At 40.7% G+C, this 144,179-nt stretch overlaps 1 protein-coding gene across 3 annotated transcripts; it reads right to left on the bottom strand.

Annotated features, from left to right (window-relative positions):
- Nucleotides 1-40,074: 40,074 nt before the first annotated feature.
- On the bottom strand, nucleotides 40,075-126,919 carry LOC126313282 (putative lysozyme-like protein). Of its 3 annotated transcripts, none has more exons than XM_049992277.1 (6): nucleotides 126,833-126,919; nucleotides 115,243-115,319; nucleotides 85,675-85,712; nucleotides 76,816-76,954; nucleotides 64,734-65,179; nucleotides 40,075-40,462 (listed from the first exon to the last, which is right to left on the bottom strand). In XM_049992277.1, the coding sequence occupies exons 2-6, from the start codon at nucleotides 115,298-115,300 to the stop codon at nucleotides 40,304-40,306; spliced, it is 840 nt and encodes a 279-aa protein (XP_049848234.1). In that variant the 5' UTR covers nucleotides 115,301-115,319; nucleotides 126,833-126,919; the 3' UTR covers nucleotides 40,075-40,303. The 3 variants fall into 3 exon arrangements, with proteins under 3 accessions (XP_049848234.1, XP_049848298.1, XP_049848320.1); XM_049992341.1 differs by having other exon boundaries at nucleotides 115,243-115,317; nucleotides 126,830-126,908; XM_049992363.1 differs by lacking the exon at nucleotides 126,833-126,919 and adding an exon at nucleotides 126,333-126,410 and having other exon boundaries at nucleotides 115,243-115,317.
- Between the last annotated feature and the right edge of the window lie 17,260 nt (nucleotides 126,920-144,179).

Genomic DNA, 144,179 nt, shown 5'->3' with positions numbered 1-144,179 from the left:
ACAACAACAAAAGTTAGATAAGTTACAGTACGCAGTTTTTACCGAAATCTTAATTAAATAATACAAACTCTTTGTTCTTGTACTTAAAGAATGTCAAAGTATCTTCTATGTAAATTTTATCTCACAATATTGTGACTCTTAAGAGCATAAAATTAATAATTAAATGATTTCGTTTGCCTGGTGTTCTTACTATATAATACTTATAAGGAACAAATTTAGACCAAATTGTAAACATAATTAGCCTCTGCATAGCATTTAGGGAAACCTTTTTGCTTTCATTATCATCACGGCACAGCTTAAATTAATAACGTAAGGAAATAGCCGACTAAGCAGGTGTCGTACAGAGAGAGAGAGAGAGGATACTGAAACTCTCACGCGGCATCTATGCGCTGTAGTTTCCGTGACTGGTGTACCTCAATTGGAGGTTATATACGTGGTGTCAATTCTTTCAGACATTTCAAAACAACAGACACCACATATAAAGGATGGTCGGAAATTTCCGTTACAAACTTCTAGGACTTGTAGAGGGTAGTGAGTACAGAACATTTTGAATAGGAACCAATGTCCGGAATCCTATCGTTTCCGTTCTACGACAGTTTCAGTTCAGATATGTACCTCGTCAACGTCTGCTCATGGCAAGAGAAACGTCTCAGAGTTCCCTGTCCTGGTATGCAACAGGGTAGACAAGATGACTACTACGTCTTACGATCTACAGATGTCACTTATTGTCCGCTTTGCTGTGAGACCTAGTCAATACCTGTGCATCCTTGTGTATGGCGAAGTAGGAGGTAACGGGAGAGCTGCTAGTCGGCTGTATCACGAACGTTTTCCACACCGTCGCACTTCATCGCACAAACAGTTTGCCCAAGTTACACAGAGGCTACGAGAAACGGGTACCTTCACCGTGAGGAGGTAGAACTGTGATGCTCCACGGCGATGCCGCACTCCGAAATTTGAAGAAGGTGTACTGCGTCGCAATGAAGATAGCCCGTCAACGAGTTCGCGAACAACTGTGCGTGCAATGGGTGTTAGTCACAGTACCGTCTTGGACGTCCTGCATGAGCAACAATTACATCCGTACCACTTACAAAGGGTACACGCTATGGGTCCAGCAGACTTTCCACAACACGTCGCCTTCTGCACACGGTTCCTGCGCGGTTGCATCGACGCGCCCCTGTTACCACGTCGAGTTCTTTTCACAGATGAAGGTAGGTCCACAAGGGATTGTGTTCTGAATGCTCCAAATAGCCATGTCTGGGCGACGAAAACCCTCATGCTACGCATGTTCAGGGATTTCAAGACAGGTTTCGAATTAACGTGTATTCTGGACGGTCATGTGATTGGACCATACCTCCTTCCATTCAAGCTCACGGGTCCCACGTACTTAGTCTTCCTACTACACGTAATGGACCCGTTCCTTGAAGCTGTGCCATTGAACTTCTGTTAGGAAATGTGATTTCAGCATGATGGAGCACCACCTTACTTTTCACTGGCTGTCCGGAGAAATCTCAACAGACGGTATGGTGAAAGATGGATAGCACGTGGTGGTCCAACCGCGTGGCCGCCACGATCGCCGGATTTAACCCCCATGGACTACTTCTTGTGGGGTCGTATGACGAGCCTAATTTATGAGACACCTGTAGAGACAGAGGAGGATCTGCTGGCACGAGTTGTGGCCGCTGCACAAGATATTGAAGAGACGCCAGGTGTTATGGTGAGAGTGTACCAGGACACGCTTCGGAAATACAATGTGTGTAACAACGTTGGTGGTCGCCACATCGAGCCGCTGTTGTAATGCATCGGTACGTTGCGGCTGGTGCCGTAGATGCTGGGTTCTTCTTGTTGTCGACTAATGTAAACCATAAGGTGTAAGTTGTCATGCAAATGCGTAAGTAATAACGGAACGAGCCAGTATTCTTTCCAAATGGATTCTAACTATTGTACTGGGTCACACCTAAGTGCATTCCTCACGTGGGTGTGGACGAGATAATCATCTGCATTGAAACTGACGTAGAACGGAAACGATACGTTTCAGGACATGAGTTCTTATTCAAAATGTTATGTACGCACAACACGTCCTAGAAGTCTGTAACGGGAATTTCCGATCACCTTGTATAATTAAGACGATGACGGCCACACCAAGCACCAACTCTTACAGGAGTTGGCTAATGAGTAGGGCCTAAAGAGCAGGGGACTACATCAGTAGTTATATAATTGCGCAGGCATCAGTAGTGTGTGGTACAAGTTGAGGGGTCTAGGGTAGTCCGTGAAGTTGTAACCATTGCACCCGGATGGTGTAATGGTCAATCTACCTAGATCCGGGTTCGAATTCTTGTCCAGCACAAATTTTTGACTGTCCCATTGATATGAATCAATGCCCACTGGCAGGTTGTTTCCTGGTCTGATAGACTGCAAGTGTCCTATATCAAATTGTTCGCCCGCCTTGATTCTCTCAACATACTGTAGTACAATATAAAGAGTTATCATTTGCAGCCTATACAGAAAAGACTGGAAACCTTTGTGAATATAAGTGGCAAACAAATGAAAACAGGACGATGGTAAAAATTAAGTATCTTCATCTACATATACATGGATACTCCACAAATCACATTTAAATGCCTGGCAAAGGGTTGACGAACCATCTTCACACTAATTCTGTATTATTCCAATCTCAAACAGCACGCGGAAAAAAACGAACACCTATATCTTTCAGTCCGAACTCTGATTTCCCTTATTTTATTATGATTATCGTTTCTCCCTATGCAGGTCGGCGTTAGCAAAATATTTTCGCATTCGGAGGAGAAAGTTGGTGATTGTAATTTCGTCAGAAGATTTCGCCGCATCGAAAAACGCCTTTGTTTTAATTATGTCCACCACGAATCCTTTATCATTTCAGTGACACTCTCTCCCCAGTTTCGCCATAACACAAAACATGCTGCCCTTCTTTGAACTTTCTCGATGTAATATGTCAATCCTATATGGCAAGGATCCCACACCGCACAGCACTATTCTAAAAGAGGACGGACTAGTGTAATATAGACAGTCTCTTTAGTAGAGCTGTTTCTCGTACATTTTATAACTGTCCTGCCAATAAAAGTAGTCTTTGTTTTACCTTCCCCACAACATTTTCTATGTGTTCTTCCCAATTTCAGTTGTTTGTAATTGTAATTCCTAGGTATGTAGTTGAGTTTACAGTCTTTATATTTGACTGATTTATCGTGTAACCGAAGTTAAACGGATTCCTTTTTGCACTCATGTGGATGACCTCACACTTTTCGTATTTGGGGTCAATTACCAATTTTTGCTCCATATCGGTATCTTCTCTAAATCGTTTTGCAATTTGTTTTGATTTTCTGATGAGTTTGCTAGTCGATATACGACAGAATCTGCAAACAACCTAAGACAGCTGCTCAGATTGTCTCCTAAATCGTTTACACAGATAAGGGACAGCAAGGGCCTATAACACTACCTTGGGGACCGCCAGAAATCACTTCTCTTTTACTCGATGACTATCCGTCAATTAGTACGAAATGTGACCTCTGTGACAGGAAATCACGAATCCAGCCACATAACTGAGACGATGTTCCATAAGTACGGAATTTCATTACAAGCTGCTTGTGTGGTACAGTGTCAAAATTCTTCCAGAAATCTAGAAATACGGAATCAATTTGAAATTCCTTGTCAACAGCACCCAACACTTCCCGCAGGTAAAGAGCTAGTTGTGTTTCACAAGAACGATGTTTTCTAAAGCCTTGTTGACTTCGTGTCAATAGAAACTAAGATTGTAAATGTTGTGTCGGCTACTGTTGGAGTTAGCATTGATATTAATAAGGAACGACATAAGTTGCGATGGTCGATAGTAGAAATCCAAAATGATCTGCACATTAAAATTTAACATTAATATCACTTTATTTCTAAAAAGAAGAGAACCATTATTCAACTCTGTTGTGTGTGCTTCTGTGCCTCCTACATGCAGTTGCGTATACAGACCCTTACTACTCGCAGAACGCAGGGTAAGTAACATCTTCCTATTGCTGAATGCTGATGCTCTTGAAGATTGCTACCGAACTGGCCGACCAGCAATAGGTTGCTGGTTATATCAGAGTTGACAGGGGGCTCTTAACTCTGTCTTCCTGGAAGTATGGGCTGCCCGTTCGTTCCATTGGCGCATGTGCTAGTGGGGTGCGCAATCGATGCTTTAGGACTGCACAGCAAGACCGGTGTAATCTCCATACGGCGCAGTTGGATTATAAGTGACTGTGGAAACTAGTTTTGTAAAACACTACAAAGGTAATTCCTAGAATTAAAAATGGCATCCCTTCAACAGCCGTATGCGCTATTATTCGATCACTAATTCCTGTCAAATTCACTTCTTTATACACCGCTACAGCCATTCATCCACATTCTAAGTCCGGAGAACCCACGACCAGCGCTTCTACAGTGCCGGGGGAACATCATCTGAAAGATGCAGATCAGTGTGTTTCGGGCGCCTACAGTGAGATACGATTGACGTACGGTTCTCCATGAGCAGCCTCGTCGAATACACACCAACAGGTTCTGTGATCGGGCTTGCTAACGCAAGTGGAGTGTTGAACTCATTTTTAATTTTAGTTATTTTTAGTTATAAGTGGCAGTCAAATGAAAACGAGACAGAAAAAAAAATTGGCCAGGTGCTAGTAGAATTCGCAATATTAGGATTCAGTACAAACTTAATTATGTGCACAGAAAGTTCATCCATCCCAGGAATCGAGAATCTCGATGATTTTTGCCTGTTATCGAAATATCGACTTTGATACTGGCAGGATATCGTTCCTGGGAAATCTAAGACCTTCGAGAATGTTCTCTGATACCTAGTTCAGTCATGACAGGGCAAATCTGAAATGATAGATTGGGACGATATGTGACAGCATTAAGCTCGAAACTGTATTACAAAGATAAAATAACAAAATCTTATCTTTTACAATGTGTAACATGGAGCCATATCCTGTTGGAAAATCCAATGCACATCCGGGAAACCATCAACAGCAGAGTACGCCGAATCACAACTTCGTATTAATCAGTGTTCATTGTTTCCTGAACAAAATACAAACTTCCAACATCTTCCTTCTCATTGCTCCTCACTCCATAATCGATGGAACATGTTTCGTGGTTCGCACAAGGCAGTCAGGATACATCTTTTCATTGGATTCACACCTGACGATCTATGATCTGTCACTCATCATGGAAAATCGGCTTTCATCTGCAAATACCCCAATTGTCCACTGCTGTTTTGTCCGTTTACGTTTAGTCTGGCCCCTGCCAGCCTCTTTTCTTCATTTCAACAGTTAAAAATCCATTCTTCGTGGCAACTCAGCCTTCATTCCCTCTGCAGAGTCTTTTCCTACCAATTGATGCCTTGGAATCAGCTCCCGTTGGCTCTTGCCATGCCTTTGCCAGTTAAGCTGAAGTAGCACTCCTGTTCTTTCAGCTTAGCCGACGAAGTATTCTGTCTTCCCGGGGCGAAGAAATGCAGGAACGCCCGCTTCGTGGTAAATTTTCCGTATTCCCATTGACCATTAGCTTCTGTAGGTTTCGGCTCGCAGCTAATCTCGAACAGTTTAATCTCTTCGCAGTGTCAGTGTTAATTAGGCCTTCATTGTGTACAACCTCGGTGTACTTCTTCTTTCTAGGGGTCAGTTCTAGAGCTTTCACCATGACGGTAAATCCACAAACGCACAGTAGGAAGAAAATTTTAAAAAATCAGCGATACTTTCACACCAGTGTTAGCGAACTCCAAATTTCGGTTAACACAGAAGCACATTCTGAAGCAAAATGAGATCACATTGTTGCCAGGAATGGTCGCTTTGTCGCAAGGAACCCCCCTCCCCCCTTTCCTCAAAAATAAGTACACATACAGTTCTGGGTGAAGATGTATAACTAACGGAAGAACGTAATTGCAGTCAAGTGTGTGCAGTACATTAGAACAGTAGAACAGTAGGGTATCACCTGCCTTCCAAACTGTTCAGAAGTTCTGGAACATACCTTACTCGAGTGGCTGTCCAGGGGTAAAGGTTTTTCAAGTTACTTGTTTCTTTCTTGAGAATATAAGACTAAAATTGAAACAAACCGACGATTCGTTCTAAAGATATACAAATCATCCAAAAGCCACAAGCAGATTGACAGCAAGTACCGTTACCTTTGTGTTCCTGCTGTATTCCTGGCATCTATATAACGAAGTTGGCCAGTAGTGTACAGGCTATGCAGCAGCATCAACTGAAACAAAAAACAAGCGTTTCACGTTACGACTGGCATATGACAAACATCTACAAGGCGTCAGTTTCTGTTAACGTAACGGAGAGATATTCACTCAGCTTTATTTAAACACACAATCTACACCACTGGCCATTAAAATTACTACACCAGATGATAAACGGGTATCCATTGGACAATTATATTATACTAGAACTGACATGTGATTGCATTTTCACGCAATTTGGGTGCATAGATCCTGAGAAATCAGTACCCAGAACAACCACTTCTGGCCGTAATGACGGCCTTGATACGCCTGGGCATAAAGTCAAACAGAGCTTGGGTGGCGTGTCCAGGTACAGCTGCCCATGCAGCGTGAACACGATCCCACAGTTCATCAAGAGGAGTGACTGGCGTATTGTGAAGAGCCAGTTGCTCGGCCACCATTGACCAGAAGTTTTCAATTGGTGAGAGATCTAGAGAATGTGCTGACCAGGGCAGCAGTCGAACATTTTCTCTATCCAGCAAGGCCCGTACATGACCTGCAACATGCGGTCGTGCATTATCCTGCTGAAACTTAGGGTTTCGCAGGGATCAGATAAAGGGTAGAGCCACGGGTTGTAACACATCTGAAATGTAACGTCCACTGTTCAATGCGAACAAAAGGTGACCGAGACGTGTAACCAATGGCACCCCATACCATCACGCCGGGTGATACGCCAGTATGGCGATTACGAATACACGCTTCCAATGTGCGTTCACCGAGATGTCGCCAAACACGGATGCCACCATCATGATGCTGTAAACAGAACCTGGATTTATCTGAATAAATGACTTTTTGCCATTTGTGCACCTAGGTTCGTCGTTGAGTACACCATGGCAGGCGCTCCTGTCTGTGATGCAGCGTCAAGGGTAACCGCAGCCATGGTCTCCGAGTTGATAGCCATGCTGCTGCAAATGTCGTCGAATTGTTCGTACACCTATGGAATAAATACCTGCTCGAATGTACGACGTTAATGCAGGATGGCAGCAGACCGTAGTATTCGTTTCGGACCTCTTGATAAGTATGGAGGTGTGATTATGGATGTCAATCACATCGCGATTACGGGCACCATGGGGTTCACGCCTGAGCCTCAGGACGTGCGCTAACAGCGCATGTCGGGTGTTTCAAGCGTCAACTTCGCGTCTTAATATCTCGGGATGTAATGGGAATATTGCGATGCAATCAACGCCATTGTGTATGTGCTTTGTCATGCTACGGATTGCTGAAGAAAAAATATAGGAGGTACATTTTAAAAAACATAAGTTTGTGTTAAAAAAACACATATGCTTTAGTTTTAGAATGTTTCCGAATATGTACATTCATGGGCTCCAGCCCTACATTCATACCGGTGAAAGTCGTTTTCCGATAGCTGTTATTGTTCCAGAGTTATTTTGGGTGGACAAGATAGCTGGGACACCCTGTATGATTATGTTAAGGGGGGGGGGGGGGGCTATTCGAAGAGTGATACCTCAATTCACACGGTTGCCAATGGATTGAGAGAGAAAGAGACACACAGAGTGTGCGGTGGGGGGGGGGGGGGGGGGGGGGGGGGAATTAAACTGGTGGACAGAAGAGAGCGTCTGCATAGCGTCCCTGGTGATGTGGCATTACATTCTACAGATAGGTACGTGCCGGCCGGGATGGCCGAGCGGTTCTAGGCGCTACAGTCTGGAACCGCGCGATCGCTACGCTCGCAGGTTCGAATCCTGCCTCGGGCATGGATGTGTGTGATGTTCTTAGGTTAGTTCTAAGTTCTAGAGGACTGAAGACCTCAGAGGTCAAGTCCCGTAGTGCTCAGAGCTATTTGAACCATTTGATAGGTACGTACTGTGGACATATTTCCTTGAATTAAAATATTGTCCATCATTATAATGTTACTTCTCACTAATAAACAATCCTCCTGTAACAAATGTATGAAATTTAATAGGCGAATGGATTTTTAAAAATTGTGAACCAAAATTGTCAGAATTCTGTAGGTACGTGCAGTACTTTATAACAGTAATGTCGTGCCGATAAATGAAAACTTTGAGGCGTGCGCAACTGGAGCTTAATTTACAAACGAGCAGTCGAGCTTATAAATTAGGGAAGTGAGAAGTTATGTGACACTGTACAGCGAATGCGGCGAGGTATTATTGTTCGAAGATTTCCCGCAGCAGGGCGCACGTCCCGTTGACGCACACCGCCTGCGGTCGCGGACGGGGCTTTGCCGCTCTCGCCGCCCGTGTACTGCGCAGCTGCAAAGACAATAAAAAGCGCGCACACCGCCGGCTGCCAGGCCGTGTGCACGCATCTCGGCGTCATCGAGGCACAGCGAGCGCTACCCGCGCCGCAATATTTCTCCTTTTTTGTTGCGACCCGCTTTTCTCGTTCCTTTTCTTCTCATTTTTGTGGACGGCAGTGCGGCAGACAGGGGGCGCAGTGCGAACCAGCGCTGCGAAAGGCCCAGCGTGACGCAGGCCGGGCGGAGGTGGCGCCGAATCCCATATTTAATCTCCTGTCGTCATAGGAGACATTATGCCCGCGAGTATTTACTCCCAGTCCTGGCAGCAGACACAATGTGACTTTTTGAGGCCAAATCCGGAGAAAATAATCCGAATATACACTGGATGATAAGCGAGTTGTGGTCTCATGTCTGTGTGTGTGTGTGTGTGTGTGTGTGTGTGTGTGTGTGTGTGTATTCATCGCAGATACGTAAGGGCTACGAGCCGATTTCAGTATCCTTCTATTTGCCGTTCGTTGTCCACCAATATTGTTCCAGCGCACCACCTCGTATGTTTTTCTTTTTTTCTTTTCTATTACCAGTTCACCCGCGGTCCTATCTTTTGACCATAGAGTCATATTTTTAGCACAATGGTCATGAAATTTTTTCCTTCTTGGTAAGGTATCAAAAGTTTTTCTTTAATTCTCTGACAATTGCCGTTCGTTTTTTATTCACGGAGTTACCACAGTATCTGTTTTTTGTTTTTTCGTTCTTTGCCAGCTTAACCATACAACTGAAACATAATCTTTGCGATACTAAAGCTTCCTGTCAAAACTGTACGCCTGACGAGGACTGCAAGTCGAAACACTGCCTAGGTCGTGGCCCGACCCGCACTTTTAATCTGATGGTCAGTTTCAAAACATTCCGCTTCAGAGTGAAATATTCACCATGAAATTATTTCTTCTACTACATTTCATATTTTTACGTTCTTTAACTTCTCTGATTCTCATTCGTTAGTGTTGTGCTTTTTTTCCGAGCTGCTGAAGATCTGTGTCGAAAATGTTCAAATATGTGTGAAATCTTATGCTGCTAAGGTCATCATTCCCTAAGCTTACACACTAAACCTAAATTATCCTGAGGACAAACACACACACACACACACACACACTCCGCCGGGACAGATCTGTTTCATTCGTCCTTTGTCATCCTTTCCATCCAATGTTAGCAGAATTAGTTGCACATTATTTCTGCTTTAATTAGGTTGCTGCCTAAGTTCGTAGCGTTTTTGTTTTACGCGTCGCTATTCTGGTTGCTGTGGGTTTATTTATCGACTGTTATTTTTTATTCCTACATATACCTCTATATCTACATCGATACTCCGCAATCCACTTTACGGCGCGTTGCAGTCGGTACCCTGTATCACTCCTAGTCATTTTCATTCCTGCTCCACTAGCAAAGAGAATGAGGGAAAAACGACAGTCTATATGCCTGCGTATGTTCGCTAATTTCTGATATCTTATCTTCATGGTCCTTACGTGCAATTCATGTTGAAGGCAGTAGAATCATTCTGCAGTCAGCTTCAGATGCCTGTTCTCTAAATTTTCTCATTAGAATTCCCCAAAAACATGTCCCTTTCCTTCCAGGGATTGCCATTTGAGTTTCCAACGCATAGTCGTAACACTTGGCGGTCTTTGTGCGAACCTACCAGTAACAAATATAGTAGTTCGACTCTGAACTGCTTCGACGTCTTCTTTTAATCCGACCTGTTACGGATCCCAAATATTCGAGCAGCCTCACGAATAGCTCGCATTAGTGTCCTATAAGCGGACTCCTTTACAAACGGACCACACATTCCTAGAATTCACCCAAAAAACGAAAATCGACCATTTGCCTTTCCTGTCACAATACTCACACGTTCGTTCCATTTCATACCGCTTTGCAACGTTACTACGAGATGTTTAAAGGACGTGACTGTGTCAAGCAGGACACTGCAAGTGCTGTAATCAAGAATTACGTGTTTGTTTTCTTTACACATCTGGGTGTAGTTTACAGCTGCTATTTGACTTAACATATTATTATCTTGGTAGTTGGTGATACTGAGTGGAGCTGTAGACGCTAGAAAATGGAGAGCCAAATGGGTAAAACAGAACATGCATGAAGTTTTAATTTATTACTTCTTTACTACAGTAGTGGTTCATGGTGTGGGTTGCTGTAGTCATGTCCTAGTTCATGAACCACGGGCAACGTATGAGTGGCCAAGTAAGTGGTCCCGACAGTCGGGATACCAGTTACTTTGGAATAAGGCTGGGCATCTCAGACATATTTTGAGTCGTGGTCACCTTTGTGCTCATACGGCAAAGACTACCAAATCCACCGGTTAGTCCCTCAACCGTTAGGCGTAAAACCCAATGGGACTCTGGACAAGTAAAGCTAGCAACCTGCTTCCCTGATACTTTAAATATGATGCTGGCAATAATCAGAGCAAAATGCCTCGGACATTTGGAGGTGATGGAGTCCCACCTCTAACTGACAAACCAGGGACTCCTAAGATACGAATTGGCAAACAAATGGTAATGAGATGGGGAGCTATTAATATCAATGGGGGCTACTCTGGGAAGAAGGTAGAGGCTGCAAGTAAGATGGTGTTGGACGTTTTAGCTGTTAATGACATTCGGGTAAGGGGTGAGAAAGAAGAGGAAGTGGGAGAATGCAAGCTGTCAGGAGTCAAAGCAGGAATAGCACAATGGGGTGTAGGGCTTTACATCAGGAAAGAAATGGAACCCAGCGTAGTTGCAATAAGGTATGTAAACGAACGACTGATGTGGATAGATTTGACAGTGTCCAGCAAGAAAATTAGGATTGTGTCAGTATATTCGCATTGTGAAGGGACAGATCAAGATAAGATGGATAGTTTTTATGAGGCACTCAGTGATGTAGTTGTTAGAGTAAAGGACAAGGACAGTGTTCTGCTCATGGGTGATTTTAATGCCAGCCTAGGAAATCTAACAGAAGGGTATGAAAAGGTTATGGGTAAATTTGGAGAGGATATGGAGGCCAACAGGAACGGGATTTCTGTGCCAGTATGGGTTTAGTAATTACAAACTCCTTTTTTAAACATAAGAACATTCACCGGTATACTTGGGAAGGAAGGGGAACCAGATCTGCCATTGACTATATAATAACAGATCAGGAATTCAGGAAGGCTGTGAGGGACACACGTGTATTCAGGGGATTCTTTGATGACACTGATCATTATCTAATCTGCAGTGAAATTGGGATTGTGAGGCCGAAAGTGCAGGAGGTCAGGTCCATATGTAGGAGGATAAGAGTGGCGAAACTTCAGGATAAGGAAATCAGGCAAAAGTACGTAACAGCGATCTCAGAAAGGTACCAGTTAGTTGAATGTAGTCAATTACATTCATTGGAAAAGGAATGGACAAGGTACAGGGACACATTACTAGAAGTGGCTAAAGAATGTCTTGGAACAGTAGTGTGTAAAAGTAGGATGAAGCAAACAGCTTGGTGGAATGACACAGTCAAGGCAGCCTGTAAAAGGAAAAAGAAGGCGTATCAAAAATGTCTACATACTAGAACTCAGGTAGACAGATAAAGTTATGTTGAAGAAAGAAACAAAGCCAAACAGATAATTGCAGCATCCAAGAAGAAATCTTAGGAAGACTTTGAAAACAGGTTGTAGACTATGAGTCAAGCTGCTGGAAAACCATTCTGGAGTGTAATTAGCAGTCTTCGAAAGGGAGGTAAGAAGGAAATGACAAGTATTTTGGACAGGTCAGGAAAACTGCAGGTGAATCCTGTGGATGCCTTGGGCAGATGGAGGAAAAATTTTGAAGAGCTGCTCAATGTAGGTGAAAATACGATCAGTAATGTTTCAGATTCCGAGGTAGAATGGGATAGGAATAATGATGGAAATAGGATCACATTTGAGGAAGTGGAGAAAATGGTCAATAGATTGCAGTGCAATAAAGCAGCTGGGGTGGATGAAATTAAGTCGGAACTCATCATATACAGTGGAATGTCAGGTCTTAAATGGCTACACAGGATAATTGAAATGGCGTGGGAGTCGGAACAGGTTCCATCAGACTGGACAAAAGCAGTAATCACACCAATCTTTAAAAATGGGAACAGAAAAGATCGTAACAACTACAGAAGTGTCTCTTTAATCAGCGTTGTGGGTAAAATCTTCTCAGGTATTGTTGAAAGGAAAGTGCGAGTATTAGTTGAGGACCAATTGGATGAAAATCAGTGTGGGTTTAGGCCTCTTAGAGGTTGTCAGGACCAGATATTTAGCCTACGGCAAATAATGGAGAATTGTTATGAGTGGCATAGGGAATTTTATCTATGCTTTATAGATCTAGAAAAGGCATATGACCGGGTTCCTAGGAGGAAGTTATTGACTTTTCTACGAGATTAAGGAATAGGAGGCAAACTTTTGCAAGCAATTAAATCTCTTTACATGGATAGTCAGGCAGCAGTTAGAGTTGACGGTAAATTGAGTTCATGGTTCAGAGAAGTTTCGGGGGTAAGACAAAGCTGCAATCTCTCTCCACTGTTGTTCATATTATTTATGGATCGTATGTTGAAAACAATAGACTGGCTGGGTGAGATTACGATATGTGAACACAAAATAAGCAGTCTTGCATATGCGGATGACTTAGTTATGACGGCAGATTCGATTGAAAGTTTGCAAAGTAATATTTCAGAGCTAGATCAGAAATGTAAGGACTATGGTATGAAGATTAGCATCTCCAAAACGAAAGTAATGTCAGTGGGAAAGAATTATAAACGGATTGAGTGCCAAATAGGAGGAACAAAGTTAGAACAGGTGGACGGTTTCAAGTACTTAGGATGCATATTCTCACAGGATGGCAACATAGTGAAAGAACTGGAAGCGAGGTGTAGCAAAGCTAATGCAGTGAGCGCTCAGCTACGATCTACTCTCTTCTGCAAGAAGGAAGACAGTACCAAGACTAAGCTATCTGTGCACTTTTCAATCTTTCGACCAACTTTGTTGTATGGGAGCGAAAGCTGGGTGGATTCAGGTTACCTTATCAACAAGGTTGAGGTCACGGATATGAAAGTAGCTAGGATGATTGCACGTACTAGTAGATGGGAACAATGGCAGGAGGGTGTCCACAATGAGGAATCAAAGAAAAACTGGGAATGAACTCTACAGATGTAGCAGTCAGGGCGAACAGGCTTAGATGGTGGGGTCATGTTACACGCATGGGAGAAGCAAGGTTACCCAAAAGACTCATGGATTCAGCAGTAGAGGGTAGGAGGAGTCGGGGCAGACCAAGGAGAAGGTACCTGGATTCGGTTAAGAATGATTTTGAAGTAATAGGTTTAACATCAGAAGAGGCACCATGTTAGCACTGAATAGGGGATCATGGAGGAATTTTATAAGGGGACTATGCTCCAGACTGAACGCTGAAAGGCATAATCAGTCTTAAATGATGATGATGATGATGATGATGATGATGATGATGATTTACTACAGTAGTCACAAAAATATTTCGCAGACAGTGCCCGCATATACCACAGGACGCACCTGCAAAATTATTTCAGTGTACGACATATAGTTCAGGAGATACAATATCGTAAACAATGATCTGCGTGAAAACATAACTGCAGAGCGAAATTCGCTAGAGGCGTATACGAAATACGTACACAAATACAGGGTGGTCCATTGATCGTGACCGGGCCAAATATCTCACGAAATAAGCGTCAAACGAAAAAACTACAAAGAAAAAAACTTGTCTAGCTTGAAGGGGAAACCAGATGGCGCTATTTTTGGCCCGCTAGATGGCGCTGCCATAGGTCAAACGAATATCAACTGCGCTTTTTTTTAAAAGGAAACCCCATTTTTTATTATATATTCGTGTAGTACGTAAAGAAATATGAATGTTTTAGTTGGGGCATTTTTCGCTTTGTGACAGATGGCGCTGTAATAGCCACAAACATATGGGTCACAATTTTAGACGAACAGTTGGTAACAAGTAAGTTTTTAAAATTAAAATACAGAGCGTAGGTAAGTTTGAACATTTTATTTCGGTTGTTCCAACCTTTGTGAACTTATCAATTCTGAGAAGACATGCCGTTACAGCGTGATTACCTGTAAATACCACATTAATGCAATAAATGCTGAAAATGATGTCCGTCAACCGTAATGCAATACGTGTAACGACATTCCTCTCAACAGCGAGTAGTTCGCCTTCCGAAATGTTGCATTGACAATGCGCTGACGCATGTTGTCAGGCGCTGTCGTTGCTTCACGGTAGCAAATATCCTTCAACTTTCCCCACAGAAACAAATCTGGGGACGTCTGATCCGGTGATCGTGCGGGCCATGGTACCGTGGTTCAAAAACCAATGCACCTGACATGAAATATGCTATTCAATACCGCTTCAACTGTACGCGAGCTATGTGCCGGACATCCATCATGTTGGAAGTACATCGCCATTCTGTCATGCAGTGAAACATACTGTAGTAACATCGGTAGAACATTACATAGGAAATCAGCATAGACTGCACCATTTAGATTGCAACCGATAAATTTGTGGCCAATTATCCTTCCTCCCAAAATGTCGCACCATGCATTAACGAGCCAAGGTCGCTGATGTTTCACTTGTCGCAGCCATCGTGGATTTTGCGTTGCCAATGATGCATATTATGTCGGTTTACGCTACCGCTGTTGGTGAATGACGATTCGTCGCTAAATAGAACATGTGCAAAAAATCTGTCATCGTCCCGTAATTTTCTTGTCCCAGTGGCAGAACTGTACACGACGTTCAAAGTCGTCGCCATGCAATTCCTGGTGCACAGAAATATGGTACGGGTGCAATCGATGTTGATGTAGCATTCTCAACACCGACGTTTTTGAGATTCCCGATTCTCGCGCAATTTGTCTGCTACTGATGTGCGGATTAGCCGCGACGGCAGTTAAAACACCTACTTGGGTTTCATCCTTAGTTGCAGATCGTGGTTGACGTTTCACATGTGGCCAAACACTTCCTGTTTCCTTAAATAACGTAACTATCTGGCGAACAGTCCGGACACTTGGATGATGTCGTCCAGGATACCGAGCAGCATACATAGCACACGCCTGTGGGAATTTTGATCACAATAGCCATACATCAACACGATATCGACCTTTTCGGCAATTGGTAAACGGTCTATTTTAACTTCGGTAATGTATCACGAAGCAAATATCGTCCGCACTGGCGGAATGTAACGTGATACCACGTACTTACACGTTTGTAACTATTACAGCGCCATGTATCAGAAATCGAAAAAGATATCAAACTAAAACATTCATATTTCTTTACATACTACACGAATATGTAATAAGATATGGGGTTTCCTAATTAAAAAAAACACAGTTGATATCCGTTTGACCTATGACAGCGCCATCTAGCGGGCCAACCATACCGCCATCTGGTTTCCCCCTCCAAGCTAGGCGAGTTTCGTTGTTTGTAGTTTTCTCGTTTGATGCTTATTTTGTGAGATATTTGGCCCGGTCACTATCAATGGACAAATCTGTATACTCAGAGACGACTTTTATTGAGGAACATTATGCAATGGTAAGATATTGGATTCGAATTCGAGAGGACGGCCATTCAAATCCCCTTAGGGCTACCGCGATTAACATTTTCTGCTGTTACCTAAAATTGCATAAGGCAAATGTTGGAGTGGTTCCTTTGAAAGGTACATCTCTGATTTCCTTTCCTATAGCTCCACAATACGAGCTTTCGCTCCGCCTCTAGTAACCTCGTCGCCGACTGGACGTTGAACTTTGATCTTCGTTTCTTTGCCGTCGGCCTAGAAGCAACTTCCCTCAGCACAGCGCGGTACCCCGCCCCAACTGGTCGGGGCGCGCCACGTGTTTGCGCCCGGCACTTGCTGGGAAGGCAAATCTAGGACACCGCAGGATGGGGCCGATGTTTCGGCGCAACTTCTCGCATTATGCCGCGCCAGGCCGTCCTGCCGACAAGAATCGACACAAGAAAGCACTCCGGTCGCCCGGGGGAGGGAACCGCCGCCTCCTTACCAAGTGCGCCGCCAGGGGCGCGCGTGGCGACACTTGGCGGCGCCTGCACCACGGCAGCGCCGACTTCCGCTGGGCCACCTACTTGCGCGTCATAAATTTGGATTCTTACTTCGCGAGAAAACGCAACACCACGTTTCAACAAGTTCGTACTCTGAGACTTCTGCCTTCGTGTCTGTCACGTTTACAAAAAAAGTGTCAGAGCTGAAAGAGACAATGCTGCCTTCTTCTTTCGAAGGTACTGCATACAGATCGACAAAAAATAAATAAAGGAGAACTAAAGAAGATCGATCCGGATTTCAGGATACGTGCTTTGCAAGCGACGAATATGAGACAAAGATTCAGAAGTTAACAACACCTGAACTACAGGATACAGTTAAGCAGTTCAAAATGGCAGAGGACGAGGACTTGGAGCTGTATATGTATAAGGAGTTGTCGAAGGCGAATGTATGCTTGCAGCTCAGTGCACGAGCTGCACGTTAGTGAAGTATTACTGAGTAACGAGTGTCATGTCAGGCGTGTTTTTAACATTATGTAAGTGAAATTTTATACAGAGTGTATCAAAAAGTATTAACCGATTTGGCACGTCTATATTTCTGAAACTAATAAACATAAACAATGAATTTTGTTTTCTGATGAACTGGAAACTCAAATAGTTTTCATATATGTTCAATATCCCCCCCCCCCCGACCCCGATATGCACGGCATATATCAATGCATTATTCAAATTGTTCCCACACTGTAGCGGACACGTCTTAAGTTACAGCTTCCACAGATGCCATTATGCGATGTCTCAGTTCATTCATTGTTGTTGGTAACGGAGGCACATAAATATAGTATTTTATAAACTCCCACAAGAAATAATCACATACAGTCAGGTCCGGTGACCTTGGAGGCCAGTAATGTAAGACTGAATCATTCGGTCCAGCGCGACCGATCCATCGCTCATTAATCCTTTGATTTAAAAATTCCCACACCCCCAGATGCCAGTGTGGTGATGCCCCATCCTGTTGGTAGCTGATGTCGTTCAGATCAGTCTCCAACTGTGAGTAAAGAAAGTTCTCAAGAATATCGAGATATGTGCTTCCTGCAACAGTGTTCTCGACAAAGAAAAATTGACCATACACCTTTTCCCGTAAAACTTCACAAAACAGATTAAATTTTGGAGAGTACTTCTCATGTTGTACAACTTCATGTGGTTGTTCCGCGCCCCATATTCTCACATTAAGACCGTTCACCTTACCATTTAAATCGAATGTTGCCTCGTCACTAAACACTAAGTGTGGAAAAAAAACTGTCATCCTCCATCTTGCCAAGAACTAAATTATAGAACTCCACGCGTTCTTCTTTGTCACCTTCTCGAAGAGCTTGCAGTAGCTGAATTCTGTATGGTTTCATGAGTAAACGTCGACGCAACACACGCCAGACGGACATCGGGGACATGTTGAGGTACCGAGCTGCACGGCAAAAGGATTTCTGCGGACTCCTTGTGAAACAGTGGCGGATGCGTTCGATGTCTGTGTCAGACACTCGGGGACGACCCGTCGAATTGCCTCTACACAAACAACCTGTTTCTCGGAATTGTTCAAGTCATGGCCTAATGCTCTGAGCTTAGGAGGATCCACACCATACCTACTATGAAAGTCAGTTATTACTGACCGGCACTGCGCAAAACGTAGAACACAAAATCTTCCTATTGTCCCGAAACCATTTTTACTAGAAATGAAGTGAGTGCACTCTGCTGCTACCTAGCGGAAACCATGTAAAACTCTAGAGTTTTCTCTTTCCAATAGTAGTTCTTCACGCACGTATCTCAAATACCATAATAGTTACGATTTTTTTAATCGGATAATTCTTTTTGATACAGCCTGTATTTTACTATCACCTTTCGGCTATTTCTAACCTACCCCCGCTTCGACTGGTCACTAATATACTTCTGAATATGTTTTTATAAACGCTCAAAAAGCGTGGTCAAGGGGTTTTAATAAACCTTCCATTTTGCAACTGACTGGCTGCTTATTATTTCTTCACGAAGACTACTTTCCTCTTTTTTAAGTAGATATGTAATGTACATATTTTTCCTTAAACACCGTAAAGCTCAGTTATACTAATACAATTGAAATTTTATGTTAAAATATTGTGTGTTATACGCATAAACAGGGTGTAGCAATTGCGACATGCCACTCTAAATATAAACAGAATGAAGAAATATCCCGGGATGCGGTTTCCACCAAGTTATAGCGGACAATATGGCGAATTTCCTAACGTTAGCAATTCGTTTTTATCGTTTATAGTAGTCGAATTACAATACCTACATTGTTTTTATCTGTGGCATTTGAAACAAGCTTCTAGGAGAAGTTCATCCACATTAAATAGATGGGACCTGGTCAAATGGTATCAAGATAACAGCACCACAAACCACTATTCCGCTGTCAGGACAAGAGGTTCCACGAACGTCTGTCCTATTATACCAGTTGTAAGCTAGCACGTATCTCAGGTACGGCTCTTGTGTTTACCTGTGCGCTTGAAACCCATCAGTATGTGTCCTGCTATTGCAGCAATCAGATAACTTGATCGTAATGCTATTGAGACATTTACAGTCAATAAAACAATAGAAAAAATGAATATCTTTAATGGTAAATGTCACCAAACTACAAAATAGTGCTGCGGTTGTATACCGAAGAGTATCCTGTTCGCGCAAATCACTCGCGACACGTCTTTGCAAAAATTATAAAAATAGGAAGGATAAAAAGATCAATTGATGAGATGAAACTAAAATTTTAGCAGCAGTAACACACAGTACTAATGTTATTGAGAGGCATCTCAGAAGTACGGGAGGGATCAACCAGATGACTGCTTTGCGAACATTTCGTTCTATAGCATTTCATATCTTCACATGTCGCTGTATCTACAGCTTCATGGTTATGACTTACAGAAGATGGCCGGCCGGGGTGACCGAGCGGTTCTAGGCGCTACAGTCTGGAACCGCGCGACCGCTACGGTCGCAGGTTCGAATCCTGCCTCGGGCATGGATGTGTTTGGTGTACTTAGGTTAGTTACGTTTAAGTAGTTCTAAGTTATAGGGGACTGATGACCTCAGAAGTTAAGTCCCATAGTGATCAGAGCCATTTGAACCAACCTGCCTAGGGAATGTATGTGTGTGATGTCCTTAGGTTAGTTAGGTTTGAGTAGTTCTAAGTTCTAGGGGACTGATTACCTCAGAAGTTAAGTCCGATAGTGCTCAGAGCCATTTGAACTTCCAGAAGTGGGTACAGTTTTTAGAATGCTATCTACGAAAATTACAAAGATGTGTGGTACACCTAAGCCAAATTTTCCCTCCTCATTTTCACTATTGACAACACGACTGCACTTTTACGTTTTTTAGCCTTTTACCTTTTGCTGTTTTGACTTTTTCTGATATGTCAATCAGTCTGAATGGACCACATTTGAAACAAGAGACTGATGACCTTGTTGTTTGGTACCATCAACCCCAATCAACCAACCCACCAACCAGATTTTGTTTGGTGAAGAAGCATTGTTTACAAACGAGGGGCATGTCAATCTTCGGAATACACTAATCGGCAGTTGAAAATCCATCTTGAGTCAAAGAAGTGGACAAAAATAACGCTCTTGGTCTGTCAACGTTTGGTTGGTGTTTTTCAGGACCCAAACCATTGGTCTCTCTTTTAATGACAGGAATCTAAACACACTCACATCTCTTACTCCTAAGATACACAGCTGCCACAGTTATTGAAAGACACCCCACTGGACATAAGGCAATCAGTATGGTACCATCACGACGAATGCCTCTCCCATGCCGTCTATGCAATGACGCATCATCCGAGGAGAATATTTGGAGAGCACTGGAACGGTCGTTCAGGAAAAGCGAAACGGTCTGGGCACTCATCAAACTTAACACTTCAGTGGTTTCATCTACTGCGAAAATTAAAACAAGAGGTCTTGTAGAAATAACCGACGACTCCCATAGGTGTGAAACATGGGCCTTTTCTACTGTTAACTCTTGATGCAATACAACTGGCAGTATTGTTTCTCCAAAATCACTGTATAGTGCATAGAAAGGTTCAAGATCAATATTTTGACCTCTTCGCATGACAGCTGCGATGTTAACTACGGGAACCGTACATGAGTTCCGTACTTACTTGCGTTTGGTATAATAGGGCAGACGCTGTGCAGCCGCTTCTCCTTATGGCGGGACAGTGGTTTGTGGCGCTTTTATATCGATTCTATATGATCAAGTAGCATACTTGTTATGTCGTTGAAGTTCTCTTAGAAGCTTCTTTCAAATGCCACAGAAAAATTGTTATTTCCATTAGAAAAAAGTCGTTGTCGTAAGTAGGTGACTATACACCAGGAAAATTACTCACGAACATCAGAAAATTCGCCATATTGTCCGCTATAACTCGGCGAAAACAGCAGCTCGACATATTTCTTTATTCTGAATGTTCAAACGACTGTATGATCTGGGCATCCGCTGTGGTGGTAGTACATTTTGTAGCAGTAACTCCCCACACAGCTGTATTTAAACCAGTTGTAATTAGTATATGAATATGAGGATGGTATCTGTTCCTTCTGACATGTCCGAAAGAGCAGTACCATTGGTGATCTTGCACCTCTCGAAGAATGAAATTACAATGAAATCCAGACCATTAGCTGCTTACAGGCATTGATAAATATCAAGGGGAACAGTTGAAAATATGTGCCCTGACCGGAACTCAAGCCTGAGAGCTCCTGTTTACATGTCAGAGGCTCTATCTGACTGAGCCATCGAGGACACAGAGGATAGTGCTACTGCATGGACTTATCTCTGGCACGCTCCCCATGAGTCCCACATTTCTAACTTACTGTCCACACACTACATTTGTAGTGCCCCTGCCAACTACACTCATTACTCGTGGCTACGGGTTAGTCTGATAGAGCATGTGCCTTCTAAACAGAAGATCTCACCTTCACGTCTTGGTCGGGCACACATTTTGAACTCTCCCCCATTGATATTTATCAACGCTTGTAAACAGCTAATGGTCTGGATTTCATTGTAATTTCAATTTTAATTAGAGTCAACTTGTTTCATGGCTTGTAACCACGTCATCAGGCCCTTGACAAGATGGCGGTGGGCCTGGCGTCGGCCATGTTGGCCAAAGAGCTTAATCACCACAGATAAAATACTCCAAGTCAGTGATATTACGTGCAGTTCAAGGTCACGCGCTGCCTAGCACAACACCAAACCACACTATTTATATGATTGTTGTTAATATTTTTTTGGAAAGGAGATAAGGAAGGGAGATAAGGAACTTTATTGTCTATAATACAACATACAGTCACCATTGATCTTTATTTTACAATTGCCATTTTCGACTATGGCCCATATAAACAAATATTCATCAGCATTTAATTTCTTCTTCTTCCTGGAAGACAAAACAAATGGCATGCTGGGAACCAATGTACCATAAGGCTGTTAACGCAACAATCCTGTAGTCTCAGCAATACTCCAAGTCTTCCAAGTAATAATATTGGCATCTGGAATTGCTTCAAGGCCACCATAGTCTGCATGATTGCGCCAAACAACAGTCAAGGTAAGCCACGTTCAGCTTCCAAAAACAGCTTGTACATCACAAGTGAAGTCAGACGCAGTCCACGTAACACATTGGGACCTTCAGTTAATTGCTGTTTATTAAACTGTCCAGCCAAGTCAACATCAATTGCTTTTAAGCTCCAATACACAGGTACACTGCGTCGCCAGCGACGACGGTAACCTAGACGTCGCTGAGGCATTGCTGAGGCACGTTTGTTTATATGGGCCAATGTCGGAAACGGCAATTGTAAAATAAAGGTTAATGGTACACAACGAGTCGAATAATGTAGCGAGCGAGGGAAAAATTCTGAACATAAGAATTAAAACAATGTTTTAATGTTTATATGTAGAAATTTTCCCTCGTCCAACTTTTTATTTATTGTCTATCTGCCCTACGGGCATTATAGTTTTAACTAAGACCATTGGCCCTTCTACATTTTTCGCCATGTTGTGTACCACAATTTAATGTTTATGTGCGCATGATGATGTGGCTACAAGCCACGAAACCGGTTGTGCCTTATTAAATTTGCTTTAAGTAGAGCCGTTTGTGGAGTTTTTGTTACAAGAAAAAAAAACATTCTGGATATATTTTTGGTGGCCTGTCTTAGCTGCCTCACCGTTTATACCTATTCATGTGGACCTTACGGTCTCTTCTTGTGTCTAGATAGCGGACTAAAGGAAACGTAATACCAGCAAAGACGTGTTTCGTCGTAGCAGGGCTATAGTTAACTTATCTTTTTTTATAACTCTTACCAAGACATGAAACAACTTCCACTCACTTCGAACATATCCTTTTAAGTATAGCCCTTTACGTAGCGATATCATATCGTAACTGCTTGCGTATTGCGTAGTAAAATCCATTATAGGACTCGGTAGCACACGACTACGTTTCCTTCGCTAAAACCCTTAGACAGTTTATGGATAATATTTCCTCTGTCTCATATTCGACAGAAGCATGAATCTCACTCATTTAGTGAGAAACCAATCTAAGTAAGATGGGTTGAGGAGCAGAACTCGTGCCTCAGGGAGTTTCTCGTAGACCCTGGGGAACAATTAGGGCCTAACTGCGGAAAAGATTGTGTAGGAAAAGTCTTCACCGGCTCCCTGGGCCGCAGTTAACTGAACGGCTATCACGTCGCAGCAACTTAACGTCACGTGACTAATTACCAGTGGGAAAGAAAAGTTGCGGTCCCGGCGCGACCATCTGTGCCGGACGCGGTTCTGATTAAAAACCGGCTCCCAGACGAGGGCGGCTGGACGCCAGGGATGTCTGGAGCACAACCTCGTCTCGGCTCACTAACAGAGGAACAATTTATTTCGGGAGCACGCTCCCAGTGAGCCATTTATTTAATTACGCTTTTCGTCCACCAAACTCCTAACATGTTTTACAGTAAAAGAAAAAGAAAAGCTGTCCTGAGGGACATGATTATCTTGAAATGTGCACTCCATTTTCATTTAAGAGGTCAAACAAGGGAGTCACATGTCATTTCAATCTGTTGAGTTGTTTTCTTTTCTTTTTTAAAATGTAATCATACTGTGTTTTGAAACAAGATAACATATTCGGAAGACACACAGATTTCTCCCCTTTTCGCCACTAGAGAGCAGTATCGGGTGACGGTGGAGCTCGATCGAGTGGGAAGCATACTAGACTAATCGAGATGGAACGAGAGGTCGGGAGGAGAACCGATAGTCGAGTATAAAGAGACGCGGGACAGGGTGAGTGCGGTAGAGAGTTGTGTAATGAAACGGAAAAGGCCGCGAGCCGAAATTTTTTGTATATGTATTTTGATGTGATACTTTGCGCAGTTTATAAACTGTATGGTGTTTCCACATGTTTCTTGTGGAGGAGTGAAATTGGAAATGAAATTGACAATTAAGGCTTGCTGCTTGGCGTACCAAATATGCATAAGTTATTATAACATTAAGTTATTTTTCTTTAATTGTAGCAACTTACCAAATTCTGATTTTGTAAGTGTCTCGAATATAGTGATGGCATCAGCTGTAAAAAAAAGTGTGTTCTATATAAATTTACATTTTCCGTATTATTATCAAGATCGTGACAAATTTCCAGTTCTGTCAAAGTTAAGCAATTAGCATACTAAAAATATACCGACTGAGCCTGCTCAACACTGACTGAAAACAGAAAATTACTCTTATTTTATCTTCTATTCCCGGTAATTTTAAACAATACTTGGATCATATTTGTCACGCTACATATATTTTCCTCCAGTGTAAGAACTTAAAATCTGTGTGTTCATCTGTGTTAATGCCAATAACTATGTTATGACCTGTTTTAAAACCAGAAGGTGAACGTTCCCAGAAAAGGTATATTTTCTATCATTTATTGCTGTCGATTGTCTGGAGAGAAAGTTTAGTTCACTTTGGAGTGTTGGGGTGAGTACTATGTAATTTGGTTGAGTCTAGCTACTACCAAACGCCAAGTGATGGTGATCGTTCTGTAGGACTAGGAGTTCAGCAAATTTAGTTCACAGCCAACACCTTACTTTGGATTAATATTATTTGAGTATTAGTGATTGTAAAGTGAATTAATTATGGAGCCATCTGCGGAGAGTATGGCACTTACGATGCAAACGATGAAGCTGATTCATAAGGAAATGTAGGAAAACTGTAAGGAAGTACTATAACTAGTAGTAGTGTCAAATGAGAGCGTCACTAAGAAAAAGAACAAAATATATGAAACTAGTAAATGACTCGATGAAATGATGAAACAGAAAGATAATATAGTAAATGAAGACAGTGTGAGTACAAAATAGTAGTTCTAAGGTAAGTGAACTGAAAGAAAGTAATGCCCGATTAGCATAAGTAAAGTGGGTAAGAATAGATCTTATAATTAAAGTTTCCTCAAGACATTTAAGTGTCATCTTTATCTACAATAATGATGGAGGCTGAATAAATGAATTAAAATTTGTGTTACAGTCGGGACTTGAACGCAGGCCTCCTTGCTAACTATGCAGGAATGCTAACGGTTATGCCACCACGGCACTATGGCTACAATTCCTGCACAGACGACCAAGTTCTGTGTCTGTTGTCAACCATATCCCCCCTAATTTAGATTGGCCTGCTGTTCAAGGACGAAGGAACCAATGTTCACATATCTGTTTCACGGTCATTAAAGATTATGGTGAAGAGCACATTTTTTTTATTCCAATACAATTTGTATAGAAGAATTTGTTTGATGTATGAGATAAAAATAAGAAGGGACTGGATACGTTAGAAGCTATCAGTTTAACTGGAGATGGTGATGTGAATATTAAGTGGCAAGGTAGTCGTTTTACATGAGGAGAGAGGCGATTTGCCTGCAGCAGAAAATGAAGTATTTTGTGACCATATTAAGAACAAAGTTTCAAGTAACGATGCATTAGAGACAAATATTTTTGTTCTCAGTCACATGCCACCTAATTTAGATTGACATGCTGTTCAAGAATGAAGTAACCTACGTTCATATATCGGTTTCACAGCCATTAGTGATTTTGATGATGAGCACTTTTTTTATTCCAATAAAATTTGCGTACAGTGCATTAAGTTATGATTGTACTTCATTCATAGTTCGTATCAGGCTAGGTGCTATCAGCATGTCCATTTTGACGTAGTTCTATGTATCCCGTGGGGACAATAGTTAATGCACGCAGAGTGCAGTTTTTGCTGGAGGGAGTAATATCATTAGAATTTCTTGCATCTTCCAGATTGAACTTGTGCTTTGTACATCACCAGTCACCATTTGTAACTTCATCCATGATTTGCTTTTAGGAAACATTTCTAGACGCTTTGGCTAAACTTACTCAATGAAACAACCCCTTCCGCTATCACTATGGTAATATTTACATGAACTAAGTTCCAAAAAATTATTTTATTTTTACAGTTTGGTTCTGAACTCCATTTCTAAGATCCGTAACCGTCACTGGTCACATCGTACTAACTTTCTGGTATAATACGAAGCCCTATATGTACAGGGTAGTCCATTGATCGTGACCGGGCCAAATATCTCACGAAATAAGCGTCAAATGAAAAAACTACAAAGAAAGAAACTCGTCGAGATTGAAGGAGAAAACCAGATGGTGCTATGGTTGGCCCGCTAGATAGTGCTGCCATAGGTCAAACGGATATCATCTGCGTTTTTTTTTTAAATAGAAACCCCCATTTTTTATTACATATTCGTGTAGTACGTAAAGAAATATGAATGTTTTAGTTGGACCACTTTTTTCGCTTTGTGGTAGATGGCGCTGTAATAGTCACAAGCATATGGCTCACAATTTTAGACAAACAGTTGGTAATAGCTAGATTTTTTAATTTAAAATACAGAAAGTAGGTACGTTTGAACATTTTAAAAAAACTGAAACACCAGCGCAATCTCTACGAAAATTTTGCAATTACCTAGGATGATTTCAACAATCTACTATCCAACTATCCACTTCTGGTGCCGTGCAAATTGACGAAGTTTTCTTTCACTGAGATGGGACGTCTTTTCGCACAATTTCACACCTGCTGAGAACTTACATATTTGACGTACAAGAGGCACAACAATGAAGTATCATGGCCAACCGCTCTGCATGCTTGGTGCCACACCTGATTGTCGCTGTAACTACTGGGAGCTCTGCCGTCATTTAAACTGTACATCTGAAACAGTATAAAACCTCCTAGCGGAGACACTCACACAGTGCATGTTGTGGAAGCTCATTAAAATAGTCAATTCGACTCTCTGAACTCTTTCATCATGAACTTCAATAGTTAAATCACAATCTACTGGACAGTGAGTGGTGCTTCACAGTTGTAGACGAAAAGATCCACCAATGCCAAAAAGAGATCCGTCTAATATATATAATTTATACTTGGTTATTTCTGTTTGTGTAAATAAAAATTTACAGGTATCCTAACAAAGAATTTGCTTTCAGAACAATCTATGTAGGTCGCACATTATTTTATTTTTTTAATTTATTTATTTAACCTAATCTGATTACGACCATTAGATCTTCTCTTACATTGCCCAAGGATTCACACATACTGTACCTTTTTACATCATTGTTACCTAAGACCTATCAATTTTAATATGACAGTGTTAAAATGATTTGAGTGTCTATAGTGACAATGTGAGTAATATTGACTATGAACTAATAAAGTTATTATTGGCAGAACATAAACTACCGCTATTGCTGTCACTAATAGTGACAATATTAGTAGTAGCAGTAGTAGTAGTAGTAGTGGCAATAAAAAAAATAGTAATAGGGGCAGACACAAAAGGAATTTATAGGTGTACAAACTAGGTGTTTTCTGCTATAGCGAGTGAAATTTAAGAGCCGCAAAAGCTAAGAACAGCGGTAAATGAGGAAGATTTGGCTGGAGATATACAGAGGTAATGAGTGCATTCAGAGACGATGGTAATCACAATTTTTGCTTTACTAGAAATGTCATTAACTTTCGTCAGAAGCTGGAGATTTTATTCAATTCTCTAATATACTGCAGGAGGTTATTGTAGAGTTCTGTCCCTGCTACGGAGAAGCATTTTGAGGGATTTGCTGAACGATGAAGCAGGACAGAAAGGATTTTGCTCTGATGGGAATAGGTGTTTCTGCCTTGTTGTTCAGAATGTTGTTCAGACAAAAGCGTATAGGTCAATGAGAGGTATTGGGACAGCGTATGTTGAAAAGACAGTAGAGAAGACAGAAGGTATGGATATCACTGCGCTTGTCTACAACCAGCCAGGATGGCTGCACATAACACGGTGACATGTTATCAAAGATTCGAACACCACAGATCCAAAGAATACAAGCTTTCGTAACCAGTTATAGGCGCCATATGCTTTCCTAAGAAAGACTTTACAGGGTAACGTCGCTGTAATCAATAATTGGAAGTATAAGTGTTTGTACATGCTTCTTCTTCAGGTCAAGAGAGTATGGCACGGGGAGATGCTGATGTATTCTTGCACACTGCCCTTACATGATCAGTCCAGTATACAGGTTTATCTGTTATTACTTAGACTCCTTGCTGAAGAAAGGAAGTTGATATTTGTCCCCTTGAAGGATAAAGATGGTAGGGTTTCCCGATGATTCGGGCTAATGAGTCTAGAATGACCAACTAGAAGCACCAGGGTTTCGGACTTGGTGAACTTAACCCTATATCCAGGAACCATTTGGATAGTATATGTATATCGGTTTAAAGACTCTCGATAGCTGCCTCCATGTTTATTGGCTTTGCACTTCCATAAAACTCGAGGTTATCAGCTTATATACAGAATTTGCAGTAGGACAAACTCATGACACATTATTTACATACAATGAATTTACATACAATCAAAATAGTACAGGACCTCATGTCGAACCCTGGGGGCACCTGTTACTCCCTTCTTACATTGTGACTTTATGGGCCGGACATGACGTATTAATGGCAACACATAAAGTATGAGCGAAATCGTTGCACTGTACTTGGCGAAAAAGTTAGGTTGCTAAGTCTGACAGTAAAATTTCGAAGAAGACAAACGCTTCCCTGAAGTCTAAGAAGCACATGATAGTCGCCTCTTGTGCGTCCATCGCAAGTTTTAGGTCTTCTGTTACTTTATTGAGGAAGACGTTGTACTGTTAAGCAATAGTAATTCTAGAATGAGATTTTCACTCTGCAGCGGAGTGTGCGCTGATATGAAACTTCCTGGCAGATTAAAACTGTGTGCCCGACCGAGACTCGAACTCGGGACCTTTGCCTTTCGCGGGCAAGTGCTTTACCATCTGAGCTACCGAAGCACGACTCACGCCCGGTACTCACAGCTTTAATTCTGCCGGTACCCGTCTCCTACCTTCCAAACTTTACAGAAGCTCTCCTGCGAAACTTGCAGAACTAGCACTCCTGAAAGAAAGGATATTGCGGAGACATGGCTTAGCCACAGCCTGGGGGATGTTTCCAGAATGAGATTTTCACTCTGCAGCCCTTATGAAATACTCAGCCCTTATAGCGGTGTGGTAAGCGTAGATGGCTACCACGCCGAGCACTCGGATTCAACTCCCATTACTGCCAAGGATGTTTTCCTTGGCAGGAGGACTACTGTTGGGTACTCTCAGTCTCGTTATGCCAATTGAAAAGCTGCTTGAGCAAATGCTAGTTCTCCAGGCCTGGAAAGTCTGCAAAACGGGCGGGATAGCGGTTTGCTGACCACACACTCCTCCAAGCCGCTTCGAATGAAGCCGCAAGGCAGAAGATGACACAGCGGATGGTAGACATCCCTTGGGCCTTCATAGCCTGGACCAGAAGTTCGTTTTTTATATTAATTGCAGCTGAATGGCGAAAACAAATTATTGCAAGATTTGTCTCCGCCATTCTAGGGGGCACTGTAACGAATCGTTATAATTGGCCTCCAGACAGTACGCCATGAGCGAACACGATAAAATCTATATGAAAATGCCTGAATCATCTGTTTTTAAAAAACTGATGTACGACTTAACCTTGTTTCAACTCTTGTCTTTTGTTTCTTGTTCGCTCACACGAATGGACGGGGAGGGTAAGAGGTGTCGTCGTAACTGCCGTCTGCTTCACGTCTGCTGTGCAGCGAGCTACGTTAATTTAAGTATTAACTATATTTTTCTTACTTGTCACTTCAACTTCCGTGTGTTTTTGCTTTTAGGAAGCTTTAATTGTCGAGTGCTAGTAACAGTTTTCCATAAATTTCGTGTTTGTTTTGAATACAGTCAGAGAGAGTCCCTTTAGTCAACCATAGTGCCAGTAGTGCTAGTGTTTGTTTTCAATACAGTCCAGAGACAGGTAGTGCTATTTTCATTGTTTTCTACAAGAGGTGTCTAGCAACCACAGTTTAGTCAACTATCAGCCGCCTTTAGTGAATTAGCAGTCTAGTTAAAAGTTGATTAACTCTCTACAGTAATTGATTTCTTAGGATGGACAGGATGTGTGACTGCTGTGTACCGAGGCAGGAGGAGCTGGTCACTGTTCGCGAACAGCTGAACGTCTTGATGCCGCGGTCAGCCGTCTTCAGGCTGCTGCCTCGGAGTGTAGCGGAGTGGGGAGTCTGGTGCGTCGCAAGGTACACCCCGGGTATTACATGCTTCACCCACTGTCCGTGCTGTCGAGACATCTTCGCGGGTACCGTGCTTGGTTGGGCCACCCTCTCCCCAAGGGGAGTGGCGGGTTCGGCGGCGTTCGCGACGCACGAGGCGGAGGGTAAATGTGGAGGATGGCCGTGTGGCATCGCCCGCTCTGCCTGTGAGTGGACATGTGGCTGCTCCTTCAGCAAGGTCCGAGCAGGCACACGGGGGGGGGGGGGGGGGGGGGGAGGGGGGGTTTATTAGTTATTGGGAGCTCCAACGTTAGGCGGGTGATGCAGCCCCTTGGGGAAATAGCGGAAAGGTCGGGGAAGAAGGCCAGTGTTAACTCTGTCTGCTTGCCGGGGGGTCTCATCCGATATATGGAGGAGGCCCTGTCGGCGCCGATGGAGAGCACTGGGTGCACCCGAATGCAAATTGTTGCTCATGTCGGCACCAATGTCTCCTGCCGTCTGGGTTCAGAGGTCATCTTCAGTTCGTACAGGCGGTTGGCGGAGTTGGTGAAGGTGGAAAGCCTCGCTCGCGGGGTGGAATCTGAGCTAACTATTTGTAGTATCGTTCGCAGAACCGATCGTTATCTTCTGGTTTGGAGCCGAGTAGAATCCTAAGGAAGGCTTAAACCAGAGGCTCAGACGATTCTGCGGAGATCTAGGGTGCAAATTTCTCTACCTCCGCTATCGGGTGGGGAAGTGTAGGGTCTCCCTGAATAGGTCAGGCGTGCACTACACGCCGGAAGCGGCTACGAGGGTAGCGGAGTACGTGTGGAGTGCACGTGTGGTTTTTTTTAGGTTAGAGAATTCCCTCCCTAGGCCCGACAAGACCCCTCCTGAGACGCGGCAAGGTAAGAGTAGGCAAAATGCAACAGGGAATAACCATATTACTGTGCTAATAGTAAACTGCAGGAGTGTCTATAGAAAGGTCCCATAACTGCTCTCATTAATAAACGGTCACAATGCCCATGTAGTACTAGGGACAGAAAGTTGGCTGAAACCAGACGTAAACAGTAATGAAATCCTAAACTCAGATTGGAATGTATACCGCAGAGACAGGCTGGACAGTGTAGGGGGACGCGTGTTTATAGCGATAAGAAATGCAATAGTATCGAAGGAAATTGACGGAGATCCGAAATGTGAAATAATTTGGGTGAAGGTCACGGTTAAAACAGGCTCAGACATGGTAATTGGATGTCTCTATAGGCCCCCTGGCTCAGCAGCTGTTGTGACTGAGCACCTGAAGGATAATTTGGAAAATATTTCTAGTACATTTCCCCACCATGTTATAGTTCTAGGTGCAGATTTTAATTTGCCGGATATAGACTGGGAGACTCAAACGTTCATAACGGGTGGCAGGGACAAAGAATCCAGTCAAATTTTTTAAAGTGCTTCATCTGAAAACTACCTTCAATAGTTAAACAGTGAACCGACTCGTGTCGATAACATATTAGACCTCCTGGTGACAAACAGACCCGAACTATTTGAAACAGTTAACGCAGAACAGGGAATCAGCGATCATAAAGCGGTTACTGCATCGATGATTTCAGCCGTAAATAGAAATATTACAAAAGGTAGGAAGATTTTTCTGTTTAGCAAAAGTGACAAATAGCATATTATAGAGTACCTGACGGCTCAACACGAAAGTTTTGTCTTAAGTACAGATAGTGTTGAGGATCAGTGGACAAAGTTCAAAACCATCGTACAATATGCCTTAGATGAGTATGTGCCAAGCAAGATCGTAAGAGATGGAAAAGAGGCACCGTGGTACAACAACCGAGTTAGAAAACTGCTGCGGAAGCAAAAGGAACTTCACAGCAAACATAAACATAGCCAAAGTCCTGCAGACGAAAAAAAAAAAATTATGCGAAGCGAAATGTAGTGTGAGTAGGGCTATGAGAGAGGCGTTCAATGAATTCGAAAGGAAAGTTCTATGTACTGACTTGGCAGAAAAACCTAAGTAATTTTGGTCTTATGTCAAAGTGGTAGGTGCATCAAAACAAAATGTCCAGACACTCTGTCACCAAAATGGTACTGAAACAGAGGATGACAGACTAAAGGCCGAAATACTAAATGTCTTTTCCCAAAGCTGTTTCACAGAGGAAGACTGGACTGTAGTCCCCTCTCTAGATTGTCGTACAGATGACAAAATGGTAGATATCGAAATAGATGACACAGGGATAGATAAACAAAATCGCTCAAAAGAGGAATGGCCGCTGGACCTGATGGGATACCAGTTCGATTTTACACAGAGTACACGAAGGAACCTGCCCCCCTTCTTGCAGCGGTGTATCGTAGGTCTCTAGAAGAGCGTAGCGTTCCAAATGATTGGAAAAGGGCACAGGGCATCCCCGTTTTCAAGAAGGGACGTCGAACAGCTGTACAGAACTATAGACCTATATCTCTAACGTTAATCAGTTATAGAATTTTGGAACGTGTATTATGTTCGAGTATAATGACTTTTCTGGAGACTAGAAATCTACTCTGTAGGAATGAGCATGGGTTTCGAAAAAGACGATCGTGTGAAACCCAGCTCGGACTATTCGTCCACAAGACTCAGAGGGCCATAGACACGGGTTCCCAGTTAGATGCCGTGTTTCTTGACTTCCGCAAGGCGTTCGATACAGTTCCCCACAGTCAGTTAATGAACAAAGTAAGAGCATATGGACTGTCAGACCAGTTGTGTGATTGGATTGAAGAGTTCCTAAATAACAGAACGCAGCATGTCATTCTCAATGGAGAGAAGTCTTCCGAAGTAAGAGTGACTTCAGATGTGCCGCAGGGGAGTGTCGTGGGACCGTTGCTATTCACAATACACAAAAATGACGCATGGTGCACGGAATGGCAATTGAATCTCAATGTTGACAAGTGTAATGTGCTGCGAATACATAGAAAGAAAAATCCCTTAACATTTAGCTACAAAATAGCAGGTCAGCAACTGGAAGAAGTTAATTCCATAAATTATCTGGGAGTACGCATTAGGAGTGATTTAATATGGAATGATTATATAAAGTTGATCGTTGGTAAATCAGATGCCAGACTGAGATTCATTGGAAGAATCCTAAGGAAATTCAATCCGAAAACAAAGGAAGTAGGTTACAGTACGCTTGTTCGCCCACTGCTTGAATACTTCTCAGCAGTGTGGGATCCGCACCAGATAGGGTTGATAGAAGAGATAGAGAAGATCCAACGGAGAGCAGCGCGCTTCGTTACAGGATCATTTAGTAATCGCGAAAGCGTTACGGAGATGATAGATAAACTCCAGTGGAAGACTCTGCAGGAGAGGCGCTCAGTAATTCGGTACGGGCTTTTGTTGACGTTTCGAGAACATAGCTTCACCAAAGAGTCAAGCAGTATATTGCTCCCTCCTACGTATATCTCGCTAAGAGACCATGAGGATAAAATCAGAGAGATTAGATCCCACACAGAAGCATACCGGCAATCCTTTTTCCCACGAACAATACGAGACTGGAATAGAAGGGAGAACCAATAGAGTTACTCAATGTACCCTCCGCCACACACCGTCAGGTGGCTTGGGGAGTGTGGACGTAGATGTAGATGTAGATGTTCTGTATTTAATTCTGTAATATACTTAATAATTGAAAATGCCCTTTGTTTCCTTCGTTTCTCTAACCATTATGATCCCCTACTACTGACTGTGAACCGTTTATATATTTCCAGCTAATCACGTTGTTGGAAGTTGTCGGTTTAGTGACGATCGTGTGCCATCACTAAGCTGTCGAATGTACAGTTTCACCACTGGACCCTGCAGTCTAATTTTCTTTTTATCATTTGTATTATTACCCATATCATTTGTTCCATTGCAATTATATATTATCACGGTCCTGCATCACCTGGCTTTTCCGCTCTCCGACGCCGGCTTCTGTGCCTAACCGTTTGAGGTCTCAGGTAACGAAATGTTATTCGAGACAGTAGGAACTTCAAAAAAAGAATCTATAGCTCTTTGATACTGGATACTCCTCATGTCGTCAATGTGATGTGACCCCGGTGTCGAAAGGTTTAACATTTTTTAAAAAATCGCTTCATGGTTTTATTAATTTCATTTTTCAGGGAAACATTACTGATTTTAAGGTGTACTCTAGAACAAATGACTGTTCTGATCACATTTTAGTAATTACGAAGAGTAGGCTTTAGATTACTAAAATCATCCGAAAGAATCATTGACCAAGGGAAGCGCGATCCTGGGGTACTGGGAAATGATGAGGTGTGTGAAATTCTCTAAGGATGTACATACTGCCATAATGAATCCCACAGCATGCAGTTCAGTTCAAGTGGAATGTACATCTCTAAAAAAGCCAGTCATAATACATACACAGATAAATGTAGCTAAAAAGAAGGCAGCTGGGTAGAAACCTTGGGTAAAAGAAGAAATACGACAGTTGTTCGACGAAAGAACAAAGTACAAAAAAATTCAGGAATTAAGTAATATAAATTAATTAAAAATGAAATAAAAAGGAAATGCAGTGGAGTTATGAATAAATGGCTGCAGGCAATACGCGAAAAACTCGAATAGTACACATAAAAGTCCAAAAACTGCGATGAAATTCAGTACGACAACATTAATACCGTAATAGTAACTGTACTGTTACGCGCGAAAAAGAGAGCAGGGAACTGGAAAGAGCACGCTGAAGGTCACGACGAGAGAATAGACCTGACTGATGTTGTCATTGAGGAAGAAATGGCAGTCAATATAGAAGAAATGGAAGATCCAGTGTCAGAGTTTGACAGAGCTTTGGAGACTTGAGATCAAAGTAAGTAGAAGATATAGAGAACATATCTTCGGAGTTTTCAAGATCATTGGGTGAAGTGGTAACCCACCGTCTATTCAAGTTGGTGAGTAGATTCTGTGAGTTTGAGAGTACATCATTATGTTTACGGGAAAATATCATCCACACAATTTCGAAGGAAACAAGGGCAGATAAGTTTGAGAACTATCTACTGTCAGCTGTACGGCTCACGCATTCAAGTTGCTGACGTGATAATATACAGAAGAATGAAAAATAAAACCGAAAATCTGTTTAATGACGCTCATGTTGGCTTTCGGAAAGATAAGGGTATAAGAGAGACAGTTCTGATGCTACGATTGGTGGGGGAAACAAGGCTTAAGAAAATTCAAGATACGTTCATAGGATTTGTGGATCTACAAAAAGCGTTTGCCTTTGCAAAACAATGCAAGATGTTGTATAAATGGCTCTGAGCACTACGGGAGTTGGCAAGTGAGGTCATCAGTCCAAGATGTTCTAATTTCAGAGAAAATAGGTATAAGCTTTGCGGAAATACGGATAATGTACAAGAAGCAAAGAACTAGTAGAATAGAAGTCGAGGAACGAAGTGCTCGGATTATAAAGGATGTAAGAAGGGATTCAGCACTTCGCACCTACTAATCAATCTATACATCGAAAAAAAATGGAGGAAATAAATGAAAAAGTCCGAGAATGGTATTAAAATTCAGTGTGGAAGCCTATAACTTGTTGCGATATAAAGTCTTAGCTGTATTGACTAATACTGATATAATAAATACTCATATTGTTAGGGTAATAATTATGGTAATTAATTTAGGTTGAAATATTTCGTTTGATGCAATTCTTGTAATATAAGTCTGAAGACTGTGCAACCAAATCTGAAAAAATTAATGATGCAGAATGACACATTGCTTTTTAAACCTTTAGATTCACATTCAGGGTCCTAACAACTACATAATTTCGCTATTCTGAGGGCTCACGAATAAATCTAAAACGACCTGCTTTTGGCCTGTGTTTGGCGACTTGATGTTTGAGAAAACTGCGATTCTTTTTCTGTGTTTAGAGACGACAGCACTCGTAAATCTGCATACCCAACAAACCAGTGGGTTCTTAGCTGGCAATTTAAGTGAAGCACTCAGTTGATTTGGACAACGGAAAAGAAATGATGAATAACAACTCTTCACAGTGTACGTCAATGGGAGCAAAATTTCCCATTATTCTTCAGTATAAACGTTTCTATGTAAGGAGTCGGAGAAGAAGGAGAACAGTCCCAGGCGAAAGAAGTACAAGGTGCTATTCGACGTCAAAAACTTCCTCAGTGCGAAGCACTCAGCACGTGAAGGATATATCAAAGATATCTGCGTCTAATTGACAATTTAGACTTCTTTCAGTTTAGATCCGCACACTAAGCCAGTGAACATTATTCTAAGAGAAACGGCAGTCGTATCGAACTGTGTTATTTAGCTGAGTGTCGTCCCTAGCCTGTTCAGGTCTTTCGGAAGATGTATTCCATCTCACTACCAATTGGTACTCTTGAACCTACCGCAAAATTTGGAACCTAGTTCAGCTCTACCTGATGCTTGGAACTTGTTCAGGGAATTAGAAACGCTGAGTCGTTCTCAGTGGAGCAGGCAGTCACAAACTGTTTTATTCTTACGTCCAACAATTGTGTGCGTTCCCATTGAGATACTCAGCATCACGATAGGGAGACGTGTCTTGTTGCACAGCCTACCTACCAGATGTGCAAAGCGGATTGCAGCTGTGTAGGCGTCTGAAGTTAGTCTTAACATGGTGGCATCAAACTGCGGCCCAAGGACCGAATGCGGCCCGCGGTTCTTTGACGTATTTCAACATTAAGAGCTTCTTAGAGGGTATCTTTCCTGCCCAGTAACATACAAAAATGCTTACAGACCAATGAAAGTTCTTTAAACGTACTTTATTTTAATCGACGTTGGTGAAATCGGCTATCAGCTCAGTAAATTTGGCCGCTTACATGAGGGGCACAGAGGTTAGTGGTGTAGGGTTAGAAGATGTGAGAGGAGGAATGTTTTATTTTCCTCTTTCGGTACTGACAATTCACAGTCATGCACGACTTATGCCAATCTGTTGCTGTGGTGTAAGTTTTGATACGTAAATTACGTAGATTCATGAATGCGCATTACAGACACTGTCGCTTCAAATGCAATACTTATTTGTAGCAAGAAACATTAAGTTAGTTAAGCCTGTTGAAATACAGCGCAGCAAGCAGAGGATAAATGGCAATATAAATCATTGATCAAACTATTTTGATGGTGTCTCACGTTAAATAGTGCATTTTAATAAAAGTGCACATACTATTTTTAACCAAAGTCGTTCACATACTCAATAAAACCAACATAACTATAGTGTCACAATGTTGTTACATCGCCGAGGTTGGCAGCAATCAGAAACAGACCATAATCAATGTGAAACGTTCGCAAAGGGCCGACCTTGTAACGATCAGTGCTTGGGGTCCGGTGGCCAACTTCTTGTATTCTTACTATAGCTAGTAATCTAATAATTTATGCAGGTTATCAATTAGTAATGAGATCGGTACATACGCAACCCGAGATGCCGCCAGACAATGTCGTTATTGGCTCCTTAGCGTATACGTGTGACAAACACTAGTCAACCACAATAGTTTCCAATCTTTCTGAGATAATTAGCCCATGAACGAAATCAGATATCAGCTAATAGTCTCCTCCCCCCCCCCCCCCCCGATCCCGCTCCTCTACAACTAACTAAATCGTAAAAAGGAAAACAAACATCTACGCTTCTCTTTTGTAGTGCTTATTAGTAATATTTAAAAATCAAATTAATCTCAAGGTTTTATTTAAAATTTTGTTTTTGCTAAGTCAACAAATAATAAGTCAATGAGGAGATCAATTCTACTTAACTCTTATTTATATTTGGTCTGGTGACAGACAATGCACAGTCTAAGTTATGTTGCAAATTCATTTCGTTCCTCGCTTTTGTTCCCGTAGCTACCGTACTTGGAAGTCTTTCTCCACATCTGTAAGTTGTGAAGAAGGTAATCGCTGTTCTTAAGAGACCTGTCAATTGTAGTAAATACTAATCAAACCTCTCCTGTCTAGAAAATGAAAGTTCACAGTCGGTTTGTAATACCAGTTTGCACTTACGAGACTGAGAGGTGAACTTTTTAACCCCAAGACCTTTAAACTGAGAAGGTGAGGTCCCCAGCAGTGAAATCGATTTTTGAAACTGTCTACACGGTGATGTAGATTAGATCCCAGATTTATCATCGTGGGTCTTCGTTTTTGAGTAATTGACGAAAACTGTACGGAATTTTGTGTGTTACTCAATAGCGTTAAACAGTTTACATAGTACAGTCTGGTTGTGTCGTGTAATGGATAGGATAAAAGGTTCGCAAGCAGAAGGTTGTGGGTACGAATCTCATCATGTGCAGTAACTTATTTTTTTAAATCTTTACAGAAATGACTTTGATCATCATTTCTATTCAGTTAATTGATTTAAATACAATTTTTATTGCTGTTCCTTTGTCACTTCATTTTAATCACCGTATGAATTTTTTCATTTCTTTCATTTTTCTTTCTATCATTTTCCCAATCGGAATTTATGTGAATATGAATTTAATGATATTCATCTATTATAATATCCAATCATCTGAAAATTCCCATCTATCGGTTAGAAAAGAGACGAAATAATCTATATTTGTGCAATGGTGTTAAAAATGCATTTTCGTTACTAGATGTGGATTTTTTTTTTTGCACAGTAATCGTAATAGAAACATTTAAAGTCTAACCTAACTATCTACTGCACTATGAAAAAATAACACACATGAAAATTTAAATGGAAGACTGGTTTATAAGTAAAACGAAATTAAAAGGAAATGAGAAACAGGTATAGTGAACGCAACAATGTGGACGTACAAACAAGATGTTAAAACAAAAGAAATTAAATTGAAATTAATACACAAAATAATTAATGTTCATGTTGCATTTTCCTTTACGTAGCTCCAGGAAACCTATTTCCAAGTGAAGGCATACATTTTTGCGGCTAATTGGCACTTGCTAACGGTAAATCAAGAATGACAATACATCATTTCGTAGTATGTAATACGGTTTCTTTAAAAAAATCAAATGCAGAAGTAGTGTCTCAATTAACTCATTCCCACTACATTCTTTCTTCAGCATGTATTATTCCAGCAAAAAGTGGGAAAGTTAGTAAAGTAGCTTGCTATTAAGCATGACTGAATGATACAAAAACGTTACCTGCGAAAGGTGAAGATTCATGTTTGATTCATGTTCTCCATTAGATTTTATTTAGTAAGGAATGTTCTTCATAAAATTTATCCTTATGTATTTCTTTCAGTCTCGGCCATTAGAAAAATCTCAGGAAGTATTTCATTGATTACAGACCATAAAACAAACTTAATGAAATGGCCTGGATACGTAACTCCACAACAAACGATTCGGTCGCATCTATGTGATGTGTATTACATCCCTTGACGAGTGAATCCGTACCAGATCTCTATTACCTTCCACCCATACCACCCAACCGCACAACCCTCTTTGTTATAATTACGATTCATAGTATGCTGAATAACATTCAATTGAAACCTGTAATTATTAGTGCCATTTCTGCTCTATAACATAGATACCTGAGCAGACATGCTCTACATTAGTGATTCTTGAGTTTCTCCCGGCGTATTTGATAATCAAAATATCCACGGGTGTACTGCCGGTACACCCGTGGATATTTTGATTAAGCTCTACATTAGATTATGTACATTTGGCTCTGACATGCTGAAATTAACATATTTCCTATTCATTAAACCCCAGACGAATTACAAAGGAAACATTAATTTATTTTTGGAAATATCGTTGAAGTTCTCAAGAAACAAAAAGTAAGAATAATAAACATGTAAAAACTATTTTACATCAAGGGAAAATTTAAAAAAAAAAAGAAACACCGTGAAAATCAGTAACGGAAAATAAGCGTGTAAAACTATTTTAATGCAAGGGAAAATTAAAAAAAAAGAAACACTGTGAAAATCAGTAACGGAAAAAATGAGCATAAAAGTAAATCATTTAAATGATTTATTCAGAGACAAGTGATGTATACAGAAGGAGGGATAATCCACTGTACTGCATACATTTTCAGCGATGAGGCAATACTGTACTGGAACGCTTAAGCTACAAATACAATTATATTATAGAGACTACCACTGTTCATCACAGCAATTTCGGAAACCATTTAGCAGTATTTAGAATCAGCAAGTGTCATTGTGTCATTTGCAGTTGGGATCCATTGTTGTCTTTGTTCGTATGACAAACAGGCGACCAACGGACGAAGTTCTCAGCTACACTAGGCGGAACTTCCTCCAGGCAACCCAGGCAGCGACGGCAGCCCCTGGAAGAGGTTGGGAGCGCCCTGGAAGAGGTTGGGCGCTCCCTGGAACAGGCTAGCGCCGGCCTGCATCATGGACACCACATCCGACGCGGACGGCATCGGCATGCGCATCAACTGCAACACAACAGCCTACGATTAATCGTCACATACCAGAGAAATCAAAACAACTACAGCAACAGCACGTAAGTCTTAACGAAGAGAAATCTCCAGCCGTAAAAGTCACTTCTCGCCTACAACAAAGGAGTTTTATAGCACTATTACTGTCCACAATGACCCGAGAGTAAGCACCACCCTTAATTGACGAGGGAAAAAAGAGAGAAACTTCGGGGAGAAGAATGCATGACAAATTAATTATAAATGAAAATCAAAAAATTGTGAATATTATATAGTATTAATTTATGTTAGAGTGCAATAATCATACTTTAACTGATTATCGTAGTAAGCGCTGATTCAGTATCCCCGAACAATATTGAAAAATATATTACTCATCGAGAACGAGGTACAATCATGAGTAAAAGTCATCTTTTTGACGATGATGGTCAGCTGAAGTCTGATCATGCCCTTGTAAGCTGAAAGTCGATTATCAAAATAAGTTAATGGTGTAGGACATTCCAAAACTGTACTTTTTTTATTTGTAATTATGAAGTTTTTCCACCAAGAAGGAAGTATTTGTTAAGGTGTTTGTCGCATTGCCCATTTACAAAAACTCTTCACAATATGCTCATTTTGTATGCTGTAATGCAGAGAAATGCCACCCTTCTATTAACAGTATTCACTGATATCTCTGTAAACTTCACTTCATTAATGCTATGGGTATCATCACTGTCAGTATTTTCATATTCTCCAATCATCCAGGTCATTGGATATATAACGCTTCTTCAAGATTTTGATAACAGAATCTGGTAATAGTCACCACCATGAAGAGAGAATCCACAGACACATTAAGCTGATTGGTGGATTTTTACCCTTGCCACTTGGAATAGGTGTATGTTTTTCTTCCAAATGTCAATCAGAATAGTGCATTCGGAGACGGTCTTTAAAAATGGGCGTTTCGTCAGCGTTGTCGATCTGGTGTAGAGGACGAGTGTGCTGTTGCCGCATTTGGATTATGTGCCTCTGGAAGGTGACGAATTGTTCTGTAAAATCTGCCAGTGTTTCTGCTACTGAAGTTCATCGGATAGAAGTCTATTCTATGCATCTAGCAGCTGCAGCAACCGGTGTTCACACGGTATTCTGTGGTACAATTATTTATTCGAGTCAGAAGCAAATACAATACATGGTAATTAGCATTAAAAACAAAAGAGAGAAAGAATTGTTAATCGATGTTACCACTGCCCAAAATCTTTCAGCATCAAATGCGCTCGGAGTCACGAGTAAATATTTTCTATGCAAGACGCACTGCTTAGCTGATAGACCAGTAGGTGTCCAATGGTGCCTTCTTCTCCGCAGTCACACTTGGTGGTATCCACAGGGAAGTGCCATTTCTAGAGATTACTCCTGGATCTTTGAACTCCAGATCGAAGATGGCTGAGTGCCCTCCACACGACCTAATTCTGTTTTCTGTTAAGGTGGAAGGGTTTCCAAAGATGTGGGTCAGGTAGAGCTGTTCCCAAGTCGAGAGATCCACAGCTGTTTCCTTGCTGCAGCAGCTGTTGTCTGCAGTACTTAAGTGGTCTTGAGGAAACTTCTTTTGGACCTCAACCTCGGAGCTGCTGGAATGTGTCCATGTAATAGATGGTTCTCCTGATAAGCCTGATTTGTCCCCTTTGTATTGGCAGCCATTTCAGGAACAATATCTGATGGCGCTATGCCTGTGAACTGGTACAGTTTTTTACCAGTGGCGTAGGGTTTAATCATCTTGTAACAAGCTTTCAATGAGTGCCTCGTCAATTTTGCGCTCGGGCAAATTTCTATCAAACGGGGCACGCACGTTCTGCAGCACTGTGGCATGCTCCTAATGCAGTCGTTTTCAGAGTTTGTGGTCGAGAGCCCCACGTATTACATGTGATATTGCGGAGGATGTTATTTCTGGCTTCCACCTTCATTCTCATATTCCCGAAGTGCTGCTTGTACGTCGGAGTACGATCCAGAGTGACTCCCAGCTAATTTTGATGGGCCCTATTTACTAATTGTATCCCTTGCCATGTGCTGTTAAGTTTGCGATTTGTCTGATTGCGCTTACGATGAAAAGCACATAGATGCATGTCAGGTGGCTTTGAACGAGGTTGATTTTTAGAGTAATAGACACTCAACTCTCTCAATGTCTCTGACAAGCTGACAAGTGGATTTCGAAGTGTCCAAAAGACTACCTTTGACTCGCTAATGCGAGATCATCGGTATAAAGGAAACTGCTTGTGTTCGCCGGAAGTAGTTGATCATTCGTATAGATGTTGAATTACAATGATGAAAGAACACTTCATTGCTGTAAGCCATTTCTTTGACAGCCCTATCGATTACGCCAACACTGGTCGCCCACATAGTTTTCTAGCAAACTTTGAGAATTTCTGGTGAAATAATAATCTTTTGTTATTTCGTAGATTATCTGTGACAGTGCATGGTGACTGACAGTGTCAGAAGCAGCCGTCAGATCGATAAAACCTACTCCTGTAATTTTCCCGGTATAAAAGCCATTCTTAATGAATTGCATGAGATTGAGGACCCAAGACGTGCAGCCTTTTTTCCCTTGTCTGATACCTGCTTGTCCTTGAATCAGAACTGGTTGTACGACATGAAAGAAACGATTCAACAACATTGGCTCAAAAAGTTTGAACAGATGGTTCAACAAGGATACTGGTCTGAACGTTTCTGACTCAGTTGACAATTTTCCAAGTTTTAAGATAGAAATTACACGACATTTTCTTCAGATTTTGGGAAAACTGCAAGCCCTTATACAGTTGCTGATAAGCACAAAAATGCATTCTCTCGCTTGATCGCCATATTGTTTCATCTGCTCCATCTTGACGTCATCTTCCATTGCTTCTTTGCCAAGCTTACAACTGTTTATGGCTGCATTTAGTTCTTCCGTGAAAAAAGGCTTTAAAAGTTCAATAGGCTCCAGTTCTCTCTGTAGAGTTTTGTAATATGACTTCCGTATAAGATTGTCAGGTTTACTATTATTTGCAAGCTATGAATCAATCTGGTTAACTGTTACATTAGCATGTCTCTTTATAGGTGTTGGGTCGCAGCTCAGACGCTATACTGGCCTCCAGGCTTTGTGGCTACCTTTGCTCAATCTATCTTCATCAATTTATACCAGATATCTTCCTTGTTTTTTTTTTAATATCGTTGTCAACTGATCTCCAGCCTGAAAGGTCTCTTCAGTACAAAGATCATTATCGAAGAGATCAAGATAGTTTCCCAAACGCTCCTCTGTTTCTGAAGTCAGACCCTTTATGTATTGTTGTCTGCAACCTCGTGGGACTGAGATATGGGAGCAATGCTTTACAACGTTTACGAAGTCATCGTACGATTCTGGAATTGGGTTTATACTTAGAGTGCTCTCGTCCGCAACAGAGTAGAACTTCTCCCAGTCGGCTTTCCTAAAATTTTATCTTCTTCGAAAAGGAACTGTCTGAGGCCGGATTTTAGAGTATATCTGGCATATAAAAGGACGGTGTTGCATGCGGAAGTCTGCGTGTTCCACTTATTTAACTGATAACGGAGATCTTTGTTCGCTAGTGAAGATGAGATCTGGATTACAGCCACTAATCAATCTTGCACTGTTGGAAGATGCTGGAAGTTTAGTATAATGTAATAGGCTGAGGTCATATGAAACTGCCCATTTTACCACAGGTTTTCAACTTTTCTCGGTATTAGAGTAGCCCCACATAATATTTTGGCTAGCAAAGTCGCCAGTCACAAACTTAGTAAGTTGACGCCAGAAGTTGCTAGGTTCCACAAATCTAATTTCAGTGCCGGAGGATCATGAAGAGATCTTACGTAACAATTACACAGCTGTATTGTGGGAATTTCAGCATCGAACTTCAGTGATGTTCCCATGAAGAGAGTCTCAGTGTGAGGCTTGACAAAGATTGCACTACAATATTGTCGCTTAAGATGTTCAGTCACTAGACTCATCTCTTTGATTTTCGGGCCTTGAAAGATGAAGTCACTGTGGGTTTTTCGAATTCATATTAAATCACAATTTTGTTCATGCTACCCAAGCACAACTCACGACTCGTCAACACAGCATTATTTCCGCCAGTACCTGGTCTCGTACCTTAAACTCCCAGGAAGTTTCATTTCAGCGCACACTCCGCCGCAGAGTGAAAAATTCATTCGGTAATGACGGCAAGATTGAAATTTACATCATAACGGATCCAAATTCCAAAGTTTGTTGATGATTTTCATGCGACCTTACGATTAATCGTTGAAAATTGAAATTTACAGTCGGTTAAAGTGCCTGTTTTGTCGTGTGGAATAACGAAACAGTGAGCACGGTAGCAACCAACGCCGATTTGTCACCAGTCAAAGACTGTTACATTGTCGTCTCATGTACAGTGGTTGATTTCCTAACTAATATTGTCGTTCCATTTAGAACTAACAAACAAACTATACAATTAAATGTTCTAGTATGTGAGATTTAGTAGGATTGTACAGATAAGACTCTCACTAATTTTTCGTGGCCAAATTTTGGGGAAAACAAAAGGCTAGCTTTCGGACCACTACTGAATAAGTATAAACGGCCTCCTAGATATCGTCGGAAGCTCCTTGAGTCTGTTCGATTATGATGCTGTTTTATATAAAAACTAGCTTAGCGCACACTAATTCCCTCACGTAGACTTTATGGTCTGCACACATTCTTTTATTCGAATTCTTACGCTATTCAAAAATTGCAACTTCTTTTAAACTTTTCACGCTCACTGTGGCCATAGAAACATGGTCTTTTCGCTCTACACTTCTGAAAAAAAGCGCTTCTGGCAGTTGGAGTCGGAGTTATTTGTTAATCCTCTCTTTTGAGTTCTTTTGGTGATATTTCCATAAAAACTTTCATCCCTTACCACATATTTTTTAGAAGTCAAGTAACAGTTTTCCTAGATTTTGCTTTAAATGTGTTTAAAAATGACGAAATATTTTCATAAAAATTTTCATTCCGTATTTCACCCCATTATGGGTTGAATTTTCAGAAACCACTGAACATATACCTCCTTTTATTTCCAACCGAGAATCCAGATTCAAATTTTCAGAGCTTTAGTGTCAAAAATAATTTCGTAATTAAATATTTTCATAAAAATTTTCATCCCCTATTCCACTCCCTTAGGGTCTGAATTCCAAAAAACACTGAAACAAGTATTTCTTTTTTACTTCTAACCGAGACTTCAAACGCCAATTTTGATAGATGCGCTTTAAAATTGCTGTAGTAGTACTTTAATTGCGATTTACTTACAAAATAAATTTTGACGTAGTACCCCACCCATTAGATGTCGAATTTCCAAATTTACTGAAGCATGTTTTTTTTAATTATTATTCTGACCGTGAAACTAATAGCAAGTTTCATAGTTCCAGCTTGAAAATTGCCTTAATAGCGACATATTTTGAACAAACCTTTTATCTCCTACTTCACTCCCCTTAGGGACGCAGTTTCGAAGAAATCCTTACAAACGATATTTTCAATATAAGGTGAACATCCTGCCCAGATACCAAGTTATTATTCTTGGCAGTTTGCGCTCGGCGATGATGAGTCAGTGAATCAGTCAGGCCCTATTTCACCCCCTTAGGGGTTGAATTTCCAAAACACTAAAACAAGTATTTTTTATTTCCAACCGAGAAGCAAAATTCAAATTTTCATAGATTTAGCTTTAAAAATGCTTTTATTATGAAATACTTCCATAAAACGTTTCAACCCTGTTTCACCCCCTTTGGGACTAAATTTCCAAAAATACTGAATCACGTATTATTTTTGTGAAGTACCGGGACACCTGTTGAGGATTTGCGCTTGTTGTAGAGTTTGGCAGTTGGCCCTCAACACATTATCACTCGTCGCCGCAGGTTCCGCGTAAAATCCCGATGCTGTTGACAGCACTAGTCCCTTCCCTTTCCTTTCCTTTCCCCGCTCTCTAACTTGAATTTATATATAAAATATGATTTAATTAGTAGCCGAGAAGTCAAATACCAAATTTCATAGACGTAGCTCTAAAAAGGCTATAGTAGTTCTTTAATAACAGTTTATTTATAAAAAAAAAGCTTTCGCCCACTATTGCAGCTCATGGGGGTTAAATTCCCACAAATTCCAAACCAGGCATTTCTTTATTTCTGACCGAGAAATAAGATGCTAGTTTTCGTGGTTCTAGCTCCAAAATTGCCTTAATAGCGACATATCTTCAAAAAACCTTTCATCTCCTATTGCACCATCTTAGGAATGGGATATCGGAAAATATGATTTTAAACGACGCTTTCAGTATAGATGAACACCCTTTGTAAATTTCAAGTTTATATCCTTAGTGGTTTTGGGTGGGTGACGATGATTGAATGAGTGAGTGAGTCAGTCAGGACATTGCATTTTGTATATAGAAATGTCACAACATTAGATAATAGTAAAGAACTACCGGGACAGCCGCTGAGGATTGGTGGTTGATGTAGAGTTTATCAGTTGACCCTCAAAATAAGCAGATGTGATGTTTTGCACATAAATGCACGGTAAGACAAGCTGTTTTATGATTACATGTTTGCCTAACAATCACAGCAAGCAGTGACATACATTGAACATCTGGAAATATGTGTAAGGAGCGATTTTTAGTGTAACGACCACATGAAAAGAATCCTGGAAAAGGCAGTTGTCGGACTGAGATTAATTTTAAGACTCGCCTGAGAGTGTAGGCCACCTACGAAATGCATAGCTTACAAAACTCTCTCATGTCCTATCCTTATCATTCGTCGGTCTGGGACGCTGGCCAGATAGCACTGATGGAGGAAACACAGAAGGTCTAAACGAGATCAGTGCATTTTGTCTCAGGTTCGTTTAGTTTGCGCGAAAGCGCCAGAAGAGAGACATTGTGCATCAAGCTGCGTTTTACATTTAAAATTCCAAGAAGGTTCAACCAATATACACTGAGATGAGGAAACTCACGGAATAGCGATATGCAAATATACACACAGCGGTATAGCGCGTCCACAAGGTATAAAAGGGCAGCAGTTTGGCAGAACTGTCATTTGTACTCAGGTCATTCACGTGAAAACCTTTCCGACGTGATTATGTCCGCACGACGGGAATTAACAGACTTTGAACGCGGCACGATAGTTGGAGCTAGCCGCATGGGACATCTCATTTCGGAAATCATTAGGGAATTCAGTACTCGGAAATCCATAGTTTCAAGAGTGTACTTAGAATACCACATTTCAGGCATTACCTCCCACCACGTAAAACGCAGTGGCCGACGGCCTTCACTTAACGACCGACAGCAGCAGCGTTTGTGTAGAGTTCTCAGTGTTAACAGGCAAACAACACTGCTTGAGGTAAAACCAGAAATCAATGTGGAACGTATCTGTTAGGAAAATGGGGCGAAGTGTGTCGTTAATGGGCTGTGGCAGTGAAAACCGGCGCGTGTGCCTTTGCTAGCAGCATGATATCACCTGTGGCGCCTCTATGGTGCTCGTGACCATATGATTTGGATCACAGACGACTGAAAAACTGTGGCCTGGTCAGATAAGTCCCGGTTTCGGTTGGTAAAAGTTGATGGTAGGATTCGAGTGCGACTCAGAGCCTCTCCCTCCCCTCTCCTCCCAAAGCCCATGACCTAAGGTATCAGCAAGGCACTGTTAAAGCTGGTGGTGGCTCAATAATTGTATGGGCTGTGTTTACATGGGATGGACTTGATCCTCTGTTCCAATTGAACGGATCATTGACTGGAAATGGTTATGTCCGGCTATTGGGAAACAATATGCAGCCATTCATGGACTTCTTGTTCGCGAACAACAATTTAATTTTTACGGATGACAGTGCGCCATATCACCGGGCCACAGTTGTTCGCGATTGTTTTGGAGGACATTCTGGACAATTCGAGAGACTGATTTGACCACTCAGAATGCCCGACATGAATCCCATCGCACATTATCGAGAGGTCAGTTCCAAAACAAAAAATTCCTACACCGGCAACACTTTCGCAACTACGGACAGCTACAGAGGCAGCATAGCGCAATATTTCTGCAGAGGATTTCCAATGTCTTGTTGGGTCAATGCCACGCCGAGTTGTTGCACTACGCTGGGCAAAAGTAGGCTTATCGGCAATCGTTCTTCCCACGCACTGTTCGGAACTTGAAGAGAAAATGGAGGAAGTGACAGTGGTACATAAGTACCTTCCGCTACACATCACACGGTAGTTTGCGTAGTATAGTGTCCTTTTTCCGAAATTTAAGTCCAGTTTCTGCCGCTTCAAATCATAAGCAATAAAAGAGATCATTCTGTCAAAATTATGTAACAGATACAATGCTTCTATCTCATTCTACTGTATTGGGCTTGTGGCTCTGTGCACTATGGGACTTAACTTCTCAGGTCATCAGTCCCCTAGAACTTAGAACTACTTAAACCTAACTAACCTAAGGACATCACACACATCCATGCCCGAGGCAGGATTTGAACCTGCGATTATAGCGGTCATGCGGTTCCAGACTTTAGCGCCTAGAACCGCTCGGCCACACTGGCCGGCTACTGTATTGACACATGAGTTTGAAGCACTTTGATAGATGCTTATATTTAAGACGGATGGCGCACAACAAACAATTAGTAATATAACAGAACGAAATTTTCACTCTTCAGCGGAGTGTGCGCTCATATGAAACTTCCTGGCCGATTGAAACTGTGTTCCGGACCGAGACTCGAACTCGGGACCTAGTATAGTAATATAATCTAGAAGCCCATCAGCCTTCTATTCGAAATATACAAACATTCACACAAAGTATCATCAAGAAACTGGAATTTTCCCAGGTAAGGGAACGAGATAATTTCTTAATTAATGTAGCACTATATACCATCTGCAAATCGTCAGCGAAAAGTTGCCACTAACAGATGATATGAAACAAGGCAGTCTTTCGATATACAACGTTAATATACTGTAGAATACTACGTTAGTACACTGTAGAAGTGTGTGTGTGTGTGTGTGTGTGTGTGTGTGTGTGTGTGTGTGTGTGTGTGTGTGTGTGTGTGTATGTGTATGTGTGTGAAAATCAGTCCTACTATTTCCATTTGTCTTAACCAAGAAGTCAGAGGAAAAGATTCCTAATCGATATTATTCTCACCAGCATTAAAGGAAATTTTCAGATCCCCAAACTGGGAGAAAGAAGGCAAACGCGTGTTAATGTGACACACTTGCATTACTTTCCTCTTGATAACGATACTGTACTTTTTGTATGTACAATGTGATCACAATTATACATTCGATAGCTGTGAGGGCCCCCATGAAAAACGAGTGACTGTAGGAAAATGAAATGTCTTGGAAACATTTACAAGACATACGGAAGATAAATAACGAATACACAGTTGAAAGAAAGGCATTTAAATTTCCAGATGAGTACGTAAAATTTGTTAATTGCGTACCTTACTTAAGTTCGAGGCTACAAACTTTGCTCGAAGTAAAGACCATCTGCATTCACAACAGCCTGAAAGTTTGTACGAATACCATTTCACGACAGTTTGCAGCACTTTTCCAACGGTGGATCAAGGAATTTTCAGCTGTATTGACACAGCTCGTGCAGTGCATGAAGATCGCACAAAGCGTCCAGCATTCCCAGTCATGGCAACAGTAACTTCTTCAATAATTTGTGGAGCCATTGGCCGTCGGGCTCTCCTAGGAGCAATTACAAAATCACCAGTTGATTCAAACTTTGGAATCGTGTTTTTCAACTCCAGTGCGGAAAGAAGATGTCTCTGTATTCCTTTAGCCGTTCCAGACACACTGGTTACAAATGTCTACATTTACGTCTATTAGCTGTAACAGAAATCTTTTTCCTCAATCGAAAGCTGACGTACACATCTACATCTACATCTACATCCATACTCCGCAAGCCACCTGACGGTGTGTGGCGGAGGGTACCCTGAGTACCTCTATCGGTTCACCCTTCTATTCCAGTCTCGTATTGTACGTGGAAAGAAGGATTGTCTGTATGCTTCTGTGTGGGCTCTAATCTCTCTGATTTTATCCTCATGGTCTCTTCGCGAGATATACGTAGGAGGGAGCAATATACTGCTGACTCTTCGGTGAAGGTATGTTCTCGAAACTTTAACAAATGCCCGTACCGAGCTACTGAGCGTCTCTCCTGCAGAGTCTTCCACTGGAGTTTATCTATCATCTCCGTAACGCTTTCGCAATTACTAAATGATCCTGTAACGAAGCGCGCTGCTCTCCGTTGGATCTTCTCTATCTCTTCTATCAATCCTATCTGGTGCGGATCCCACACTGCTGAGCAGTATTCAAGCAGTGGGCGAACAAGCGTACTGTAACCTACTTCCTTTGTTGTCGGATTGAATTTCCTTAGGATTCTTCCAATGAATCTCAGTCTGGCATCTGCTTTACCGACGATCAACTTTATATGATCATTCCATTTTAAATCACTCCTAATGCGTACTCCCAGATAATTTATGGAATTAACTGCTTCCAGTTGCTGACCTGCTATTTTATAGCTAAATGATAAGGGACCTATCTTTCTATGTATTCGCATCACATTACACTTGTCTACATTGAGATTCAATTGCCATTCCGTGCACCATGCGTCAATTCGCTGCAGATCCTCCTACATTTCAGTACAGTTTTCCATTGTTGCAACCTCTCGATATACCACAGCATCATCTGCAAAAAGCCTCAGTGAACTTCGGATGTCATCCACCAGGTCATTTATGTATATTGTGAATAGCAACGGTCCTACGACACTCCCCTGCGGCGCACCTGAAATCACTCTTACTTCGGAAGACTTCTCTCCATTGAGAATGACATGCTGCGTTCTGTTATCTAGGAACTCCTCAATCCAATCACACAATTGATCTGATAGTCCGTATGCTCTTACTTTGTTCATTAAACGACTGTGGGGAACTGTGTCAAACGCCATGCGGAAGTCAAGAAACACGGCATCTATCTGTAAACCCGTGTCTAAGGCCCTTTGAGTCTCGTGGACGAATAGCGCGAGCTGGGTTTCACACGACCGTCTTTTTCGAAACCCATGGTGATTCCTACATCTGTGCATGTTCAAAATTTTCATCATGCACAAGTGCTGCCACCTGTTGAGCATCACTGTGAAAATATCAACAAATGAACGTTGCAGTGAGCAGCAACTCGTGATCGTCAGAATTCACGGAAGCTGTGGGTTAGTTATATTCCAATGTATAACTGAGTATCATTTTTAGTGGTAATTATTGAATTATCAATGTATTTATTACAACACTGAATCAGTTTAGTCCATAAAAGAAGCCACGTGTACAAAGCATATATTGGAAACGGGTACATATATTTGTACAAATCTTGCATCTAAATTCATTAAAAGATCAGCTAAGAACATTAGAAAATAAAGAAAAATTTTTCTTTCTCCAGAAAAAAACCCGATATGAAAGGGTTTATGCGTCGATATTCGCTAAGAGAAGCAGCACCGTTGCTGTTGTTTTGATAAAACAGCTTTACGAGCAAAGCCCTGCTCATCTTGTCCACGCCCATGTTGACTGCAAATGTAACTCAAACTGATGTTTGTGTTTCAACACTACGGCGCCGTACCAGTACCGGCACCTAACGGTAGGTCACGACGCTAACAATAACAACGCAAACCCTGCAGCGCACAGTCTGAACTTTCCGTCATCACTGGCTCAAGTAGCGAAAGTTTAATTAAAACCACTCTGTGGTTCAAATATGCTTAAAAAACTGACTTAAAAACTTAATAATGGAAGTATGTTAGGAATAATGGAAGTATGATGACTTTTTATTGTTATTATTATTTAGTGCACCTGAATACGACTAGCGGCAAAAGGAACGAATAGGACGGTGAAAGGAACTTGGAGAGCTTTCCTTAAATCAAAATGTGTTTCTAAAAAGAAAATTTTATAACCAGTGGGCATTACGAGTTTTGATTAATGGGAAGTGAGACAAAGGTGTTTATTCACAACCTTTGAGTTGTTCGCCCATCAGTGGATAGATGCATGTTGGGATTTACTAGAAGGGAAGAAAAGACGGGCAAGTGAACTAGCCAACAGAATGGAGTAGAAGATGTAGCAATGATGTAACGAAAATAAGGATGAAGGATGATCCAATGAACTTCTCTGCTGTAATCTAGAAATAAGCAAACATCCAGACAACGCCCTAATGTAAGACGTGTAGATGACATTTGGAAACGTACGGGACAACATACAGACCAACGCTGAAAACCATAATGCATTAGAAGAGGCTTTTATCCGAGAGTGGGTATCGAGTGGCTGCCTCTGATTATTGCTTTCAAGAGTCGTAATAATATATGAGTAGCACAGTTTACAGGTAAGACAACTCAATAAATAGCTAATATGTAAGGTTCAGTTCAGTTATTTCTACGTTCTGGCACTATTTTCGATGCTCAGGATGGTGACTGTAGCTATTATCAATAACGGTGATGCAGACCAATCATTGGATATTATTAGTAATTCGACAAGCACTGTATGAACTCCAGCCACTTTCTTCAGGTAATACCACATACAGTACGTCATGATAAGAAAAATAATGAGTGATACCATTGAATATTGCACTCCCTGACAAAAAAGTGAAGCGATAAGACGGAGACGCTAAAACAAAATGAAACTTCTTAGGTTGAGAGGCTATGTGGTAACAAACTCGAGACAAATTTACAAAGTACTTGGTGGTATAAGCCCATTCATCAGTATGACGTTGTACCCCCTCTCCCTTGAATACATGCACATATTCGGTTCGGTTGGAAATGGTACCAAAAGCCTCTGTATCGGGGATATTGGGATATTGGTGGCCACTGGAGTACCTCAACATCATACAATCTTCTCATAGGGACACGTGCCATGTTGGGTGAGCCTTGCCCTGTTGAAAATGGCACCAGGATACTGTTACATTACAGGTAACACTTTACGTCTCAGGACAGTGACGTATCGTTGTGCAGTCAGAATTACCTTAATTACTGCCAACCACGGCCTGAAAACATACCCAATGGCTCCCCAAACCATGACACTAGGGTCAACGGCGTCTGTGTCTCTCCAAAACATTGGAGGATTGGGACCCTTCCCCTGGTCGTGCCGTGCTCGCCGACAATGGTCAAGCGCGGTAGTGCAGAACCGAACCGTGATTCATCGCCGAACACAATGCAATGACATTTACCACCTGTCAATGCTCCCTGGTCATAAGCTCCACTCCAAACAGAGCCGTTTGCATTGTGGCATTAATGGCAGCCTACCCACGGCACGGTAATTCCCTAGTCCGGCTGCTGATTGTCTCCTGCCAATGGCGTGAGTGACACAAAAGCTGCAGGAAGTCCGTCACCTGTTCTCGGATGGTAGGCGCAGATGTGAAGGAGTTACAATGTGCTTACTGCACAACAGATCGACGCTCCATTGCGTTGATCAGACACAGTCACAGAGGAAGACTGCACTGTGCTTCCTTCTCTAGACCGTCGCACAGTTGACAAAATGGTAGATATCGAAATAGACGACAGAGGGATAGAGAAACAATTAAAACCGCTCAAAAGAGGAAAGGCCGCTGGTCCTGATGGGATACCAGTTCGATTTTACACAGAGTACGCGAAGGAACTTGCCCCCCTTCTTGCAGCGGTGTACCGTATGTCTCTAGAAGAGCGTAGCGTTCCAAAGGATTGGAAAAGGGCACAGGTCATCCCCGTTTTCAAGAAGGGACGTCGAACAGATGTGGAGAACTATAGACCTATATCTCTAACGTCGATCAGTTGTAGAATTTTGGAACACGTATTATGTTCGAGTATAATGTCTTTTCTGGGGACTAGAAATCTACTCTGTAGGAATCAGCATGGGTTTCGAAAAAGACGGTCGTGTGAAACCCAGATCGGACTATTCGTCCACAAGACTCAAAGGGCCTTAGACACGGGTTCACAGGAAGATGCCGTGTTTCTTGACTTCCGCAAGGCGTTTGACACAGTTCCCCACAGTCGTTTAATGAACAAAGTAAGAGTTTACGGACTATCAGATCAATTGTATGATTGGATTGAGGAGTTCCTAGATAACAGAACGTAGTATGTCATTCTCAATGGAGAGAAGTCTTCCGAAGTAAGAGTGATTTCAGGTGTGCCGCGGGGGAGTGTCATAGGACCGTTGCTATTCACAATACACTTAAATGACCTGGTGGATGACATCGGAATTTCACTGAGCCTTTTTGCAGATGATGCTGTGGTGTATCGAGAGGTTGCAACAATGGAAAATTCTACTGAAATGCAGGAGGATCTGCAGGGAATTGACGCATGGTGCACGGAATGGCAGTTGAATCTCAATGTAGACAAGTGTAATGTGATGCGAATAGATAGAAAGATAGGTCCCTTATCATTTAGCTACAAAATAGCAGGTCAGCAACTGGAAGCAGTTAATTCCATAATTATCTGGGAGTACGCATTAGGAGTGACTTAAAATGGAATGATCATATAAAGTTGATCGTCGGTAAAGCAGATGCCAGACTGAGATTCATTGGAAGAATCCTAAGGAAATTCAATCCGACAACAAAGGAAGTAGGTTACAGTACGCTTGTTCGCCCACTGCTTGAATACTGCTCAGCAGTGTGGGATCCGCACCAGATAGGATTGATAGAAGAGATAGAGAAGATCCAACGGAGAGCAGCGCGCTTCGTTACAGGATCATTTAGTAATCGCGAACGCGTTACGGAGATGATAGATAAACTCCAGTGGAAGACTCTGCGAAGAGTCAAGCAGCATATTGCTCCCTCCTACGTATATCTCGCGAAGAGACCATGAGGATAAAATCAGAGAGATTAGAGCCCACACAGAAGCATACTGACAATCCTTCTTTCCACGTACAATACGATACTGGAATAGAAGGGAGAACCGATAGAGGTACTCAGGGTACCCTGGATGTAGATGTAGATGTAGATGTAGTCGACCGGAACCTTGACAAGTATGCCTGTCCTCACGTTCCCATGCAGTCCATCATTGCGCCACTCTCACTTCCGAATCCCCCACACATCTGAATATTGGACAATTCGACTATCCAACAAAATGGAGGCACACAGTGAGGCAGCTTTTACTGTCAGATGCTGATAACGCCGTCACATACTACGAGGGTAATCCCAAAAGTAAGGTTTCCTTTTTTTATATAAGTGCAGAACTCTGTGTGGCAATTGGTCACACTGTTATGAAGAGTGCTTCACGCGCTGTGTGTAAACATGCGCACGCCGCGCTGAGACGCTCAGTCTTGGCTTGGTACCCGTTGAGAATGGAGCTCACGTTGGGTGTTACCGCCAAGTGCGAATTGCGAGCAGTTATTCGGTTTTTGAACGCAAATGGCACTACACCAATTGAAATCCATCGCCAATTGACTGAAGTATATGGTGAGTCGTACATGGATGTCAAAAATGTTCGAAGTGGTACGAGAGTTTGCTGCTGGTCGGACCGAAATTCAAGACGAACAAAGGAGCGGGAGACCGTCAGTTTCTGAGGAGACAGTGTTGAAGGTTGAGTAAAGCATCCGTGAAGATCGGCGGATCATCCTGGATGATCTCTGCATGTTGGTTCCTGAGGTTTCCCGAAGCACTGCTCACAGAATTTTAATGGAAACATTGAACTACCGGAAGGTATGGGCAAGATGGGTGCCACGCATGCTGACTGAGGACCACAGGCGGCAACAAGTTGATGCTTCCTGCGCTTTTCTTCACCGCCTTGCAGCCGAACGGGACAACTTTCTGGACTCAATTGTCACGGGTGACCAAACCTGAGCATACCACTTACACCTGAGACCAAGCAACAATCACGCCAGTTCATAACTTTCTGAACAGCATGGCGGCGACCTGGTATGACATGGACATACAAAAACTGCCACAGCGTATACAGAAATGCATCGACAGAAATAGTGATTATGTCAAAAAATAGCAAAACGTACAAGCTGTAAACTGATGTAAACCACTGTAGAAATAAACAGATCTATATACTTACAAAAAAATAGGAGACCTTACTTTTGGGATTACCCTCGTAGTACGCTGCATCTCTGTGTCCTTCACAGTGTTCACTCAACATCTGACATTGTTCACAACTCTTATATACCCTAAACCAGGCCTGGTACCGACACTAAACACGAGCAATACCAATGCACTCTGGTGTCCGTTCCACCTGTTACAGGAATTGCACGAAATTACACTGACCTCCTGCCATACCTTAAAAAAGTATTTTGTCAGTCATTGTGTTATTATTGTCAGATGTGCATCCTCACAAATGTTCTCAACTAAGTTATTCCTCATACTGCCAAAAGCTCAAGATGGGCACCAAGTTCGCGACGCAGTGTTAACGCAATGTTTACGCTACGTTCATCGTAAGTTGTGAGAGTGGTTATTTAATCCATATTTCATATATCATTGCCTAGAGGAGCATATTTATAATCAACTCGATAAAACATTTCTATTGCTGTAATCTTCGTGATATACTTTTTCATTACAATATATTAGCATAATTAGCGGGCGTTCTGCGTAAAGAGAAAAACTGTATCTTTTTCTGTTTGTCCGTTTTCCTTATGAGAAGGAACGAAAGCTATTAAATGATAAAAGAAAATTACGTTTACCAGCTCATTTCCAAGAAAAGAAAAGGTCCTTCGATACGGAGTCTCTCTAGCAATGACAATGGTCCAGGGAACTTACAAAATTTCTAACCGATGTGTAATTTTAGCGCTGTATAACGGGGAAAGATAATTGGAAGATTTCTTTCTGGCGTATTTTAGTTGTACTTATGAGTATGCGCCACTTGTCAGGTGAACATTTAGAGGATAATACTCGCAGTGGCAGCAAAGAAGGTAAGAGTAAATATAGCACTCCTTACTTATCAAAATTAAAGTATCTGCAGGTAAATCGGAGTATACACCGCTGCACTACATCACAGACTTTTTTAGGAATGATTTCATCACTCATTTTTTTTAAAGCTATGCAGTTTGTTTTACTTTATTAGAATGCCACCTTTCCAAATCAACAAAGCAAAATTTAAGAGGGTCAGACGAAATCAAACAACACAGTTTCTAATTAGTTGTTAATTGCAGTATGCATAAAATGAAAAAGGGAAGTCCTCATTACTAAAATAAGGAAGTGAAACATAAAAGAAATTTTTAAAGTTTATATGTATAACATAAGTTTTTACTAAAGTTCAAGCATACCTAAGAACAAAAGAGGGAGGTATTAACTGCGAATGGAATGACACGTTGTTGTAAGCAATTCCCCACGACATTAAATCTGTACATTGAGCGAACTGTAAATGAAAGTAAGAAGAAACTTGAAAAAAGTGAAATAATCTTCTGGCAAAAGAAATAAAAACTTGAAAGAGTAACGTTTAACTCTGTCAGAGACAGCAAAGCACCTGGAAGGTCAGTTGAAGGAACTGAATAGTGGCTTAAAGAAAGGTTACAGGATGAACGTTAACAACAGAGTAATAAAAAGAGTGGAAGGGATTAAATCAAGCGAAACTGATGGGGATTAGAGAGCTAGACGTTCAAAGTAGTAGATTAGTTTTGATATAGAGGCAGAGAAATATGTAATGATGACAGAATATAAAATATAGACTGGTAATACGAAGAAAAATGTTTTTGAGAAAGAGGAATATGTTAACATCTGACACACGCTACCTGATGATAACAGTGGAGCGCTCAGAAGCGTTTGGCGGATGTCACTGTAACATCGAAGTAAGTGATTATAAGTGCAATTCTCTGAGACTGGCACACCAGCCACCAGAGTGCATTAGTGTTGTACGTGCTTAGTGTTGTTACCAGGCCTGGTAAGAAATACAGGGGTTGGCCAAAAATGTATAAACACAGCGAGATATGCATGCTTGATCCTAAATGCAGATGCTAACCAAGCCTGCAGATTGTGGTGGTGTGTTTGACCAGGAACGGCACCTGTTCCGTGTCCTCAATACGTTGCAAGTGTCAGCCGTGGTCAGAATAGCGCTCTGTGTAGTTGTGAATGCATTATGTCGAAGCTACGTGAATTCGAACTTTGGTAACGTGGTGTCGCATGGTGCGTGATTCCGCAACCGAGAGCACCAAAGTGGTTAGTGTTTCGAGAGGCCCCTATACCGCATACAGGTAAAGCGGAAAAACGTGATCCTGTAAGCCACAACGCAGACTAAAGTGTGTGTAGGTGATCGTCGCAGACGATCATTGAAAAGAACGACAGCTGCAAAAGTAACTGCAGAACTGAACGTCGCACTCTAAATCTCAGTCAGCACGAAAATAACACGAAGGGAGCTCCATAAGCAGGGAACTGCAGTGCGACCTGGAATTCTAATCAGGAATTCTGAGTAGGTGCAGCTCATGGTACAATGTTTGTTCCCTAATGATGATGCTGTGTTCCAGGCCTATAGGACCTCTGTTCACACAACCTGCACTGTTCAGGACAGATTTTGTGAGCACGAGGAAAAATTGTGGCAGCTTCCCTGACACCACAGTTAGCGGATCTCAACATTATTCAGCCTTTGTGGTCTACTTTAGAGAGGTGATCGCTATCCTCGTCCATCATCGTTATCCAAACCTGTCACTATTTTAAAGGACTCATGGTATAACGTGCCGTTGAAAACCATGTAGGACCTGTATTTACCCATTCCGAGACGACTCGTAACTGATTTCAACGCCAACGGGTTTCCTACATCGTATTAGGCACGGTAATGTGTTTTTGGTGTCCTCATATTTTTGTTCAACCCTCGTACAAGGGGCGTGAATAGCGTCAGATGTTGAACAATCAGTGTTAAGGACACAGGGATGCTGCGTACTGATGTGAGACAGCGTTATCAGCATCTGACTGAATCTGAAAGGGACCTCATTGTGTGTAGGTTTCTTTTAGCCAGCTCGTCGAATCGTAAAATATCCAGACTTGTGAGATATTTGACGTGACAGCGGCACCATGTTGAACTGCATAATCATGTGAGGATAGGTGTACCCGTCACGGTTCCGGTCGACCACCAAAGGGGAGGACCGCCATATTGTGCACCAAACGCATCGTAACCCCTTCACCGTTCAAGAACGAGTAATGGATTCTCTACCCCAATCTATATCACCACGCACCATTGGTCGGCGACTACCAACAGCGAGGCAAAGGAATTACCGTCCTATGTGTAGGGTGCCTGCAACACCACAGCACAAACGGCTGCGTTAGGAGCGTTGGCGCTCAGCAATGAATAGTGGTTTTGCGCTATCCCGAATGGCAACAATCTCCCGTAAGGCGGGAACCTCGGGAGAGATCACATGCTTCCCATTTTCCAGTGTTTTGGAGAGATGTAGCAGTGTTAGTCTTACTCCAAGGCATGCGGAGAAATCGGGTACGAGTTCAGGTGACAGCTGGTAGCGATTGAGGGTACTGTGGCGCCATTTATTTAATCGTTTAGCGTATGGCATCTACAAAGTAAATTTGCACACATATTATTAATCAATGTAATAAACGAATTATTAAATGATTGATTGCAAACAACAATATGCGAAAGATTAGGGAGGCAGCCACTGCATCTATTACAAGCCCACACCTAAGCAGGTGGACAGCACGTGGAGTAGCATTCACGATATCCCTCCATTCTCGTTCAAACCTTTTCGCAGGACATTCGAAGATCAGATGAGGGATTGTTTGTTCTTCTGCACCACAGTCGCATCGTGCGTCATCAGTGAGTTTGCATTTGTGGAGAATGGCCTTACACCTGCCGTGGTTAGTCCTCACACGATTAAGGCTGCACCAAGTTCTTCTCGGCATTTGCATTCCTTCCACCGGTATCGAAGGATCAAAATCAGTGATGAGAGGATGGTGATTATTCAGCGACCAGTATTGCCCCCGAGGACTTCGTCTTCCCATATAGATTTCCTGGATTTTAGGTGGTTAGTTGGTAGATGGTCCAGTATTTGTCGGATAGGTATATCTTCAGAGACAGAGGGGTCATTAATTTTTTTCCATTCTCGGATAGCTGCTTGTTGCCTTCTGAGGGAGGGAGGAGATAAATTGCAAAGGGCATGAAGCCAGGGAAGTGGAGCTGATTGCAGAGTTCCTGCGACATTCCTCATTGTGGTATTAAGCTGGACATCTATTTTCTTCGTGTGTGTGCTGGGGCGCAGTATCTGCCACCGAGTAAACAAGAGATTGTGCTGCGGTGCGGAGGGTGTTAGCTTGAGCTCCCCAGGAGGTTCCAGTCGGGTTTCTTAATATGTTATTTCGATTTTTTTTATCTTTTGACCGGTTGTTTCTAGGTGTATTTATAGGCGAGTGACTGCTCAAGAGTGATTCCTAGATATTTTGGATGGCTGTTGTGGATCAATCGCTCATTGCACAATGTTACTGTAGCACTCGTCTTGCCTCATAGTTGTTCATGTGGAATATGATTACCTCAGTTTTATTTGGATTTGGGCAGAGCCTTAATTTCGTATAATACTGGTTAAGAAGTTGAAGGACCGTTGACAGAGTACCTTCCCCTTTTTCGAATGTCTTGCTCTGAGTGGCTATTGCAATGTCATCTGAATAGCAGAATTTTTGCGATTTAGTTGCTGGCATGTCACTCGTGTATAGGTTGAAGAGAAGGGAGCCAACACTGATCCCTGTGGGAACCCATTGATTATTGAGTAGGATTTACTCGTAGATTGACCTACGTTCACTCTGAAGTAGCGATTTTTCCACATGTTTTCCGGAAGCTTAGTTGTCTTGCGGCAGGAGATCGCTTTTTTCAGCTTGAGTATGAGTCCGTCGAGCCAGATGGTATCATAGGCGGCCGAGAAGTCCACAAAAGCCACAAAGGTTCTTTGGGCCCTTTGAAAGCCTGACTCAGTGTATGAGGTTAAGGCAAGGACTTGTTTACAGCAGCTCCTTTTATTCCTAAATCCTGCCTGGTCTGCGGGAATTAGTCTATCTATGGAATCACATATTCTGTTGTACAGCACAACGGTACGTCATGGACATCCTGCGTCCTCATGTGTCTCCTCTTATGCGATACTATCATGGTGCCATTTACCGTTAGGAGAACGCTCTTCTGCAGATGGCAGTTTCTCTTGGACTATTGCGTGATAATGAGGTACTCCCAGCGAGATCCCAATAGAACATCCATGGACCAGCTCGGACATCCTCTGCGTCCCACTGCCAATACCCGGATATCAACGACCAGTCACGCCAGTTGGGGGGGGGGGGGGGGTGAAGCTTTCCTCAGGAGAGAATATATCGTCTGTGACACTCTTCCTTTCATGCTTCCAGGCCAGAAGGGGTGCAACGTTATCTACATCTACATCCACATGACTACTCTACAATTCACACATAAGTGCTCGGCAGACTATTTTTCTACTGGTCCAATTTCGAATAGCGCGCGGGAAAACGAACATTTAAATCTGTCGCTGTGAATTCTGATTTCTCTTATTTTAATATGAGGATCATGTTTTCCTGTTTAGGTAGTAGCCAACAATTTTTTTTTTTTTTATTTCCATGAGAAAGATGGTGATTGCAATTTAGTGAAAATATTTTCCCTCAAAGTAAAACGCCATTGTTTTAATGATTGCCATCTCAGTCGCGTATCATTCCCGTGACACTCTCTCCCATATTTCGCGATAATAGTAAATGAGCTGCCCTTGTCCGAACTTTTTTAATGTCTTCTACCAGTTCTATCTGATAGGGATTCAATACTTCGCGTTTCCCACATCGTCTATTTGATTGTTGCACTATAAATTGTTCGTGATTGTAATACCTACGTATTTAGTTTAATTGACAGCCTTTAGATATCTGTCCTTTATGCCGTAAGCGTAATTTCACGGTTTCTTTTTTAACAATAATACTGATAATTAGTTTCATATTATCAAGTTCTTTGCAAATTTGGCTGGATATTATAACCACTGCAGTACCATCACATACCCTGTCAACCCTTGAAATTTCAATTGTTTTCCTGCGCTCTTCCTAGGTGCATCACTTATTTTATCAGCAGTGTACCTTATTTATTATGTGTGAAATTAGCACCAACGAGTGATAACAACAGAGGCCTGTTAAAAAGATAATTGGTTAATTTTAAGAAATAACGAAAGCTTCACAAGGGTAAGATAATTATATCACAAAGAATTTAATTTGATATTAGAACCACCTGAATACTGATGTAATAAATTTTAATCTTGCAGTAAAATTACGCCTCGAAGCTCCTGCAATGCACTTTCTTTCAGCTGAGTCGGGCGAACGAAAAAACATACTTAAAAAGCAGAATCGGTGTAAATGATTTGATGATTTTTCAAAGTCTTTTTTGCACAGGAATGTAACGGGTAATAAAGCCAGGTTTACGCCCGAGCGAATGGAAACGAACACAATCAAGCGAGCATTCGCAGACGATACGCTAGTGTTCGCTACCACATGCCTGTATCAAGTGTCTACCCTAGAGCGAACGAAAGAAAATACGCGGTAACGAGCATAGCCCGTAATGCTGCGATATTGTTTTTCGCAGCTAATAATCGGCACATAAGATACATTATACAGTTGTAGGAACGATATAAAATTCTGATAGTCAGAGAGGATTATTTTGTTTAGCGAACGCACTGTTTTTCACGAAGTAAACAAAAGAAAAGTTTAGGCATCGGAACATGTACGTAAACGTGAAAAGTTTGGATATTGTGATCGTAGCACTGAACTACATCTCCAGTTTTCCTCAGCATTTGTCCAAATCTTCTGCTGATACTTTTCTCTGGGTTCTCATTACAATTGTGGAGGAAATTTAGAAGCAGAAACTAATTACCAAAGTTCAGGATTATTTGGAGAAAAGCTGGCATTTAAAATTTGGTCATTAGCAACTTCAGTGACTGATTTTACTAAAGAAATCGTAAAGAAGGGAATGATAGTAAAATATGATTAATGAAAAATGATATACACATACGATCTGTCTCTTAGGCCACTTAATAAAATCTTCTTTTAGAGAGCAAATAACGTGAACAGGGGTAAAACCCTTTTTATTTATCATCAGAAATCTGTAACATAACAGGAAAGTCTGTAATTCCAGCTACCATGAAAGTAGGCAGCAAGGATGATCACGTATTTCGTGTGTTTTTAATTTTATTCATCATTACAGGTGCATATTCGCACTTGCTTACCTTCCCCGAAATTAAATGCGCTTTTTTTAATAAAAATAAATACAAAGCGTGTGCTTACTCTCTCAGTTCCCCCCTGGTGCAAGCCTCTAATAGATTTATCGTCTTTCTCATGTCCCCAGTACGACGTTTCGGTGCTTCTGCAATTTTGTGCAAATCACATTTCTTTTCCTTCGATATCTGTGCTGTGGATCTCTTGGATCCCAAAAGCACCTATGGCATCTACAAGATACCCCAGAAGGAATTGTTAATATTCAGGGATATGACAGAAACGACCATTCGAAGCAAAAAAATAAAAAAAATAAGTTCTGATATGCGTACCTTAAGAGCTAGGAGCGCTTCTTCATGTTCACTACTGTGAAACAAATCTCTTCTAGTGCAAGCTCTTTGCTTTCCATTTTCTGAGAGGACCAAATCAAGGAAAAAATTCCCAGGAAACATAGGCTCTAAAATGCACATCTTAACAGTTATGAGCACTTGTTCAGTGGAAGACATGTGTTTCATATTAGCGAAGATGAGCGAATGCTCATACCTATGAAGGTATCCATTTTAGAACTTTCTTTTCTTGCTTCGAATGATCATTCCTGTTATATTGCTGAATAACGACCACTCTTCCTGTGACACCCTGTGTATTGTTCTATCAGTAAGATTATCTTTTTCTTCACACCACTCCATCGCTGATGCAACTTACGTCAGCAAAAAAAAGTAGTAGACGGAAGCTTTCCGTAAATCTAGCACCAAAAGGGAAAGGATGCGAACTTGATTGTGCGCCTAAAGACCGACAACCAGCAGGTCCGCACACGACCAAAAGCAACTGGCTTGCGCTCGCCTAATATTTATAATAGAGCAGGGGTGTACAACATTTTTACTTAACAGGCCAAATTTGGACCGCACATAACATCCTGAACAGTAACAATAACCGCTGGAAAAAAAAGCAACGGAAGGCCCAATGAGTGAATAGTATCGTGTGGCGGGAGTTTCAAATTGAAAATATTAAATTTATCGTAACTTTACTTAAACGGATTCCATGATGTTTTTTTACCGAGCAGTGACACATGTGCAGTTCTAGTGCCGTAATGATGCATGCTTTGGGCCGCTTGCGGCCCGTGGGCCAAGTGTTGGACACTCCTGCACTGCAGAGAATTGTCGGTCGCTCGTGTTCGCTCCGTATTAACAAGCAGATACCTGAAAACTTCCGAGGAAGAGCGTGGGCACATTCTGCTGCACCGCACCGGCGCCGCCTGCATTCCCGCCACCCCCGAGGGAAAGTCCTGGCAAGGAGGGCAGGCCCTGAGGGATGAGGCCGGAGAAGGGCAGCCCGCTGCCACCGCCCCCGCTGCTGCTGCCGCCCCCCGCCCTCAGGGACCCACCACTGCCGTGTGTAGCCGCCGGCGCCGGAGCGGCGGCGTCCGCAGAGGATGCTTTGGCACCGTCACGGTGTGTCTCCGCTGCTTGCAGACTCTCCTCTGCCTCCCCTGCTTGCTGGGTGGCCGTGGCGGTTGGCTCTGAGGCGGATGCCACGTCGACTGCCGATACCGCAACTGGTATCTCAGACGCCTCCAAGGGCTCTGCTTCCACACCGTCGGGAAAGTGGACAGCCTCGCTCCCTTCTGGTGACCTCGACGTCCTAACTGAGGATAGGATAAACTCAAAATAAACAGTCACAGTTACGATCGAATTTTTATTAACACACGGGCATAAATGGCTATTGTTACACTATGAACGCATTCGTCTAAACGCTATCAAACTAATGCTCCAGGACTTCCATACTACTGGATACACTGAGCAAAATGTCATCCTTTTCTGAGCTACTTCTAAGCAGTTTCAGTACAGATAAAAGCTGTTCCTGTAGATTAAGATTTGCGTTACTGTTTTACAGCCCATAGCTCCTACTAGTACCATGGAAGGTATTCCGTGATATCTTCAGATCAGTGTTCTCCACGTATTCCTTTCCTCGACGATTCTCCGGAGAACCTCCTCATCCCGAACTTTATCAGTCCTTTTAATTTTTAACATTCTTCTGTAATCACCACATCTCAAATGCTTCGATTCTGTTCAGGTCTTCCCAAACTCCGTCTTTCACTACCGTACAGTGCTGTGCTCCAAACGTACATTCTCAGAAATATCTTCGTCAAATTAAGGCCTATGTTTGATAAAAATAGACTTCTTTTGACCTGGTATCCCCTTTTTTTCAGTGCTAGTCTGCTTTTTATGTTCTCCCTGCTCCGTCAGTCAAGGATTATTTTGTTGCTTAGGTAACAGAATTCCGTAACTTCATCCACATTGTGGACATCAATCCTGATGTTATGTACCTCGCTGTTCTCATTTCTCCTACTTCTCATTACTTTCGCCTTTCTCCGATTTACTCTCAATCCATATTCTGTACTCATTAGATTGTTCATTGCACTCAATAAAGCCCGCAATCCTTCTTCAATTTCATTGAGGACAGCAATGTCATCAGCGTATCTTATCATTGATATTCTTTAACCTTGAATCTTTCTTTTATTTGGGTCATTGCTTCTTCATTGTCTCGATTGAAGAGTAGGGGCGAAAAACTTTATCCCTGTCTTACATCCCACTTTTTTTTTTTAAATCAGCGAACATCTTTCCTCGTCTTCGACTCCAATTGTTCCCTCTTGATCTTGTAGATAAACTGAATAACCAAAGAAACTGGTACACCTGCCTAATATCGTGAGTGTCCCCGCTAGCACGCAGAAGTGCGGCAACACAACGTGGCATGGACTCGACTAATGTCTGAAGTAGTTCTGGAGGTAAGTGGCACTGTGAATCCTGCAAGGCTCTTCATAAATCCGTAAGAGTACGAGGGGTGGAAATCTCTTCCGAACAGTACATTGCAAGGCATCCCAGATATTCTCAATAGTGTTTGTGTCTGGGGGGTTTGATGGCCATCGGAAGTGTTTAAACTTAGAAGAGTGTTCCTGTAAGCACTCTGTAGCAATTCTGAACGTGTGGGGTGTCTCATTGCCCTGCTGGAATTGCCCATGTCCATGTACAACAAACATGAATGGATGCAGGTGATGAGACACGATGCTTACGTACGTGTCAGCTGTCAGAGTCGTGTCTAGATGTATCAGGTGTCCCATATCACTTCAACTGCACACATCCCACACCATTACAGAGCCTCCAGCAGCTTTAACAGTCCCCTGCTGACAAGTGAGAACAATGGATTCATGAGGTTGTCCTCATACCCGTACACGTCCATCCACTCGATACAATTTGAAGCCAGACTCGTCCGACCAGGCAATACGTTTCCAGTCATCAACAGCTCAATGTCGGTGTTGACGGGTCTAGGTGATGCGTAAAGCGTTGTGTCGTGCAGTCATCAAGGGTACATGAGTGGGCCTTCGGCTCCAAAAGCCCATATCGGTGATGTGTCGTTGAATGGTTCGCACATTGACACTTGTTGATGACCAAGCATTGAAAGCAGCAGCAAGTTGCGGAAGTGTTGCACTTCTGTCACGTTAAATGATTCTGTTCAGTTGTCGTTGGTCCCGTTCTTGCAGGATCTTTTTCTGGCCATAGCGATGTCGGAGATTTGATGTTTTACAGTATTCCTGAGATATCAGTGTATAGCAGAATAGCGTCAACCGTAGCATAGAAATATTTTTACGAAGTGACGTAACAAAGAATTCAACGCTTCAGTGCTTTAAAAAATTACATGCTTGTCTGTCATTTCTACGAAATAGTAAAAGAGGAAGAAAATTATGGAAACAGTAATAAATTAAAAACTTAACAATAATTCATTGATAGTATTCCATAAAAACTGGACGTAGCTGATCTCCTGCATGTAACTATAAAAAACGGACAAATTAACAAGAAAAACAAAGCGTTCTTGAACCTCAGTTTTCACCTTTTAGCATTGATTATTTTTAATGCCTAAATAGTGGTGCGATCGTGACATAACATGATTTTTGAGGAGTGTTTAAAAAATTAGAATCAGTGCAATAATACTGAAGATTTTTTGTAGTATTCAACGACGTAAAGTACCGTTCAAAAGTATTTCGACAAACGTGTTAATTGGATTAACAAAAAACAAATGTTAAACACGAAAATCAGTACTTAATTTTATTTATTGATATTCCATGTTCTACACAATAGTGACAAAGTAGTCCTTGTTCGCAACATAATAAAATGTAATTTTTTAATGGGCACAATGGTGGAGCAAAAGTGTTTTGACATTGTTGAAGAAACATTTTTCAGCATATAACTCTCAACTACCGTAATAAGAAAACCAATATTTAGTGGGATATCCTTTGGGTTTTTTGACGGCCTCACAACGCGCCGGCATTGAGTCGACTAACTTTTGAAATCGATCTATCGGCATTTTATAACACTCATTTCTGAGAGCTTCAAAAAAAGAGTCTTTGTTAGATTAACTTTTATTCTTATTCTGCGATCCATCTCCTCCCGCAGATATTCTGTAACATCAAAACTGAACTTTGACTTGTTGTAGTTGTTGTCTTCAGTCCTGAGACTGGTTTGATGCAGCTCTCCATGCTACTCTATCTTGCGCAAGCTTCTTCATCTCCCAGTACCTACTGCAACCTACATCCTTCTGAATCAGCTTAGTGTAGTCATCTCTTGGTCTCCCTCTACGATTTCCCCCCCCCCCCCCTCCACACGCTGCCCTCCAATACTAAATTGGTGATCCCTTGATGCCTCAGAACATGTCCTACCAACCGATCCCTTCTTCTGGTCAAGTTGTGCCACAAACTTCTCTTCTCCCCAATCCTGTTCAATACTTCCTCATTAGTTATGTGATCTACCCATCTAATCTTCAGCATTCTTCTGTAGCACCACATTGCGAAAGCATCTATTCTCTTCTTGTCCAAACTATTTATCGTCCATGTTTCACTTCCATACATGGCTACACTCCATAGAAATACTTTCAGAAATGACTTCCTGACACTTAAATCTATACTCGATGTTAACAAATTTCGCTTCTTCAGAAACGCTTTCCTTCCCATTGCCAGTCTACATTTTATATCCTATTTACTTCGACCATCATCAGTTATTTTGCTCCCCAAATAGCAAAACTCATTCACTACTTTAAGTGTCTCATTTCCTAATCTAATACCCTCAACATCACCCGACTTAATTCGACTACATTTCATTATTTTCGTTTTGCTTTTGTCGATGTTCATCATATATCCTCCCTTCAAGACACCATCCATTCAGTTCAACTGCTCTTCCAAGCCCTTTGCTGTCTCTGACAGAATTACAATGTCATCGACGAACCTCAAAGTTTTTATTTATTCTCCATGGATTTTAATACCTATTCCGAATTTTTCTTTTGTTTCCTTCAATGCCTGCTCAATATACAGGTTGAATAACATCGGGGAGAGGCTACAACCCTGTCTCACTCCCTTCCCAACCACTGCTTCCCTTTCATGTCCCTCGACTCTTATAACTGCCATCTGGTTTCCATACAAATTGTAAATAGCCATTCGCTCCCTTTAATTTACCCCTGCCACCTTTAGAATTTGAAAGAGAATATTCCAGTCAACACTGTCAAAAGCTTTCTCTAAGTCTACAAATACTAGAAACGTAGGTTTGCCTTTTCTTAATCTAGTTTTTAAGGTAAGCCGTAGGGACAGTATTGCCTCACGTGCTCCAATATTTCTACGTAATCCAAACTGATTTTCCCCAAGGCAGACTTCTACTAGTTTTTCCATTCGTCTGTAAAGAATTCGCGTTAGTATTTTGCAGCCGTGACTTATTAAACTGATAGTTCTAATGGAATGTTGTCTACTCCCGGGGCCTTGTTTCGACTCAGGTGTTTCAGTGCTCTGTCGATCTCTTCACGCAGTATAGTATCTTCCATTTCATCTTCATCTACATCCTCTTCCATTTCCATAATATTGTCCGTAAGTACATCGCCCTTGTATAGACCCTCTATATACTCCTTCCATCTTTCTGCTTTCCCTTCTTTTCTTAGAACTGGGTTTTCATCTGAGCTCTTGATGTTCATACAAGTGGTTCTCTTATCTCCAAAGGTCTCTTTAATTTTCCTGTAGGCAGTATCTATCTTCCCCTAGTGAGATAAGCCTCTACATCCTTACATTTATCCTCTAGCCATCCCTGCTTAGCCATTTTGCACTTCCTGTCGATCTCATTTTTGAGACCCTCGTATTCCTTTTTGTGCTTGCTTCATTTACTGCATTTTTATATTTTCTCCTTTCATCAAATAAATTCAATATTTCTTCTGTTACCCAAGGGTTTCTTCTAGCCCTCGTCTTTTTACCTACTTGATCTTCTGCTGCCTTCAGTACTTCATCCCTCAAAGCTACCCATTATTCTTCTACTGTATTTCTTTCCCCCATTCCTGCCATTTGTTCCCTTACGCTGTCCCTGAAACTCTGTACAACCTCTGGTTTAGTCAGTTTATTCAGGTCCCATCTCATTAAATTCCCACCTTTTTGCAGTTTCTTCAGTTTTAATCTACAGTTCGTAACCAATAGATTGTGGTCATAGTCCACATCTGCCCCTGGAAATGTCTTACAACTTAAAATCTAGTTCCTAAATCCCTGTCTTACCATTATATAATATATCTGATACCTTTTAGTCTCTCCAGGGTTCTTCCATGTATACAACCTTCTTTCATGATTCTCGAACCAAATGTTAACTATGATTAAGTTATGCTCTGCACAACATTCTAGCAGGCCGCTTCCTCTTTCATTTCTCACCCCCAATCCATATTCACTTACTACGTTTCCTTCTCTCAATTTTCCTACTACCGAATTCCAGTCACCCATGACTATTAAATTTTCGTCTCCCTTCACTATCTGAATAATTTCTTTTATTTCATCATACATTTCTTCAATTTCTTCGTCATCTGCAGAGCTAGTTGGCATATAAACTTGTACTACTGTAGTAGGCGTGGGCTTCGTGTCTATCTTGGCCACAATAATGCGTTCACTACGCTGTTTGTAGTAGCTTATCCGCATTCCTGTTTTTTTTATTCATTCTTAAACCTACTCCTGCATTACCCCTATTTGACTTTGTATTTATAACCCTGTATCGCCTGACCAAAAGTCTTGTTCCTCCTGCCACCGAACTTCACTAATTCCCACTATATCTAACTTATCCATTTCCCTTGTTAAATTTTCTAACCTACCTGCTCGTTTAAGGGATCTGACATTCCACTCACCGATCCGTAGAACGACAGTTTTATTTCTCCTGATAACGACGTCTTCTTGAGTAGTTCCCGCCAGGAGATCCGAATGGGGGACTACTTTACCTCCGGAATATTTTACCGAAGAGGACGCCATCATCATTAACCATATAGTAAAGCTGCATGCTCTCGGGAAAAATTACGGCTGTACTTTCCCCTTGCTTTCAACGGTTCGCAGTACCAGCACAGCAAGGCCGTATTGGTCAGTGTTCCAAGGCCAGTTCAGTCAATTATCCAGACTGTTGCCCCTGCAACTACTGAAAAGGCTGCTGACCCTCTTCAGGAACCATGCGTTTGCTGGCCTCTCAACAGATACTCCTCCGTTGTGATTGCACTTACGGTATGGCTATCTGTATCGCTGAGGCACGCAAGCCTCCCCACCAACGGCAAGGTCCATGGTTCATGGGGGGGGGGGGGGGGGAAATTGACTTGGACACTGCAAAACTTGACATTTTTGCGTTTTAAAAATTCAGTAATGTACTTGGACTTTTGCTTGGGGTCGTTATCTTGTTAAAAATACCATCCAGCTGAAATGTGATGTTTAGCGTATGGTAGCATTTGAGTCTTCAATACTTTTTCGTAAACGAACCGATCCATATTACCTTCAATTCGAACCAGCGGTCCAACTCCATAGCGTGAAAAACATCCCCAAACCATCACACTGCCACCTTCATATTTGAGCTTGGGAATTTGGTACCGAGGTTCATATCTTTTTATTTGCAGGACGTCGAACATACTTGATACACAGAGATGGCGTTAAATTAAATTTGCTCTCGTCACTCCACAGAATTTTAGACCAGTCTGAACCTGACCATGATCTGTGCCGTTTTGCAAACGCAAGTTGGGCCTTCATGGTTTTCGTAGATACTAAGGGGGTTTTTCGTCGGTCTTCATCCATGTACTCCAAAGTGTTTCAAGCGTCCTTTGACAATGGAAACGTGATGTCGACTTCATAGTTCTGTTTCAATTCTCTTTGTATCATTACAGCCGACTTGCGAACATCACTTGCTGATAACGTTTTTATGATATGATCGACTTTAGGTGATCTTGTTTTTATGTCCACTGCGAGGCTTATTTTCGACAGTCTTTCGTATATTGTAGAATTTTTTCTAGTGCTAACGAGCTGACTACACGCTTTAAAAATAAGAGCAACTTCGGCTTGTTTCAGTTCTTGCTTCAGTGTATTTATCACGGTATTTCTGAAGTCACTGGAATATTCCTTACGTATTGGCATATTGAAATAATCACTGTAAGTAAATATCACTAGAAATCATAACTAAGACGAAAGTAACGTCCAAGAATTCGCGGAGCAAACAGCGTGTCACAGTGCTTTTGAGTTCGCTGGAAGTCGCATTCGTCCGGCAGCGCAATGTGTAAACAAACAAGTCGCTACCTGACACCTCCCAATAATCGCAGTTACTCAGCTCTCCACGATACTCAAGACATTGCCCGATAGTGTTTTATTTTAAGAGAAATAATAACGAGATTTATATGGCGAAATACTTTTGAGCACTAATGTATATGCCACCTCGTGTTGCGGCACTTCTGCTTGCTCGCGGGGCTTCTACAGGATATTAGGCAGGTGTACCAGTGTCTTTGGCTCTTCAGCTTATGTACAAGAACCAAGAGGGAACGATTGGAGTGGAAGACGAGGAACGATGTACTCGGATTTAGAAAAAAAAAAGGATGTAAGACAAAAATAAAGTTTTTCGCCCCTACTGTTCAATCGAGACAACTGTCTGCACCTAATTGCTGCTGCCTTCACTATTTCATCCCTCAAAGCTACCCATTCTTCCTCTACTGTATTCATTTCCCCCATTCCTGCCAATTGTTTCCTTATGCTCTCCCTGAAACTCTCTACAACCTCTGGTTTTGTCAGTTTATCCAGATCCCATCTCCTTAAATTCCCACCTTTTTGCAGTTTCTTCAGTTTTAATCTACAGGTAATAACCAATAGATTGTGGTCAGTGTCCACATCTTCCCTTGGAAATGTCTTACAATTTAAAAGCTGGTTCCTAAATCTCTATCTTGCCATTATATAATATATCTGATACCTTCTAGTATCTCCAGGGTACTTCCATGTATACAACCTGCTTTCATGATCCCTGAACCAAGTTTTAGCTATGATGAAGTTATGCTCCGTGCAAAATTCTACCAGGCGGCTACCTCTTTCATTTCTTACCCCCAATTCCTACTCACCTACTATGTTTCCCTCTCTTCCTTTTCCTACTATCAAATTCCAATCACCCATGACTATTAAATTTTCGTCTCCTTTCACTGTCTGAATAATTTCTTTTATCTCTTCATACATTTTATCAATTTCTTCATCATCTGCAGAGTTAGTTGGCATATGAACTTGTACTACTGTAGTAGGCGTGGGCTTCGTGTCTATCTTGGCCATAATAATGCTTTCACTATGCTGTTTGTAGTAGGTTACCTGCACCCCTGTTTTTTATTCATTATTAAACCTACTCCTGCATTACCCCTATTTGATTTTGTATTTATAACCGTGTATTCACCTGACCAAAAGTCTTGTTCCTCCTGCCACCGAACTTCACTAATTCCCACTATACCTAACTTTAACCTATCCATTTCCCTTTTTAAATTTTCTAACCTACCTGCCCGATTAAGGGATCTGACATTCCACGCTCCGATCCGTAGAACGCCAGTTTTCTTTCTCCTGATAACGACATCCTCCTGAGTAGTCCCCGCCCGGAGATCCGAATGGGGGACTATTTTACCTCGGGAATATTTTACCCAAGCTGACGCCGTCATCATTTAACCATACAGTAAAGCTGCATAAACCGAAAATTGGTTATTACAGAAACAGGTTATTTTGAGATGATTTAGCAGTCAAGGTAAACTGGCATGAAAGATAATGATACAACCGAAAACCGTTTGTTTCAGCGATAAACGCCATGCCTGGTTGGAACACATCTCTATCAGCAATAATGAAAGAGATCGCTTGTAACCCATTGAGCAGAATCACCTCGCCATTCACAATGAATGATTTCAGGAGACCACGAAACCCTTAATTCTGGTGGTACACGGCGATGTGAAGTCGGCTTGCAGCAAATACAAGTCCGTTGTGTAAACCACTGCGACACTGCGGCCCCGCGGTCTGTGCGGCGGCGTTACGTTATTTATTCATACGCTGCGGTCAACACTATTTGCTGCGTATCCTTCCTCCACACACCGTGCGCACCAATCCATTTGCAAGACAACTGCAATCGAATTCGGACGAACAAAAAAAATTTTAAAAAAAGGCAACGGAGATTACAGGGGACGCCGAAACACGTGTTTAAGCACTGTCGTACGAGAATGGCTGCAAGAGGAGCCTGAATTATTGTAAATGTGCCTTTTCACTTCAGTGTTGACTTAAACAGATCTCTCTAAATCTGCGAGACAAATAGAAACAGTTCTGTTCCAACAAGACGTGGACTAGGTGATTATTTTCCTTTCAGAATATCGCACATAGTTTAAGAAACTACCGTTTAGCTACAATCGATTGCTAATGTGTTGCACTTTACATGTTATTGTTGAACTCATTGATTTCTTGACAGGGAAAACACTAGAATGAAAATAATTCTCACTAAATCGATAAATTGTAGTTTTTGTACAAATGTTACCGTGAATTACCGAAACTGGAGAATGTCGACTTTCGCCGGTGAATGTCAACAGATACCAAATACGTCGGTGAAAGATCGAATATTTCATTACATTGTTGCACATTCGGCCCTTCTCTGGAGTGTGTCGATAATCACAGATATTCTGTGGTAGAGGTTCAAAACACAAGAGTCAAAAAACAAGCGAATTTCTCTCTCCCGCCAAATCCTTTGTATTGCTTGAAGTCAATCAGCTTTGTCAGTCTTATGCAAGCTATGATAACGCGGCAACGTTTTCTTAATTTTTTTCCCGATACCCTAATTTATACTAAATGGATACTCCAGTAAATCGTGATCTTTTTCATGAAAAGTTAAATGCATTAATTGAGGGTTAACTAGAAGACAATTGTTTTTATTTTTCTCGAAAAAAGTATTCTAAAATACTTTCTGAAGTGGTTTCTGCTAAAATTAAATGCAACGCACCTTTGGATTAAAGACGATTAAAACGTTTTGATGTTTTAAAAATTAATGATGAAAGAAGTTAACTGTACCAATAAAACCAGGGGAAACGAACATACAGTATTATGTTACCAATGAAGAATTGTACAGTATATTATATAGAACTTGCATCAGAATAGGCCACGGAGGAAGAACACGTTTGCTTAAAGAGTTGCAAGTTAAATACAAAAATGTTACATACAAAGTTGTAATATTGTATTTAAATTTATGCAAACAGTGTCAAATGAAACACAGTGCACCTAAGAAAAGTATTGTTGTGAAGCCAATGGTTAGTTCTGAATTAAAATCAAGATGTCAAGTTGATCTGATAGATCTGCAGTCAAACAGAGATGGCGATATAAGTTCATAATGGTGTATCAAGATCATTTAACTATGTTTGTCCAGTTACGACCTCTGAAAACTAAAAGAGCTGAAGAAGTAGCGCATCACGTTCTTTCAATATTTTTAACATTTAGTGCACCAGCAATATTGCAGTCAGATAATGGTAGAGACTTTAGGAATCAAGTCATATCCGAAATGTGCGCTATGTGGAAAGATGTTAAAATAGTTCATGGTAAGCCCTGTCACAGTCAAACACAAAGCTCAGTTGAAAGAGCCAAACAGGATATACATAATATGCGAACTGCATAGATGAACGATAACGATACAAATAAATGGTCAGATGGTTTATCCTTTGTTCAATTTACCAAGAACACTACGTACCACGAAGGAATGCGCCAAAGTCCTTATGAAGCCATGTTTGGCGTTAAAGCAAAAGGAGGTATAGCATCGCCTTTTTGCCTGGCCAACAAATCGCAAATATTGAAACTGAAGAACAACTCGAAGTAATTGCCAATACTCCTGAATCCGAAGAACAGCTTGAAGAAACTGTTAACGCTTATTAAAAAAAATTGAGGGGTGTTCATACCGAAAACCATATTCCAAAGATAAATATTGAAGAGGACCTACAACCTACAACGTCTTCACATCAAATTCTGTCTGAAAAACGCGAGTTGATTTCTACAAAAAGAGCGGCCGCAAAAGAAAATCTTCTACTGCAAGCAACAAAGATGTTACGAACCTCACAAAAACAATTTCCTCCTGCTCACATTGGTGATAATGTACGAATACAAGTCTTGATGTCGACCGTGGTCGTACAGATAGCCGAAATGTTATAGCGATTGTTGTTGGAATAGAAGACTTCGACTTCTACAAACTGGCAAATAAAAATGGTACCCTCAAGCAGCTTTACACATGTAATCAATTCGTAATTTGTAAAGAAAAGATACTTCCCATAGATGAGATTTCTTTTCAAGAAATGTCGCTGAGAGAAGCAGCTGCAGGTAATTATAAAAGCGAGGGACAAGGCTATACACGCTGTCATTACAAAAGGAAGTGTTCCACAGATAAATGCAGTCGTAAAAGCAAGGGACTCTTGTGCAACTCAAAGTGTCATAATAATTTAAATTGTTGCAATAAATAAGATTTCAATCACATAAGTAAGTAATTTTTATAACTATTATTTTCTTTTCTCATGTGTATTTTAAATTCTTGGTCATTCCTTTCAGAAAGAGAGGCGAAAAAGTTAGGTCACACTTGTGACCTTTTATAACAACTGCATTACTGAGAAGAAAATACAAATCTGTAACATGTTGAACAGTCACCATTAGTGCATAGTGAATGCCAACATTTACCGGTGTAAGTCAGAAACAAGGGTATTTAGCAAATTATTCGGACATACACTAAGAGACTATGTAAATGTTGACATTCACCGGTGAAAGCCGACATTCTCCAGATTTCGGTGTTTCACTGTAACACAAATACTACAAACAACTGATAAGAATGAACTGTGTTGCGCACTTAGCCGCGGCAACAAACCGAAATCTTTGATGAACAAGAATAACATTACACATCTGTTCAGATAAGTTCTAGTATAATTTGTATATTATAGACGGTTGAAAGCACTTACACTTGAAACTATCTCCAACTCGGCTTCTGGGTAGTACATGAGCGCCATCTTGGTCTAACGTCCTGGAATTTTCCAAGAATTCCTCTTCCTCTATTTCTGGCAATATGGACACTGCTGCAAATTTTGGCATCTCTGTGTCCTGCGGCAAACGAACAGAAAACTGTAGCTACCAATTAGCTGACTGCTCATTTAATCATTAACTGATCATTTACGCTTGTTACCCCTACCTACTAAGGCCATCATCAATCCTCGCAAGCAGAAAAACTATTAAACTTATGTCGTGAAACGATTTCGGAATTAAACAATAGTCTCGCTTGAAAAAAATTGTCTCCCTCGAACGAAATAAAGACATTTTGCGTTAATATCCTAGCATCATAGCTGAATGAAATTTTCTAACGAAGCGTGCCTACAAAAGTGGGCCCAACTCAAAAGCACTGTTGCTTTTGGAACAATTGAGAGATACAAGTTAAAAAAAGAGAACTAAATATCCTTGAATTATTTTCTCGTCTCTTCTGTTGCCACATGTTATTGTTGGTACATACGGAAACAAAATGATGAGACTCAAGTGAAAAATGAGGTGCGACAATAAAGTAATGAGACTGATGTGAAAAAAATGTTGGTTACCGTTTTAGTCAAGTTTAGTGACGTCTCCTTCAAAGTAGTTCCCTTCTGATTGCATACACTTTTTCGAGTGTTTTTGCCGTTTATGGTAACATTTCTCGAACTCATCTTCTGTAATATCCTCCAAGACCCTCGTCATACCTTCTTGGACATCTTATGTTGTTTGAAAGTGGAGTCCCTTGACGGCCGTTTTGACTCTTGGAAATAGAAAAAACGTCGCACGGAGCGATATCTGGTGAAAAGGTGGCAGTGGTTGTACTGAAATTTATTTTGGAGTTAAAAATTGCTGTACTGGCAGAGCAGTATAGGATGCATCCAGTTATCAGCAATGTTGGCGCGGACACGAAGAACTCTAAAACTTCTTTGTGGCAGTATTGGTTAACTGTTTGTCCAGGAGGCACCACTCCTTATGAACAATTCCCTTGGAATCAAAGAAGCACACACGCATGCATTTCACTGTTGAGTTTGACATGCAAGCTTTTTTTGGTCTGGGTGATCCCTTTGAGCACCACTCCGAACTTTGGCGTTTTGTCTCTGCATCGTACTGAAAAAAAAACAACTTTCATCATCAGTGATAACACGGCTCAACAATTCTGGATTGATTTCCGTTTGCTACAACAGATCGGCTGCCACATTTTTCCGTGTTTCTCCCTGTTGTGGTGTGAGATTTTTGGGGACCATTTTTGCACAAATTTTTCTCATACCAAGATCTACAGTCATTATTAGACGAACCGTTTCTTGATTGATGTTCAGTTCTTCAGTAATCGTTTTCATTGATATTCGTAGATCAGATCGTACGAGTTCAGGCACCCTGGCCAAGTTGACATCCGTCCGTGAAGTTGATGGTCGTCCACTGCGATCTTCATCTTCAAAATTCGTTCTGTCTTCACTAAACATTTTATGCCAACGAAAAACTTGAGCTCTTGACATAACCGTCTCTCCAAAACCTTCTGAAGCTTACTGTGAGTTGTCGTCACGTTTTCACCCAATTTAACGCAAAAAGAAATGGCATACCGTTGCGCAATATTATGTGGTTCCATTTCCGTGACGAGAGACACCAACACGTGTTAACATATTACAGCACAACTCACGACTGAGCAGTTGCATCGATGTGCCGCTTGGAGTAGAACTAGCTTATAGACCAAGGTCAAAGATATTGTGAATACTCAAGCCTGGAGGGTTGACACATCTTGCAAAGACAATCAGTCTAATTACTTCATTGTCACACTTCGTACTCCAATGAGACAAAACATGAATAGTGTTTAATTAGCATGTTGGTCACCCTTTCGAACGCAATACAGCATCAAAACTGTGTAGCATGGAATCGGCAAATCCTTGAGATATGCATCATATGTCTACGCACAGGTCACGCAGTTCTGTAAGTTATGCGCCAGTTGTTTGTTGGTGTGAAGCTAGACTAGCTGGCTCCCAATAGTGTGTAAAATTTCATTTTTCGGACTCGGAAAACGCGAATTTGGATGCACGTGGTCTGCAATCACTTTGACTTAGTCCACAGATGTCACAGTTCTTTCTACAGGAGTCGCACAGAAATAGGGAAACATCGCGAGAAACGCGTGCTTAACCCTCGCATGATATCTGGAGTATTTTTAGACCCCAGGCTACTTTAACCACAAATAAACTGTTTTAATTCGGGTGTAGACTACTCATCCTCCACATATGCTATTCAAGGACTTTTTATTATAACTGGGTAAAATATTTATGATGATAATATCACAGTTTGTAGTACAACAATTTGAAATACCCCAAATATACAATATGTGATTTTCAGTGTTATATGTAAGTTTTGTTACGAAAATAAATCTTGGCAACAATGCACCTTATAAAACGACATTCGTTTGTACATTAATGTAAACAATGAATAGAAAATACATTGACGTGCATTGTTATGACAAGTTCACAGTTTTGAACTGAGTTTTTAGGAAGGAAGACGTGGGCGCTACAGTCTCGAACAGGCTTTGGCACATATACAGAAGAGTGATGACAGTGATAATGCATCAATTTTTGGAAACGAAGATGACGATGATGCTGATGAAGATATGATACAGAAAGGTATACAGGCTGTAGATGAAATGGGTGTGAGTGACTGTGAAGAAGATGATAATGGTTTTCAGGTAACGAGAGTATCTAATTTTGTGTCTAGAAGGAGACAGATAACATAGAACACAGTACCATCCAATGTGCGCAAGCAGGTTTCAAGGAATGTAAAACGTGAAACTGTACATATTTCACGTCATCTTAGGCCACAATTACAAGCAAGGGAAGATTGTTTCAGTCTTTTTATCACCAATCACATGTTGAGTGTAAAAATAATGGACACCAATAATCATGCAAAAGATAATAAAATTCTGTACCCAACTCTTGAACGCTGGATTGAACTTGATTCTTCAGAGCTGCTGGCTTTCTTTGGTCTACTAATAATAGCTGGCTTGCATAAGGCCCGTGGGAAGCCTTTGAGTGAATTTTGGTCAGAAGAGTATGGCTTACCTATTTTTCGAGCCACAGTGAGCTTTTCAAGATTTCGTGATATTTTGATGTGCTTCAGGTTCGATGATAAACTTGCAAGGAAAGAAAGGAAAGCTGCTTCTGGATCAAAAGCTGAACCTGTAAGGGTTGTGTTTGAAATGTTCGTTTTTGCATGCATTTCGTCTCATGTCCCTGGACCTCATATTACATTTGATGAGCATCAGTGTACTTTCAGGGGACTGTGTCAATACAAAGTTTACAGTCTTTCGAAACCTGGAAAGTATGGGATAAAAGTGTGGGCTACTGTAGATTTTGAGAGCAATTATGTCATAAATACACGAGTGTACACGAGGAAATCTACTGAAGGGAGGGAAATAAATAAAGGGAAACGAGGGGTACCTGATTTAGTTGATCACTTGAATGGAAAGAGTAGGAACATTTAGGAACATTACTATTGCTAACTTTTTTAGAAATTTTGATTTGGGACAAGAACGTCTTGCTAGAAAATTGACACTTGTGGGAACTCTTTGGGCCAACCGAAAAGAGATACCAAAAGAAATGTTGCCATGAAAACAGAGGCATCCATTATCAACCACTGATGGGTATGCACAGAATACTGTTTTAGCTTTTTTCTGTTCCTACACCAAATAAATCAGTCATCTTCTTGTCTACTCTGCACCACACATTTTATGTAAGTGACCATGAGCACAAAAAACCTTACTCAATAATGTTCGACAACTCAACAAAGTCAGGAGTTGATACAGTTGATAGGATGGCTAGACATTATTCAGTGAAACGTGGAACAAGAAGGTAGCCGCTTGCTTTATTTTTTGATATACTAGATTTAGCTCGTCTCAATGCCTACGTTCTGTATTGTAAATTTTTACGTGATTGGAGAATTCCTCTCAGGATTAGGAAAAGAACTAGTCAAACCTCACACTGAACGACGAATCCTGTCGCTACAGTGCAGAATGCAATGCATTCGTTCAGAAATAGTATCTTCGGGCTGCGAGGATCTTCGAAAGGAAAAACAACACAATAACCTGGAAGCTGACGTTTGAAATCTGAGAAGAAAACTGTGTGATTCCTTCCCAAGGTCAAAGGACAAGTAAGTGAATCAACAATGTAATGGGTGTCACAAGTTTGTCTGTAAAGAACACGCTAGAATAAGTGTGTTATGTTATGAGTGCTCGTCATATGACACATAGCGCGAGTAGGAATGTATTTCTAATAAAATTCCATCTAAATGATATTACACATATTATTAATAAATTTCAATGTTGTTACTAGTGTATGGGTTATGAATATTTTGTGTTAAAATAATTTTTGGAACTAAACAAACTAAACGAAATATGTTTTCATATTTCAAACAAATGTAGTAAATAATTACAACTTCTATGTAATTGTATTAAGAAACTATTGAGTTGTGATATCAACATCCTGCATATTTTTCTGGATAAATTATAATTACGTTTATGAATATATTTCAAATTTCATCGCCATAAAGTTGCTTGAATCACTTTGGGGTCAGAAAAGAACCCAGGCATACAGTATGTTTTTCCAGAGCTGATATCATGCGAGGGTTAACGTAAACGTAGACGTTAGCCACGTCTGCCAGTAGCGCTGTTGTTTCTGAGCAAGAAAGACATCTTTGGAACGTCATCAAGACGTTTTAAGTGTCAGTTATAGTCAGACCAGCGTTCTGTGTAGTTGTGAGTGCATTACATCGGAGTTAACAGAATTCAGATGTGGACAAATTTCTACCTCCAACACTGGGTGCTTCTGTAACCAAACTAACCAAAGTGTTTGGTATTTCAAGCCATATCGGAGACTGGCACCGAATTCAAGGAAAGTGGAAAAACATCAACTGCTAACTCACAAGGTGGGTGAAAGTGTTTGTTGAGTGATCGTGACAGACGGTCATTGAAGAGGATGAGGATAAGTAAGTTGACGTCAGCAGCAAAAGTTACTGCAGATGTGAATGTTCCACTCACGAACCGTGTCGACATCAAAACAACTCGAAGAGAGCTGCCTAAGCTGGGAACTTCAGGTCGAGCTGGAAATCCAAAACCACTCATCACTGAGGCGAATGCCTGTAACACGAATACATGATGCCAAAGCCATAAAACCTGTGCTACGGAGTGCTGGAAAAAGTCATTTAATCGACTGAGTCTTTCTTCTCACTGTCTCCAACTTTTGGCCTTGTTTACTCCCTCCATAGTGCGGTGGTAATTTGGGCAACCATATCGTTGCAGCGTGGTGACTCTGCAAGGTCACATTACTGTAAAGGATTATGTGATTATTTTGTTTGATCAGGTCCATCGTGGTATAATGATGTTCTACAACGGTGATTCTTTGTTCCAAGACGTCTGGGTTTCTGTTCATACAGCTCACCTCGTCCAGGACGGGTTTTGCGAGCACAATGATAAATTGTCGAGTCTTCCCTGGCCACCATAATCACGTCTCAATATTACCGAGGCCTTTTGGTCCACTTTGACTCCTTGAAAACCATACAGGATCTGTATTTATCCATTCTGAGACAACTGGAAGTTGTTTTGGATGCCAACAGGTGTTCTACATAGTATTTTAGATGGTAATGTGTTGTCTTTTCAGTGTTTCCATATTTCATCCACCCCGTGTATTACTGGTGCAGGACGCATGTCTTCAATAATACAGCAATGGTCCCCCAGTCTACGGCGTTGTCATGGTGCATGTGTGATGCAGCTATCCACGTGGTTGAAGGCGGTTCAATAAATGTGATCCTTTGAAACAGGATCCACCTTTCCATTCCTGGGAGGCCCTCGTCACACGACGTTATTATTATTATTCAACCTTTCACCCTAGATGTAAATCCCATTCATAAATCTTTCTTTTACGTCTATCATTACTTCCGTAATGCGGATAATGAACAGTAAAGGAGCTTTCTCCTTCACTGGTTCTTAACCCAGCACTTCTTTCTATATCTTTCTATTGTTCCTCTCGATACCACAACCAAATAATTATCATCACGTAGTTCCTGCGACCTGGTAGTTGAAATAAAGTAAATTTCAAGTTTGAATTAATGTCGAATTTTGGCGAGATATTTCCATAGACAGTTACGAAATACAGTTGCCGCTTATCAGAGTTTGAACGATTACAGTAGCCACAAATATCCTATCACAGTAAGTTGCAGACAGTTTATTTTCGCATTGAAAAACAAGGCTACACAACTTTAGTAATAGTAATATTATTTCTTTTTACCGCAAATATATAAACATTAATAAAACACAATGTTGGCTATTAAAATTGAAAAAAACATAAGGAAAGCATGTAACAAACGTCAAACTGTCATGATGTGTCCTAAACACTTCCATATTCAAATGATTAACATGTCAGCAAGGTCAAAATATGACTTTAAGAGCAACAGTTTCTATATCTATTATAGATATAAAGCAAAGTTTATGTGAGTGTCTGCGTGCGTGTGTGTGTGTGTGTGTGTGTGTGTGTGTGTGTGTGTGGTGTGTGTGTGTGTGTGTGTGTGTGTGTGTGTGTGTGTGTGTGATCTCGTCCCGAATCCCTGGATCAATTTCACCAAAATTTGACACATGAGTATCAGTTCTGTGGGGTTTATAATCTCCAAGCTCCAATTGAAGTGTAGATATGGTCAAAACACCCATCCTCTGGGGTGCAGGCTGCCATGCGGTTGCACAGCAACAGTATCAGTTTTCCAAATAGACCTGGTTCATGGGCAACCTAGCTGTCTAGCGCAAGAAACAGTTTTCTGGGCCCTGTCATGTAGGCTGCCTGCATGAGAGATATGTTGTAGGAGTAGTATCAGCCTACTTTATTGAACTGTAATGCAGGGATTACATATGCTGATGCGGATGACTGAGGCTGGGCTGACATGGACAATATGAGGAGGAGGAGGAAATGGACAGAGAGAAGGGAAGGAGAGGGAGATCATGAGACAGGTGGAAGCTGTAGAGGGATAGTGGGAAGGTGCAAACAAAAGAGAGAGAAGCAGAAATAGAGAGAGAGACGGGAAGGAGGATACAGTCAGAGGGAGGGGGAGAAAGACATGGTCAGAGAGAGGGGCTGGACGAAATAGACAAAAAGAGGGTGAGGAGGAGCTGAGGAGACAGAGAGAGTGGGAAGGATGAGATAGATAAAAGTGGCTAGATGAGGTGGGCAGCCAGAGGAAGAGGTAGACAAAGAGAGGAGGATGAAGAGCAGTGAATAGTGCAGCAGTATGACATGGCATAGCTTCAAGAAGTCGTTGCCTAAGTATTGAGCCATACTGTAGCTACCCATAATTGTATAAGTGTTGCCTGTGTAGGATTTCGTTCACAAACTGACCCTTCGATTATATCCCATAAATGTTCGATGGGATTCATGCTGGGTGATCTGGGTGGCCAATTCACTCACTCGAATTGTCCAAAATGTTGTGATATGGCACATTGCCATACATGAAAATTCGATTGTTGTTTGGGAACATGAAGTCCATTAACTTCCGCAAATTTAAATATTTCCAGTCAATGTGCAGTTCAATTGGCCCCGAGAACTCAGTCCATTCCATGTAAACACAGCCTGCACTGTTATGGAGGCACCACAAATTTGCACCAGTGACTGGTAGGCAACTTGGGCCCATAGCTTTGTGGGGTTTCCAGTCCTACCGTCGTCTCTTACCAACTAAAATCGACACTCATCTGACCAAGCTATGATTTTACCGTCGTCCAGCGTACAAACGGTATGGTCACAAGCGCAGGAGAGGCGCTACAGGTGATGTCGTGCTCTTCGAAAAGGCACATGCATTGGCCGTCTGCTGCCTTAGACCAGTAACACCAGATTTCGCTCCACTGTCCTAAAGGATACGTTCTTCGTAATTACCGCATTGATTTCTGTGGCTATTCCACACAGTGTTACTTGTCTTTTGCATTGGCAAACGTCGTCACTTTCGGTCGTTAGGCGAAGCAGGTCGGCCACTGCTTTGTCCATGGTGAGGGATAACGATTGAAATTTGGTATTCTCGGCACACTCTTGATGCTGTGAACCTTGAAATATTGAATTTCCTAACGATTTCCAAAATGGAATGTCTCATGCTTTTAGGCCCGACTACCATTGCGCATTCAAAGTCTATGCCGCCATAATCACGTCTGACATCTTTTCACGTGCATCATTTGGATACAAATGACAGTTCAAACAATACACTGCCGTTTCACACCTTGAGTAGTTGATACTACCTCCATCTTTGTATGTGTATAGGACCGTCCCACGGCTTTTGTTAACTCAGTGCGTATTGTTTGTGTTATTCAGACCTGCCATGATACTGTACAGAGATTGGTCGACTGTTGCCCTGGCCGCCACGCACACCACATCTTTCACCTATTGAAAACAACTGTACATGCGCTGCCGAGAGAATGGCATGTCACCTTTCCGCATCCACTACGATTGCTCATCTGGCATAGATTGTAGTACGCGTATGTGTCATCCAAACTCAATTTTACTCAATGCCCAGTCTGTATAGAACTGTTTGTGGAGGTGGCAGTACTGTTTGTTTTATAAACCCATATCAGATATAAATTTAATCATGTATTCTTCCTACTATACTGTATATCCACAATAATTAAATTTCATCATTCGCCATCCTCCCCAGTACCGCAATTTTAATCGCAAGCAGTGTACAAAAAAGAAAACTGCACAAAGAGTAGAAACTGATATATGTGGTAATTCTTTCTATGTTTCAATAAGTGAGATGTTGTAATGTTTCATACTTACTTCTCTGAAAGGGATGACATTGCACCATACGCAGGATACTGGAACACAAAACGACCAAATCGTAAACAAGTAAATGATGACTAACGGGATATATATTTAACTAAAAGATAGTTTTCACAGGAACGAAGTATCACAAAGCGAAATGTACAAGCATTTCCTTTTCTAAACACAGTACTACCTCTGAAATTAAACGAGCGTAGGCTTCTGCTGCGGTTGGCATCTTCAGTAAAATGTTTCCGAATACGTGTTCGCATCAGGTTCTTTATAGTACCAACGTTTCAGTCATTATTGTAAATAGCCTTCATCATGATGATCTATATATATACATTCACTGTATGAAACCACCATCAAGAAGGCTGCAGTCAACAATGGAACGAATTTTGGTTTTATACATAGCATGACGACGCAGTCAAAAGGGGAAAACGTTTTTCCTGAAGTATGAAATTAAAGTTTACTTAAGTGAGTTTTAGTCACCAAGTCTAAGCTCCGTCCACATCAGTGCCACGAGAGGAACTGTGCACAAGAACTGAGGGTGGAAGGGATGAGGAAGGGGAGGAGGGCCCATGGTCTTCTCGAAAAACATTCTGACCTTCACATTTACAGAAACTAAAGCCAAAAAGATTCACCATTAGCGGATAGTTGCCTATGTTTGCCCTCCTCAGAAACGAAATGAGCATCTTAGGTACAAAACGCTACATCACACAGCTCCGTCACGACATCTTAAGAAACGGAACTGGGAATAAATTTGTCTTTTCACGAAAGGCATTTAAGGTTCGCTGCAAGATGCAAAAGTATGAGGGCATACGGGAGAAACCTTTACATGTAGACAGTTTGCTGCAGTTTAATTTTTTCTGTGACGACGCCACGTCTGACAGTTGCTAACACCAAGAATACCGGAATAAGGTCACAATTTTTAATGTAATGTAAATGTCAAAGTCTCAGGCGTCGTTCACCGCCAAATAACGACTGTATCAGTCCTGCTGTGCGTGGTATACTTGCCCCGAAGATAAAGAGGAAAAATCTAAATGCAAAGAAGATAAGAAGATAACTTTGAAGAAGTCTTGAGTAACAGAAGAAGTACATCAACTGGTCAGCGAATGAATGAGGTACAGTACAACACCGTTTAGGAAAAGACAGAAATACAGCAATATAGTCACTCTGAAAAGAGGAGAAAGTGCAGAAAAGCCAAGGCGAAATGGCTTCAGGAAAAATGTGGAGAGATCGAAAAGGAAATAATCGTCAGAAGGACTAAGTCAGCATTTATAAAAGTCGAAACAATCTTCTATGAAATTAAAAGCACAGGCTTCTACATTAAGACTACAAAAGAAATTTCACTGTTAAACACAGAGAGCAGATAGGCAGGACGATTACACTGAAGACTTCTAATTGGGGGAGGAATTATCTGATAAGGACCATAGAAAAGAAGTGGTAGCCGATATGGAATACATACGGGATCCAATATTAGATTTTAACTAATGTGTGGAAGATGTGTGATCAAATAAGCTGGAAGGCATAAATGACATGCCTATGAAGCTAGTGAAATCGTTCTGGGCAAGTGGCAATCAAACGACATTTCAGAATGGTTCGTCATAATTTCGGGAAAAAATCTTCCACTCAATCCCAAGAGAGCAAAGCTGATAAGTGTGACAACTAACGCATAGTCAGCTCCATATCTCAGACATTCAACAGGCTGACAAAAATAAGATACAGAAAGGTGGAAGAGAATGTGATGGACATGTAAATGACGATCAGTTGGACTTCAGAAAAGCAAAATATACCAGAAAGACAATTCTGACATTTCACTTGATAATAAATGTGAGACTTAAGTAAAAACAAACCTGGTTAATAACATTTGAACACCAAGAAAACGAGTTCAACAAAGTGTAATGTAAGACATTCAAAATTTTCAAGAAAACATGTGTAAGCTAAAAGGAATATCATTGGTCCAGCCCCACTGGGTGGGTTGATCTGCAATTTTAATCTACTACTACCGAAACTTTTTTCAAATGACTGAATTCTTCCAGCCTACTTTGAAAAATAAATTTACCCGACTATAATGAATAAACCCCACTGGGTGGGTTGATCTGCAATTTTAATCTACTGCTACCTAAACTTTTTTCAAATGACTGAATTCTTCCAGCCTACTTTGAAAAATAAATTTACCTGACTATAATGAATAAAATTAAATAATTTAAAAAATCTAATACATTTCTTGCCTGATAAATTAGAACAAGAACAGCATGATTAATGAATGGGATGCACTTTAATTTGAAACAATTATTTTTCTTGAAATAAATAATAAACCAAGACAGGAACGTGATGAATATAAGCTTTTTAAACACCATTTTGCACCATATTTAACTGTAGAACATTTGATAGAAGAAATAAATAATGATGTTATTGAGTTTTTTATGGATTAATATGAAGAAGAATTATATGTGTGGATATGTTACAATTATGATGAAACAGATAGATATATTTGGGAATAAATTATGAAAACATATTCTCTCCTTTTTATGACAGTAAAACATATCAAAAGAAGTACAGGTATTTGGAAGAATTTAAAATATCAAACTCTCTCATATCTAAGAGAGCAAAAAATATAACAGATTACTATTTTACCAAAACTATTACAAGATTATACTTAAGTTTAAACATTATTTTTACAGATTTTTCATTCATTACTTGAAGCAGATGAATATTCTATCTCTGATGGCCTATTTTTAAAAGTGACTCGCCCAATAACTGGAGACTCTGAATATTACTTCATGTGTTGTGGAACGAGAAATAGTGGAGAATTTACAAAACAATATTGAAAGGTTATACATTTTTTCAATCAATTTTGAAAAAATATGAAGATTTTAAAAAGTATCAGATAATATTTTATGTAGACCAAAGTAAGTCAAATTCTTTTTTCTATAAAAAATTATGTAAGCTAAAGTATCATTTGCTATTTAATGATTAAAAGTAGCAGATCATTTTATAATAGTTTCTTGTGTTCCTACATAAGGTTTTCGTCAAGTCACACAGATATGATAATTTATAATGAAATTATAAATTATTTGGTGGGTAATTTCCTCATTTCTTGAGGAGAAACTTCTTTTCTTCCATTTTTAAATAAATATTCTGTAATATAACATTATGAAATAATTAAGAAACAGTTAATTCATTACTTTTAAGATTTGTTGGGGGGAAAAAACAGTACAACGTTTCGAATTCTGCTAAATTGTAATGATTTGTTTTATTTAACTCTAAATTAGTCTTACTAGTCAACCCAGTGATCTCTATAGTTTGTAATTCCTAGAAAATATTGGTATTTTAGAATGTTTTGATCTTTCTTGCTATAATTCATGTTCATAATGAGGTTGATCTTTAACTATAGATACTCAAATTGTCGTATGTACAAAACCAATCTGTCCTTCTTTTGATATTAATCTTTTATTCTAACCCCCTCATTATTTCTATCAGCCCAACAAAAAACAACAGCATTTGAACTTGAGCTAAATGTAAAAATTAAAGTTAAATTACCTTCCCAGATTACTTCTTTGTAATCTTTAAAAAACTCCTAATATTTCTAAACATGTGCTTCAGAGCTTTTATTTTTTTATTTTACTGTTATTAAGTGTATAGCCTTCTATATAAGTTTATATCATGAAGAAATGAAGTTCAGTTTAATAAAACTGATCATGAAATAAATGAAGTCTATGCTTGTGAAAGTAATATTTCATTATTTCATAGTTACAAAATGAAATAATTTCGTAACATTGACCTCAATTAACTATTTCTTAGATTTTCCATCATATGTAGGACAGTCTGAACCATCAGCTTGAATATTTTTTAGACTCCTAGATAACTGAGTATGATTTGGATTGCCCAGCTGGCTAGCCACACAGTCTAACACACTGTTTCCTGAGCGGGAAGATGTGTCGGTTCCTGGCATGAATCCACGTGGGATACGTGTTGAAATTTGGTGTGATAGCCACCATGTGGATACTTGTTAAGGCAGTTTTCCATCTACCTTTGCGAGTGCAGGCTGGTTCTCCTTATTCCACCTCAGTTACAAAATGTCGGCGATTGATGTGCAAACACAGTCTCCATGTACATGAACACCATAATTACTCTACCCTGCAAACGTTTGGGGTGGATTCATCTGGTATGAGACCCTCCTGGGGGTCCACTATGGGCTGAATGGCACAATAACCCTTGGTTCCGTGTGGGGTGACAGTTGTGTGGATAGACACCTGTGGCCTGTTGTGGGGTTCTGAACCACTGAGGGCTACAGCGAGACGAAGGCTCTCCGTCGGTTTCAAGTGCCAGTTCAATACACAATACACACAATGATTTGGCCAAACCCAGCCATCACTTATATTTATATTAATTTCAGTATCTTTATTAGGAATATTTTAATTACTTTTACTTTTTCATTCTTTGGAAAAGTACATAATTAGTAGGTTTTATCTTGTTGATTTATAAAGAAAAGATTTATAAGACTATGATTCATGAAAATTAATTTTTTAAAATTAGCTACAAACTAAAGTCTGCTTTAGCTCAAACTATTTCTAAAAAACTATATTATAAAATTATTTTTTGATAACCAATTTTTATAAGAATCATGAAAATCAAGCAATTTAACTAAAGCTTAATCATCTTCCTTTCTATAATTTTTCTATGAAGTACATATGTGGAAAGTTTTTTCTAGTTTTTGATCATAAAAATTTCTTTTCACATCTTTTAATTTATATATAATTGGATCAGAATAAATAATATCTTCAGTTTGCAAAACTTTTGGTGCCCTACTAGATGTATAGACTTTTTCAAAAATTCCTTTTAATTTACTGATTCAAACTTCATCTTCTACTTTATATTTTGATTTATTATCATACACAGTGAAATTTTTATATAATTTTTTCATTATCTTCTTTTAGCATTACCTTTATTGGTTTTCTTAGTGTTCTACTGAATCATTCAAAAAGTGAAGACTTTAGATCTCTGGAAGTTGAACAGTGGTAAATTTTTATGTTTTAAAGTATTTGGAAATCAATATTTTTTAATTTTTTACCATTTCTGCATACCTTAGTTTTAAAATTCTTCATGAATTTCCCCTGAACCCATTTCTACTAAATCTGCCTGCCATAAAGCAGCTGTAGCGAAAGAAGAAGTATTACTTGTTTTAAAATTTTTGCTTACTGTATTATGTAATTTATTACTTATTTCTTCATTAATATTATTAGGCTTGGCTCAGACATCCACAGACTTTTTTTAACCAATTTACTCTTTTTACACCTGATGGAATTACATTTTTCTTGAAATATGTGAGTCTTAATTTTATATACAATAAAGACTGAAAATTAAGAAATGAATTAAAACGTGTGATATGGTCAAGACCTGAACCCAGGTCTCCTACATACTAGGCACATATAACAGCCATTACACCACCTGAGCAGTATATGGCAAATAGCTTCATGGACTACCCTAGTCTAATGTGTTCCATAACACAAACTTCAGTTCACACCTTCAGCCCATTTTCCCCAACTGAAATCGTCAGTATCGCCATGTCACAAATTTTTATTTATTTATTCAGCTTCTGTCATTCCTTTCTTAGTCTTACAAATTGAAATAAGACCTTCAATTCTGTGTCTTCCATTTTTCTAACTGGATAATGTGTGTCAGTACATTTTTTATATTTCAATCAACAGATAGGATTGTCCAAAAGGACACGCTATGCATAATTAGGATTATCCATTTACATAAGATAAATTTCACAAAATGAATTTATTTTTAAATCTAGTGAAGCAGTTTTAACTTTACCTTGTAATTTTATAGTTGCCAATGTTCGTTAATGCAATAATTTTATTGACTGGTCGACAGTAAATATTTTTAACAGATAACAAACACTCCTGATGAAATTACAAAATCAATAAATGGTAAATCTTTATACATATTTCTGTCAATAACAGCTACTATTTTAAGGATAAATATATACTCAAAACTATCTCTTTTTCATTTATCTCCAGCCATAAAAGTAAAATCAACTACTTGTTAATCACAAACCTTACTTTTTTAATCCATTAAATTCATGATTATATTATATTCATGTAACAAAAATTAAAAGTGGAATTGATATTATTTGCTTATTTACTTTTAAGTCTCTTTCTATATCATTGTCGCAACTTAGTTATTAAACACTCTCAAAATATTAATATATTCAGCTTCAGTAACCAGATTTTACTTCTGTTTCTAAATATACTCCATCTTTTTTATCAGTTGGATGATTTACAGCTACTGATATTTTGTTTTTATAATCATTACAAACTTTAGTTAATTTGTAATTATTTGAGTATGCTATCTATTTTTAATCTGACTCGTGTTTATTCAGTTTTTAAGATTTATGTTTGGTCTCTTATTCTTACTTTCATTTTTTATTAATTTTGATTCTCATTGTTCACTAATACCTGATTCAGTTTCTGATTTATGATAAATAATTTTTATATCAATTTTTTCATCTAATTCTTCCATAAACTTCGATCCATTTCTCCTAAACTTATTTTTTAATTCTCATATTCTATTAATTTCAAAAACTGTGCACTATAACGATTGAAAATACAATTAAATTTAGAATTATCTGATAATAGTCTTAGCATAAGGGGTGACAACAAACCAATTCATCAAAATCTTGTATTCTTTCAGGATTTTGGTACAAATCACTTTCTTCAAAAACTGAATTAATTCGTTATATATTTTTTGCTTTATAATAACTATACCAAGATGTACCAATATTACCAGGAATATTCAAATTCAAGATGACTCATTCAAAAATTTTTGCATTATTAAGTGAATCATCATGTAAAATCGCCTTTTAAGTGTTAGCTAGACTTTCTATATCAACATTAGTTAAATGCTTATTATATTTTTTTAATTATTTATGTGACATTTTCATTTCTCGACTATTAATCCAGTTCCTTTCTTCTCAATTGAAAACTGTATCTTTTTTGTTCTTTTAATTATTTGTCACCTTTTTGCTCATGGATCATGTTGTTACAAACTGCTGTATTGGCAGCAGCTACATATGGTAGTGCAACCAATAATAAAGGAAAAGTTCATGCTTAATGTTTTTATCTCATTTTAGATGTTCAGTTATTTTTAATATGCCAGAGTGACTAATGATGTGAGGAAAATTATGACAATTTTTTCCTCTTTTCCTCTCCCTTGCACCAATTAAAATCATTTGGAGGTAAAGTGTAATCAACTGTAAAGGTTTTATTTATATAAATTCGTATATTCTATATACCTAATAAAATTAATAATTAAAAACATTATAAAATAAACTTGTTAAAAAACCTCATTTTCAGTGAAGACCACACCTAATTTTCTTTTAGCAGATATTATTCCTCTAACTGATGTAGCTGCTAATTATTGCCCTAGTGAAACATCTTCAGCATACATTCTTTCTTTTGCAGGTAACTGAACTTGTTTGTAAGCTTCATTCTTTATTATTTCTGTAAAAAACATGTTTTTACAACGTTCATTGATCCACTTATTACTTGATGACCCCTAAGTAATATTTCTCCTTAATTTGTACCTGGAAAATAATAATTATATCCTCGTAGATCCATTTCAAAGGTAATAATTAATTAAAGTATTCATGTAAACTTCCTCCAATTTTTTCTGATTTCCAAAAATTCTAGAAATATTATTCAAAAATCTGATTAAATGAGGCATACCTTTTGAATTACTAATAACAAAATTTTGACATTACTATGGTTCATTCTTATAATGCCAATAATTTTTGTCATTCCAACTTTTTTTTACAATAAATTTTATTTCCAGCTAATTCTACTCGATTATTGGTAATGTATTGATAAATCATTCATCAAGTTATATTTAGTTTATTCCTCTGTGTAATTTTATTTAACCTTCAGCAGTTTTCTCATTTAAACTTGAGTCCAAATCTATTGATAATTTTGTAAAATAAATGTTGACAATTTTTATTTTGTTTGCATTTTTATCAGAATGTATTCCTCTAGAATGAAATAATATATCTGCATAATTTGATATATCAACAGAATTAAGTTTTTTTACCCATATCATCCATAGTAATCTGGTCTTACCGAAGAGATTCATTAATCCATGTGTATCTTTGTAAGTCCTATGAGTAACTGTTAATTTATCTCCATTACATTTTACTGGTAATTTTCCAACAAATTTCAGTGTCCCAGTAGGTTTTATTCCAAAAACTTGATCTGCACTATATCTTCCAATAATCTTCCATATACACTTTTTAAATATATTTTGTTCATCTTTTAACTTTTTCTGTTTTGTTCTCCTTCTTTCAACTTTTCTATTTTTAAACTCTTCTTCATATTTGTGCAACGAATCCTGTATTTCAGATTTGCTTGGTGTATAACCTCTTTTATCACTATCATACTGCTTAATTGTTGGTATGTTGTTAAATTATTGTAAATAGTTGTAAGAAGAAATGGCAGGAAACATTGCTTTTTCTGCTTCTCTGTTTTCATGTTCAGTGTGTTGTCACACTAAACTTTAATCCCTTAGTCATAATTTTCTATTCCATCAATAACAGATTGTCATCTTTTTTCAATCTTTCATATCTGTTCTTGGTTGTTTTTTCCATTATTGTTCATTTAATTCTTTATTTATCTTTCTATTTCATTTAGGTAACAGTTAAGATCGTATGATCTTAAAATAATGAAAGTTGGTTTTAAATTATGATTTTTGTACATATGTAGCTTTAATTTTCATTCAGTTCTTTTAAATGATTTACTTCAAATTTATTCTTTCTTTCCATATTTTCTATACAGCTTTTAGAGCCCTGTATTAATTATTTTTTGTTTTATATTCTCCATTATTTGGTATTGACAGTAAAAACTTCATGTGTACCTTGTTTTCTGAATTTTTTGCTTCTTCCTTTTGTGATTTAAAAACTGAACGCTATAAGCTAGATTGGTTGAGAAATACTGAGGATTTTTAATTCCTGTTTAACCCAGATAGCCCCTAGAGGCTTAAGTTTTCAACTATAATGTTATTTTCCTTATTGACACATTGTTTAATCACATAGCCAATACCTCCGTATTCTCAAATTTCAACAAAATCTTTAGCTTGAAATGAAGTATTACTGTTTCATCAATAATCATTAAAACAGGATTTCTCATTATGTTTATATCTGTTATTCACAAGTCCAAATATTACTTAAAAAATTAGAAATTTTTTAATTATAATTTTTTAATATTTTTAATTTGTAATTTTCTTTTTTATTGTTCCTAATAAAAATTTTCTAGCTAGATGGACACTGTCAAATCGAAAATTTGTAAAAACTGTGGGGTTGAGAAATCAACTGGTAATTTTACTTAACATAAATATACAAGAAGTGGTTACAGAACAATATGCAGATATTGTTGAAGTACACCTCATAAGAAGCTTTCAGTGTGTATGTGAAACACACTTCTATATATTATCATAAAGAACATTTAACATGAATACTGAATAAAGAACATATTCTGATTAAAGAACATTCGAAGATATTACTACCAGTTAAAAAATGATAACATAAATTTAAAGAATGTGTGATTATCAAGAAATTAAGTATTTAATTTTTTTTATAAAAGGACAAATACTCATGTAAATGTGAAGAATGTAAAATATATTATAAAATATTTAGGAAAATGTATGATAATTATTATTTGTAAGTATCAAAAAATGTTACTTGATAAATGTATGACAATGTTTATTGCCATATACACATTCTATTCATGTGCATGTTTATATTGCTGGTGATCACTCTATAAATACAAAAAATAGTTTTCTGGTGACTAAATAGATACAAGGAGACAATTGTACTGCTTTTGATTTATTATTAATTAAACAGACCTGTGAATAATTCACTAATTTTTCTTTATTATTAAAATCTAATAAGCATGATTCAGAAACATATTTTTGATGCTCATTTTTATTTATTTGACCTAAAATAAGTTTGTATAAATCTTTCACCCAGCAGCAGTGCATGTTATTTTCTTTTTTAAAATATAATATATTCGTATTCATTTTCTTTTGTAGATTTTCTTATTTTTAATGGGTATACCGGATATTTTACATTAAATTAATAATCGTTAATAGATACATTAATGTTAGTCTCATTTTTTTAATATCATCAATTGCAGCAGTAAACGAAATAATAGGTATTTTTTCTTCAATCTCTATAGGAAATTTTTATAATTACTTGTTCTGTCTGGATTTTTACATTTAGTACACCAGACTAAATGTTGACACTGCAGACCATAGAAAACATTTTTTATCGATACTTTTATTTTTCTGGCAGTTCAATATTAGATGGACCTCTTAATGGAACATATGTATTTATTTCCAGCTGTAATCCATTAGTTCTATTTAATGTCCAACCAGAACAACAAGCTTGAAATATTTTGTTTCCATTAATTAAAATTTTTAGATATATCATTTCCTCTGGTAATCCTATAATTTTGAGTATTAAATTCCATAAGTTTTTTGTTTCGTTTTGTACTCAGTATAAAATATTAAATTTATTGTCAGTTCATAATATATTTTCAGATAATATTTCCCAAATTGAGAATTTCTATGTTTGATGCTTTCAAGAAGAAATTTGTACCAAGCAGTTGTACTAATTTTGAAATTTATAATTACAGTTTTTTAAAAGCTTTTATTGATGAACTATTTTCTATTTTTGTTTTCCCAAAAATATATTGGTAGTAAATGTAAACATTTCTTTTAATTCTTTAGCCTCATCATTTATAATAATTTCACCACTATTCTTAATCTTATAATAAGGTAAACCTTTCCATATTTTACTTTGATTAATCTCTGATCAATGATGATATGTTTTATTATAAAGTTAATTCAATTAGCTTCTCTTAATTTCTAATATACGTTTCCAATATTTATTTTCCCACAGTGACAAAGTTGAGATACTGTGACATTCTTTAAATTCTTTTCTCATTTAAAGAGCAAAAATACTACCACTTTTTTAAGAAATTAAAAATAAAATATTCAATCGATTAAATTAAAAATGAAAAAACGAGTTTATATAAATTGTGAATACTTGAATACAGGATTTTGGTAGAGCCAATTTACATATTATATTTTTATTTATTAGATTTAAAACAATTAAAAATTAAAATTTATTAGATTTTAAAAATGAAAATGTCTTTACACTTTTAGTTTAAAAATTCTATGTTTGGAATCTTATTATTGTTAATTTTTTTCTTTACATTTTAATTTATTATTTCCTTCTTCAATTAAACTGAAATCATGTTTATAAATTAATTTGAAAGAAATACAATTGTTGAGCTTCTTAAGAAATGAATCCATTTTATTTAGAGATCTTTTATTTTTAAATATTTTTATCCCTTCACTCACAAAATTTTAAATTTTTTGTCCGCAAAGATTTAATTCAGTTAAAGATCTATATATAACTTATTTTCAATAATTTTTTTATTCAGTGAAAAAACTTACAGTTAACTGATTTCCAAATTACTTTCAGTTAAATTTATGCTTTTAATAGCTCCTAATAACATCACCAAAAACATTGTCATCAGTTCAGAACCATTAATATGCTTGCCTGTAATGGAGTACAGATTTCTGAAACCTAGTGAAGTGTCACAGTGGATAGCGTACTGGACTCGCATTCAGGAGGACCACAGTTCAGATCTCCATTTGGCGATACAGATTTAGGTTTTCCGTGATTTCCCTTTCGTTTAAGACAGATGTCAGGATGGTTCCCTTCAAAAGCCATGGCTGATTTCCTTTCCCAAACTTCTCTAATTCGATCTTGCGCTACTAACCGTATTTCCTCACAACAGTTTCGGAAGAAAGCCCAAATAGTTTCGTCCATAAAATACACGGAAATTATTTGGCAGTACATGTAATAGTAGACACTGTGTACCACAAAAGCGCAATGTTTACGAGGTATGAGGCTACATGAAAGCGACGTAGGGACAGGGATTAAATCTGAATTTAGTCAACTTGATTCTGCAGATTCATTTGACACCCACTATATCACTGCAAACAAATGCCACCGCTAGGTCGCAGTCTCTCATCCAAGGCTGATATGCCGCTCTGTTTCAAATGACTTTGAAGATGGCGGAACGTAAGTACGAGGGGTGTTCGTAAATGATTTTAAATTGAGTTATGTTACAAATACCGCTCAAACCTCATCTGTTTTTTGGTAATTAGAGAAAGCTGTGGACAAGATGGAAGGCGACAGTCAAGGACAAAGATGGGCAACGACGTTTTTATGGAAAGAAGGAGTCAAAACAATAGATATTCATAAACGTTTAAACTGGGTCCGATTCCTAGCCGGGTTGTGGATTTTCTCTGTCTGGGGACTGGGTGTTTGTTTTGTCCTCATCAATTCATCATCATCGTCGTCGTCATCATTTGTGAGAGTGACCAGACTGGATTGTGAAAAGAAAATGCACTGTAAAAACTGGAACTTTGTATGGGCGCTGATGACCTCGCAGTTGAGCGCCTCACAAACCAAACATCATAAACGTTTAACTGCGGCGTGTGGTCAAGAAGCTCTTGCACACAGACTGTTAACAACTGCACCGCTGGGTTCGCTAGTGGAAGGGAGTCTTCATGCAAGAATGTGAGTACTGGTCGTCCGTCAACTTCGCGGCCTCCAGAAAACATCGAGGTTGTGTCAACAGCAGAGTGTACTGTGACACTCTACCACAACTTAGTCGCAGGTGTCAGCAAAAACGACGAAGAAAGTAGTCGAAAGGAGTGTCCCTCCATCATGGCAATGGGTGGCCTCACACCAGCAATGCCACGAATGCAAAGCTGACCTCACGGAATATCGAACATTAAATTCTGATAGTTGTCAACAGCACAACAAAACTGTACTGCCTTATTTTGTTGTACTACCAGTTTCAGTTACAAAGCAGAATCTGGTGCCAGTATCATCGTAATTAGTACATGAATCATAAATGTAACTAAAATCACTAAAATAAAAAGTAAATGATAATAACAGTACACTGTAATACAAACAGAAATCGAAAAAATATGTCTCACATATTATGAAAATGGAAACATGGGAACGCTGCATTCCTATGATTACATTTCCACGATAAGTAAGTCGTATTTGTTCGATTTCTGTGAGGGACGGGAAAAACACACTGTGGTTCAACAACAAAGTTGGGAAACTACTGAGAAAGCAGAGAGAGCTTCACTGCAAGTGTAAACGCAGCCAAAATGTCTCAGACAAACAGAAGCTAAACGATGTTAAAGTTAGCGTAAGGAGAGCTATGCGTGAGGCGTTCAGTGAATTAGAAAGTAAAATTCTATGTACCGACTTGACAGAAAATCCAAGGAAGTTCTGGTCTTACGTTAAACCAGTAAGTGGCCCGAAACAGCATATCCAGAAACTCTGGGATGATGATGGCATTGAAACAGAGGATGACACACGTAAAGCTGAAATACTAAGCACCTTTTTCAAAGGTGTTTCACAGAGGAAGACCGCACTACAGTTCCTTCTCTAAATCCTCGCACAAACGAAAAAATGACTGACATCGAAATAAGTGTCCAAGGAATAGAAAAGCAACTGAAATCACTCAACAGAGGAAAGTCCACTGGACCTGACGGGATACCAATTCGATTCTACACAGAGTACGCGAAAGAACTTGCCCCCCCTTCCAACAGCCGTGTACGACAAGTCTCTAGAGGAACGGACGGTTCGAAGTCATTGACAAAGAGCCCAGGTAGTCCCAGTTTTCAAGAAAGGCCGTCGAGCAGATGCGCAAAACTATAGACCTATATCTCTGACATCGATCTGTTGTAGAATTTTAGAACATGTTTTTTGCTTGCGTATCATGTCATTTCTCGAAACCCAGAATCTACTCTGTAGGAATCAACATGGATTCCCGAAACAGCTATCGTGTGAGACCCAACTTGCTTTATTTGTTCATGAGACCCATGAAACATTAGATACAGGCTCCCATGTAGATGCCATTTTCCTTGACTTCCGAAAGGCGTTCGATACAGTTCCGCACTGTCGCCTGATAAACAAGGTAAGAGCCTACGGAATATCAGACCATCTGTGTGGCTGGATTGAAGAGTTTTTAGCAAACAGGACACAGCATGTTGTTATCAATGGAGAGACGTCAACAGACGTTAAAGTAACCTCTGGCGTGCCACAGGGGAGTGTTATGGGACAATTGCTTTTCACAATATATGTAAATGACCTAGTAGATAGCGTCGGAAGTTCCATGCGGCTTTTCGCGAATGATGCTGTAGTATACAGAGAAGTTGCAGCATTAGAAAATTGCAGCGAAATGGAGGAAGATCTGCAGCGGATAGGCACTTGGTGCAGGGAGTGGCAACTGACCATTAACAGAGACAAATGTAATGTATTGCGAATACATAGAAAGAAGGATCCTTTATTGCCATGCTGTGATTCATTGGCAGAGCCCTTAGAAAATGTGGTCCATCAACAAAGAGGTGGCTTACAAAACACTCGTTCGACCTATACTTGAGTATTGTTCATCAGTGTGGGATCCGTACCAGGTCGGGTTGACGGAGGAGATAGAGAAGATCGAAAGAAGAGCGGCGCGTTTTGTCACAGGATTATTTGGTAACCGTGACAGCGTTACGGAGATGTTTAGCAAACTCAAGCGGCAAACTCTGCAAGAGAGGCGCTCTGCATCGCGGTGTAGCTTCCTGTCCAGATTTCGAGAGGGTGCGTTTCTAGATGAGGTATCGAATATATTGCTCCCCCTACTTATACCTCTCGAGGAGATAACGAATGTACAATTAGAGAGATTCGAGCGCGCGCGGAGGCTTTCCGGCAGTCGTTCTTCCCGCTAACCATACGCGACTGGAACAGGAAAGGGAGGCAATGACAGTGGCACGTAAAGTGCCCTCCGCCACACACCGTTGGGTGGCTTGCGGAGTTTAAATGTAGATGTAGATGTACTACAGTGTATTGTTCTTGTCATTCACATGTTATTTTTGTGATGGAAGTTTTAATTATGATGATACAAGTATTGATGATGATTTATAATTAGCGTTGCCAGATGTAATTCACAAAATTATCAATCACTACCTGGCAAATGGATTTGCTTAGCTGAGGGCTGAGGGTGAACAACAGTAAAACACTTAGTAACCATTAAAAATTACATCTACTATCGCTAGTGACGTGTTTCGCCAAATTTTTGTTACATTTAATGTATTTGTAAAAGTCGTTGCTTCTTCGAAACTTCAAATTACAACGAATAATTCTGATTTTGTCAAACCGAAAATTAATTAGTGACTTGATTTTGCAAATCAATATAAGGTTAGTAATATGAATGGAATTCTAAATATACTTGTAAGGATATCCTCTAAGATATGCATCACTGGTGTACTATGAGTGCAAGATGAGTGACTTGACCAGAGACTTCAGTTAATTCTTCACGTCCGCTGTGAACAGTCGTGTATCTTTTTCTGTATACATATTGGTCCAATAAAGTGTAAGTCTATCTTAACATGTAATACCTCATTTATATCGTACCCGATTCCTATATACTGAACCACAGATATTTCTGTTCCGAAAACAGAACACAGTGGTGAAATACCGAACAGTTCGGTAAAAAAAACGACCACCTGTCACCTATTGTACAATAAAAGAATCCAATACTGCTTTGTGTTATGAATTTCATGAATCACTGGGGTTCACTGTTGTGCCGTACCCACCATATTCACCGGAACTCGCTCCATCAGATTATGCTTTATTGGATAACATGAAGGACGCCATAAGACGTAAAGAGTTTCGGGCAACAACAAAGAATTGCGGATAGCTGTACACGAGTGTATGCGTAGTACTAGGGATGGCGGTTATCGCTGAAACAACCCGTTTTAGGCAATGTCGGTGTTTTTCATGCCTTTTTAACCTGACTGTTAAAACCTCTCAAAATAACCAGTTTCTGAAATAAACGATTTTCTGTTGTTTGGGCTTATTATTTCCTGTAATAAACTTATAAATCGAATAAAGAATGAAAAACGTTGACTTTCTCAGTTTCAAGAGAAACAAAATCGAAATATTAAATCAAATATGCAAATAAAAGAAAACTTCGTCCGCCCACCATTCGCCGTTGCTATCACAAAGTGGTAAGTGGTCGAATGCTAGATAAAATCATAAGTATTCTCCTATTGGTTCAAATTTTTCGAACTCTGCTCAAAAATAATGTTATAATCAGGAATCGTGTCAGTATTTGGGCATTACGAATACTCACTGCTAAAGGATGAAAACTTAGTTTGAAGAACTCAGTTTTTCATGTTAATTTGTCGGTTTTCAAGGGCCACAAGCACATAAAGACATATTATGTAAACACGGCAGCAGATCAGTTACTTTCTGCATTTATTGTGCATTGTGAATGAATAGTTTATGAATTTCTGTTTATTACTGTTAGCATAATCTCTTCCCTTTCATTATTTCATAGAAATAGAGGCCAAATCTTTAATCTTTTGAAGCAAATAAAGCATTGTACTTCAGTGTTAAGTCACTTCGTATAAATATTTCCAGACTATGGTTGGTGCCCTTCTGCAATACAGCGGATGTCCAGCAACGACAACCAGAAATTACCATATAGACCAGTTGGCGCCAAATGTGTCACATTGCCCATACACACGTATCTTAAGCCACGACACAGGGCAACAGAGACATTATTATCTGAGCAATGCTATCGCAATTCTTAGGCCAGGTGTTTGTTGCTCGTTTCTGTCAACATTATTATTAACATAGCACTGATCGCTTTTCTCATTTGTTGTAATAACACAATATTTCTAAATAACGCAAACTGTACATACAAAAATTACTTCTTTTTTTAATGAAAGTTTACTTAAAAATGAAATTCTTAGCGGTGTTGCTATGGCTCATTGATATTTCAGTTTTCTTCTTCACTTATTGGTAAAAAATACAAAGCACCTGTTATAACCGGGATTAAACTAATACCGAAAACTACCGGTTAGTCAGAACTAAAATACCGGAATCGGTTTGAAGCAGTTCGTTTTTCCTATCCCTACACTTTACCACCTAACGATGATTCCGTGACGCAGTAATAAAATCTCCAGGAAGGTGGCAGCATTATACTGAAGTCGGTAGGGGGGTATATTAAGAGAACCCATGCGTATTGATTCTTATTCATCAATAAATAAGGTACAAAAAACTACCATTTCAGCCTTAGCTCACTTTTTGATTCGTTGGGCTGTTGGACATTTGCCTGCAATAGCAATAAATTGTTTGTGAACAGAACGCTGATTTAGGCTAGCAAATACATCAGTACGTGTTTCGGCGATAAGTTTAGAATTCAGCGAAAACCGTGACCTTTTTTTCGCCCATACCTTCAGTCCGCGATAAAGACATAAACAAGCGCAGTGGTAACGGTATCGCCAAAACGGGTGCCGATAAAAGAGCAGGGCAGCCCTGCCCCTCCCAGCCCATTATCACCCCTTCCTCCCCCCTCCCCCCCTCCCCCCCTCCCACCCCACCAGACCGCACCCACACATACACACACACAATTAGCGCGTACCGTTCGCTAATGCGGCCATCGCACTTTCTAGCGGTAGCGCGACTTTCTACACAGATAGGCAACCACCGTGCGCCGGCCTTATCTCTTGGCAACCGCTCGGCCGGCAGCCGGCGCGTTTTGGGAGGATTTGTGCGCACGCACGGTTTGGCGGTGTTGTCGGGACTTCATCGGCAGTACCCTAAAGCTTTCAGCACGTCCAGGGCTCGCCAAGCCACAGAGAGAAGCTAAAACAATTTAGAAACTATTTAATCAAGAATGTATGTGTAAGTAGGGAGTCCGTGCTCAAGAGCGATGACACTGTGTACGTCATATCAGAATTAAATACGTACAGATTTTTTTTTAAGCTGATTCCCAAATTAAAAAGTAAATCGCTGAGAGCTGTAAGCTGTAACAAAAGTCATGGGACGGAGATGTGTGCTTATACAGATGACAGCAGTATCTCGTACACAAGGTATAAAAGGACAGTGCATTGGCGCAGCTGTCATTTGCACCCAGGTGATTCATGTGAAAAGATTTCTGACTTGATTATGGCCACATGACGGTAATCAACAGACTGAACGCGGAATGGTAATGGCGCTAGACGCATGATATTTCATTTCAGAAATGATAGAATTTAATATTCCGAGATGCACAGTGCCAGGTGTGTGCCCACAAAACCAAATTTCAAGCATTTCCTCTCACCACGGACAACGCAGCGTTTGCGTAGAGTGGTTAGTGTTAACAGGGAAGCAACACGTCGTCAAATATTCGCAGAAATCAATGTGGGACTTTCGACGAAGTACACGTTATGACGATGAGGCGAAATTTGATGTTAATGGGCTATGGCAGCAGACGGCAGACGCGAGTGCCTTTGCCAACAGCTCGACATCGCCTACAGCGCATCCCTTCGGCTCTTGACCATATCCGTTCGACCCTAGACTACTGGAAAACCATGATCTGGACAGATGAGTCTCTATTTCAGTTGGTACGAGCTTATGATAGAGTTCCACTGTGGCGCAGACCCCACGAAGTCATGGACATAAATTGTCAAAAAGGCACTATAGGAGCTGGTGGTGGCTCTGTAATGGTGTGGACTTTATTGATATGTAATGGACTGGGTCCTCTGATCCAACTGAATGGCTCATTTATTGGAAATAACCATTTGCAAGCCTTCATGGACTTCATGTTCCCAAACAACGATGGAATTTTTATCGACGACAAAGCGTCCTGTCACTGATCTGTAGTTGTTTGCAATTGTTTTGAATAACAGTTTGAACCGTTCGAGTGGATGATTTGGCCACCCAGGTAGCCCGACATGAGCCCCATGGAACATTTATAGGACATAATATAGAGGTCAGTTCGTGCACAAGACTCTGCGCCAGCAATACTTTCGCAAGTATGGACTGCTGTAGAGGCAGCATGGCTCAGTATTTCTGTAGGGGACTTCCAATGACTTGCTGAGTACATGCCACGACGAGTTGCTACACTATGCCGAGAAAAAGGATTTCCGACACGACATTCGGAAGTGTGCCATGACTTTTGTCACCTTAGAGCATGCTACAATATACAATATCTGATCAAACGTATGCAGACAACTCTACGTAATACGGAAATGACTACCAGATACCACGAGAGGCAGACCCGCCAGTATTAAAGGAGGAGGGGATGGGAGGAGATAATTGCGTTGCCAATAGGGAAGCAGTAACAGCAGGATGGATCGGTCATGAGATCTCACTGACAACGAACGCAGACTAATGGCTGAATTTCACTTAACTAACAATTCCATCACGGACATTTCAAGTCTTATAAAATTTCGCAAGTTCGCTGTTGATACCTGAGTAATAATTTCATCAGAGGCATTTGAAATCTTCTAAAACTGACCAGGTCTACTGTTGACGATGTAACTGTGAAGTGAAAGCCCGAAGGAACAGCCACAGTTAAAATAAGACCAGGAAAATCACATGTACTTTTGGAGGGGGTACAATGAGCATTGCGGATATATACGATATTGCAGTGCCTGTGTTATTCTGATTACGATGCACATCAGAAAAAACACGCACAGTGAATATCGTATTTATCTGCTTATACCGTGCAAGCGACTTTCATGTACAAGATCGGACCTGGGCGGGAATATATGTAATGGATGTACCAGTACAGGTCGTAGACGCAGGGTTGATGATATATGGGAGTTTGGGTCTGGCAGTGAGTCGTGCACAGATGGTAAGGCGACCGCTCCCAATAAGCGGGAAATCCGGGTTCGAGTCCCGGTCCGGCACAAATTTTCATTGCCGTCTTTCCATTCTACAGCTGATGATTGCCCTTATTCGCAATTGCAAATACATTTAATGTCTATAGAGCACTGCGGATGGTGGCAGTAAAAAAAAGCATGAAATCCGCGGTAGGAATCACTCGTGAATTCCAATGTGCTAGCAGTCCATCAGACACATTCTGAATAAGAAGTTACGAAGAATGATGTAAAATCGTCGAACGTATCATCATAAGGCGCGCATTTCTGTAATCAGTACCAAGTGACGCTTGATGTGGTGCCAAGGAAGACGTAGCTGGACAGTGCATGACTGGACACGAGTGGTTTGGAGTCATAAATCGCGCTGTAACCTGTGGCAATCCGATGAAGATGTTTGGGTTTCGTTGATGCCTGGAGTACGTTACCGGCCATCATGTGTAGTACCAGCAGTGAAGAACGAAGGAGGTGGTGTTACGGCTTGCAGCTGTTAAGATGTCGTCCCATTATAGGGCGCAAGAAAATGCTAAATGCGGAAGAACACGAACACATTTTACTGAACTGTGTACTTCGTACAGTATAGGATCAGTTCGGAGACCGCGAATGCATTAGCATGACAATGCTCCCTGCCATAAAGCAGCATCCGCGAAATAACATTGCTGATATTTGCAACTGTTCCCACTCCATGTCGTATCTGGTGCGGCAACTGTGGGAAGTACTTCGAAAGAAAAGCAATCTTAGTTGAAGGCGAAATATTTCATCGACACGCTTCGCCCTTCTGGTGCATTTTAACATGCTGAAAAATTTACATACGTCACATTTGTGTACCTTAAACTCTGCAGAGTCAAAAAAGTTTTCGATGGTGCAGATCCACTGTCATGCAGTATTTTTGGAAAGAATAAACCGTCATTTCACTGTATAGTAATGTTCTTTTCTTCTGTACTGTAAAGGTTTCGACTTTTATGCCATTATCGAGTACAATACTAAAAGCTCTTAGATTATTAAGGCGGCATAAATCAAAGTCAGTCCGAAGCAGGTACGAAGAAGTTCCATCTAAAAGACATATGCTAGTCTTGTTTACTTGCTTTGGACTGACTTTACCGGATACGATGTATTAATGGTCTAAGAACTTCAGTATCGTATACGATAAAGGGATAAAAGACTAAATTTAGTTAGTACAGAGGGAAAATAGAGTACTATAAGTCAAATAGCGTTTTATTCTTTCATAAAAAACTATGGAGTCAGTTGAAATTGCTTTTTCAACTAAGTTTTCTTTAAGATACACACAACCATCCCCACAGATGCGCCGCAAATTAAAATTTGCTGACGGTGCCCCAGAAGAGCGAAACACGTAATAATAGCATTATTTCCCAGCCCCAAAGGCCCTTTTTCTTTCGGAATTCCTAAAATGGATTGGCTTGTCCGATTCCCCACATGAGCACAATACCTTTAGGATGAGTTAAAAAGTCGACTTTGCTGCTGACCCCAGCGTCGGACATTATTACCTACTCTGGTCTCTCCTACTGAGGAAGAATGGGCTCTCATTCCTCCACAGACGTTGAGGAACCTCGTTGAAATTGTTCTTAGTAGAATTCAGGCCATCATAAAGACGAAGTATGGGCACGTTCCATTTTAAAGTCCACTAATAGGTGTCCAGATACTTTTGGTCAAATAGCATACACTGATGAGCCAAAACGGTATGACCGCTGTGCACTTACTTACTTACTTAGTTCCTGTCGTTCCCTCTGGAACATAGGGCCGTGACGAAATTCCTCCACCCGGTACGATTTCTAGCAAGTCTCTTCACTTCACCCCAGATTTTCCCATCCTCTGCAGCTTCTCTCTCGATCGTCCTTTTCCACGTGTGTTTGGGACGACCACGTTTTCTACCTTCTTGAGGTTTCCAATCCAAAGCCATCCTTCCAATAGCTCCATCTGGTTTCCTCAATATACGCCCAATCCAGTTCCAGTTTCTATCTTTGATTTCTATATTGATTGGTTGCTGATTTGTCTCCTTCCAAAGATCTTCATTTGTCATTATGTCTGGCCATATCACATTTAAAATAGGCCGGAGACAGCGATTGATAAAAACTTGGAGCTGGTTTTTGATGTGATTAATCACCTTCCAAGTTTCGCAACCATACAGCAGAACAGCCTTCACATTGCTATTGAAAAGCCGGAGTTTGGTCTTCTTTGAGATGTTCCTATTTCTGCAGAGTACAGTTGTACAAATGCACCATTTGCTTTGCGGATGCGACTACGGATGTCCTCCTCAGCGCCTCCTGTAGTCGTGACTGTACTTCCGAGATAGAGGAAATACTGGACCTGTTCTACGTCCTCTCCATTAATGGACAGCCTATTCGTGATTGTTGAATTTATCCACATTTCTTTAGTTTTGCGAACATTTATCTTGAGGCCTGTAACTTCCGCCTGTCTCTGTAACCTGACCAGTTTCTCTTCAATGTCTCGATTTCGTTGCGCCATGTCGTCTGCGAAATCTAGATCTTCGAACCCATCCCGCATCCCCCATTGAACACCTCTCTTCCGTCACCCCCATCACTCTCTTCATCAAATGGTCCAACACCAAAAGAAATAGTGCTGCCGAAAGAATACACCCTTGCCGTACTCCCTAATTAACTTGCAAAGGCTCTGCTAGTTCTCTATTATGTAGTACTTGGCATTCATTGTCTTCATACATTTCCTTGGTGATGTTAGTAACTTTAGTTCGAATGCCATATTTTGCAAGAGTATCCCACATGACTCTTTGATTGACAGAGTCGAAAGCCTTTTCAAGATCAATGAAGGTAAGGTAGAGGGTGTGTTCGCTGTAGACTAAGAGACTGAATATCGCCTGGTGGTGTTGTGGGCTACCGAAGTCGTAAGCAAAGCAAACACGCAGAATCAATCTAGTGAAATGAAGTGATCGTATGGCATTGTTGGCCGGGAGGACGCCGTATTGCAAGTCCTCTGTAGCTGACGCCACATCGGCGACTTGCGAGTCAATGATGATGAAAATGATGACGAAGGACACGGACCGTGCCGTGTTCAGCGTGCTGCTGAACACTCTGAAACAACGCGACTTGTGCATACAGTACGTGGGCCCTATCGTGTTATGCGCGATCCCAACCCGCTCCAGCGGCAGTTGGCGGCTGTATTTGGTCGTAAATCACACTGTGTACGAAATGGACGGGCGCAAAATTCCCATATTAGCTCTATTAAAACGTGTTTTTCTCCCTTGTCCATATGCTAGTTAGGTGAAGGGCCGCGGTTGTCTCGCGGTTCTAGGCGCTCAGTCCGGAACCGCGGGACTGCTACGGTCGCAGGTTCGAATTCTGCCTCGGGCATGGATGCGTGTGATGTCCTTAGGTTACTTAGGTTTAAGTAGTTCTAGGTTCTAGGGCTCAGGGCCATTTGAACCATTTTGTCTACTGTGTACGTAAATAAAAGCTTAAATATCGACGAAAATATTATAAGGCAAAAAAGGAAATACCACGTTCAGTCAGTAAGGACATCGCCTTATAAAATTCCATTACAAACAGTGCTGTACAAATCCACATCAGATAAAATTATTTCATCATTCCCACTTCTTAGTACAACCCCTAAGGTCATTCTTATTTGATCACTGTTCCTACTCAGTAGTAGAATCTCTACATGTGAATTACAAGACATAAAAGAAAAAAAGGGCAAAATATCTTACCGCAAGTTGTGCAAGGTGCCCTGTAAACTAAGACAATCGAACAAACTCACTCCTCAAAAAGAGAGCTCCTACACTTTCATTACGTAAAATATTATAGAATATACTGGCCGGCGGCGGTGGTCTAGCGGTTCAGGCGCTCAGTCCGGAACCGCGGGACTGCTACGGTCGCAGGTTCGAATCCTGCCTCGGGCATGGATGTGTGTGATGTCCTTAGGTTAGTTAGGTTTAAGTAGTTCTAAGTTCTAGGGGACTGATGAACACAGATGTTAAGTCCCATAGTGCTCAGAGCCATTTTTTTTTATAGAATATACTTATATAAAACTAATAAGAAAGTGTCAGAACCTATTAAAAAAAGCAAATGGTAGAAGAAAAAAAATTGAGCTAAGTCGAGCGCGAACTAAGTACTCTTCAAATGCTGGCTACGAAACAGTAAAGTTATTCAGTACACTACCGACACCCCGTATTCTGCTAGAGGGTGTCTAGCTTGTTGCCGTTCCCTGAAAGCTTTAGCCGTAGCTATATTAATAATTGAAAGTTAATTATAACAAATTATATCAAGAACAACGCGTTTTTCATGGACGCTCATAATGCTGTTGATTTCAAATGGCCGATTATCATACACTCCTGGAAATTGAAATAAGAACACCGTGAATTCATTGTCCCAGGAAGGGGAAACTTTATTGACACATTCCTGGGGTCAGATACATCACATGATCACACTGACAGAACCACAGGCACTTAGACACAGGCAACAGAGCATGCACAATGTCGGCACTAGAACAGTGTATATCCACCTTTCGCAGCAATGCAGGCTGCTATTCTCCCATGGAGACGATCGTAGAGATGCTGGATGTAGTCCTGTGGAACAGCTTGCCATGCCATTTCCACCTGGCGCCTCAGTTGGACCAGCGTTCGTGCTGGACGTGCAGACCGCGTGAGACGACGCTTCATCCAGTCCCAAACATGCTCAATGGGGGACAGATCCGGAGATCTTGCTGGCCAGGGTAATTGACTTACACCTTCTAGAGCACGTTGGGTGGCACGGGATACATGCGGACGTGCATTGTCCTGTTGGAACAGCAAGTTCCCTTGCCGGTCTAGGAATGGTAGAACGATGGGTTCGATGACGGATTTGGATGTACCGTGCACTATTCAGTGTCCCCTCGACGATCACCAGAGGTGTACGGCCAGTGTAGGACATCGCTCCCTACACCATGATGCCGGGTGTTGGCCCTGTGTGCCTCGATCGTATGCAGTCCTGATTGTGGCGCTCACCTGCACGGCGCCAAACACGCATACAACCATCATTGGCACCAAGGCAGAAGCGACTCTCATCGCTGAAGACGACACGTCTCCATTCGTCCCTCCATTCACGCCTGTCGCGACACCACTGGAGGCGGGCTGCACGGTGTTGGGGCGTGAGCGGAAGACGGCCTAACGGTGTGCGGGACCGTAGCCCAGCTTCATGGAGACGGTTGCAAATGGTCCTCGCCGATACCCCAGGAGCAACAGTGTCCCTAATTTCCTGGGAAGTGGCGGTGCGGTCCCCTACGGCAGTGCGTAGGATTCTACGGTCTTGGCGTGCATCCGTGCGTCGCTGCGGTCCGGTCCCAGGTCGACGGGCACGTGCACCTTCCGCCGACCACTGGCGACAACAGCGATGTACTGTGGAGACCTCACGCCCTACGTGTTGAGCAATTCGGCGGTACGTCCACCCGGCCTCCCGCATGCCCACTATACGCCCTCGCTCAAAGTCCGTCAACTGCACGTACGGTTCACGTCCACGCTGTCGCGGCATGCTACCAGTGTTAAAGACTGCGATGGAGCTCCGTATGCCACGGCAAACTGGCTGTCACTGACGGCGGCGGTGCACAAATGCTGCGCAGCTAGCGCCATTCGACGGCCAACACCGCGGTTCCTGGTGTGTCCGCTGTGCCGTGCGTGTGATCATTGCTTGTACAGCCCTCTCGCAGTGTCCGGAGCAAGTATGGTGGGTCTGACACACCGGTGTCAATGTGTTCTCTTTTCCATTTCCAGGAGTGTAATATGCAAGTTAAAATAATTCATTTACCACGAATATGACGTTTCCTGTCTTTTTTTTACAAAGAATCGTACAATTAACGGGGGTTTCCGAGCTCCCCAATTTGCAAACTCTGCACCGAAGGATTGGATTGGATTGGATTTTTGGGGGGAAGAGACCAAACAGCGAGGTCATCGGTCTCGTCGGATTAGGGAAGGACGGTGAAGGAAGTCGTCCGTGCTCTTTCAAAGGAACCATACCGGCATTTGCCTGGAGTGATTTAGGGAAATTGCGTAAAACCTAAACCAGGATAGCCATGGTGATTCCTAACTTTGGTGAACGGTTAAATGGTACAGAAAGATCGTTTTTTAAATCCTTTTTGGAACATTACTGTTGAATACATTGTGGGATCAACCAGTGATCAGTGTTATTACTAGTATATACTACCAAAAAATGTCTTGATCGCAAATTATTTATACCGGTGATCGTTTTCGACCACAACTATGGTCGTCTTCAGACCAATGAGCCAGAACTCCTTCTGGTGGTAAATCACCAGAAGGACGTTCTGGCTCATTGGTCTGAAGATGACCAGAGTTATTGTCGAAACCGGTCACCGGAATACATAATTTGCGATCAAGACTATTTTTCATAGTAAATATTAGAACATGTTTGTAAATGCTCACGTGCTGTATAACTTGGCAAACAAAGGATCAAAGTCTCGCATACAAATAATTCCTTTCAGGGGGCACTTGACTCTACTGCTATTGAATACCGAAAATGCACAACGACGAGCAACACTACAACCGTGTCCGCCCCCGGTAGCTGAGTGGTCAGCGAGACAGAATGTCAATCCTAAGTGCCCGGGTTCGATTCCCGGCTGGGTCGGAGATTTTCTCCACTCAGGGACTGGCTGTTGTGTTGTCCTTATCATCATCATTTCATTCCCATCGACGCGCAAGTCGCCGAAGTGCCGTCAAATCGAAAGACTTGCACCAGGCGACCGGTCTACCCGACGGGAGGCCCTATTCAAACGACGTTATTACTACAATCGTTCCACGAAGATAACAGCCACCGCCTTGTGACAGTAGAGAGCAAAGCAGAGCAGTCAAAGATGATGTTCGGAACGCCTGCGAAGAACAGAAGAAAGAAACGATGCTGCTAAGAAAGTGAAGAGGGAGTGTACTAAATGCAATAAATGTGACAGTTTTATGTGCAACGAGTGTTTTAGTGACATTGACAATGCTGTGTTGAAGAAGTAGGATATTCTAAGATCTTTGTTCATGAACTTTGTCGGACCAAGTAAAAAAATTGTAAACAGTATTATATGTTGCTAATATAATCAAATAAACTAAGTGTCTGAATCATTTCTTGAAGAACGATATTTTTATACCTATCGTGTGAGCCACATGTGGTTCATGTGTCCACAGATTATAACTGTGTTAAAATGTTGTTTGACCACGTGAGCCACATATGGCTCAGACCTGTTACCAGTCCAGATCAGTCATAAATTGACATTTTATCGCGTAACTTAATTCTACATGTTCAAAAGAAGGCATTTGATGCAAAAAAGTCTATTTGGCTTCAGAAGTAATATTCGTGATTTCAATGTGGAATAGCAACGAATGGTCCAAATTTCATCATGGCAGTCAATGTGTCAAGGGCCGCGAATGGGGAAATTCGCTGATGTAATCGATTTCACGGCAGATTCTTGTGCCTCAGAGCCAAGGAAATTAGTCTCCGAAACGGCGGATCTGGTCGATATTAGAGTTCTACTGCAGTGAGCATCTATGGGAAGTTGTTGAAGTACGGTAAAATCAGGAGCAGAAAACTAGCTGTTTGACAACCATGCCTCAGCACAGGATGTGGAGGTCGAAGCTTGCTTGCTCTGTAAACTAGGATACGCGGCGATCTGCGGCTGATATGACAGCAGAGTAGAGGCTGGTACAGGCACTATCACGTTTCTTATTACACCAGGTCATCCTGGCGAACGACGGCTCGACACATGACCACGACACTAACCCAGACTGGTGAGGGCATTTGCTGTGGGGGACGTTCACCTTTCCCTCAATTGGACCTGGTATAGTAACCAAAAGCACCATGACATCTGTGGACTTCATTACGAACTATCTGCATGCCTTCGTGCTTGGTATCTTCCGCGATAGCGATGGCATTTTCCAACAGGATAACTATCCGTTTCATATGGACAGATTCATACTGCAGTGGTTTGTGGCGCATGGTAGTGAAATCGTGTTGATGTCCTGGTCAGCAAATTCACCTCATCTGAAGGTAAGGGAGCACATCTGGGACAATGTTTTGTTGGCTACTCCGCGCCAATGAACCACCTACTGTAATATACGGGAGTTACGTGATCCGTGTTTAGATATTTGCTGCCGCATACCTCCAGAACTCTAGAAATTCGATAACGCCCGTTAGAGACAAAGCCATGTGCCGATTACGCAATACTGGAAGCCTTCTTTGAAGCCCAAAACCCTAGAATTCGTTCTCTAGTAGTCCGTCTTCTTTTTTCTTTCCATCCGCTATTTAGTTTTAGTTCGTCATAGAAATTTCTAAAGTTATCAGTCACTGCCTTTACTTACGCCGACATGAGATGTCACCTCGATTCAATTCACACCGTTTAAGGTCACTTCTCACATCTTCCAACCATTTGTCCGAAATCTTCAAGTGCAGTGTCTCGGTGCCTTAGTTTAGCTCGTCTTTTTCTCTTGTGTAGAGAGTATGTTCTACTAAAGCACTGGACACCTTTTATGGCAAAGTACTGTTGGAATTTCTTTCTCAGATTTCAGTTGTACTACTTCACCAAGCTACTTAAAGCTGTCAATTCTTTCTCTCTCACTATGCCTCGTTATCATATTTCGATACGTGTAATTTTTTCTGAAAGAAAAACTGCAGCCCAGCTTTTTCTTCTTATCGTTTTAGAGTATATATCTGCTCGGCAGTTGTACTAGTGTTCACAGAGAGGACCGCGGAATCATCATCGAATACAAATCAGCTAACCTTCGTACCACTTCTGGATCCTCCAACGCGCACTTTTCTTGGAAGCACATTGCTGTCTAGTCTTTTTCCTGTCCGTAGATGATATCCAAAACACAACTGAAGGGAACCAGAGACAGGGCATCACGCTACCTCACGCCTAATTTAATATTAAACTCCTTGGGGACCTATCCCATAAATTTTACCTTAAAACGGGTCTCGTTGATGTCGATAACTTCCGTTGTTTCCACGTCCACTCAGATTTTTTATGAGCAAGTCAAATAACGCTTCTCTCTCGACTAAACAGTACCTTTTTTTAAGTCTAGGAACACTGCTACTTGACAGTTGCAGATATAGTTTTCTAGCACTCTTCAGATTGCCGAGTGTCAAAGTCTACTATCGCACTCCTCTTAGACAGGTTTACCTAACAGTGTATAAAATGTACAACTTCATAATTATTTCATGCGGCGTAATTAACGCGTTGTGGCGAAGCCGAATGTGCAGTAATTAACCGAGTCTTGACACGGAAATTTTACATTCATAAGACTGTCCAGTGTCCAGAAAGTGTAGTTTCCCCATTGTAACTACATTCCAAGAAAATCCCTATAAATGTCATAGTTCTTAATTTTTTATATGTTTACATAATATTAATCGCATTCAGGGTAAATTAGATGGTCCATTGGCCGTACTTTATGGACGAAGGAAGAAAAGAAGAATAGTGTCTAATAGCCCGTCGATTACGACGTCATTCGAGACGGATCAGAAGCTCAGATAATAGACCATGCTCTTGCAAAGGAACCATCTGCATTAGGGAAATGACTGGAAACCTGAATCTGGATGCCCTCAAGTGGATTTGAACTGCCATACTCGTGAAAACGAGTCCATTTTCCAACCATTACACCATCTCGCTCTGTGCTGCTCTGTGCAGAAGGCACGTGGTTGTATGGTGGAGGCTAAGCTGGATTACCGCATCACCTGTCTAGGTGTTTGATTTAACGTTTCACAAAACAGAGAGCACTGATGAAACATCTAACTTAAAAAAACCCTAGGCTGTATAATGTAATCAGTGGTATGAATTAATTACCTTGGAGCAGGACTATACCACTTATCAACACCGTCAGCAAAGACCTCTCGGAGCCCATGATCAGCAAAGAGGAACCTGCGAAAGAAAGATGTATTATTTAACAAGTACAGAAATTAGGCCAAATAAACAGTCTAATGGAAGTCGGGACAATTACTAGCTCATGATGATGTATCGCTGGACGTGAATATGTACATAATGTGCAACAACTGAACTGCAGTTACAGTTGTTGACGCTGTAGATCACTTAAAAGTGGTGTAGCACATTTTAAATTTTTATTTCTGTTTGTTTATGTTTCACGCTTGTTTCTTGATTAAAGGGAGATTAAAAAGTACCCATTTGACGGCACTGCTGCAGCGTATATGAAACCCAGTGCGACTCCGACGCGGGTTTACAAGCACCGACGGTTAGAGAACGGGTTAGTGGGGCCTCCGAGCGAAAATTTTCTGATCACCCTTTATATGTTGTGCCTTGACTTGTACTAATTAATTTATCTTATACCATAATTATAAAATTCTGAAAACTTGTACAAGTAATGTGATGAAAACTGATAAAAGTCGTTTCAGTCGTACTAAGAGACACTAGTGATAGCTTGTTTCGAAATTAATTTGTTGTCCGACACAATAGTAAGAATTTCAATACGAAAGTATTGGCCGTCTTTAGGTCATAAGGCGGATACTGTGGTCTTTCCCACCACGGTGGAACAACATTGTCAATGACATCAATCAAAACATTAACATTTACGCCGTAGGCTGGGTGGGCCATCGTGTCCTTTCACGAACGGAAGATGGCCAGTAATTTCGTACTGAAATTGTTGTGATTACGCTGGATAGTAAGTTATCTTCAAAAACGAAAACTATAGGACTATCAACGCTTTAGTCTTGAAAACTGGAACGGTTGCTTTAAAATTTTTCGACTCGGTTCCAATGCCACCCCATAATCTCTCCTAAAGTCCACTGTGGATCACGAAATTCACTTGCGGAGAAGAAGACAAAAGAAATGGTTCAAATGGCTCTGAGCACTATGGGACTCTGAGTACTACTTCTCAGGTCATCAGTCCCCTAGAACTTAGAACTACTTAAACCTAATTAACCTAAGGACATCACACACATCCTTGCCCGAGGCAGGATTCGAACCTGCGACCGCAGCGGTCGCGCGGTTCCAGACTCTAGCGCCTAGAACCGCTCGGCCACACCGGCCGGCGAAGAAGACAACCAAGAGTCACTAGTAGGTTGATTCTTCACATGAGACCAAGAAAAGAATAAATCATTAAAGAGAATATACGTACGAGAAGGATAATAGGTTGTCCACGAAAAGCTGGAGATTTTAGATGAAGATTTCCTATTTATTTTCAGTAAGCACTGATCAGGACGAATCGAAAAGATACTTTTGACTTGCTGTCGAAGTTGGATGGTGAGAATGCAGTGATTATCATTGAGCACCCGTAAACAGAGCGGATAGGTATTATCATACATATCGTTATTTTCTTCCGTTACAGCCCTCGGAGGCTGGAAGTTGTTTTGATATATCTAATAATAAGTGGGGTTAGATTCAAGGAGAATGGACAATGTAAAAATGAGCCTTATAAAAATTAAAAATAATGCCTTCAGTGTGCAACAAAACGTAAACAAAAACAAAAACAAAAGCAATATGATAGAAAGTGAGTATCTTTGTAGATCTGTGAAGTTATTCTCTGCTATTGGGTGTTATTCATTACAGTGTTGCACCAGTGTTTGTTGTAAATTGCTTGTATCTTCCTTCACCTGTTCTCCACGAGCTGTTCGAGGTATGACTCAAGTCTGTCCCATTCTTTACAAGGTGTTCCTGAGGTCATACAGTGTTTGAGAAGGGATCTTGCGACGACATCCTCAAAGATCCCACTGGTCCAAAGTAGGCCAAATCTGGTTCATGTCTGCAGTCAATTCTCTCTTGTTGCTTTCTGCCTCCTTGAGGAAGGTGCCGAGCAGTTGTGCTTTCATTATCGCCCTTAAAGGTCAGTCGATTGCCTAGTCGTTGACTATAAGGTTCGACATTAGGTTAAAGGATCCACTCCCGATATCGCGTAGCTCTTGAATTACCTTCGAGGGCAGTGAGACGTGTTCCATGTTCGTTCATCATAACAGCGTAAAACACGACTGGTCTCTCCTAGATAAGCCCTCGTGACTGCATGTCCGAGACGCGCATTGGTCTGTGTCCATATTCTTCAAAGACGATCATGCGATGAAAGACAAATCCTGCAATCAAGTCCACAGACTCAGTTTCCATTCCAAGTGGTCACTTGCCGACCCCCTTCTTCGAGCACCACAGTGCTGGCAGGTTTTTGTACTATTGTTCGTAGTGGACATCTATACTCCAAACAGAGATTGTGGAGAGGTTTGCGTACTATCTGGAGTCGACACTGCCAGCTACTCGCCCCCCGAAGAAGCAGTGAAAGACACAGTTGTATTTTCTTGAGGCTATGTACGAGCCCATAATTTTTAGGTAGATGTCATCAGCTGATGTAGTTAGCTGCGGGCAAACAATAAGAGACAGACCTCCGATGTTTTGTCCCTCATAAAGGGACTGAATCTTTGGAGAACGTCAAACTACGGTGTACGCCAATTCGGTGGGCGATTCGCAGCTCTGACAAGGTTCCTCTCCGTAAAGTGACGATTCTCCCAATGAAATGAATTTTCGAAACATTACATTGGTTAGACGTACTTTTGGCTCCGTAGATCCATAGCGAGACGATCCTTAAAGATGTGGAATATGTCGTAAAACAAGATACATAATACATTACGAAAAATGCTTGACTGTATAACCGGTAGTTCGTTTGTTAACTTCGTATCAGGTTTTACTGTCGGTACTGTAAAGTTTGTCATTCAATGTATATAAATGTAAAATTCCGGAATACTACGAATTGTTACCGCTCTGTTAATTCCGGTCATGTGATAATGCGAAACTCTTTGACGCTATTTTTGTGGTGCATCTCCAAAACACATATCGTACAGCGGACAGCAAAGAAAGCGTGAAAAGCAAATGGAATGCAACAAATAAGCAAGGCAAATCAACCAGAAAAAATGAGCGCATTGATTGAATCTAATGGTTGTAAATATTATGTCACATGGACGTCTGAAAAACTAGAATTATTTAAATTATTAATGTACACAGCTTATCGTTCGCTACAGGTGAGTATAATTACATGTTATCGTTTCATTATGAAACAATTTTGTGATTAAACCGAAAGAAAAAAAAATAAAATACTTAATGCGTATGTTATTCTGTGCTGCACGCTTCCATTTCATTCTTTTGATTATTAATCATGACATATATACAATAGCAAGTGTTTTCCAGTAGTGAGGGAACGCCGCAAAATACTGCGTAGCACATTGCATGATATAATCTTGATCATTCTCAGTGTTAATACGAAACATCACAGCAAATTTAAGGTACGTTAATTATACCACAGCCATTTATGTTTAATGAACATCATCAAGTAGTACTGGAAATCATCCACAGTCTTCGTAAATAATCTGAATTACTAAAAAGCTAATCCGTTTCATCGTTCGGTCTAATTGCACGATTCCAATTTCAGGGTGCCAATCTACAGGCCTACAGGGGCTACAACAATTTGAACTTCAATATTTCGTACAATTGCTGACCAAATTTACGAATTTGAAATGGTGTGATGATCTGCTCATGAAAAAGTTATGCTAACGGTTTAACGCAGTAAAACAAGTATTACCATTAAAAGCTTGAGGCAACGTAAATGGCTACCATGGCGCGCAAATTACCCAGATAATATTCATCCAGTATTTCAGAATGACAACACTTAGAGACTTCCAACAAAATTTAAACATAATTTCAAAACTTTACAAAACTTTTACGCTTTGGAAATCCCCACAAAATGATTAAAGGAAAAAAAGTTCTTCGCTTAAAATATTTCCACTGTTCAAGCAGTAAAACTTCAGCGTCCAGCATGATGTTGTATTACTTCTTTGCTGCTAACTCTGTGTAAAGACAGTATCAATATAAACCACTGAAGGTACCTCCTAAAACACAGGATTTTACGACACATAGGTCAGTAGAAAAGGCGTCATATACATTGAGATGCGTGAGAAATTAGCTTTTGCTTAAATTGGAGCTCAAATTCCCCAGACTATAATCATCAAGTGTTTGATAATAAGAGCACTTAGCAACTTACAACAAACTTTAAGAATAATTCCAGACCTTTTCTAAATTTTTTTTTCTCTATTACATGCTTACTGTCAAATATTTAACTGATGTACTCATTTGTAAATTAATCAGACGTTTGAAGCATTTTTATACATGGGAGTTCAGCCCCTGAAAGAATCAGGGGTTTACTGGTTCGTTAGTAATTAGTTACAAAGACTTTTCTGTGTTACCTGCTGATATTCACTGACGAAATCGTTTCCTTTGAAGAACATACCGTCAGTACAGTTGTGGTAGGTCATTGTTGTTAACATTAATACTGCAAAACTTCTTACATCTGAGAAACACCGTTATTAGAAAATAATCAACAAGCGATAGACATGAGTAAAACAATAGTTGAAAGCTCCTTCATAGCCCTCTCTGAGATTGTACCAGTTTATAATTGTGGCACAGATATGAACATAGAGCTTTACATTATCCCTTTAGTACAGCAAGAACGCTTAATACATGAAGATGCTTCAATAAGACAGTTTTGTTTAAGGGGAAAAAGTTTTTCCGTTGGCTGGCATATTACTCTCTTATTTATAGCGTCGAATGCTAAATAGTGGGGAAAGTCTACCATATTCTGCTGATGCAGAGACTTGTTGATTTGATGGCGTTGTTGCTAAGGAAACATTGTAGACTGTGCCAGAATGCTGCGATAACAACGAAGAGAAAATGGTATCAATTGGCACTATCGTCAAAGGAAAATCTATGTGTTTGTAGCGATAAAGTGTTTTTTTAGTTCCTATATTCCATTCAAAGACGGAATGTAATGTGTCGGTAAATTATTACGCATACGCAAGTGACTCCAAATTGCCTATAGTAGAGATTTTTTTATGATCTAGGGATGTAATGAAGCATGTGGTACGTGCCAGCAGAGCTTCACAAGAGACCACTATTAGCCTTCAAAACAGAAGAATGAGTTTGAAGAGGTCTGGTTTATGAAAGCGACAGTAACATAAGAAGGCTAAACAGTTTTAATAAATAACGTTCGCAAAAATATCAAGACTAGTTTTCTTTTCGTCATCAGTAATAATCTTGTTAAATAGTTCTCGCCACTGTCTGTTACGGATAATAAGTTTTGACAAGGCAAGGTTCTCACGTTCTTTTGCTCACGTCTTCGTAAACATGTGGAAGACAACTGCACATGCCTTCATCATGTTGGCATCTTCCTGCAAGATCTGCCAAAGTACTGTTACGTGGATTTTTAGCTTTTCATCACTCTTCTAAAGATAGCTCCACTTTCAATCCTGGAGTTCTTTTCTGGCTGAACGGTGGTATTCGTAACAAACTGTGCTTTCGGTTTTAAGCGTTATACTTCACTGACGACCCTGCTTTCGGATTTGGATCTGAATGTGGTTACGAGTTGAGAATTCCTTAACAAGTGCTGGAAATATGCAGGTTTAATTTCGAAGTAACTTCCTTAAGCGGGATACGTAGTGTGAATAACAATAGCCGTGCTGAGTGACATTAGTGGATTAAAACATCCCTTTATTTTGCTCTTATAACTGCATAGTAGCCACTTTGAACTGATATTATACTGTTACGCATCAACGTGGACATGCTTGTGTTGCCATCCAAGCATTTACCTAATAACACCGTGTATAAATGTAAGGGGACGGCCATACTTTACAATTAAAGGCGTGACACCAAATGTTTCTTGAACACCAGTTGTGTAGCATATCACTTTCAAGAGTGTAAAGACCGTACTAGGTGAGGTGCAGCAACACCTCAGCGACAGTTAGTGAGAGAAGGTTTTAATGAAGCTCTTAAAAATATGTAATTTATAAAAAAAATTGTTTTTATGATCAAACTAACGGTGCTATCTGTACCATTGTACATCGACGCAAAATTAATACCGCTGTCAATAAGAGGTAAAGATTTCATAGCTTTAGCTTAAGTAGTTTCTGAGATAAAGGGGAACATCTGCAAAAAAGTATTTTTTTCAGAATTCGCACTTGGAAGCCGATGGAAAGGAAAACTCATTATTGCATGAAGAGAGAGAGCCTAAAACCCTCCAGTTCTGTAATGTTTATCATCTTTAGTATCAAACAGATACAGTCTCGTTCTCAGCCAGAGGGAGTTTGCAGCTTCTGTTGTATTTGTGACCATAATTTCTGCTTTGGAGACTCGCTGTCTATCCATTTCTTGTATAATTGCTTCTGTATTAAGGCCAGACTTAATTTCTAATTGCTTCAGAATCTTTACCCTGTTTGAATTACCTTCACTGAAGGTGATCAAAGCGTCATTGACCCCAGTTTTTAGTGTTTTCAACTCCATAAATACGGTTTTGAGCACCCTGATCCCTACAACATTAACGAAAGACTCAATTAAATTTTGAGTTTTTCCTGTGAGGCATTTCTTCAGGAGATCTCAGTGTGCTAGATCTCTGTATACTGGCTTTATTACTGCGCCAACAGTTTCAGGGATGATATTTCTATTGGTATAATCGGTTCCTGTTGCCATAGCTTTTCGGTATTTACACCGGTCAACTGACACAAGTTATATAGTGGCGGCTTCTCATCGCTTGAAGTCTTGTGGAAAAACATTGCCCATACTGCCTTTCTCGTTATTTCCAAGTTGTTTATATTCTTTCTAATGGCTTGGCTATAGTATTCACTTAGCTGATTGATTGTTTCGCCTGTCAAACGTCCTCTAACTGTCTAGCCATCTTCAAGCGTTTTGCTAGAATAGTTCTGCCTGATTTTAGGGAGTCGGCACACATCCGTCTCTGCACATGAGAGACGCATTCTAACTTTTGCGGTCTTAGAACATCATAGGCCCTGTAGCCAATTATTGATATGAATGAATTATAATCACCATCACCACTGAATTTAGCATAGCGACCACAATTTGTTCTTGAGAGCGCTAAAAGCTCTTCACAGCTGAGGTATTTTCCAGTCCTTCACTGGATCCATCATACGTCTTCTGATTGTTGTCTTCATGCAGTTGTTTCTTTTCATTATTGGTACCCACGTTTGTGATCCGCGGCAGTGTTTTGACAATGCTTCGACATCCAGCACCTTCCTGATATCACTGTTGGTAGCTGTACAAGAATGCTTAGATTGATGGCTCCTTTCCTTCCATGATCCGTTAAATTCTACGCAAAATTATTACCACCATTTTCTTCAGCTGCTTGCACTGTTGTAAATTTCATTAATTCTTTTACAATTACTTTTACTGTCCCCTAATACCTTTATATATCTTGAAACATTCGTAGGAGGTATGACAGATTCTTAAGAGCACATAAAGCTTTACCAGCTCTAGGACCTTTACCAATGCATCTCAGCGAACAGAAATATTGACTTTCGTCGCAAAGAGGTGATAGTGTGTATATTTTTCAGATGTCCAAAGTTCTTTCTTACTCTCACATCTCGAACAAGAGACTACCCAACAAAGAAATAACTCGTTTCGTTTGAAGACATTTTCAGAAATTATTATCTCTCCACCACGTAAATTACAGCATGCAATTTGAACGAACATTGTTTTTAGTACACTTAAACCTAATATTGAACTGACTCAACTGGCACTGATTCCTCTATAGACATCATTACTGTTCACAAGCTTCTTCTTCGAAGTACTTGGTTGTGAAGAAACTTTTCCAGCGTTTCTCTGAATACAAACGTCCAGCAGGACACGTTCTGTAAAACCTATTCCTCTTACTTCTACTCTTTTTTAAATATTCCCTTTGGTGGAGTGAGATCAAAGCGAGAAACACAGCACAGTAAGCAACGCGTCAAAATACACACTATAAATGGTGTAGTACGCCTAACAGAACTCGAATGATATCACGCATTATACAACAAGGAGGAAGAAATATCAACAACCATTGTAGCAGCAGGATGTTTACTACAAGTCGACATACATTACCGCCTTGTAGAGCAAACAGTTTCCGAGATATCTTGTTGTTACTGAACAAGTGCTCATGGGACCTGTATAAATTACTTTAGCTGTAAATTATTTCAAAATACCTTTTTCAGGGCCATCCAAAAACAGCGACACATGCATTAGATTAAAGAGAAAACTCCAACTAACAGTTTTCCATAAAAAAATAAAGATCGATATTTTACACCCACACTAATTTTGCACTTCCCTTAATCCAGCGAATGGTAGCCAGTACGACAGAAATTGTTTGCGCTACTTTCATAAATCAATTACGCGCGCATCAACGCAGTCGAATGTACACAACCCAACCATCAATGGGTATCTGTACAAGACGCTATATCTTGATGATTATAATGGTTAAATCACAATCATTGAAAACTATGACTACTAACAATTTGTGATGGTATCAACCTTGTTACGTGCCATTTGTCACAACCCGTTAATCTCCAAAATCAGGCACTACTGTTTGGTGGTGGTGGTTAGTGTTTAACGTCCCGTCGACAACGAGGTCATTAGAGACGGAGCGCAAGCTCGGGTTAGGGAAGGATTGGGAAGGAAATCGGCCGTGCCCTTTGAAAGAAACACTCCCGGCATTTGCCTGAAACGATTTAGGGAAATCACGGAAAACCTAAATCAGGATGGCTGGACACGGGATTGAACCGTCCTCCTCCTGAATGCGAGTCCAGTGTGCTAACCACTGCGCCACCTCGATCGGTGTACTGTTTGGAAGCTCTTTCCCCCTGAGGAATATATTCGTGGCAAATCGGAGATGAGTGCACTTACCTTTACGAAGGTGACAAGCTCTTTTCACTGCGGTACTGGAATTGTGGTGGGGACGTCTGCTTTGACATAATCCCGATATTGACAAATTGAGAGAGCCATAGTTTTTCAGCAAACAGATCACTTTTGTAGTGGTTCTTTGTTGTTCTAACCATTCTTGGTAGTTGATAGTTGGAAGCAGACCTGTGGTATCGTCCAGAGATCGTGGTGCCACATCAAATTCGGCAAGGCACATCGATACCGAAGACGTTAGCGAGATCTTGCTGCAATCCGCAACGAGGGATAGCAGACACACCAGAAGACTATGCCTCTCTCACAACACAGTAGCACTGTCTCACGGAGAGCAATATAGCATTGGGGGGGGGGGGGGGGGTCTATCCAGTTCGTGGCCTCAGCTGAAGCAGCCAACATCATCGAGTAGGACTAACTTGTTGTTCAAATCTCAGATGGACATGTACTTTTGTAAATAATGTGTTAATATTGAACACTGTACTTCAAGAGAAGAGTTTTTTTAAATAAGTGCACCAAGTGATGCTTTAAGGAGGGGGGGCTAGGACGTCAAACATGCCGACTTGGAGCAGGAGAGTCACCACAGGACATTTTAATTTCTACTGTCTATACGTTTACAAATAAATTCATAAAACTTTGTCACCACGACCAGGAAGGATTGAGGACTCACACGTATCGCAGTGTAAGTCCAAAAACGTAGCAAAATACCTTTTTTTTTACATGTGAAATTTCATCATTTTTATCACTTATAACTGGCTGCATTTGTTGCTATAGGCACACTTTTCTTCCTAAGTAAGAGAGATTCTTCGATGAATTTTTCATAGCCTACAAACGGTAGTTACAGGTGTACGAAACTCTAGAATTTTCCAAATGTACTAAAAACTGTAGAAAAAATTGAGATAATTAACGATAAAACTTGAGTTTTTTCTAAACATGAAGTTTAAAGTGTAACAGTTCATTCATTTTTTCATAAATTAAATAACTTCTAGAATTTCATACCCCTGTAACTATGGTTTGTATGCTGTGCAAAAGTCATCGAAGTATCTCTCTTACTTAGGAAGAAATGTATACCTATAGCAACAAATGCAGCCAGTAATAAGTGAAAAAATGATGAAATTTCACATGCAAAAAAATGTGTTTTGTTACTTTTTGAGCTTCCGCTGCTATGAGTGTGAATCCTGAATCCTTTCTGGTCATGCTGTTAAAGTGTTATGAATTTATTTCTAAAAGTATAGACAGTGGAAATTAAAATGTCCTGTGGTGCCTCTCCTGCTCCAAGTCGGCCCGTTTGACGTCCTACCCCCCTTAACAGATAATGAAAGTTGTAAGTTGTCAGGTAACCCTGTGGCAAAGGGCAGTATCAAGTTAATGAAATATTTTTATCATTCATGTAATAAAGTGAACTAATATTTCATATGTTGTTCAGATGAGTCATCTACCAGAGCAATCAAAGAACAGCAGTTACTGCTGGACGATTGTAGTTTCGTCAGATCAATGGCATGGTTCGAATGTCTCTGAGCACTATGGGACTTAACTTCTGAGGTCATCAGTCTCCTAGAACTCAGAACTACTTAAACCTAAACAACCTAAGGACATCACACACATCCACGCCCGAGGCAGGATTCGAACCTGCGACCGTAGCGGTCGCGCAGTTCCAGACTGTAGCGCCCAGAACCGCTCGGTCACCTCGACCGGCTCGTCAGGTCATAACAATTCGTTGACAAAGACCTTCTACTTATACATCTACATTTGTACTAAGCAAGCCACCCAACGGTGTGTGCCGAAGGGCACTTTGCGTGCCACTGTCATTACCTCCCTTTCCTGTTCCAGTTGCGTATGCTTCGCGGGAAGAACGACTGCCGGAAATTCTCCGTGCGCGCTTTAATTTCTCTAATTTTACATTCGTGATCTCCTCGGGAGGTATAAGTAGGGGGAAGCAATATATTCGATACACGCACACCTTCCCCAGATATAGCTTCATTCTTTTGTGCGCTTGGTGATACATCAAGGATTTTGTGCACAGACTTCATATAAAAACCTTGCCACACTTCGAAAAAGAATAAATGGAACTATCCAAAGTATTCAAGTTGTTATAGTGAAACGCGTCTGGGCAGAAGTATGGTATCAGTTCTGACAGCACCTTGAGTAAAAGGCACTGAAATTCATGAATGAAACTAGTTCTTGTATTAATAGGGAATACTACGTGAATTTGCACAGGTACGTACCTTACAGTTACAAGTCAAAAAGGTAATAGGACTCTCCTGTAACACACACATTTTAGACTAACACTGGTCAGAGGAAACTGGCACGTAGGTTGGCATTAGTGTCGTAGCGAAAATACAAATTTTTACTTTATAGCTTTCAAAAAAATATACGAAATACGTTCCTCTGTAAGCAAAAGAAAGCATTATTTCCGGGCCCCAAGCTGTAGCGTCACAGCATGGTACCGATAGCGCAAATGCTGCGAAATGCTGTTTACATTTGTTATACGGTGGCTAACATGACACTGACAGTTGGGGAAGGACCGGTTCCTTCTGGCATATTTACATGTGATAATGGGCAGCCCGAGGAAGCGCAGACGACAGGTGCGTACACTGAAAGATGTAGTGCACATATTTTGTCGCCTGTTGGTATATCTCGTTTGCCTACGGCGAATGATAAAGAGTCTTTCCAAACTTCCGGTGACGGCCAGGGGCCCACGGAGCCACTTTCTGTCACTCACCTGTAACTTCGCTGACGGGGTTTGCCAGCTCTGCGCTGCACGAGACCGGAACAAAGGCGGCAGGGAGACTTTATACCGGCTGACTGCTACCTTGGCCGTGCAGTATTCAGGGCGATGAATGCAAGGAGCGACGCGAAGAAAAGAAAGCATGTAGTTTAATCTCCAGTGGAATCCGCGATAAGCCTCGTAGGCACGCGACGAATACGTAAACAGTCCACTCGACGGTATTTCTACGTCGCTCAATATTCCTTTCACTTCAGTGCGCACACTAACCCTAGATTGTGGGCGGAAGACAGACCGCACTTTACCGTGCAGCAGTGACAATACTGGTCGCAGAAACCTAGTCCTTCATGAATACGACGGCAGGACGCAACAGTTGTCGAAGAAAATAAAGGCTTTCTTTGAGCACACTTCGCAAACATACTGTTTGATCAGTGCCATCTGAGGCATAGCTATCTTTTAAATATATAAAAGAAAATGTCCTGGTGGATTCACTGACTCATCATCACCCAGCCCAAACCCGTAAGGACGTAAATTTAATATTTGAAGAGTTTGTTGATCTTATACTGTACACTCCGTTTAAGAGTGGATTTTTCGAAATTCAGCCGCTAAGAACGTGAAACTGGAGAGGAGATGTTTTATAAAGATAATTAACTATGAAAGCATTTTTAAAGCTAAATCTATGGAAATTTTATTTGGCTGTATTTGACCTCTCGGTTTGAAATAAAAGAATACATGTTTCAGTGTTTTTAGAAATTGAAGCCTTAAGAGGGTGAAGTAGGAGTAGGAGATGAACTTTTTATGGGAATATTTCATTATGAAAGCAGTTTGGAAACTAAATTTATGAAATTTTGTATTTGGCTTCTCGGTTAGATACCTAAAAATATATGTTTCTGTGTTTCCGGGAATACAATCCCCAAATGGGTGAAATAGAAAAATTCAAATAGCTCTGAGCGCTATGGGACTTAACATCTGAGGTCATCAGTCCCCTAGACTTAGAACTACTTAAACCTATCTAACCTAAGGACATCACACGCACCCATGCCCTAGGCAGGATTCGAACCTGCGACCGTAGAAGCAGCGCAGTTCTGGACTGAGGGGCCTAGAACCGTATCGGTCACAGAGGCCGGTGGTGAAATAGGGGATGGAAATTTTAATGAAAATATTTCATTACATTAAAACATATTTAAACCTAAATATATGTAACATCACGAGAACTCAAAAGGCAGAACTGACAAAACCCTCCGACTCCAGCTACCAGAATCGCTTTTTGGTCAGAACTGAATTCGAAAAAGACCATGTTTCTATGACCATAATTAGTTTGAAAGGTTTAGAAAGTGTTGCAATTTGTGAACTAAGTCAAACAAATCTATTTAACAGTCACCATCACAAATTGGCATGGTCAGAATTACAGAAAAAAGAAAGGGATCTTTAATACATTAATTTCTCAGCAGGCCTAATATAAGTTTATCAAACTTTTTTATTGTAATTACTATTTAAATGCAAGTGAAGCAGATGACTCTAAGCTGTATGTGACATGCCAGAGGTTGTATCGCCTAAAGTCTTCTTCGTTTGGTTTCCTCAGACCTAACAAATATACCTTTTGCTCACCTAGCTTAAATTTATCACTTCCGAAAGAGGGACATTTTAACTGGTAATAAACATTTGAACAAGTGGCAACTGACAGACGCACAGATGTCTGTGTATTACCGCACTTTAGCGCTTGCAAATGCTTGAATTCGTGGGCGCAATGACCTAATTAGCTACCTTCAATGCTAAACAACTCTTCTATTTCAAGGTCTTTTCTTTCCATACTGTGGGAGGAGGTAGTATGGACCAAAATAAGAAAAAGAGTCTAGTAAACATGGACTCTAAAATACATACCTTCCCAGCTATGAGCACTTGTTCAGTAGAAGATACGAGTTTCACACAAGCGAAGATGAACAACGGCTAGTAACTCTAAAAGTATGCATTTTTTAGACCATCTTTACTGGGCAGTTATATTACCTCCTCCAAAATATGAAAATTAAAGTCCTTGCAGTAGAAGAGATCTGTTTCATAGTATCGAAAATTAACAAGATATACATTTCGGCGCCCATCTTTACTAGACTTTTTCTTTTGTTTTGGTGTAAGCTGCCATTCCCTAATGCACGCCTTTTTTTAATTTTTTTTAGACTCCCTGTATACATGGTGTAACAGGTGTAAGTGCAGATCTTTCTTTTGGTGATTCAGAACGATGTAGAGAACAACATTGCATCAGGCTATACAGCTATTACAAGTTGTTTGTTTTTAGGTTTGATTCTACCTCCAAGAACATGTGGCAACAACAAGGAGTTGATGCTGATTTTCCACTGGGCAGCAGGCGTGTTGAAGCATGGACACCTGGATGCAAAACGGCTAGTCTATACTGGTAGCCGTAGTTCACTTGTGCAGTTACGCCCATGGAGAAAACATTGGGTACTAAAGTTTGTGACCTGTCTGTGGGAAGACTGTTCGACGCAGAGAAAAAACAACCAACGTACTGATGTGTGTAGATATTAAGGTACCACATGTAAAAGTATCTTCATTTTTACTCGTTACAATCTGTATGTGCGTGTGTGTGTGTGTGTGTGTGTGTGTGTGTGTGAGAGAGAGAGAGAGAGAGAGAGAGAGAGAGAGAGAGAGAGAGAGAGACAGGGGGGGGGGGGGGGGAGAAAAGCTGTTTCTGGCACAACCTGCCTAAAAGAAGGACTCGATTGATAGAGCTCATCCTCAGGGCACTTCGGAATAGGGGAAAGGAAAGGAGAAGAGAGGGGCAATTAAAGAGGACAACTACTAGGGTACACAGCATTCTGTGTCGCGTGTACTTACTGCTTGCCGTGCTTCCGCAAGGAGGTCGGCAGAGGGTTTATATGATTATCATGTCAACATTCTGCCTCCAGGGTTTCATAGGACAGCTAGACCTCTTATATCATGATAGTGACGCAACCTAGCAAATTAGTGACGTTGTAAGGAACGAAACTGATCTTGGAAAAATAACTCAATAAATGCATATCAATACAGATGTAATGGTTGTCAATAATCAGTAATAATAGTATCAGCTGTGGAGCTCAACCTGAGCAAGGTTGTCAGACTTATGTTTCACAAGTAATATACATAGTGTAAAAGAGCGAATCACTACTTAATTTTGAGTATGTTCCACTAACTGCATGAGTAGTGATAAAAATTATCATGTTCATCTTTCTTATCAAATTTAAGCCGTTGTGGAAGTCAGTAGCTTGTAAATGAATTACTTGTAGCCATACAAACAAATCAGTCGTGTAGACTTAGCCTGTTAACTGGTTCAGTCATACCTGATTAGTGGAATATGAAATTAACTGACTTGGCATACAAGCATGCAATTTCACACATATATCATAATAAGGTAATAAAACCGATACTGCTCACGATCTCTTCATGTACACTTGTACAAAGTGTTCGCACATTTCTTAGTTGCTTATGAGGAAGGGGTAGAAATAAACTACTAATGCTTTACGAGTTGAGTCCTACAATATTGACGAAGTGCCAGCTTTACCAAAAAAGAAACTGAGCTCCATTCCCCTATCATCCTGTTATGTACCGAACTGAAGACAGACCGTTGCTTTTTCCTCTGTCTCACACATTGCTGGACTACAGTGTTAAAGTAACATGCGGTCAGAACACCATAATCCTGTTGTCAAGGTCAGCTTTTGAAACTGTAGCTGCGGCTTCTCCATCAAAGAGCTCCTCAGGCGTCCTTACTATGATCATTAAGCATTATAATCCACGCAGCACGAATTATCCCTTGAATGGAACCCAACCATTCTATCTACTGATATCTCTCAGCATGAAGCTGCATATCTATATCTACAGTCATGGGTGGCTGGGATAATGATAAATGCTGACTATGGAAAAATTACAAAGACCTTCGAACAAAACAGAAGCAACTGAATGAATATCAAGAGCTCAGATGGTAAGCCTGCTAGAAGCAAAAAATGGAAGACAGCGAGGAAATGTATAGAGGGGCTCCTGGAGGTAAACGAATTTGAAGAAAATACAGTCCTCGAAATGGAAAAAAGAACACATTGACATCGGTGTGTCAGACCCACCATACTTGCTCCGGCCACTGCGAGAGGGCTGTACAAGCAATGATCACACGCACGGCACAGCGGACACACCAGGAACCGCGGTGTTGGCCGTCGAATGGCGCTAGCTGCGCAGCATTTGTGCACCGCCGCCGTCAGTGTCAGCCAGTTTTCCGTGGCATACGGAGCTCCATCGCAGTCTTTAACACTGGTAGCATGCCGTGACAGCGTGGACGTGAACCGTATGTGCAGTTGACGGACTTTGAGCGAGGGCGTATAGTGGGCATGCGGGAGGCCGGGCGGACGTACCGCCGAATTGCTCAACACGTGGGGCGTGAGGTCTCCACAGTACATCGATGTTGTCGCCAGTGGTCGGCGGAAGGTGCACGTGCCCGTCGACCTGGGACCGGACCGCAGCCACGCTCAGATGCACGCCAAGACCGTAGGATCCTACGCAGTGCCGTAGGGGACCGCACCGCCACTTCCCAGCAAATTAGGGACACTCTTGCTCCTGGGGTATCGGCCAGGACCATTCGCAACCGTCTCCATGAAGCTGAGCTAGGGTCCCGCACACCGTTAGGCCGTCTTCCGCTCACGCCCCAACATCGTGCAGCCCGCCTCCAGTGGTGTCGCGACAGGCGTGAATGGAGGGACGAATGGAGACGTGTCGTCTTCAGCGATGAGAGTCGCTTCTGCCTTGGTGCCAATGATGGTCGTATGCGTGTTTGGCGCCGTGCAGGTGAGCGCCACAATCAGGACTGCATACGACCGAGGCACACAGGGCCAACACCCGGCATCATGGTGTGGGGAGCGATCTCCTACACTGGCCGTACACCTCTGATGATCGTCGAGGGGACACTGAATAGTGCACGGAACATCCAAACCGTCATCGAACCCATCGTTTTACCATTCCTAGACCAGCAAGGGAACTTGCTGTTCCAACAGGACAATGCACGTCCGCATGTATCCCGTGCCACCCAACGTGCTCTAGAAGGTGTAAGTCAACTACCCTGGCCAGCAAGATCTCCGGATCTGTCCCCCATTGAGCATGTTTGGGACTGGATAAAGCGTCGTCTCACGCGGTCTGCACGTCCAGCACGAACGCTGGTCCAACTGAGGCGCCAGGTGGAAATGGCATGGCAGGCCGTTCCACAGGACTACATCCAGCATCTCTACGATCGTCTCCATGGGAGAATAGCAGCCTGCATTGCTGCGAAAGGTGGATATACACTGTACTAGTGCCGACATTGTGCATGCTCTGTTGCCTGTGTCTATGTGCCTGTGGTTCTGTCAGTGTGATCATGTGATGTATCTGACCCCAGGTATGTGTCAATAAAGTTTCCCCTCTCTGGGACAATGAATTCACAGTGTTCTTATTTCAGTTTCCAGGAGTGTATTATAGAAAGAGAAGAGGAAGTTTTAGTCACATGATTGGGAATAATTTTACAAAGCATTGGAAGATATAAGTGGGGAAAATACCTAGAGTGGACGACATTTTCTCAGAACTATTGACATCCGAGTGAGAAAAAAATGGTTCAAATGGCTCTGAGCACTATGGGACTTAAGTTCTGAGGTCATCCTTCCACTAGAACTTATAACTACTTAAACCTAACTAACCTAAGATCATCACATACATCCATGCCCGAGACAGGATTCGAACCTGCGACCGTAGCGGTCGCGCGGTTCCAGATTGTAGCGCCTAGAACCGCTCGGCCATACCTGCCGGCTCCGTGTGAGAGCAAGCCATGAAAAAGTTATTTCACCCGGTCTGCAAGACAAATGAGGTAGGCAAAATACCCTCAGACGTCGGGAAGAATTTAATAATTCCAATTCGAAAGAAGACAGCTGCTGATAGATAAGATACTAACGAACCTTCAGTTTACTAAGTCATGGTTGCAAAATATTGGCGCATATTCTTTGCAGAAGGCCGAAAAAACTGGTAGAAGCCGACCTTGGGGAAGATCCGTTTGCGTACAGGATAAATGTAGAAACACGCGACCAAAACAGACCTATCCTTGGAGATAGGTTGAAGAAAGGCCAACCTACGTTTATAGCGTTTGCAGATTACGTGAAAGCTTTTGACAGCGTTGATAACACCACGCTATTTGAAATTTTGAAGGTAGCAGGATAGACTACAGAAAGCGAAAGGTTATTTACATTCTGTAGCGAAGCCAACTGCAGCTATGAGTCGAATGACTTTAAAAAGAAGTCGCTGTTGGGAAAGGTGTGAGATAGGGTTGTAACCTATCCCCGATGTTATTCAATCTGTACATTGAGCAGGCAGTTCAGTACGCCAAGGAGAAATCTGAAAAGGGTATTAAAATTCATGGAGACGAAATAAAAAGTTTCAGATCAACCGATCACATTTTAATTTTGTCACAGACGGCAGAGAACTTAGAAGAGCAGTTGAATGGAACAGATAATGTCTTGAAAAGAGATTGTAAGGTAAACATCAACAAACTCAAAACAAGGGTCGTGGAATATAGTCGAATTAATTCAGTTGATGCTGAGGAATTAGATTAAGTAGTGACACACTGAAAGTAGTAGATGAGCTTTGGTATTTTTGCAGTAAAATGACTGAAGTAGTGACAACATAAAATACAGACTAGCATTAAGACCAAAAGCGTTCCTATAAAAGTAACACTTTAAGTGTTAGGAAGTCCTTTATGAAGGTTTTCTCTGGACGGTAAGTAGTTCAGAAAAGAAGAAAACAGAAGCTTTTGAAACGTAGTGTTATAGAAGAATGCAGAGGGTCAGATGCGTAGTTCTAATAACAAAAGAGGAGATATTCAATCGTATTGGGGAGAAAAGATATTTATGGCAGAAATTGACTAAACGATGACTAAAAGATATCAGACATGGTAAAGGAAGGAAATGGAGGGGGGGGGGACCAACGCTTGAATACAGCAAGCAGGTTCAAACAAACAAAGGTTGCGATAGTTAAGAAGAGATGAAGAAACTTGCCCAGGATAGATAGACTGACGAGCTGCATCAAACCAGTCTGCAGCATATTCTGTAAGCAGTGCGAGGCAGATGCTACTTCGCACTAATATCAGTGATTTTCTGTCCTGTTCCATTCGTGAGGGGTACGTGACAGTCCGTATTCCGTTGCAGTCACCGTCATCTCTATGTACCTAGTTATTATTGCGATCCCTGTGCGAGACACATGATGGTAGTATCAGAATGGTCTCACAGTGTTCCTCAATTACGAACTCTGGAGAGCGTTCGGAAAGAAGGCGCTTCGTGCTCCCGTCTAGTGCTCCAGATTTGGATTTTCTGTGCTTCCCTTGAATCTCGTAATTTCCATGTTGGTCCCTCTGAAAGGTACACGGTCGCATTCCTCGTCCATTCTTCCCCAGTTCGAGCTTGTGTTCTGTCTCTTATCAGCTCATCAGCGACAGGATATTAAACGTTACGCTTTATCTACGGGGTTTTGGGGGGAACTTTTGGCACCTTTCTTTCAAAGATTCCCATTTAAGTTATCCGAGCATCTCTGTTACTCCTTCATATGCTCTCCACCGATCTTAGCAAAATGACTCCGAAATCGCTGGATGCATGTAGTCATGCCCATTTAACAGGCACAAACAACACTTGAACAATACTCTAGAACTGATTACTTGTATGTGATTTCCTTTCCAGCTACACTGCACTTTCCCAGAATCCTTCCAACAAATCAGAGTCTTTTTCTTTCGTCTTCCCAGACACTGATCTTACGAGTTCGACACATTTCAGATCATTTCTCAATAATAGGTCTTGGCCAAATGTAACTTTTCTCAATAAAAATTTTATGTATGTTGTTAACTAAAACTGGACTGGACTTGTTTCCTATATTTGACTTGTGTTGTTGTCCTAAATAATTATGTGTAATTACGAAATCGCTGCCTGATAAAATAAGTCGCCAAACTATCTGAAACTAACAACACTCGAAATCGTAAGTAACACCAAACGATAATTTAACATCACGATATTTATGCAGCAAAAGTTGTTTCCAGTATGAAAAACAAGAGAAAAACGTGACAGAATGTAGCATAGTAACATACTGTAACTACTACATAATACATTTATTATATGTATAAAAAGAAAAAGGTGCCACTGAAGATGTTTCACAAATAAAAGGACCGAAACGCGCCATGGCAAAAAAAAACTGCTTTTCAATTACTTGCATAGATCTCCATAAATATCTCGAACTGTGCAACTCTATATATGTACTGCAACTAGCTTCAACTAAATTAATTAGAAAACCAAAACTATTAAGTAAATAATTGATCCCGTGTAATTCGATATCATGTAGGGCAGTGAACAGTGCTACAGTGCGTTATGTCACAATACGTGACTTGCAGTTTCAATACACAAAGCTTACAGAATAAAAAACGTTACATAAAGTTACAAATGGAATGTGTCTATAAGAATGCCCTGTGAATTTACGTACACGATCTCCTGACTGTAATGACTAATTTTCATGGCTTGCCTGTGACAACGGAAACTCGGTAATGCTCGAAGTGTGAATATAAAGATACGGCACAACAGCAAATCAGGTAAGTAAGAAATAATAAAAAAAAAGCCTTGCGTTATGCAACGCAAAAACTTTTAATCACTTTAAGCAGATCATGCTTCAAAATCACTGTATTCCATAAAGTGTAAGGCGGCGACACACACAATCAGAAAATAACTTTTCGTGAGGAGACGGTGGTACAATTTCAGCTTGTTAAATAACTGAAAAGACACTAACTTTGTAAAAAAAATTGTATTGTAAATACTCAGCCCATTCCTTGACAATTACAATCATTTTTTAGAAAAATTACTTCTTACAAGAACCATTACTATGGCATTAAATAAATTAGTAGAACGGTAAAGGAGCGGTAAACTTCTAAAGGTGAATACAAACTATGTGAACAGATAACTTTGCTTAATAATGTCGCAGTAATCGAACTAAATAACTAAAACTGAAACAGAAAAATTTCACTAAAAATTTCCGTCATTCAAACACATCCTCAATTATGCGCAAGAAACCAACGCAGCAACAACAGTAACTGGAAATCTTCAATTCTCAAATTAATCTTTACCAAATTATATTTCATAAATTCCAAGTCTTCCGTATCTTTATCTCTCTGCCCTGCAAGTTATTTCGAGATCGCTCAGTAATGTGACCCCCAGAACAACAAGAAAAGAAAAGCGCAACTCCCATATTAAAAGTGGGAAACACAGACCAATAGCAGGAACTCTAGTGGTATGGAGAATAACTAAAAAAGGATAAGCATTGCGGGTTGCATCCCTTCTGGCTTATGTACGTTGTACGTTTTCTTTTTGCTTTTAATTTTCTTATCTCAGTTTCCTGGGCATGCTATGTAATTATTTTGCCTAGAATCATAATAAAATAATTTAAACACAGGTATTGCATATTGCAATACAGCACTTACAAACCTGTTATTCAGGAATATTTGTTGTCCAATTTAGCAACTACAATTTTATTTAGCTTCAGTTATTTACACCGCACGCTTGTTTCAACTTAATGTCAGTTTCAAGTATTGTGTCTAGATCTTATGTCGCACAAAACATTCTGGAGCTTTTATATGTTGATAGAAATCAATACAAGTATGTCAATTTACAAGTCTATTTTTTACTTTTGCATCTGACAGTCGCTGCTCCTGCGATGTTTTCTTGAGGAGCGACTGTCAGACACAAACGTGTCGCCTATTTTTTATTCGTTCAAACAGGGCTACCGCCTCAAGAGCATCATCTGTTAGCACAAAAGCTTTATCACCATGATCGGTGATGGTCCTTCATGGATGGAGAATTCACACGTTTTGTCTGCAGGTTTTGCACGTTTGTCGTGGGGCCACAGCGATGTGCGCAGCCCTCGTCCATGGTAATGGAAATGAGCGTTTGGCGTCATTGGCCGGGAGGCCCCTTACGGGGTAGGTCCGTCAGCCTTGGTGCAGGTGTTATTACACTGGACGCCACATTGGGCGAGCTGCGCGTCATATGGGGATGAAATGATGGTGATGACAACACAACACTCAGTCCCTGAGCGGAGAAAATTCCCGACCCAGCCGGGAATCGAACCCGGGCCCCTTAGGACGGCAGTCTGTCACGCTGACCATTCAGCTATCCATGGTGAAATGACTGCTAATTAATCCTCTTGATTGACTTCGCACAGGTGACGCTCGGTTCGGCAGATTGTTTCACTGCACGTGGGCTTTCGCGGAACCCGTTGGGCGGCGAACTTTGTCGCGTACAAAATACAAAATATGATGAAGGTGGTGAAACCTGACCTATAAATATTTTCACACTTCCCACTATTGTCTCTATTGTCCCTAGATCCTCAGGGCCTCCACGTCTCTTGGAATTCCCAGTTATTCAAAGAGATATTGTCTTCCACTTCATTTTCATCTTTCAGTCTGACTGACTGTCCGCATTAGATGCGGCTGCGCCTCCTGACTACTTCATCATACGGTGACGCCCTACTGCTGCACATTTCCTTCAATTCAGCGTTGTTCCCCTTCACATTCGCAAAACAAATTACAGTGCAATATTCCGCTCTATCTACTGGTTGCACCGTTTCGTTTTGGGTCCTCTATGGGTGTACTACTGAACTGTGGCGCGAGCATTTCAATGTGTACCTTTACCACAAACATGTACCTTTTAAGGGTAAGGATACCGATCCTGTACTTTAAGGATAGAATATACTCTTACGCGCGTTACTACGACACAACGGAGTCACTGAAGCGGATGCCCCATAGTTCTAGAAGGGAGTGGCTGGCGTCTGGAGATCTTCTGGCTGGAAGGAGCGAGTCAGTTGAGCCGGAGCGTGCTTACAGGACACATCCCGAGTACCTCTGCTTCTCGCGATCGTGGGTGGAAGTGAAGTATTTCCGTGGAAAGTTCACACTGACAGTCGCACCAACGTTAAAACACGTATGTGTGTGAGCGAAGTTAGAATATTAGGTATCCAATACCAATTGTAGAGTGAATGCAATCATAACAAATAGGGAGTCGTTATATGAATGTAAAGCGGCATAAAATTAACTGTGTCGTGCAAATAGTCCCCATATTTGCAACGTCTTCAATATTAACAGAATATTTTGGAAGGGACAGAATCATAGAGCAGTGTGGGAGAAATATATAGGACGTGTGTCGTAGGCTCACGGCCAAAAATTTAGTTATTGGTGCATGTACCTTTGGAGTAAATTCACCCTCTATAATTGCCTAATTTTACTAACGAGCCAGACTATAGCAAATATTAATTATATACATTCACCAGCAGAAGCAATAAAATGGTAGAGACAGCCTAAAATCGGCTCAGAAATAAAAAAATAAATAACATTCTTTTCTTAGAGCGATAATTAAAACTTTATGAGTACTCTCATACACACTACCGGTATCTGCAAGACTTGGTTCGCAATACTCAGTACAGAAGAGTAAAAAATATTTTATATCTTAAAAATGGGTGAATGTCGCCCTTGTAAAGAACATGACAGTCTGTACGGCTGTAACCCATTTGTATGTTTGTATGTTGGCAGCATTATATACTGTATTAATAGCACTGACAGCGTTCTGCACACCAGGCAAGAGATTGTGTGGTTGGACGGACTAGCAGTTAGTGAGCAGATAGAGAAGGGTTGGCACATGATTTTATAGTGGAGACTCAGTATTGGTAGGACACGTATTGTACACTCCTGGAAATGGAAAAGAGAACACATTGACACCGGTGTGTCAGACCCACCATACTTGCTCCGGACACTACGAGAGGGCTGTACAAGCAATGATCACACGCACGGCACAGCGGACACACCAGGAACCGTGGTGTTGGCTGTCGAATGGCGCTAGCTGCGCAGCATTTGTGCACCGCCGCCGTCAGTGTCAGCCAGTTTGCCGTGGCATACCGAGCTTCATCGCAGTCTTTAACACTGGTAGCATGCCGTGACAGCGTGGACGTGAACCGTATGTGCAGTTGACGGACTTTGAGCGAGGGCGTATAGTGGGCATGCGGGAGGCCGGGTGGACGTACCGCCGAATTGCTCAACACGTGGGGCGTGAGGTCTCCACAGTACATCGATGTTGTCGCCAGTGGTCGGCGGAAGGTGCACGTGCCCGTCGACCTGGGACCGGACCGCAGCGACGCACGGATGCACGCCAAGACCGTAGGATCCTACGCAGTGCCGTAGGGGACCGCACCGCCACTTCCCAGCAAATTAGGGACACTCTTGCTCCTGGGGTATCGGCGAGGACCATTCGCAACCGTCTCCATGAAGCTGGGCTACGGTCCCGCACACCGTTAGGCCGTCTTCCGCTCACGCCCCAACATCGTGCAGCCCGCCTCCAGTGGTGTCGCGACAGGCGTGAATGGAGGGACGAATGGAGACGTGTCGTCTTCAGCGATGAGAGTCGCTTCTGCCTTGGTGCCAATGATGGTCGTATGCGTGTTTGGCGCCGTGCAGGTGAGCGCCACAATCAGGACTGCATACGACCGAGGCACACAGGGCCAACACCCGGCATCATGGTGTGGGGAGCGATCTCCTACACTGGCCGTACACCTCTTGTGATCGTCGAGGGGACACTGAATAGTGCATGGTACATCCAAACCGTCATCGAACCCATCGTTCTACCATTCCTAGACCGGCAAGGGAACTTGCTGTTCCAACAGGACAATGCACGTCCGCGTGTATCCCGTGCCACCCAACGTGCTCTAGAAGGTGTAAGTCATCTACCCTGGCCAGCAAGATCTCCGGATCTGTCCCCCATTGAGCATGTTTGGGACTGGACGAAGCGTCTTCTCACGCGGTCTGCACGTCCAGCACGAACGCTGGTCCAACTGAGGCGCCAGGTGGAAATGGCATGCAAGCCGTTCCACAGGACTACAGCCAGCATCTCTACGATCGTCTCCATGGGAGAATAGCAGCCTGCATTGCTGCGAAAGGTGGATATACACTGTACTAGTGCCGACATTGTGCATGCTCTGTTGCCTGTGTCTATGTGCCTGTGGTTCTGTCAGTGTGATAATGTGATGTATCTGACCCCAGGAATGTGTCAATAAAGGTTCCCCTTCCTGGGACAATGAATTCACGGTGTTCATATTTCAATTTCCAGGAGTGTATAATGAGGCTGGATGTAGCTGGTAATGTTTGGGTAGTGACGTTATTGACAACTATATAATTTTTGGAACTGGATGTTACGTTACATGGATACACTGTAAATTACATTTGAGTACTTGGCAGAGGGTTCATCGGACCAACTTCGCAATTCTCAATTGTTCCAATCTCGCATAGCGCGTGCAAGGAACGAACACCTATATCTTTCCGTACGAACTCTGATTTCCCTTATTTTATCTGGTGATCGTTTTTCCCTATGTAGGTCGGTGTCAACAAAATATTTTCACATTCGATGAGAAAGTCGGTGATTGGAATTTGGTGAGAAGATTCCGTCGCAAAGAAAGACGTCTGTCTTTTAATTATGTCCAGCCCTAATCCTGTATCATTTCTGAGACACTCTCTCCCATATTTCGCGATAATACAAAACCTGCTACTTTTCTTTGAACTTTTCCGATGTACTCCGTCGGTCGTATCTGGTAAGGATCCCACACTGCGCAGCAGTACTCTAAAAGAGGACGGACAAGCGTAGTGTAGGCAGTCTCCTTAGTAGATCTGATACATTTTCTAAGTGTCCTGCCAATAAAACGCAGTCTTTGGTTAGCCTTCCCCGTAATATTTTCTATGTGTTCCTTCCAATTTGAGTTGTTCGTAATTGTAATTCCTAGGTATTTAGTTGAATTCAGGTCCTTTTTATTTGACTGATTTATCGTGTAACTGAAGTTAAAGGGATTCCTTTTAGCACTCATATGGATAACCTCACACTTTTCTAATTAGTTTTGCAATTTGTTTTGATTTTCTGATCACTTAATTAGTCGATAAACGACAGCGTCATCTGCAGACAACCTAAGGCGGCAGCTTAGATTGCGTCCCAAATTGTTTATATAGATAAGTAACAGCAAAGGACATATAACACTACCTTGGGGAACGCCAGACATCGCTTCTGTTTTACTCGATGACTTTCCATCAATTACTACGAACTGTGACCTATCTGACAGGAACTCACAAATCCAGTCACATAACTGAGACGATATGCCATAAGCATGCAATTTCACTACAAGCCGCTTGCGTGGTACAGTGTCAATAGCCTTCTGGAAATCCAGAAATACGGAATCGATCTGAAATCCCTTGTCAATAGCACTCACACTTCATGCGAATAAAGAGCTAGTTGTTTTTCACAAGAACGATGTTTGACCATGTCAATAGACCGTTTTCTTCGAGGTAATTCATAATGATGTTCCAAAATCCTGCTGCATATCGACGTTATTGATATAAGCCTGTAATTAAGTGGATTACTCCTACTATCTTTCTTCAATATTTGTGTGACCTGTGCAACTTTCCAGTTTTTGGGTACGGATCTCTCGTCGAGCGAACGGTTGTATATAATTGACAAGTATGGTGTTAATGCATTAGCATACTCTGAAAGGAACCTAATTGGTATACACTCTGGATCAGAAGACTTGCTGCTATTAAGTGATTTAAGTTGCTTCACTGCTCCGAGGATATTTACTTCTACGTTACTCATGTTGGCAGCGGTTCTGGATTCGGTTTCTAGAATATTTACTTCGTCTTATTTTGTGAAGGCATTTCGGAAAGCTGTGTTTAGTAACTCTGCTTTGGTAGGACTGTCTTCGATAGTATCTCCATTGCTATCGCGCAGAGAAGGCATTGATTGTTTCTTGCCGCTAACATACTTCACATATGACCAGAATCTCTGGATTTTCTGCCAGCTTTCGAGACAAAGTTTCGTTATAGAAACTATTATAAGCATCTATCACTGAAGTCAGCGCTAAATTTCTAGCTTCTGCAGACGATCGCCAATCCTCGGAATTTTGTGTCTATTTAAATTTGGCATGTTTGTTTCGTTGTTTCTGCAACAGTGTTCTGACCCGTTTTGTGTACCAAGGAGGATCAACTCCGTCGTTTGTCAATTTATTTGGCATAAATCTCTCAATTGCTGCCGATATTGTTTCTCTGAATTCAAGCCATATCATGTCTACACTTATATCATTAATTTGGAAGGGGTGGAGATCGTCTTCCAGCCAGAGAATTTTTATCTGTTTTGTTCGTATTATGAAGATTTTTTGTGAGGTAAGTGACTTATGAAAAGGTATTGCAAGTCAGGGCCACTCTTTTGTTTCAATATTTGAAACCATGTTGTCACTGTACGGCAGTCAGATTGCGTTGGGTTTGTACATTGTGGGTAATAAATGAATAGGTTAAGTTCGAGTTTTATTTATCCCGGAAAATTCTGTACGTCAGTCTTTTAAATGATAAAAATAAGTACAGAGACAGTAGTTTCACCAATAGTTTCACCTACTCAGAAGTTTCACTTAGTAGTTTCATGGTAATAAATGAAGTAGAATAAAACTACAACTAAAATATCCTGTTATATGGAGAAAAGGTTAAATTCGTTGTACACGCAAGCTAGAAAAGAGGTAATCTAGAAGATGTGGTTAAACTAAAAGAAAAATTGTAAGAATTGGCAGAAACATTAGTAAAAATTCTCCAGTGATCATAATTGGAATGGTGTCAGTTAAAACTAAAGTAATCCATATACTCGTATTTTAATAGGAACAAAGCAGACGGTGCGAAAAGGCTACGCCACAGAAGATGTAATTAAAAGACTGGCACACGATGTAAAAGGTTAGTCCTATAATTAAATATACCTTGAGTTCCTAATACGACTCTGCATTTTTATATCTACATCTGTATAAATAGTTTTCGTGTATTCTTTTATTTTACTACAGAGGTTGACCCAGATGGAATGGTCAATATTCAGATATACGACAAGAACATGAAATTGAAGCAAAATACTTCCTGTAGGCATATGCCCTGTTCTGAACAGTTTCCAGATGGAAGACATTTAACGTATACCGATGTTTCCAAACTACTGTTTTGAGCCATAATTAACAAACAAAATGCAAAAGTTGTGCTGAATAATTCAAACAATTCTAGAAAGGTATAAAAATTTAGTGACTTGAAAGAAAATATTGTACTGTGAAAATACGAGGTGGAGCCAGTATTCGCGTGAACAACCTACCTCATATTGTCACGAGATGTTACGCCTTTGTTTTCCTGTATTGGGATAATTTTTCCTACATTCTGCCATATTTTGACCAACCACTTGACGACTGAACATTTTAATCACAATTGGTAGAGAATGTTGCTTCATCTACCGATTAACAATTGAATAAGTCATGAAATAATTAAGTATCCCTGAAGATGTAACGCCTTGAAATGAGATGGGTCATAAATAAATATTTTTCAAACAGTGAAGTGATCTCTTTCATCGCGATGCAGTTCTACAGCTGTGGATGCTTACAGTACAAAATTTGCTGCAATCTTTCAGTGCAAAAATAGAATTACAAAAATTCTAAGAATCAGAAGCTCATATGGTGTTGATGGAATTTCAAACAGAACTCAGAAAAGTTGTTATAACTGAATAAGTAACGTCCTTAGTAAAACATGTAGTGCATCACTGTCACAGGGAATTTTACAAGACAGATTTAAATATGCAATTGTTAATTCTCTTTATAAGAAAATGATCAGAAAGACTTAAATAATTATAGTCAAATTTCCTTTTTTACTTCTTTTTCCGAAATAATCTAAATAGTAGTGTACTCAAAAGTAGACTCACATTTTAGTACAAGCAACTTGGCTAGCATGAGAGCTAGTCAACATAGAGACTGATTTTTTTCACTGATGTTTATTATTCCATTTCAATGTTTACGTGATCTCTTTAAAGTGCTCCCCTTCTAGTTCAATGCACTTTTTACAGCGTCCCTACCAGTCCTTAAACACATGGAGCTGGCTATTCTGCGTCAGGTCCTTGAGAATTGGCTCACTTTTTTTTAACACTGCTTCAGAGTTATCAAATCGAATACCCCGAAGCTTTGCCATTAGTGATGGGAATAAAAAAAATTCGCAGGACGCAAGATCCGGGCCATAAGGCGAATGCGGTACACACGTAACAGTGAATTGAGCATGCAACTGAATGGCTTGATATGCGAAGTGAGGCCACGTATGATCATAATAAAGCCGCCACCCAGTCCGAGAAACGTCTGGTCGTTTCCTTGCATTGTACTGCCTCAGTTTAGCCAATACGGACGTGTAGTGCGCTGCTGTAACACTTGTCGGCCAACTGCATGGTGGCAAATCGTTCCATAACAGTCAAAAAAT

This window comes from Schistocerca gregaria, chromosome 1 (assembly GCF_023897955.1).
Source record: "Schistocerca gregaria isolate iqSchGreg1 chromosome 1, iqSchGreg1.2, whole genome shotgun sequence".
Taxonomy (NCBI): domain Eukaryota; kingdom Metazoa; phylum Arthropoda; class Insecta; order Orthoptera; family Acrididae; genus Schistocerca; species Schistocerca gregaria.
This window is presented reverse-complemented; position numbering and strand designations above follow the sequence as displayed.

What these genes read in the sequence shown, in the direction of transcription:
- LOC126313282 (XM_049992277.1), bottom strand. Translation starts at nt 115,300, where the DNA reads ATGGGCTCCGAGAGGTCTTTGCTGACGGTGTTGATAAGTGGTATAGTC. An exon ending in ATGTCATCCCTTTCAGAGAA is followed by an intron (nt 76,955 to 85,674) that starts GTAAGTATGAAA and finishes CGTTTGCCGCAG; the next exon opens with GACACAGAGATGCCAAAATT. An exon ending in AGTTGGAGATAGTTTCAAGT is followed by an intron (nt 65,180 to 76,815) that starts GTAAGTGCTTTC and finishes TCCTATCCTCAG; the next exon opens with TTAGGACGTCGAGGTCACCA.